The sequence below is a fragment of the Rhinolophus hipposideros genome, assembly GCF_964194185.1.
Source record: "Rhinolophus hipposideros genome assembly, chromosome: 14".
NCBI lineage: Eukaryota > Metazoa > Chordata > Mammalia > Chiroptera > Rhinolophidae > Rhinolophus > Rhinolophus hipposideros.
In genome coordinates, this window is record NC_138060.1 from 1,127,082 (window position 1) to 1,254,000 (window position 126,919).

Below are 126,919 nucleotides of genomic sequence, written 5' to 3' on the forward strand. Positions count from 1 at the left end.
GCTTCGGTAGGTTTTGGCCAGCACCGTACCCTGCTTACAAAACTGAGCTTTTATACGGGTAAACTACTCCAGTACCTTCCGGAGTGTCGGCGACACCACGTGCGCCGTTTGTCAAGTGGGGAGGCCTGCGAGGTCTCTGGTCCCACTCCCCACACAAGAACACATGATATGGTGAGGCCAAAAAGGAACACCCACGGAGCAATAGGTAGGGGAGTCATACCACTATAGTCTCACCGGAGGCTGGATTCACACGACGTGGGACCTGTTGTCCGCTTTTCTGCCAAGTGACTGACTCTCCTCAACTCGACTCCCCAGTGCAGCCGCGGCAGTTATATCAGTGGCCAATGGCTAACTGGATACAGCTGACGGCCAACTAGCCACAGCCAACGGCCATCTACTACTAGAGACAGCACTCCTCCACGTGAGGCGGAGGGCCTGGAAACTGCTCTCCGGGGCTGTCCCCACACCCCGCATGCCACCCGCATGACACTCCTATATGCTATTTTTGTTTTATGATGAAATCTATGATGTGTCAAATTCACTCTGAGATAGGTCCCCCCAAATAACTTATTCATGTTTTACCTGTTTTCTAGAGAAAGAGTGGGTGAATAATACTCCTGATATAAACCTTTCAAAAAATAACTTTCAGAATCCGTCAGAGACTTCATGTTATAATGTGGCATCCTGGCCTTTCTTCTCCAAAAGCAGATGAAAGTCAGCCACAATTTCAATCATAATTTGACAATCTAAATCTTAAATATTCTCTATATTCCTTATGTCTCCCCTCACCAAATGCTCCAACACGGGATCTCAGCTCCTACTTCAGGAAGGAGGGAAAGAAGGTAAGAAGGGGGAAAGGAGAGAGACAAGAGAGAGGGAAAAAGGAGAGGGAAGGGAGGACAGAGAGGGTAAGAGGAGTAGGAGAAGAAATAATTTAGATTATTCAAAAGCAAATAGCACACACTCTTCGAACGAGGATTCCTACTTTTAGGAATTTATCTTACAGATATACTTGTCCACTTGTGAAATGATACTTATACAAGATTATTAATTGAAGGATTCTTTGTAATAACGAAAAAAAAGCAAGCAAGAACCTAAAAATGCATTTTAATCAAAAGAAATTAATTAAATATATTATGAATTAAATGTATTTATTATGGGTTGAACCCATACAATACAATACTCTGAGGTTGTAAAAAGAATAAAGAAGCTCTTTACAAACTGTTGTGGAATAATCTTCAAAGTACACTATTAGGTATTAAACAGCAACAACAACTAAAAATCACAGCCCAGAACAATTCTATCAGATGCTGGATGCTTCCATTTTTATAAACAAGAAGGAAATAAAAAGATAGGAGATACATCGTCATGCAGGGTGTCATGCGTGGTCTCATCTCCCGCTCCCCACCTAAGAATGCAGGACATGGTGAGGCCAAAAAGGAACACCCACGGAGCCATAGATAGGGGAGTCATACCACTATATTCTTGTTTGCAGCTGGGTTGGAGACACAGGAAGTAGGAGCCACACTATCTGCAACCGGCTGTCCGCTTCTCTACCAACCATCCTCACTTGGTAACTTTAATCTGCCTCTCTGCAATTTACAATCCACACTCCGCCACTTGCTAGCTCAGCCACCATCTTCTTGCTAGCCCCCATTTGCTGCTAGTGTAGCCACAGCAGTTATATTAGTGGCCAATGGCTCACTGGTTACAGCTGACAGCCAACTAGCCACAGCTGATGGCCATCCAATCACAGTGGATGGGGCTGATGTAACTGCGGGGCTGCGTTGATTGGTTGCTTGGTTGGCAGGCAGAGAAGTGAATGGCGGACTGCGGATCCTGTGGCTACTACTGCGTGTGTCTCGCCTGGAAGCCAGAGAGACTAGTGGTGTGACTCCCCTGTCTGTGGCTCCGTGGGTGTTCCTTTTTGGCCTCACCATGTCCTGTGTGGCTAACCGGTTACAGCTGATGGCCAATCAATCACAGTCGATGGTCAATCACCACCCGATTCAGCACCTCCCCATGCTAGGCCGAGAGCCTGGAAACTGCTCTCTGGGACTCTGTCCCCACACCATGATTTCTGGGGCTTTCTCCATCTCTGTCGGTTTAAAATCCAGTCATTCGGATTGTTTCACTGGGGAGCCCTTCTTCCTCCTGGGGACTTACCAGCTATCCACCAGAATGCCTCTGTTCAGGGACCCTAACCCGGCTGGCACGCCCACTTCCTTTCAATCTCTTCTCTTGAAACTCTAACCTTGTCTTGTGCTCACAGCTTTAAAATTGTACTTTTTGTTCTTCCTCTTTACGACGGCCCCCAACGAGGGGTGCACACCTGTTGCTAGTCAATAGCTAAGCCAGAGGGGGGGGGGGAGTACCTCAATTAATCACTATCCTATTGCTGCTCAACATCTTACCTAGTTGTCCAGTGGGCACGACATACTTAACATCTTCAAGACCTAACTCCTAATCTCCTCATCTCAATATATGGCAATTGCTTGGGTCAAAAATCTTGGCATCACCTTGGTTCATTTTTCTCCAACAGTCTGTATCTAATTGGTCAAAGAATCTTGTCAGGTCCACGTTCAAAATATATACAGAATTTCACCACTTCTTTCATTAAGACCTTTTCTCACCCTCTCTCCCATTTCTTTTCGTTGCTCTCAGTTTCTATCTCCTCATTGTGCTGTTTTATTGTCTCCACAGTAGTTTTCACTGTCTGAAATGATCTTGGTTTCCTTGGTTGTTTGTTTTCTGTCTCTCCCTTCTAAATGTAAACTCCATGAAGACAGAGACAATCTTGTTCATGCCTGGATAGATGAATAAATGAAGGAGCCACAGCCTTATGTTCTTAAAAAATGGTGAGCAAAGTCAGCTTCCAGCACCAGAAAATTGAAAATTGAAGTTCTGATCTGCTTTTTCCTGAATGATATGCCTCTATTTCTCAGTTGGTTTTCTTGGGGCTCCTGTCCTAATGTTCATACACATACACCACTTTCCTTTCAGATCTTATTTTTTGTCCTTAAAAATATTTTTGGCACATTTTACTGCAAGACTCTATTGACAAGGCTCCAAAGGCGTCTACGTGTCTTCTGTTGTGTTTGCTTCGAAGTGTGTTGAATTATTTTGTTTTGACAGGACTGTCACATCTCAGAACTTGTTGCTGACTGAAACACATACAGGACTTATTTTTTCTTCTCTTCATTTTTATTTTTAAAGAAAACTCCACCACCATCTTGCAACTAACCACAAGATGGCACCATGAGCCTGTGCTTCTGCTCTGTGTAAAGTGGATGGGAAAACCTAGTGGAGGTGATGCAAAATGCTGGGACTCTTATTCTTAATCTCTTTCTTCATTCCAAGATCTGCCTCTCTTGGTGGTAAAACACCTTTTGGGAGCAGGCTTGAAACCTAAATACTGTACAATATTAGAAACACTAAGGAGTTGCAGAACTTCTCTCAGTTCATAGTAACTTAACAGAAGTATCATATTTACACAAATAAGCTTCTTTCTAAGTTCTTTTATCATGGTTTAGTGAAAGTACATATGAACAGCAGTAGCATAAATCAAAGAAATCTGAAACTTCTATAAATTACAGCCTTCAGGAAAATTTCCTCTTAGTAGAATTTCTAGACAAGTCTTGATAGAGTAATTAAATGGGGTGAAGAGGTTTTCACTACTCTTATCATAAAGCAGGCCATTCATATTCCATCAACATCTTGATGACAACCTCAACTGGAAATATGGGCGTTCAATAATACTATATAAATGGGATGGTTTGATGGATTTGGAAGAATCAGGGAGACAGGGAAATAGGAAAAGCTTTTAAACATGCAGTAGTCATAAGTTGCCCTTACATAGTGGTTGAGGCATAAAGAAAGACTGAGGCTTTGCTATCAGAGAACCTCTTTCAAGATTTAAACAGCTGTCTTTCATTAGAGATATGAATTTACTTCTTTAAGCCACCATTAAAAAAACAATCTCTGCAATAGAGATAATAACAATACCTACGTGTGAGGCTTAGGAAAAGTAAATCTAAATTACCTGATAAGTAGCAGATGCCAAAATTGCTCCCCTAATGATCATTTTTTTCACATGCCCAGACTTGACATGTGGTATGAATTGAGAAATGCCACTTCTGGGTGTCATTTTAAAAAGAAATATCACTATTGATTAATAATTGGGTCCTTTTTGAAATTCTTCAAGAAATGCCAGGAAATATTTCAATAGTTTTTAATTTAAATAAATTCATGATGATTATAACCCCTTGATAATTGCCATTTGCTTCAGACATTCCTACCACAGTGGATCAAGGTGTATTTAAGGACCTACTTTTGGATTTTGTTAACATAAACATCAAGTCAATGGCTGAAATAAAAGCATCTTCAAAATACTTTTGAAAGCATTTGAATGACACAAATTTCACATAACATACACAGCTTGCTTAGTGCAACGTGTGGGATCAGTATAGGGTAGAAGGATGAGAGGACTCAAAAAGCCCACCCTCTGCTTCAGAGTAGTCTCTCTCCATAAAAGCAGACAGGAGTTTAAACAACAATGACATAAACAGATACCTCAAGAATTCACTGGAAGATCACATTACCAAAGTTAATTTCAGATTTCTAGCAGCCATAAGAGTTTGTGGCCAAGGCTTGTAAGATGTCACTGGGCAAATTCATCACTTGCTACACCAAAGTATGGTTCCCAAACTTTTGGATTTTTATAAACTAGCACATTTTTTATTTCTGCTTGGCCAAGCCCCGTGTGTTGGTTTTCACCGTCATGCTGGTCTCATCACATGAGGAAGGTGGCTATTTCTTTTAAGATTTAGTTCTAAGTTACCCAAGAAAAATAATGTAGGAAGAGAAGATCAGGGAAGGAAAGAACAAGGATTAAGAGCAAAATGTACAGAAGCAAATAACAGGGCACTTTTTTTCTAGGAAGGAAATGCTACCTGTGGACTTCTGCCTTATCTCATTGGCTAGAGCTGTATGACATGGCTGCTTCTAGAAGACTGGGAGGCAGTGGCCACATTTCCAGCCTTCAAAGTAAAAACAAGCAAGGGGAACATGAATGATAATGGCTCTGGGGTATTAATCAATAATCTGCCAAGGGGCCCAACCAGAGTTTTCATTGTTTTATTTAACAACTAGATGCAAAAATGCCACCAATTCTCACCTCCTATCTCCATCATTTCATAAAATGAAGGTGATCTTAACACTACAAAAATAGGTAAAACAATCTCAGAAAAATGATGTGTTCTATATATTGCATCTATTTAGTTATATGAAAAGTTCTCCAAATTGTCCTTAGTTTCAGCAATTCTTCAAAATTCAGTGAAAACCTCAGCATAGGTTAGCACCAGTCCTGGGACTGGTGTGAGAAATGGCTGCCCTAGACATACAAATCACTACACTATGGAGCCTATGGCTTTTGGAGATTCATTTTGGAAAACATTTTGGAGAATGTTTTTCAGATTTTTTTCATACACATGACCATGGAAAAAATTCTAGTGGGATTAAGTCTGTTACAAACTTTTACATATTGTCATAAATGAAGATGTACATTATTAAGCCAAATTAACACATCTATTTCTGTTCTAGATCATGATTAATATTCTTTTAATAGAAACCAGGTTGAGACCTGAGATTCCAACTCCTGCATAAAAAGTAGGATTTGATATGGGAGGAGGTGAATGTCTTCAGTAAGGACACTAGACTATCTTGCTGTCAGTTAAGTCCTTCACAAAGAGAAGAGCAGATTGGGTGAGATTTTCACAGAGAGCAAAGACACAGAGTCAATCCTCGCAGTACGTGAACCCCTGACTGGAAACATCAGGCTAATGCAAGGCTGGATTCATCCACCTCCACTGGACCAACAACTGACAATGGAAAATGTTGTGGATGGTAGCTCCAAAGGGATGTGTTGTCATTTCTCTTTTGTGAGGAGGTCATGGGCTAGGTAGTTTGAATTTTACCCTCCTTTCCCCAAAGAAGATTTTGTAACTGTCATAAGAAATAATCCCATTTAAAGGAAGACAGCAATTTAAATCTTTTGTCAATGGTATTATAGGTTATTTGTCGACTGGACAAATTCTAGGTGTCTGTTATTGGTAGCAGCCCTTCAAGGCTTCTTTTTCTGCTAATTTCCCCTCAACCTTGGTTAGGTTCTGAATTGTCAATGGTAGGACTAGGCTAGTCATGAGTGGTTACAAACTTATAGGATGTAAGTATGCATTAGAAATAAAACCACTTAGAACAGAGGTTGGCAGACTTTTTCTGTGAAGGGTCAAACAATAAAATAAATATTCTTGTCTTTGTGGACAATATCGTCTTTGTTAAAACTATTTAACTCTGTCCTGATATCAAGAAAGGAGCTATACATAGACACAGACAATACTTGAGTGGTTATCAGAAAGTAAAGGGGGAGGGGGTGGTAGATGAGGGTAAAGGGGATCAAATATATGGTGATGGAAGGAAAACTGACTCTGGGTGGTGAACACACAATGGGATTTATAGATGATGTAATACAGAATTGTACACCTGAAATCTATGTAACTTTACTAACAATTGTCAGTAAATAACTTTACTAACAATTGTCACCTCAATAAACTTTAATTAAAAAAAAAGAAAAAAGCTATAGACAATACATAAAGGAATAGGCAGGCTGTGTTCCAATAAAACTTTATTACAGACACTGAAGCTTGAATTTTAAATAATCTTGCATGTGTCACTAAATATTACTTCTCTTTTGATTTTCTTAACTATGAAAAATGTAAAAACTATGTTTACCTTGTAAGTCGTATAAAAACAGGCAGTGTACCTGTAGTTTGCCCAACTTTGACTTAGAAAAAAAAATTATATAATGCACTCAGGAGCAAACTTAACAATAAAAGCATGCAAAACTACATAAGGAAATTTAAAATTATCCTGAAGTCACAAAAGTAAATTAGAACAGAGAAATATGCCATGTTTTAGTTATAAAGTTTCAACATCATAAAGATGCCAATTCTTATATAGTTATTTAAAAATGTATTATGATCAAATTAAAGACTAACAAATCACTTTTTCTGGAGTCACACAAACTGATCCTAAAGTTCATATGATATGGCTAATCATACTATATTATATACTCGAAAGTTGCCAAGATACTAGATGTTTTCATCATAAAAAAGAAGTGGTAATTATGTGACTGGATAAATTGTTAGCTAATGCTATGGTGATAATCATTTTGCAATATATAAATTTATCAAATTAACACAATGTATACCTTAAATTAACACAATGTTATATCTCAATAAAGCTAAAAAAGTTAAGTTCATATGAAAAACAAACAAGCAAGATTAGTTCTGAATATCCAGAAGAAGAAGAGCAATAAGGAGGAACTAGCTGCTTTAGAAAGATTTTACTTTCTAAATTTCTAGTGTATTTTAACACTGCTAACATGGGCAAGGAAGCCAATGTGCTATCAGCCCATGTATGAACAGACAGAACAACAGAACAAAGTAGAAAGTCAATAAATACACCCAAATGCACCCAAGAATTTATTATGTGATAAAGGTAGCAAATCAGTGTAGTAAACATAAGCTTTTAAATAAATGATGTTTGGCACACTTAAAGACTCACTTAAATTCAAACCTCACACTACACCAACTGGGTAAACTCTGGGTGGAATGACTATTCCATGTAAGAAAGGAACTCATATAAGTTGACATGGGGAAAGACTTTCTAAAAATAATTTAAATCCATAACAATCGAAAGAAAAAATCTCATAAATTCCACTACATAAACATTACTTTTGCTTATGATTTTCTTTTTCATGCAATGACAAAAGGAAAAAAACTAACTGGAAAAACTTATTATAACTCATATCATAGAGTATAGGTTAAATTCCATAAAATGTAAAAGATTCCTGGAAATTCTAAGGAAAACAGACAAAGGACATGAATTGAGAGCTCACAGGAAAATACCAATGGCCCTTAATCACTGAGATGCCCACAACATTAGCATGAGAAACAGGCACCCACCTACACATCTGGTGGGAGGGCAAAACGTCATCAACCCCATGGAAGTGAATTTGCTGGAACTACCCAAATTACTGACACAGTGACAATCTGACTAAGCATTCTACTTTGGGGAATCCACACTACAGACCTGGCTGTGCATGAATCAGATGACATATTTACAAGGATAGTCACTGAAGCATTTAGTGTAGCAGCACAAGATTGAAAACAACTGTATATCACCCTCTGAGATACAATAAAGAAAGATGGATAATGTATATGTTGGGCATGGGGTGAACTCCAGGATCTATTAAGTGAAAAAAGCAAGGCACACAACAGTGTATTTAGTGTGTTACCTTTGGGTAGGATGGGAAGATAAGAATACATATATATAATGTATATTATATATATATATATTAATTTGCTTAATATATAATTAATATAAAATATATATTATATATGTTATATATAATAAATAATGAATATATATGTTAATTTGCTTGTATTTGCATAGGAAACACTGGAAGAAAAAGCAGAAACGAATAAAAATGGTTACCTATGGAGAATTGGGAAAATGGGGATGGGGACAAAGGTAGAAGTGAGAGTTTTATGACATCTTGACATTTTAACTATTCAAAAAAATAATTTAAAAAATGATTTCACAGAGTTTTGGTCAAGATGGCAGAGTGGGTAACAAGTGTGCCTGCCCCCTCCCAGGATCATATCAAAATTACAACTAAATTAAAGAACAATCAATCTAGAAAACCATCTGAAGACTAGTTGAACAAAAGTCCTATAACTAAGGATATAAAGAAGAGACTGGTAAAAGAGCAGACACATGAAATGGGCTGGTCCCACATCCATGTGTGGTGGTTGAAAAGGAGGGATACATCAGCTGCAGAGGTCTCCCCTGAGGATTGAGGGATCCCAGCCCCACACTGGAATACCTAGCCCAGAGTACCAGTGATGTAAAAGAGCCCCCACAATATCTGGCTGTGAAAATCAGTGGAGATGCAGTCTGTCTGGGTGAGAGAGAAGCCTGATGGAAATCTCGGTGTCCTCTTAAAGGTCCCATGCAAAGACTCTCTCACTCCCAGGCAGTCACCCTGGGTTTCAAGGGAGGGATGGCAAATCAGGAGGTGTCAGAGACATACAGGGAATGAATGTGACTTCAGAATGAGGGCTGTCTCCAGCTGCCATTGTCCCTGTATTGAGCCCTTTCTCCAAGCAGCCAGCAGGCAGATGCTAGCTTTCCTGTGTTGAGCCCTCCTTTCACACGGCCAAATCTGAATCTGCATTGGCCTGGTGAAATTTTCTTGCTCCACCCTGGTGATGCCCTGAGACCCTGTCCCACCCAATTTTCATACTGCTAGAAGCTAGTTTGGGGATGGGAGGGCAGACACCACACCCTTTCTTGGACAAGGGTTGACCCACACCACACCCTTTCTTAGACAACTCTCAGTGCTCTGCAGGCCCCAGTCTGGTGGTGGCTGGCCTCAGTGTTCTCTGTGCCTTTTGTAGAGTGGCCCCAGTTTCAACAATTTTGCCAAATCTGAATCTGCATTAACCTGGTGAAAACCACTTGCCCCACCTGGGTGACTATCTGAACACTACCTCTCCCATCTTGCGTACTTCCCAAGACTCTTTCATTAGCAGAGACTTATGGGCAGCCTGTAGGTGGCGGCAAACCAAGGGGTGCCCTGAACATTTGCTGAGCTTTCCCAGACCAAGTATTTGTGGCAGCAGGCCTCAGTTTGCAGCGTGGCCTCTCCCATGAGTCTCTTGGTCCAGTAGAGAAAACAATCAATGGAGATTTGCTTTGTAGCTCCTAATAGATAGCCCAGGCAGTGGCTAACTTTGACCAGCAGAGGAGCCCCTCAAAAGAGGCCCCAGAACCAACAGACCTGGTGACTGGCTTCAGATCACAACACAGCACCACCCAATTAGCCCCACAAGCAGCACACTGAAAGGGTGGTAGCGGCAGGCACCAGAGCCCACTGGGGTAAATGCTGCTTTGTGGGATGAGACCCTGCACAGCAGATTATACACTGTGGTCATGGCCAATACAAACAGCCAGTCAGCCTGAGAGACAATCCCACCCACTGACATGCCAACAGCAATCAAGGCCCAGGTAAAATGGGAGGGTACACACAGCCCACATAAAAGAACACACCTGGAACACTTGGCTCAGGTGACCAGAAGACTGTGCCACTGGGCCCCAAAGCACACCTACTATGTAAGTTCACTCTACTAAGAGTAGGAGACATACTAACATGACCTAATACATACACAAACACAAGGAGGCAGCCAAAATGAAGAGACAAAGAAACACAAATACACCTTTTTTAAAAAAAGAACAAAGTCCCAGAAAATGAACTAAACAAAGTAGAAACAAGTAATCTACCAGATGCAGAGTTCAAATCACTTGTTATAAGGATACTCAGTGATCTCAGGGAGAACTTCAACAAAGAGATAGAAAACATAAAAGTGGACATAGAAAATGTAAAAAAGAACTGGTCAGAAATTAAGAATATAATAACTGATATAAAGAATACATTAAAGGTGTTACAATTCCATTGACTCTATTCCCTGTGTTGTATTTCACATCCTGTGGTTATATATATATACATGTATTAGGTTATAGTTCACATTCAATATCATTCAGCTTCAGCTTCAGGTGTACACTGCAGTGGTCAGGCATCTACACCATCCATGAAGTGGTCTCCCTAATAAGACAAGTGCCCATCTGACACCCTACTCTTTATAACATTATTAATTATATTCCCCAAACTGTCTTTTATATCCCTGTGGCAATATTGTGGTTACCAATTTGTGCTTTCTAATCCCCACCTTCTCCCTCATCCCCACCCCCCTCCCATCTAGAAACCCTCAGTTTTTTCTCAATATCTCTGAGACTATTTCTGATTAGTTTTCTCATTTATTTTGTTCTTTAGGTTCCACATATAAGTGAGATCATGTGGTATGTGTCGTTCTCCATCTGACTTATTTCACTCAGCATAATATTCTCTAGGTCCATCCATATCATTGCAAATGGTAAGATTTCAATGAAATAAAACCCGTTTGAAAAAATAATGACTGAAAACTTCCCTAACCTTGCAAAGTAAATAGACATACAAGCTTAGGGAGTACAGAGAGTCCCAAATAAGATGAAACCAAAGAGGCCCACATCAAGACATATCATAATTAAAATGCAAAGGTTGAAGACAAAGAGAGACTCTTAAAAACAGCAAGAGAAAAGTAGCTAGTAAGAGCTCCCATAAGACTATCAGCTGATTTCTCAACAGAAAGTTTACAGGATAGAAGAGATTGGCATAAAATATTCAAAGCAATGAAAAGCAGGGACTTACAACCAAGATCACTCTACTCAGCAAAGCTATCATTTAGAATTGAAGGAGAGATAAAGAGCTTCCCAGGCAATAAATCTAAAAAACTTCATCACCAAACCAGTATTGCAAAACATGTTATAGGGACTTCTTTCAGAAGAAGATAGGGGAAAAATAAGAACATAATCATAATAAAATGGCAATAAGTACACACTTATAAATAATCATTTTAAATGTAAATGGATTAAAAGCTCCAATCAAAATACATAGGATAGGTCCAGCCCGGTGGCTCAGGCTGTTAGAGCTCCATGCTCGTAATTCAGAATGCTGCCGGTTTGATTCCCACATGGGCCAGTGGGCTCTCAACCACAAGGTTGCCAGTTCAATTCCTCAAGTCCTGCAAGGGATGGTGGATTCTGCCCCCTGCAACTAAGATTGAACACGGCACCTTGAGCTGAGCTGCCGCTGAGCTCCCGGATGGCTCAGTTGGTTGCAGCGCGTCCTCTCAACCACAAGGTTGCCCGTTCGATTCCTCAAGTCCCGCAAGGGATGGTGGGCTGCACCCCCTGCAACTAGCAATGGCAACTGGACCTGGAGCTGAGCTGTGCCCTCCACAACTAAGACTGAAAGGGCAACAACTTGAAGCTGAATGGCACCCTACATAACTAAGATTGAAAGGACAACAACTTGACTTGGAAAAAAGTCCTGGAAGTACACACTGTTCCCCAATAAAGTCCTGTTCCCCTTCCCCAATAAAATCTTTTTTTAAAAATGCATAGGGTAACTGAATGGGGGGAAAAAAAGACCCATACAAAAGTTGTTTACAAGAGACCCACTACAGATCAAAAGACACACACAGACTGAAAGTAAACGGTTGGGAAAGATATTTTATGTCCCGACCTGCGGGACACTACACGAGGGACCCGGAAGCACCTAGAAGGGAGGAAAATGGGAGACACAAAGACCGGAGACAAGACAGGAGTTCTGATCAAGTCTCTATTGCAGCTCAATCATGGGTTATATACATTTTTTTGCTGGGTGGAGGGGCATTAACGTAAGCAGGGTTGCCGCAGGCTAACGGTCTTAAGCCATCTGGACACACCTCACAGAATGTGGGTGTTATCTAAAGACCCAAGTAACTTCCTCTATCTCATGCTTCTCAGTCATGTGATGGTGCTTTACAGGCACCCGCCCTCTACAGGTCCCCCCTTTCTGTTTTATAAAAAGGAGCTCTGAGCCCCTAGGGAACTGTGCCTGTCTTAGGTTGGGACAGTCCTTCTCTGTGAAACCTGGTACAGCGACAGGTTTTTGATTTTTTATGTTACTTAGAGAGCTGTCCTCTTACCCGTCATTGGCTATCCAGTTCATCTCACAGGGGAGGAGTCCTGTTTTATGACTCCTGTCATTGGAGATAGGGATCTCCTCGCTCTTGCATCTCCAGTTGGATGTAATGGACCTGTATGGGCTTGGCCTGCAAGGCCTCTATTTGTTGTCTGAGAAAGCGCATGAGTTTATTGAGGAGGATGGGTCCCAGTGATAGTAGGATAAAGCACCCGAGTATGGGGCCAAGCAGGGGTAGTAAGTAGGGTAAAAGTCCATTGAATCCGGTCCACAGAGGGTTGGAAAGGAGGTCTCTTCTTCTTTTTTCAAGGTCTTCTTGTAAGTTTTTGACTGTGTCATGAACAATTCCAGATTTGTTAGCATAAAAACAACATTTTTCTCCGAGGGCCAGGCAGACGCCCCCTTTTTCTGCAGTAACTAAATCTAATTCCCTCCTGTTTTGGAGGACAACTTCTGCTAGGGAATCAACCTGATCTTGAAGATCTTGGATAGTTTCTGAGAGTACCTGGACATCTGATATGAGTTGCCCAGATAATTTATGGTATTGTACTAGGGAATGTCCTATCCCCGCGGACCCGGTGGCAAGCGTGGTGGTGATGCCTAGACCCGCTAATAAGGGAATAAAATGGACTGCACGTTTAGTGCGTCCTGCAATATGTTTGAAAGTCGGGATAGGGACTGGCTCATCTCCTGGAATGATGGATACATCTGGGAGGAGGGAGCCTAGGGTACAAACTCCTGTCCAGTTTTGTGGTAAATAGGTGTAGGCTTAATTATTTCCACAAATATATACCGATCCATTGGGTGCACACATAGGAGAGGATACATTAATGAAGGAGGAGAAATTTGTAAAGGAGAGGCTCCTAAAATAACCTCTGTAGTATCGTTTTGAGTGGGAGAGAGGATGCACGGGGTATTGTTAAAGCCAAGGGGTTGGACTAAAAAAGGGAGAGCTATGTTGCATGAATTATTGGTATTAGAGGTGACAAAGGGGTAGGGTATAGCTAATGGTAAAGTGGTGCCTTGTAGTAAACACAGCCAGCAGTCTGTGGCGTAGGATGAATTAACAGAAAGCAATAACTTGTGGGTAGAACTAAGAATGTCAAAAGTCTGAGGATCAATGTCCACGTGACCCGGTTTTTTAGGGTGGGCCAAAGGGTGATAGGTAAGTTTAGGGTTAAGGGTCTTTTGTATTTCAGCAAATTTTTTAATGCGTTTTTCATTGGATTGGAGATCGGCTGGACCTCCGCCATCAGAAACATATGGTATAGGGGATTCGATCTGCCAGCAAATATTTTTTCCTAACATTTTAGATGCCACGCAGGGTGCGGGTTTATGGGAGCCAATGCCAACCACAGCAGGGGTGTTAGACCAGTCAGAATGAGGGACAGCGGGAGCGGTGCTTGTCATGACAGCCGTATAGTAAGAGGAGTTATTTTTTGTACATGTTTTATAGGTATTGTAACAAGAACTATGGATAATAGGGCAGATAGTAGAGCATTCAGTGGAACAAGGTTGAGGTTTTTCTTGTTTATATTGGGGAAAGGAAGTACAGACCCATTTGGTCGTGGATGCAGTCTCAGATGTGATGAGGTATGCTATTTTGTCTTGACAACTTATGGTTTTGAGGACCGAGGTAGATGGTGCCCCCCGAAGGTTACCTCCGTCGCAGTCACATGGGGGTCGTTGTCCCGTTAGCTGTCTGAGCTTGTTGATGTCAACTTTTCCAGGGTCAAGACCAGAACGGACGAGAGGCAAGACCAGTAGCAGGAGCCAGGGTGTAGCAGTCATTTTTGTGCCTGTCGTGAAAGATGGCTTCTCAGGGAGCAGGGCTGTCTCTGGAATGGGGGTTAACATCTATTTGCTTTATAAGTCTCATGGGAAGCCACCGGGCAGCTTGGGTTTTATTATTGAAAATGCAGACTGATCCTCGTCCCCAAATGAGGATGGGATCTGGGCCTGACCATCGATTTGTTATGGGGTCTCGCCACAAAACGGAGGCGAAATTATCAGCTGTGGTTGGATGCCAGAGGCGGTCAGTGGCAGTTTTTGAGTTTTGGTCGAGTTGCAGGAAGTTTAGAATAAAAAGCGCATGAGCAACAACATTTTTTGGGGAATTTTTTATAGTGTACAATTCTCCACTTTTTAACTTATTTATAGTGATTTTGAGTGTTTGGTGAGCGCGTTCAACAATGCCTTGGCCCTGAGGATTATAAGGGATGCCTGTAATGTGATGGATCTGTAAAGTGGAGCAAAAGGACTGGAAATATTTTCCTGTGTAGCCTGGCCCATTGTCTGTTTTGATAGTCTTAGGCTTGCCCATTACTGATAGGCAAGTGAAGACATGAGAAATAACATGTTTGTTGGCTTCACCTGTTTGTGTGGATGCAAAAATAAATCCGCTGAAGGTATCAACCGTAACATGAAGATATTTAAGTTTGCCAAGTTCAGGGACATGGGTAATGTCCATTTGCCAGATTTCATTGGGAACAAGGCCTCTAGGGTTTACTCCTAAGTGAGGGGTAGGTAGATGTGTGACACAAGCAGGGCATTGTTTTACTATTTGTCGGGCTTGTTCACGTGTGATCTTAAACATTAATCGTAATGTCTGAGCGTTGAGGTGGTGTATAGAGTGAGCTTGTTGAGCCTGATCAACAGTGGAGACGAAGGAAACAGTTGTTTTGTGGGTGGCTATATCTGATAATAGATTTCCTGTAGAAAGGGCGCCTGGAAGCCCGGTGTGGGCTCTAAGGTGACCTACAAAAAATGGATAAGATCGGGCATGGAGGGCCTTTTGAACCCGTAAGAAAAGGTGTATGGCGGTGGAGGTGGGTTTAATGAATGCAGTAGTTTCTAGTAAAGGAAGTGACTGTGCAATATAAGCGCTGTCTGTGTAAATATTAATTGGATCGTTAGAGAATTTTTGCATAACTGAGAGGACAGTGAAAAGCTCCACAATCTGGGCTGATTTATAAGGGGTTTGAATGGCCTGAGTTTGATTGTTAACAGTGAAGGCAGCTATGCCTATAGAAGATCCATCAGTAAAAACTGTAAGAGCATTTGGTAATGGTTTTTGAGAAGTATTTTTTGGAAATATAAAGGGATGAAGCCTAAGAAAATGTAAGAGCTTATTAGAGGGATAATGGTTGTCAATGTGCCCTAAGAAGGAGGCTCAGGCTAATAACCACTGGTCTGTTGTTTGTAAGAGCCAATTAATTTCTGTTTTTGTATAAGGTTGAATGATTATGTCGGGCTCCTTACCGAAGTATCGGCGTCCGTTTTCTCTGCCAATTGTGGTAAGTTTTGCAACTAACAAATAATATGGTATTATAGTTTTTTCGGGGGAGGCAGGGAAATACGACCACATCAAAGGTGCTGTTTGCCAAAAGACACCGGTGGGTGTGTATGGCGTGGCACAGATGATAAACCTAAGGGGCTGAGTGTAGTCGATAAAGGTGATAAATTGTTGACTGATGGCCTCTTCTACTCTTTTTATCGCAAGCAGACCTTCCTTAGTTAGCTTGCGTGGGGAGGTTGGGTTTGAGTCTCCTTGTAATATATCAAAGAGAGGTTTTAGTTCTGTAGTAAGTTTTAAGTATGGACGGATCCAATTTATATCACCTAATAATTTTTGGAAATCGTTTAAAGAGTTTAAATGGGTGGTTTTGAGTTGAATTTTTTGAGTTTTAATATATTTACCCTGGAGTTCAAAACCAAGATAGGTGTAGGGATCTTTTAACTGAATTTTATTGGGAGCTATTTGTAAGCCTTTGTTTTGTAGGCTATTGACAAGAGCGTCACAGCATAAAAGGAGGTCAGACCCATTCTTGCCAGCTATTAAGATATCATCCATATAATGAATAATATAAAGAGAGGGCCACTGAGTTCGAATGGGATCGGTGGCCAGAGCAACAAATTTTTGACAGAGTGTCGGGCTGTTGGCCATGCCCTGAGGTAAGACCTTCCACTGAAATCTCTGCATGGGCCCTTGGAAATTAGTTACAGGTATGCTGAAAGCAAAACGTTGTCGATCTTGAGGGTGTAGAGGGATAGTGAAGAAGCAGTCTTTGAGGTCAATAACGATTTTTAAGGATCCCGAGGGAATAGCTACAGGGGTAGGTAGGCCTGGTTGAAGGGCGCCCATAATTATCATCGTTTTATTGACTTCCCTAAGGTCTTGGAGAAGTCTCCAATTTCCAGATTTCTTTTTTATGACAAAGATAGGTGTGTTCCAGGGGGAGTTACTGGGCTCTAGATGCCCTGCCGCCAATTGTTCCTGCACTAACTGATTGGCAGCATTTAGTTTTTCTGAATTTAGTGGCCACTGATCCACCCATATGGGCGAGTTGTCTTTCCAGGATACAGGGTCAGCATGGGGTGCAGGTTGGTCAGAGGCCACTAGTGAAAATGTCCTAAGCCTAATCAAGGTGGGCGCTGGGCAGTAGACAGGGGTTTTTTAATTCCCTGTCCTTGTTTTCCTAATCCCTGACCTGGGAGAAACCCTTGTTTTAACATCTGGGTGGTTATCTTGGAATTGGGGCTGAACATGATTACTCCCATTTGGGATAATTTGTCACTGGGAGGTTGGGTACAACGTAAGGTTGTACTGTGCCAAAGTTATTTTCTTTATCTAGCCATGTTAGGAACTTGGCACTTTGTTTGGGGTTAGTTGTTTGTCCTATGCCTTGTAGGTGAATAAGTGTGTCAGAAAGGGGCCAAGAAAGCGGCCAGTCTTCTTGTCTAATAATGGTTGCATCAGCACCAGTGTCAATAAGGCCTTTAAAGGTTTTTCCATCAAGTTTTAAATCTATCATGGGCTTATTGGGGGAGAGATTTTGAATCCAATAAGCATCTGAGGATCCAAAATTTTTGTTGTTTCTAGGCTCATTGTTGGCAGATTTATGGGTGGTCTGGAGTGGGAGAAGGAGTAGTTGAGCTATTCTCTGTCCCGGTTGTATAGAAATGAGAGGAAGTGGAGGAGGCTACAATCTGTATTTCTCCCGTAAAATCATTATCTATAACACCAGGGTAAATATATAGGCCTTGTAGGCTCGAACTACGTCTTCCGATTATTAGACCAAAAGTGTTAGGTGGTAGGGATCCGGTGACACCCGTAGGTAGTATCTGAGGTCCCATGTCAGGAGTTAATATTGATTTGGAGGCGGGACTGAGGTCCAGTCCTGCACTGCCGGGGGTTGCTCGGAGGAGACTTGAGACGGGACAAAGTTTTGTTGTGGATGAACAAACCGAGTCGCCCCAAGGTTTGGATTCTCTGTAGGGGCCTGGGGCTGGCCCCTCAGGAAGTTTCCCTGCTGGGGCAGGAGAGGATTGCCGTGGGCATCTATTTTTGATCTACATTGATTGGCCCAATGTTTGCCTCTCTTGCATCTGGGACATACTCGTGGGGGCAATATGGGTATGGGAGTGGGTTGGCTTAATGGTGTCTGGCGAGGGGTTGGGCATTGATTGGCGAAATGTCCAGGCTGGCCACATGAAAAACAATTGTTTTTGTCTTTAGACGGATTAAATAATGAATCTTTTAAAGCTGCCCCGATAGCGAGGCCCATTTGGTGACCAGGACCAATATCAGTGCATAGGCGAATGTAATCAGAGAGTGAACCCTTTTTTCTAGGGCGGATGGCTGCCTGACAGGCAGAATTGGCATTTTCAAAAGCTAATTGTTTGAAAAAATCACTATCAGTTTCTGTGCTACCAAGGAGTCTTTCAGTGGCGTTGGTTAGGTGACTGATGAAGTCAGCATAAGGTTCATCTGGCCTCTGGCTAATACTAGTGAGTTGAGTTGTGGTCGGCCCCTTAGGGAGAAGTTTTTTCCATGCCTTAGTAGTGGCAAGGTGAATTTGAGAAAAAAGGCCAGATGGATATTGTAGTTGAGCTTCATTTGTATCGTAGGGCTTAAAGCCCCTGAGCTTATCATAGGTCCAATCAGTGCACTCGCCTCCCGCTTCTGCGTTGTGGCGTGCAGTTTCTTTACAGGCTTCAGAAAACTCAGATTTCCAGAGAACATAATCGCCCCCCGATAGGGTGGCATGGGCCAAATAGTGCCAATTGTGGGTGGTTAACCAGAGCTCATCTAGGGATTGTAAAATTGAGAGTGTAAAGGGGGCCGTGGGGCCATATTCGTCCACCGCTTTTTTGAGTTCTTTTGTGGTTTTTAAGTCAAGGCGTTTATAGTGTCTGGCGGGTTCTTTATTGTCTCTGTTGGGGTCTTCATCACTATCTGCACTGCCTCCTTCAGTTTTTATTGGGGGGAATTCAATAACAGGGAAAAGATTAAGAGGGGGTTTTTTATTTGAGATGGGAAATTTTTTTGTAGGATTTATGGAAAGGGGGGGGATTTTTTGAGTAGCAGCAGAGGAGAGTTGTAAATCTAACTGTTGAAGTTGTTTAAGGAGAGTTAGATGTTGTTTTTTGAGTTGAACGGTTCTTTGTAATTGTTGGACTTGGTGGGAGAGGAGAGTTTGATCAGGATCGTGGATAGGAGCTAAAGGCATTTGGGGATTATAGGGAGGGGGCAATTGATTAGATGCCAGAAACTGCCAGTCAGGATTATGATATTTAGCGGCAGCTTCCTCTAAATCAGCCTCGTCCTCAGGGCTTAACTGATCGTCCTCAGGTGGGCTAGAATTTACATTAAGATCCGGACAATTAGGTGGTAGGGGAGGATATAAGGGCTTACTAGGATCTTTTTTGGTGGTCTCAGGATCTTCAGGAGGCATTGAAATAGAAATAGAATCTGAATCGTGGGGGGATTTAGAAGAGGGGTCCTGTAAGGAGGAGGAGGGGCGGGAAGCGTTTTGTAAAAATATGTTTCCTTCTTGTAACACTCGGTCGATGTCAGGGGTGTAGCAATCTACCATAAGTAGCTCATTAATGCAATTCCAATAAGTGAAAGCAGTGATGGGGATTTTTTCAGGGCCAAAAGTTTTATAAAAGTCATTAAGGGCATCTCCAACCCTTTTCCATCTTTTGTGGTCTATGGTTCCTTTCTGAGGGAGCCAAGGGCAAACATCTTTTAAGAAATTAAAAAAGATAACTAAATCTTTTTTCTTGACTTTAACTCTCCTTATTTGTCAGGACTCTTTTAGTCCTGAGATAAACTTGTCATGAACACTAACCTCTTGTCCCATTACGATAAGGAATAAAGACTCTCCTCATGTAGGCAGTCGGTTGGTACAATCTGCCAACACGGACCCAAACGAGACGGCACGGATGGTAACGACCCGCACACGAATGTCTTTTGGGACTCACCCGGCCTGAGCGACGGGGGTGTTGGGGTGAGAGGAGAAAAAGCCCTTACGTGAGCAATCGGTTGGTATAATCTGCCAACACGGATCCCAAGAGGCGACGCGGCTGGTAACGACCCTCAGGCGAAAGCCAGTCGGGACTCAACCGGTCGGGAAATCCTCTGGATGGACGATTGGAGCTCAAAGTAAGCAGGCAAAATCTCGCTCAAACGGTCCCAAACACCTAGAAAACTGTCTCTTTGGTGAACGACTAAAACCCAAAGTGAGCTGAGAGCAGATAAAAAGGGAGACTGGGACAACAGGTTAGGGGAACCCTAGTCAAAGTGTCTGAGGGGAAGCCTGTAGACTATACATAAGTCTAGAACACAAAAGTATGTCCCATTTTTTGAAGGAGTTGTCCGCTTACCTGTACAGATCTCCCACAAGTTGGGTAGTCTTATGGTGATCAAAGAAGAAATATGCTGCAGCTCCTTAGACCGGACGAACTCAGGCGTCTCATCTTCCAGGAGACTTCAGGCCCCATATTGGGTGCCAATTGTCCCGACCCGTGGGACACTACATGAGGGACCCCGAAGCACCTAGAAGGGAGGAAAATGGGAGACACAAAGACCGGAGACAAGACAGGAGTTCTGATCAAGTCTCTATTGCAGCTCAATCATGGGTTATAACATTTTTTTTGCTGGGTTGAGGGGCATTAACGTAAGCAGGGTTGCCGCAGGCTAACGGTCTTAAGCCATCTGGACATACCCTACAGAATGTGGGTGTTATCTAAAGACCCAAGTGACTTCCTCTATCTCATGCTTCTCAGTCATGTGATGGTGCTTTACAGGCACCCGCCCTCTACAATTTTATGCAAATAAAAATGAACAAAAGCTGGGGTAGTGATAATTAGATCAGATAAAATAGATTTTAAAACAAAGTCTATAATAAGAGATGAAAGACATTTCATAGTGATAAAGGGATCAATCCAACAAGAGGATGTAACCCTTGTAAATCTTTATGCACTCAATAAGAGAGCACCTAAATATATAAAACAAACATAAACTGGCATAAAGGGAGAGATCAACAGTAATAAAGTCAAAGTGGGTGACTTTAAAACCCCACTGACATCAATGGATAAATCTTCCAAAGAGAAAAATCAACAAGGAAACTTCAGCATTAAATGACACATTAGACCAGATAGATTTAATTGATATTTTAGAGAATTTCAGCCCAAAGGAATAGAATGTACATTCTTTTCAAGTGCACACAGAATATTTTTTGGTGTAGACTTCATGTAAAGTCACAAAACAAGTCTCAATAAGTTTAAGAAGTTTAGGGGGAAAAAATGGCGGCGTGAGGTGAGCCTCTGTATCGCTCCCCTGGAATTTACAACGAATCAGACAACAATAACTCCACAAAGGACTCCCTGCACAGCAGACAGGCAAGACGAAGAGGCCCACTACTGAATTCACCTCCAGGTGGGTGAATCGAGCGAGCGGGAGAGGAGGAGAGGAGAAGTGCTGAGACGGAGCCGCGCGGGCACAGGACACAGACCTAGCTCAGTGCTCGGAGCCCGCTGCGCCCGGATCTTCCGCAGCTGCGGGAGAGGGAAGGACTCGGACTGCTAGGGCTCCGCTTACGGCCCACAGGGCTGAGGGGGCAGCATACAAAACCGCTGAACCCAACGCTCGCTCACGGCAGACCTCGGAGCAAAGACTGAGGGAAGAGGGCTGAAATCGGTGGTTTAAGCCCTCACTGCCGAGCGGAGAACGGAAGCCCTAGGCACGAAGACTAGCCGCCCCCTCCCTACCCTCCCAGAGCTCGCCCCGCCCCCACCTGCCCGGTGCTAGGAGCGATAAAGTAGCAGTGTCAGATCAAAGGACAGAATATTTGCTGCTCTGAGAACTGTGGACCGCAGACACAGATTCGCAGCTCAACTAGTTCCGGCAAAGGGGAGGGAGCTGTGGAAGCAGGACTGGCTGTGGTGGTGGTCGCCGCCATTGCTCTGGGCCACCTCTCACAACTCACCCCGCCCCTGGCCCCACCTATCTGGGCGGATCCCTGCAGGAGTAAACAGAACTGCTGAAACAAACCGGCTCTGAATCTGGTGCAGAAAGAGCTTTGGAACTCCGAAAGCTCACCGCATACCTATCAACCTGTTGCAGAAGCCACTCCTGTAGATGTCTAGGAAGAGAAATAGTAAATCAGTGATTGCCATGAATAACCAAGGCAACAAGATAGCTCAGAAAGAAAGTGAAAAGTCTCCAGAAAAGGAACTTAGAGATATGGACCTTTGTGATTTAAATGACAGAGAATTCAAGATTGTAATTCTGAAAAAACTGAACGAGATGCAAGAAAACACAGAAAGGCAGTTTAATGAACTCAGAAACACAATGAAAGAACACCATGAGCATTTTACAAAAGAGATTGAAATTTTGAAAAAGAACCAAATAGAATTTCTGGAGATTAAGAAATCAATAGAAGAAATTAACAATAAAATATCCAGCTTAGGTAGTAGAGTTGACCAGATGGATGAAAGAATCAGTGATATCGAAGATAGGAACCTGGAATTTACACAGAGGGAAGAAGAAAGAGACTTGAGACTTAAAAGAAATGAAAGAACTCTACAAGAACTTTCTGACTCCATCAGAAAGAGCAATATAAGAATAATGGGCATACCAGAAGGAGAAGAAAGAGGGAAGGGAACAGAGAATATATTCAAACAAATCGTCGATGAGAACTTCCCAAACTTGTGGAAAGAACTGGATCCTCGAATCCAAGAAGCAAATAGAACACCTAATTACCTCAATCCCAACAGGCCTTCTTCACCAAGGCACATTGTATTGAAGCTGTCTAAAATCAATGACAAAGAAAGAATCCTCAAGGCAGCCAGGGAAAAGAAGACGGTAACCTACAAAGGAAAGCCCATTAGATTATCATCAGATTTTTCAGCAGAAACTCTACAAGCTAGGAGGGAATGGAACCAAATATTCAAACTATTGAAAGAGAGAAATTATGAGCCAAGAATAATATATCCAGCAAAGATCTCTTTTAGATATGAAGGAGGAATAAAGACCTTTCCAGACATACAGAAGCTGAGGGAATTTTCTTCCAATTTTAGTATATGTGCTGCCAAAGCGAGCACTGAGGGAATTTTCTAATACACGACCTGCACTACAAGAAATACTAAAGGAGGCTATTAGACCACCATTAACAGGGACAACTTGTGGCAACCGAAACATAAAAAGGGGGAGCGTAAAGGCCTGAACTGGAATACGGGAATAGAGAAAGTAAGCGTACTGAGAAACTAGAATACTCTAAATATCAAACTTTCTTTTACATAAACTCAAGGGTAACCACTCAAAAAACATCCAAATCTGAAATATATACTGTAATAAAAGAAGAAACAGAGGGAAACATCATAGAATACCACCACACAGAAATAACAGACAACAACAAAAAGGCAAAGAACCAATGGAGACACAGCCTTACCAGAAAACTAAAGACAGAATGACAGGAAATCCTCACATATCAATAATCACCCTAAATGTAAATGGACTGAACTCACCAATAAAGAGACACAGAGTAGCAGATCGGATCAAAAAACTAAACCCAACCATATGCTGTCTACAAGAGACACATCTCAGCTACAAGGACAAGCATAGACTCAAAGTGAAAAGATGGAAATTGACACTCCAAGCAAATGGTATCCAGAGAAAATCAGGTGTAGCCATAATGATATCAGATGAAACAGACTTCAGGGTGAAAAAGATAACAAGAGACAAAGATGGACATTTCATAATGTAAAGGGGACTATACAACAAGAAGACATAACAGTCATCAATATTTATGCCCCCAATCAGGGAGCACCGAAATATACCAAGCAACTACTAACAGAACTAAAGGGAGAAATTGACCAAAACACAATTATACTAGGGGACTTAAATACATCATTGACAGCTATGGATAGATCATCCAAACAGAAGATAAATAACGAAATTGCAGCCCTAAATGACACATTAGATGAAATGGACATAATTGACATACATAGAGCACTTCATCCTAAAACATCAGACTATACATTCTTTTCTAGTGTACATGGAACATTCCCAAGGATAGACCATATATTGGGACACAAAATCAGCCTCAGCAAATTTAAGAAGATTGAAATCTTACCAAGCATATTCTCTGATCACAAAGCTTTGAAATTGGATATCAACTGCAAAAAGAAAGCAGGAAAAAACACAAATACATGGAGATTAAACAACATACTTTTAAAGAACGACTGGGTCAAAGAAGAAATTAGAGGAGAGCTCAAAAGATACATAGAAACAAATGACAATGAAAATACATCCTACCAAAATTTTTGGGATGCCACGAAAGCGGTTTTAAGAGGGAAATTTATATCATTACAGGCCTATCTCAAGAAACAACAAAAATCCCAAATAAATAACCTCATGTTACACCTTAAAAAACTAGAAGAAGAACAAGCGAAACCTAAGTCAGCAGAAGAAAGGAAATAACAAAAATCAGAGCAGAACTAAATGAAATAGAGAACAAAAAGACAATAGAAAAAATTAATGTGACAAAAAGCTGGTTCTTTGAAAAGATTAACAAAATCCACAAAGCCTTGGCTAGACTCACTAAGATAAAAAGAGAGAAGACACTAATTAACAAAATCAGAAATGAAAAAGGGGAAGTTATCACGGACACCACAGAAATACAAAGGATTATCCAAGAATACTATGAAGGACTATATGCCACCACATTTAATAACTTAGAAGAAATGGACAAGTTCTTAGAAACATATAGCCTTCCAAGGCTGAATCATGAAGAACTGGAAAATCTTAACAGGCCGATCACCAGTAACGAAATTGAATCAGTCATCAAAAACCTTCCCAAAATCAAAAGTCCTGGACCAGATGGCTTCACCAGTGAATTCTACCAAACCTTCAAAGTGGATCTAATACCAATCCTGCTCAAACTCTTCCAAAAAATTGAAGAAGAGTCAGTACTCCCTAACTCATTTTATGAGGCCAACATTACCCTGATACCAAAACCTGGTAAGGACAACACAAAAAAAGTAAACTACAGACCAATATCTCTGATGAATACAGATGCAAAAATCCTAAACAAAATTCTAGCAAATCGAATACAACAATGCATTAAAAAGATTATTCATCACGACCAAGTGGGGTTCATCCCCGGGGCACAAGGATGGTTCAACATTCGCAAATCCATCAATGTGATACATCACATAAACAAAATAGAGGACAAAAATCATATGATTCTATCAATTGATGCAGAAAAAGCATTTGATAAGATACAACATCCATTTATGATTAAAACACTTACTAAAATTGGTATAGAAGGAAAATACCTCAACATAATAAAGGCCATACACGACAAGCCCTCAGCTAATCTCATAATTAATGGTGAAAAGCTGAAGCCCTTTGCTCTACGTTCAGGAACATGACAAGGTTGTCCCCTATCACCTCTGCTTTTCAACATAGTGTTGGAAGTCCTCGCCAGAGCTATCAGGCAAGAGAAAGAAACAAAAGGCATCCAAATCGGGAATGAAGAAGTTAAATTGTCACTTTTTGCAGATGACATGATGCTGTATATAGAAAACCCTAAAGACTCTACCAAAAAGCTATTAGAAACAATCAATGAATACAGTAAAGTTGCTGGCTAAAAAATCAACGTACAAAAGTCCATTGCTTTCCTATATACCAACAATGAAATCTCAAAAAAAGAGATAGAAAAAACAATTCCTTTTGCAATTGCAGCAAAAAGAATAAAATACCTAGGAATAAACTTAACCAAGGATGTGAAGAATTTATATGCTGAAAACTATAAGACATTTTTGAAAGAAATTGAAGAAGACACAAAGAAATGGAAAGACATTCCGTGCTCATGGATTGGAAGAATCAACGTAGTTAAAATGGCCATATTACCCAAAGCCATATACAGATTTAATGCAATCCCCATTAAAATCCCAATGGCATTTTTTAAAGAAATAGAACAAAAAATCATCAGATTTGTTTGGAACCACAAAAGACCCCGAATAGCCAAAGCAATATTTAAAAAAAAGAACAATACTGGAGGTATCACACTCCTTGATTTTTGCTTGTACTACAGGGCTACAATAATCAAAACAGCTTGGTATTGGCGGAAAAACAGACACATAGACCAATAGAATAGAATTGAGAACCCAGAAATAAAACCACATAAATATGGACAGATAATTTTTGACAAAGAAGCTAAAAACATACAATGGAGGAAAGACAGCCTCTTCAATAAATGGTGCTGGCAGAATTGGATAGCTACGTGCAAAAGAATGAAACTGGACCGCTATCTGTCACCATGTACCAAAATTAATTCAAAATGGATCAAAGACTTAAGCATAAGACCTGACACAATAAACTGCATTGAAGAAAACATAGGTACTAAACTTATGGACCTTGGGTTCAAAGAGCATTTTATGAATTTGACTCCAAAGGCAATGGAAGTAAAAACTAAAATAAACGAATGGGATTATATGAAACTGAAAAGCTTCTGCACAGCAGAAGAAACTATTGACAAAATAATGAGGCAACCAACTGAATGGGAGAAGATTTTCGCAAACAGTTCCTCTGATAAGGGGCTAATATCCAAAATATACAAGGAACTCATGAAACTCAACAACAAAAAAACAAACAACCCAATTGAAAAATGGACAGAAGACCTGAAGAGACATTTCTCCAAAGAGGATATACAAATGGCAAATAGACATATGAAAAAATGCTCAACATCACTAATCATCAGAGAAATGCAAATGAAAACCACAATGAGATATCACCTCACCCCAGTCAGAATGGCTTTCAACAACAAGACAAATAGTAACAAGTGTTGGAGAGGCCGTGGAGAAAAAGGAACTCTCATACACTGTTGGTGGGAATGCAGACAGGTGCAGCCGCTATGGAAGGCAGTGTGGAGGTTCCTCAAGAAATTACGGATAGAATTACCATATGACCCAGCAATCGCTCTCCTGGGTATCTACCCCAAAAATATAAAAGCATTTCTCTATAGAGACACGTGTACGCCAATGTTCATTGCAGCTTTGTTTACGGTGGCCAAGACATGGAAACAACCAAAATGTCCTTCGATAGATGAATGGATAAAGAAGTTGTGGTACATATACACAATGGAATACTATTCGGCGTTAAGGAAAGATGATATAGGAGCATTTGTGAAAACATGGATGGATCTTGAGAGTATAATGCTAAGTGAAATAAGTCAGACAGAAAAAGCAGAGAACCCTATGATTTCACTGATATGTGGTATATAAACCAAAAAGAACAAGACAAACAAATGAGAAACAAAAACTCATAGACACAGACAATAATTTAGTGGTTACCAGAGGGTAAGGGGGTGGGGGGTGGGTGATGAGGGTAAAGGGGATCAAATATATGGTGATGGAAGGAGAACTGACTCTGGGTGGTGAACACACAATGGGATTTATAGACGATGTAATACAGAATTGTACACCTGAAATCTATGTAAATTTACTAACAATTGTCACCCCAATAAATTTAATTAAAAAAAAAAAGAAGTTTAAAACCATACCAAGTGCCTTCTCTCAACACGGTGGTATGAAAAACGAAATCAATTACAAGAAGAAAAACTGAAAAACACACAAACACATGGAGGCTAAATAACATGCTACCAACAATAAATGGACTAACAATGAAGTCAAGGAAGAATACAAATGATACCTTGAGACAAGTAAAATAAAAACACAATGATCCAAAAGCTATCGGAAACAGTGAAATCAGTCCTAAGAAAGAAATTCATAGCCATAAAAGCCTACCTGAAAAAAAAAAATCTCAAATAAAGTATATAATATTACTCCTAAAGGTACTGGAAAAACAAACACAGCAAACAAAGCCCTAAGTGAGTAGAAGGAAGGAAATAATAAAGATAAGAGTGGAATTTTTAAAAAGAATAGATTCTAAAAAAACAAAAACAAATGATCAAAACCAAGAACTAGTTCTTTGAAAAGTTAAGCAAATTGAGAAACCTTTAACCAGACTCATCGAGAAGAAAAGAAAGGAGACCCTAACAAATACACCAATTTCTCCTTCTAATTGTTTGTTATTGGTGTATACAAATGCAACTGATTTCTGAATATTAATTTTGTATCCTGCTACTTTACTAAATTCATTTATGAGTTTTAATAATTTTTGGTAGAGTTTTTGGGATTTTCTATATATAGTATCACATCATCTGCATATAATGACTATTTTACTTCCTCCTTTCCAATTTGGATGTCTTTTATTTTTCTTGTCTGATTGCTGTGGCTAGAACTTCCAGCACTATGTTGAATAGAAGTGGAGATAGTGGGCAACCTTGTCTTGTTCCTGATCTTTTTTAAAGGGAATGGCTTTTAGCTTTTCCCCATTGAGTATGATGTTAGCTGTGGGTTTATCATGTACGGCCTTTATTATGTTGAGATATGATCCCTCTATACCCACTTTACACAGAGTTTTTATAATAAATGGATGCTGGATTTAGTTAAATGCTTTTTCTGCATCTATTGATATGACCGTATGATTTTTATTTTTCATTGGGTTAATGTGGTGTATCATGTTCATTGATTTGCGGATATTGAATCAACGTTTCATACCAGGAATGAATTCTACTTGGTCGTGGTGTATGATCTTTTTAACGTATTGCTGAATTTGGTTTGCTAAAATTTTGTTGAGGATTTTTGTGTCTGTGTTCATTAGGGATATTGGCCTAAAATGAAAGAGAAGACGTGACAACTGACATAAAAAATATTAGCAAACCAAATTCAGCAATACATTAAAAAGATCATACATCATGATCAAGTGCGATTTATTCCTAGGATGCAAGGTTTGTTCAATACCCACAAATCAATTAACATGATACACACATAAGCAAAATGAAGGATAAATATAATATGATCATATTTATAGATGCAGAAAAATCATTTGACAAAGTTAGCATCCATTTATGATAAAAACTCTTAGCAAAGTGGGAATGGAGGGAACATACCTCAAAATAAAAAAATGCCTTACATGAAAAACCCATGGCTAATATCATACTCATAAGTAAAAAGTGAAAAACGTTTTCCTTAAGGTCAAGAAGACAAGGTTGTCAATTTTCACTATTTTTATTCAATATAGTATTGGAAGTCTAACCACAGCAATCAGACAGAAAAATTAAAGGCATAAAAATTGGAAAGAAAGATGTAAAATTGTCATAATTTGCACATGACATGATACCATATAGAGAACCCTAAAGAATACATAAGAAAACTATTAGAACTGATAAATGAATTTAGTGAAGTAGCACAATGAAAAATCAATATTCAGAAATAGGTTGGATTTTTATATACCAATAAAAAAACTATCAGAATGAGAAATTAGGAAAACAATCTTATTTATAATTGCATCAAAAAATAATAATAAAATACCTAGGAATAAATTTAACCAAGGAGGTAAAAGACATGTACTCAGAAAATTATGACATTAAAAAGAGAAATTGAATAAGACACAAATAAAAGGAAGCATATACCATGTTCATGGATAGGAAGACTTAACACCATTAAAATGGCCATACTACCCCAAACAATCTGTAAATTACTGCAGTCTTTATCAAAATACCAGTGGCGTTTTTCAAAGAATGAGAACACATAATCCTAAAATTTATTTGGACCCCAAAAATACTCAGAATAGGCAAAGTAATCTTGAGAAAGAAGAACAAAATTGGAGATATCACGCTCCCTAAAATCAAACTGTACTATGATTCTATAGTAATCAAAACGACATGTAACTGACATAAAATCAATGGAAAAGTGACATTGATTATGACATATGACAATGTCATAGATCAATGGAACAATGGACATATGAACAATGGACATAGATCAATGGAACAGAACAGAGAGTCCAGTAACAAGCCCACACCTATATTCAATTAATCTATGACAAAGGAGGCAAGAATATGCAGCTGGGTAAAGAAAGATAGGTTATTCAGTAAATGCTGTTGGGAAAACTGAACAGATCCATGAAAAAAAAAAAGAAAGAAAAGAAAAGAAACTAGAATACCTTCCTACACCACAAAACGAATAAACTCAAAATGGATTAAAGACTTAAATGTAATACCCCAAACTATGTAATTCCTAGAAGAAAACATAGGCAGTAAACTCTCTGACATAAGTTTTAGTAATATTCTTTTTCTAATATATCTCTTTGGGCAAAAGAAATAAAAGAAAAAAATGGGACTACATAACACTGAAAAGTTATGCACAGCAAAGGAAACCATCAGTAAAACAAATAAAAACCTACAGAATGGGAGAAGATATTTGCCAATTATACATTCGATATTTGCCAATAATATATCCAAAATTTATAAAGAACTCATACAGCTCAACACAAGAAAACCCCAAACAATCCAATTAACAAATGGGCAGTGGACTTGAATAGACATTTCTCCAGAGGACATACATACAAACAGCCAATAGACATATGAAATGATGCTCAGTGCCACAAATCATCAGAGAAATGCAAATTATAACCAAAATGAGATAGCGCCTCACACCTCATCAATAAATCAACAAACAAGTGTTGGAGAAGATGTGGAAAAAAGGTAACTCTCCTGCACTGTTGGGGGCATTGTGAATTCGTGTAGCCATTATGGAAAACAGTATGGAGGTTCCTCAAAAAATTAAAAATAGAAAAAACTATGACCCAGCAATTCAACTTCTGGGTATTTATCCAAAGATATCCAAAACATTAATTCGAAAGGATATATGCACCCCTATGTTCATTGCAGTGTTATTTAAAATAGCCAGATATAGAAGCAACCTACATGCCCAACAATAGACAATTGGATAAAGAAGAGGTGATGCTAAAAAAAAAAAAAAAAGAAAGAAAAAGAAGAGGTGATGCATATACACAATGCAATATTACATTAATCGATAAGTCTGGGACGTTGCTCAATAAAAATCTTTTTTTAAATGACCAAATGAAATCATTTTTCTTGCATGCAATATTACTTTATATTAGTTTCAGGTGTACAGCATAAGGGTTATACATTTATATAATTTATGCATTGATCCATTCAGTTAGTCTAGTACACACCTGACACTATAAATGTTGCTACAATATTTTTCACTATATTCTCTATGCTGTACTTTACATGACTATTTTGTAACTACTAATTTGTATTTCTAAATCCCTTCACCTTTTTCACCCAGTTCCCCAAACCTCCTCACCTCTGGCAACCATCAGTTGTTCTTCTTATCTACAAGTCTGTTTCTGTTTTGTTTGTTCGTTTATTCTGTTCTTTACATTCTACGTAAATGTACATTCTACGTATAAGTGAGATCATATCGTATTTGTCTTTCTCAGTCTGACTTATTTCACTTAGCATAATATACTCTAGGTTCACACATGTTGTTGCAAATCATCATTCTTTTTAATGGCCGATTAATATTCCGTTATATATGTACCACTATTTCTTTATTCAATCATCTATTGATGGGCACTTGAGTTCTTGTGTTGTTTCTATATATTGGCCATTATACAAAATGAGCTGCAGTGAACATAGGGGTACATATATCTTCTCAAATTAGTGTTTTGAATTTCTTTGGATAAATACCCAAGAGTGGAATTCCTGGATCGCAAGGTAGTGCTACTTTTAATTTTGGAGGGACCACAAAACCATATTCTATGGTGACTGCATCAGTTTGCAATCCCACCAACAGTGCATGAGGGTTCCCTTTTCTCCACATCCTCATCAGCACATGTTGGTTGATTTATTGATAAGAGTCATTCTGACAGAAGTGAGATAGTACATCATTGTGGTTTTTATTTGCATTTCTGATGATTAGTAATGTTGAGTATGTTTTCATATGTCTGTTAGCCATCTGTATGTACTCTTTGAAGAAATGTCTATTCATGTTCTCTGCCTATTTTATAACTAGATTGTTTGTTTTTCGGTGTTCAGTTGTATGAATTTTTAAACAAATTTTGGATATTAACTCCTTAGCAAATATTTCTCCCATTCAGTAGGATGTCGTTTTGTATTGTTGATTTTTTTTTTTGCTGTGAAAAAAAACTTTTTAGCTTGATGTAGTCCAATTTGTTTATGTTTTCTTTTGTTTCTCTTGTTCAAAGAGATATATCAGTAAAAATACTACTTCCTATATTTTCTTTAAGGAGTTTAATGGTTTCTGGTTTTACACTTGTCTTTAATCTATTTTGAGTTTATTCTTGTGTGTGGCATAAGAAGGTGTTCAAGTTTCATTTTTTTTTTGCATGTATCTGTCCAGTTTTCCCATCACAATTTATAAAATTTACCCCAGTGTAAATTCTTGCTTCCTTTCTCATAGATTAAATGACCATATAGGCATGGATTTATTTCTGTGATGTCTATTTGGTTCTATTGATCTATGTTTCTGTTTTTATGTCAATACTATGCTGTTTTGATTACTATAGCCTTGTGATATAATTTGATATCAAGTAGCTTGACACCTCCAGCGTTGTTCTTACTTCAAAGCATTGCTGTGGCTATTCGGAGTTTTTTATGATTCCATATAAAATTTAGGATTATTTGTTCTGGTTCTGTGAAAACTGACATTCATATTTTCATAGAGATTGCATTGAACGTATAGATTGATTTGGTAGTATGGACATTTAAAGTATATTAATTCTTTATACCCATGTGCATGGTATATGTTTCCATTTATTTTTTTTAAAATTTTTCTCTTAAATGTCTTATGCTGTTCTGAAACAGGTGTTTTACTTCCTTGGTTAAATTTATTCCAGATTATGTCATAGAAATGGCGGTGTGAGGTGAGCCTCTTGAAAGCTCCTCTGGAATTTACAACAAATTGAACAACTGTAATTCCACAAAGGACTCCTTGAGCAGCAGATAGGCAAGGATAAGAGACATGCTATTGAAATCATCTAAAGGTGGACAAATTGGGCAAGAGAGGGAGGAGGGAATGGAGAAGTGTGGAAATGGCATTTTTAAAGAAATAGAATTTTAAAATAACCAGATTTGTATGGAACCACAAAAGACCCCGAATAGCAAAAGCAATCCTAAGAAAAAAGAACAATGCTGGAAATATCACCCTCCCTGAGTTCAGCTTGTAGTATAGAGCAACAATAATCAAAACAGGATGGTATTGGCCCACAGACCAATGGAATAGATTTGAAAACCCAGAAATAAACCCACATGAATATGGACAGATAATTTTTGGAGAAAGGAGCCAACAACATAAAATGTAGAAAAGACAGCCTCTTCAATAAATGGTGCTGGGAGAACTGGAAAGCCACATGCAAAAGAATGAAACTGGGCTGCTATCTGCCACCATGTACCAAAATTAACTCAAAATGGATCAAAGTCCTAAACATAAGACCAGAAACAATAAACTGCATAGAAGAAAACATAGGTACTAAACTTATAGATCTTGGGTTCAAAGAGGATTTCATAAATTTGACTTCAAAATCAGAGGAAAGGGACTATATCAAACTAAAAATCTTCTTCACAGCAAAAGAAATCATCAACAAAATAAAGAAGCAACCAACAAAATGGGAGAAGACTTTTGCAAACAATGCATAAGGGGCTAATATTCAAAATATATAAGGAACTCATACAACTCAACAACAAAAAACAAATAATCCAATTAAAAATGGTCAGAGGACCTGAATAGACATTTCTCCAAATAAGCCATACAAAAGGCCAATAGACATATGAAAAAATACTCATCACTAATCATCAGAGAAATGCAAATAAAACCCACAATGAGATATCACCTCACACCAGTAGGAATAGCTATTATCAACAAGACAAATAACAAATGTTGGAGAGGCTGTGGAGAAAAAGGAACACTTATATACTGTTGATGGAAATGCAGACTGGTGCAGCCGTTATGTAAGGCCATTCTTCAGAAAATTACGCATAGACCATATGCGCACCATATGACCCAGCAATCCCTCTCCTGGGTATCTACCCAAAAAATCTGAAAACATTTATCCGTAAAGATATATGTGCTCCAATGTTCACTGCAGCTTTATTTATGGTGGTCAAGACATGGAAACAACCAAAGTGTCCTTCTGCAGATGAATGGATAAAGAAGATGTGTTAATGGAATACTATTACACCATAAGAAAAGATGAAATAGTACCATTTGCGACAACATGGACGGATCTTGACATTATTATGCTAAGCGAAATAAGTCAGACAGAAAAAGTAGAGAACCATATGATTTCACTGATATGTCGTATAAAACTGAAAACAACAAAAGAACAAGACAAACAAATGAAGAAAGAAAATTTCATAGACGCAGACAATAGTTTAATGTTTACCAAAGGGTAAGGGGGAAGGGGGTTATAGATGAGGGTAAAGAGAATCAAATATGTAGTGATGGAAAGAGAACTGACTCTAGGTGGTGAAAACACAGTGTGATATCTAGATGATGTATTACAGAATTGTACACCTGATATCTATGCAACTTTACGAACAATTGTCACCCCAATAAAGTTTAATTTTAAAAATTATTCATAAGTATTTTACTTTGTTGATGCAACTGTAAATGGGATTGTTTTCTTTTTTGGGGGGGGGATTGTTTTCTTAATTTGTTATTCTGATTTTTTGTTACTGGTTTATAAAAATACAACCAATCTCTGTATCCTGCTACTTTACTAAATTCATTTATCAGTTCTAAAAGTTTTGGGGTGGAATCTTTGAGGTCCTCTATATACACTATCATGTTATCTGCAAATAATGACAATTTTACTTCTTCCTTTTCCTTTTGGATAACTTTTATTTCTTTTCTTGTCTGATTTCTGGTGCTAGAACTTTCAGTACTATGTTGAATAAAAGTGTTGCAAGTAGGCATGCTTGTTTTGTTCCTGATCTTCAGGAAAACACTTTTTGCTTTTTTCTGTTGAGTATGATGTTAGGTGTGGTTTTGTCATATACGTCCTTTATTATGTTGAGATATGTTCCCTCTATTCCCATGTTGCTGAAGTTTTTATCATAAAACAGTGCTGGATTTTGTCAAATGCTTTTTCTACATCCATTGATATGACCACATAATTTTTATTTTTATTTTTTTATGTGGTGTACCATATTATTGATTTGCAGATATTGACTTGTATACCAGGAATGATTCCCCCTTGATTGTGGTGTATGATATTCTTAATGTATTGTTGAGTTCAGTTTGCTAATTTTTTGTTGAGTATTTTTGCATCTACGTTCATTAAGGATATCAGCCTATAGTTTTCTTTTCTTCTTTTTCTTTTTTTGTAATGTGTCTTTCAGGTTTTGGAATTCAGGTGATGGTGGCCTTGCAAAATGAGCTTGTGAACCTTTCCTTCTCTTGGATTTTTTGGAATAGCTTGAGGAAAATGGGTGTGAAATTTTTTGAATGTTTGGTCAAATTCACTTGGTCCAGGACTTTCGTTTGTTGAGAGTTTGTTGATTACTGATTCGATTTTATTGGTAATAATTCGTTGTTCAGATTTTCTGTTTCTTCTTGATTTAGCCTTCAGATTGTATGCTTCTAGGAATTTATACATTTCTTCCATATTTTCCAATTTGTTCATGTATAGTGTTCGTTTAAGTATTTTCTTAAAATTTTTTTTTGGTAGTTTTGTGGTGTCAGTTTTCACTTCTCCTCTTTCATTTCTGATTTTATTTATTTGGGTCCCCTCTCTTTTTTTCATAATGAGCTTGATTACAGGTTTGTCAATTTTGTTTCTCTTTTCAAAGAACCAGCTTTTGGTTTCATTGATCTTTTGTAATTTTTTTTCTCTTCATTTATTTCTGCTCTGATCTTTATTATTTTCTTCCTTGTACTCACTTTGGGCTTTATTTCTAGTTCCATTAAGTGTAAAGACAGACTGTTGATTTGAGATTGTTCTTGTTTCTTGAGGTTGGTCTCCATTGCTATAAATTTCCCTCTTAGGATGGCATTTGCTGTGTCCAATAGATTTATTTTACATACTCATGACTATTTTGTAACTACCAACTTGTACTCTTAATCCCTTCCCCCTTTTCAGCTCCCCATCCCCCTTGTATCTGGCAATCATAAAAATGTTTTGTTGTGTTTATGAGTATGTTTCTGTTTTGTGTATTTCTTTATCTTGTTCTTTAGATTCCACATATAAGCAAAATCACATTGCATCTGTCTTTCTCTGTCTGACATACTCCACTCAGCAGAATACTCCCCAGGTCCATCCATGCCACCACATATGGCAAGAACCCATTCCCTTCCGTGGTCAAGTTATCTTTCATTGTATATATGTACCACTTACTGTAGTCACACAAGAGCCTAGCCAACTGTCCCTCCATGTCTTTCCTTAAGGAAAGAAGAGTTTGTGAGATTGTGCCTTTCTGGGACTCTGTTCCATCCTTGTGTTTACACCTTATGTCTCTCTGTCTGGTCCCCAAAAGATGGTTTGCAGCCAAAGACGGGTAAGATATCTCACGGGAGATACAACCTAAGCCAGGCGGAACCGAGTGGGGACACCCAATGAGCTGCCTTAGACAAATATGGGAAAGGGCCTTGCCTCCCCTTGCCCCTGCCTGGGAAAGTCTGTTGCCGGCTCTGGCTTTTCCCTTGCACCTGTTTGTGAGACTTGTCATGAAAACAACAAAGATCACTTCTCTCCACTTATCTCAACGGAGTTGTTACAATGTGAGAGACTTGACCCTGAAAAGGTACATACTTTAAGTAAAAACATCCTGGGACCTTGTGCTTCCGCTGTTTAAAGACAAAGGGTGATCGGAATAAACATTTTCTGTTATGAGGTCTGAGCCTCACAGACCGTGTAAGAAACAATGTTGCTTTCTTGTAGTTGTAGACCTATCAATAAAAGCCTCCAGCCAGCTTTATTCTGGGCTCCAGTCCTCTGAGACTGAGAGACCCCTGGTCTTCTGAGACATTTAACTGCATTAAGTCTGTTTGTTTCTTTCTTAAAAACTTAACCCAAACTGCCCCTTCTTGCATCCTCACTGCCCTTGTTGCGCAAGACGCAACAACCTACTCTCTATCCATTCACACATAGAAGGACACCCAGGCTGCCTCCATATCTTGACCATTGTAAACAATGCTGCATGAATATATGGATGCACACAGCCCCTCAAGGTAGCATTTTGGGCATATTTGGACCCAGAAGTGGGTCCTTCTTTGTTTCCTGTTATAGCCATTGTTTTAAAGTTCATTTTTTTCTGGTGTAAGTATTGTGACTGCAGCACTTTTGTTTGTTTTTATAAACTATCTTTTTCCCATCCTTTTATGTTCAGTCTGTCAGTGTTTGATCTGTCTCTTGTACACAGCATTTATAAGGGTCTTGTTGTCTTTCTTTTTTATTTTTTAATTAAAATTTATTGGGGGGACAATGGTTAGTAAAATTACACAAGTTTCAAGTGTACAGTTCTGTATGACATCATCTACATAGCACATGGTGTGCTCACCACCAGAGTCAGTTCTCCTTCCATCACCATATTTTTGATCCCATGGACCCTTATCAACCATCTGCTTCCTCTTTACCCTCTAATAACCACTAAACTGTTGTCTGTGTCTACGAGATTTTGTTTCTTTATTTGTTTGTCTTGTTTCTTTGTTGCTTTCAGTTTTATATCTCACATATCAGTGAAATCATATGGTTCTTGACTTTTTATGTATGACTTATTTGTTTAGTATAATAATCCCACGATCCATCCATGTTGTTATAAATGGCACTTTTCCATCTTTTCTCATGGCACAGTAGTATTCCATTGTGTATATATACCACAACTTCTTTATCCATTCATCTATCGAAGGACATTCTGGTTGTTTCCATGTCTTGGCCACCGTAAACAAAGCTGCAATGAACATTGGAGCACACGTGTCTTTATGTATAAATGTTTTCAGATAATTTGGGTAGATACCTAGGAGAGGGATTGCTGGGTCATATGGTAATTCTATTCGTAATTTTTTGAGGAACCTCCACACTGCCTTCCATAATGGCTGCACCAGTCTGCATTCCCACCAACAGTGGATGAGGGTTCCTTTTTCTCCACAGCCTCTCCAACACTTGTTACTACTTGTCTTGTTGATGAAAGCCATTCTGACTGGGGTGAGGTGATATCTCATTGTGGTTTTTATTTGCATTTCTCTGATGATTAGTGATGTTAAGCATTTTTTCAGATATCTATTTGCCATTTGTCTGTCCTCTTTGGCGAAATGTCTCTTCAGGTCCTCTGCCCATTTTTCAATTGGGTTATTTGTTTTTTTGTTCTTTACTTGTATAAACTCCTTACATATTTTGGATAGTAGCCCCTTATCAAAGGTGTTGTTTACAAATATCTTCTCCATTCTGTATGTGGCCTCTTTATTTTGTCAATGGTTTCTTCTGCTGGACAGGAGCTTTTAAATTTGATATAGTCCCATTCATTTATTTTAGCTTTTCCTTCCCTTGACTTTGAGATCAAATAACATGGAGTCAGAAAGTTCTCAAAAAGTTCTTTCATTTCTTTTAACTCTCAAGTCCCTCACTTCTTCCATTTGTGTCATTTCCAGATTTTTATCTTCATCTGGCCAGCTCTATTACTTAAGCTGGCTATTTCATTCTTCATTTCTTTTATTGAGTTCTTAATCTGCAGAAATTGTATTTGGTTCATTCTTAAAATTTTGATCTGGCCAGCTCTATTACTTAAGCTGGCTATTTCATTCTTCATTTCTTTTATTGAGTTCTTAATCTGCAGAAATTGTATTTGGTTCATTCTTAAAATTTTGATCTTTTTTGGTAAAATGTTCATTTTGTTCTTTGATTGTGTTTCTGAGTTCATTGAACTTCCTCTCTGTGTTTTCTTGTGTCTCATTGAATTGTTTAAGAATTGCAATCTTGAATTCTCTGTCATTTAAGTCACATATTTCCATGTCTTTAAGTTCATTTTCTGGAGACTTTCATTTTCTTTCTGAGCTGTCTTGTTACGTTGGTTATTCATGGCAATTAATGAATTATTATTTCCTTCCTAGGCATCTACTGGAGTGGGTTCTGCAACAAGTGGATAGAAACACATCTTTCTTTTGACTTCCAGTAGTTTTTCGTGGAATGTTTTATTTTCCCTCCTGCTGCAGCTTTTTATTCTCTCTCACATTGTAGCATTTTATTTTTTCTTGCACTGTTCCAGCTTCTCACTTGATGCAGGGTTTCCCTGGAAGGTGGGATTCTCCTCTGTGAGCAGTTGTCTTGCTCTCAGTTGTCTTGCTCTCAGTTGTCTTGCTCTCAGTTGTCTTGCTCCTACACTTCCTTCCCTGTTGCTGGAATTAGTTGCACTGTGAGTGTGTCGCTGTGGGGTTGCAGTTCTCAGAGTTGTAAATATTCTGTTCTTTTGATCTGACACTGCTACCATTTCTTCTGGAGTCCACCTCTAGCACTGGGAGGGTGGGTGTGGGACAAGCTTGGAAGAGTAGGGAGAGGTTGGCCAGGTTCCAGGTCTATGTCTATGTCTATGTCATAGACTATGTCTATGTCTATGTCTGCTTTGCAGGGAGGGCTTAAACTACCATTCTCAACCTTCTACCCCTCAGTCTTTACTCTGAGGTCTCTGCTGTGACCGTTTGTTTCAGCCGTGTTATATCCTCAGGCAGGACTGTGGACCACAGGGGTGCACTTTCTTTTTCCATGACTGTGGTGGCTGCAGACTACAGGGCGCTCAAAGCTCCAGTTTGCCTCCTGTGGCCCACGGCCTGCATCTCTGCATTTCCTACATCCTCCTTCCCCACTCGCCCAATTTGCCCATCTTTAGATGATTCCAATTGCGGGTCTCTCAGGCATGCTTGTGTGTTGTACAGAGAGTCCTTTGTTGAATTATAGCTGTTCAATTTGGTGTTCAATTCCAGGGGAGATTTCAAGAAGCAGTCCTCACACTGTCATTTCTGTGACATAATCCTTAGGAGTCTTGTTTTCTTATCCATTCAACCACCATATCTTTTGATTAGAACATTTAATCCATTTACATTTAAAGTAAATGTTGATAGATACTATGTAGTTATTGCCATGTTGTAATTCATATTGGTGTTTGTGTGTGTGTGCATGTGTGTGTCTTAAAGAAGTCCCTCTATGATTCCCTGTAATTCTGGTTTGGTGTGGATGAACTCCTTTAGCTTTCTCTTGTCTGGGAATCTCTTTGTCTATGATTTTAAATGATAGCTTTGCTGGGTAGAGTAGTCTTGGTCATATTTCCTTGCTTTACATTACTTTGAATATTTCCTGCCCTCTGGCTTGTAAATTTTCTGTTGAGAAATCAGCTGACAGTATTATGGTAGTTGCCTTTTAGATAACTAAGCACTTTCTCTTCTGCTTTTATAATCCTTTCTTTGTTTTTAACCTTTAGCAGTTTAATTATAATGTATCTTGGTGTGAGCAACTTTGCTTTTCTTTTGTTTAGGGCTCTGTGCTTTCTTTTCTTTTATTTTCTTTGCCAGGTTAGGGAAATTTTCAGTCATTATCTCTTCAAATAGGTTTTCAATAACTTTCTCCCTCTCTTCTCCTTCTGTTACCCCTGTGAAGCGAGTGTTGGTATGCTTGATGTTGTCCCCCCTTAAACTATCTTAATGTTTTTGAATTCTTTTTTCTTTTTTGCTGTTCCATTTGGGTATTTTCTTCTACCTAATCTTCTTAATCACTTATTTGATCATCTGCTTCATCTAATTGACTGATTCTTTATATTTGACTTGTTCTTTTTTATGTTTTCTATCTTCATTTTTATGTTTCCTCTCTCTTTGTTGAAGTTCTCCATGAGATCACTGAGCTTCCTTATAGCCCTTGAACTCTGCATCTAATAGATTTTTTTTGTCTCCTTTCTTTGTTAGGCTTTTTTTTTTTTTAATTTATTGGGGTGACAATTGTTAATGAAATTTGATAATTTCAGGTGTACAATTCTGTATTACATCATCTATAAATCCCATTGTGTGTTCACTACCCAGAGTCAGTTCTCCTTCCATCACCATATATTTCATCCCCCTTACCCTCATCTCCCTCCCCCTACCCCCTTTACCCTCTGGTAACCACTAAACTATTGTCTGTGTCTATAAGTTCTTGTTTCTCCTTTGTTTGCCTTTTGTTCTTTTCTAGTTTTTGGTTTATATACCACATATCAATGAAATAATAGGGTTCTCTGCTTTTTCTGTCTGACTAATTTTGCTTAGCATTATACTCTCAAGATCCATCCATGTTGTCACAAATGTTCCTATAGCATCTTTCCTTAACGCCGAATAGTATTCCATTGTGTATAGATACCACAACTTCTTTATCCATTCATCTATTGAAGGACATTTTGGTTGTTTCCATGTCTTGGCCACCATAAAAAAAGCTGCAATGAACATTGGAACACACGTGTCTTTATGTATAAATGATTTCAAATTCTTTGGGTAGATATACAGGAGAGCGATTGCTGGGTCATATGGTAATTCTATTTGTAATTTTTGAGGAACCTCCACACTGCCTTCCATAGCGGCTGCACCAGTCTGCATTCCCACCAACAGTGGATGAGGGTTCCTTTTTCTCCACAGCCTCTCCAACACTTGTTACTATTTGTCTTGTTGATGAAAGCCATTCTGACTGGGGTGAGGTGATATCTCATTGTGGTTTTTATTTGCATTTCTCTGATGATTAGTAATGTTGAGCATTTTTTTCATATGTCTATTTGCCATTTGTCTGTCCTCTTTGGAGAAATGTCTCTTCAGGTCCTCTGCCCATCTTTCAATAGGGTTGTTTGTTTTTTTGTTGTTGAGTTTCATGAGTTCTTGTATATTTTGAATGTTAGACCCATATCGGAGGAACTGTTTGCAAAAATCTTTTCCCATTCAGTCGGTTGCCTCTTTATTTTGTTGATGGTTTCTTTTGCTGTGCAGAAGCTTTTAAGTTTCATATAGTCCCACTTGTTTATTTTAGCTTTTACTTCCATTGCCTTTGGAGTCAAATCCATAAAATGCTCTTTGAACCCAAGGTCCATAAGTTTAGTACCTATGTTTTCTTCTATGCAGTTTATTGTGTCAGGTCTTATGCTTAAGTCTTTGATCTATTTTGAATTAATTTTGGTACATGGTGACAGATAACAGTCCAGTTTCATTCTTTTGCACGTGGCTATCCAATTCGCCCAGCAAAATTTATTGAACAGGCTGTCTTCCTCCATTGTATGTTTTTAGCTTCTTTGTCAAAATGATCTGTCCATATTTATGTGGTTTTATTTCTGGGTTTTCAATTCTATTCCATTGGTCTATGTGTCTGTTTTTCTGCCAATACCATGCTGTTTTGATTAAGGTAGCCCTGTAGTACAAGCTAAAGTCAGGCAGTGTGATACCTCCAGCATTGTTCTTTTTTCTTAAGATTGCTTTGGCTATTCAGGATCTTTTGTGGTTCCAAACAAATCTGATGATTTTTTGTTCTATTTGTTTAAAAATTGCCTTTGGGATTTTGATGGGAATTGCATTAAATCTGTATATTGCTTTAGGTAATATGGCCATTTTAACTATGTTGATTCTTCCAATCCATGAGCATGGAATGTCTTTCCATTTCTTTGTGTCTTCTTCAATTTCTTTCAAAAATGTCTTATAGTTTTCAGCATATAAATCCTTCACATCCTTGGTTAAGTTTATTCCTAGGTATTTTATTCTTTTTGCTGCAATTGCAAAGGGAATTGTTTTTTGTATTTCTTTTTCTGGGATTTCATTGTTAGTATATAGGAATGCAATGGAATTTTGTATGTTGATTTTGTAGCCAGAAACTCTACTGTATTCGTTGATTGTTTCTAACAGCTTTCGGTGGAGTCTTTTGGGTTTTCTAGATATATAGCATCATGTCATCTGCAAAGAGTGATATTTTAACTTCTTCATTCCCAATTTGGATGCCTTTTATTTCTTTCCCTTGCCTGATGGCTCTGGCAAGGACTTCCAACACTATGTTGAAAAGCAGAGGTGATAGGGGACAGCCCTGTCGTGTTCCTGAACGTAGAGCAAAGGGCTTCAGCTTTTCACCATTAATTATGAGATCAGCTGAGGGCTTATCATAGATGGCCTTTATTATGTTAAGGTATTTTCCTTCTATACCTATTTTATTAAGTGTTTTAATCATAAATGGATGTTGTATCTTGTCAAATGCTTTTTCTGCATCAATTGATATAATCATATGATTTTTGTCCTTTATTTTGTTTATGTGATGTGATCACATTGTGATCACATTGATGGATTTGCATATGTTGAACCATCCTTGTGCCCCTGAGATGAACCCCACTTGGAAGTGATGAATAATCTTTTTAATGCATTGTTATATTCGATTTGCTAGAATTTTGTTTAGGATTTTTGCATCTGTATTCATCAGAGATATTGGTCTGTAGTTTACTTTTTTTGTGTTGTCCTTACCAGGTTTTGGTATCAGGGTAATGTTGGCCTCATAAAATGAGTTAGGGAGTACTGACTCTTCAATTTTTTGGAAGAGTTTGAGCAGGATTGCTATTAGATCCTGTTTGAAGGTTTGGTAGAATTCACTGGTGAAGCCATCTGGTCCCGGACTTTTGCTTTTGGGAAGGTTTTGGATGACTGATTCAATTTCTTTACTGGTGATAGGTCGGTTTAGATTTTCCAGTTCTTCATGGTTCAGCCTTGGAAGACTATTTGTTTCTAAGAACTTGTCCATTTCTTCTAGGTTATTGAATTTGGTGGCATATAGTCCTTCATAGTATTCTTGCATGATCCTTTGTATTTCTGTGGTGTCAGTGATAACTTCCCCTTTTTCATTTCTGATTTTGTAAATTAGTGTTTTCCCTGTTTGTAGCTTAGTGATTCAAGGGTTTGTCGATTGTATTAATTTTTTCAAAGAACCAGGTCTTTGTCACATTAATTTTTTCTATTGTCTTTTTGGACTCTATTTCATTGAGCTCTGCTCTGATTTTTGTTATTTCCTTTCTTCTGCTGACATTGGGTTTCACTTGTTCTTCTTTTTCTAGTTCTTTAAGGTGTGACATGAGGTTGTTTATTTGGGATTTTTGTTGTTTCTTGAGATAGTCCTGTAATGATATAAATTTCCCTCTTAAAACTGCTTTCGCTGCATCCCAAAAATTTTGGTAGGATGTATTTTCATTGTCACTTGTTTCTATGTATCTTTTGATCTCTCCTCTAATTTCTTCTTTGGCCCAGTCATTCTTTAAAAGTATGTTGTTTAATCTCCATGTATTTGTGTTTTTTTTCTGCTTTCTTTTTGCAGTTGATATCCAATTTGAAAGATTTGTGATCAGAGAATATGCTTGGTATGATTTCAATGTTCTTAAGTTTGCTGAGGCTGCTTTTATGTCCCAATATATGGTCTATCCTTGAGAATGTTCCATGTACACTCGAAAAGAATGTATAGTCTGATGTTTTAGGATGAAGTGCTCTATACACGTCAATGATGTCCATTTCATCTAATGAGTCATTTAGGGCTGCTATTTCGTTATTTGTTTTCTGTTTGAATGATCTATCCATAGCTGTCAATGAGGTATTTAAGTCCCCTAGTATAATTGTGCTTTGGTCAATTTCTCCCTTTAGTTCTGTTAGTAGTTGCTTGGTATATTTTGGTGCTCCCTGATTGGGGCATAAATATTGATGACTGTTATGTCTTCTTGTTGTATAGTCCCCTTTACATTATGAAATGTCTATCTTTGTCTCTTTTTATCTTTTTCACCCTGAAGTCTGTTTCATCTGATGTCATTATGGCTACACCTGATTTTCTCTGGGTACCATTTGCTTGGAGTGCCAATTTCCACCCTTTCACTTTGAGTCTATGCTTGTCCTTGTAGCTGAGATGTGTCTCTTGGAGACAGCATATGGTTGGGTTTAGTTTTTTGATCCAATCTGCTACTCTTTGCCTTTTTATTGGTGAGTTCAGTCTATTTACATTTAGTGTGATTATTGATACGTGAAGATTTCCTGTCATTCTATCTTTAGTTTTCTGGTAAGGCTGTGTCTCCATTGTTTCTTTGCTTTTTTGTTGTTGTCTATTATTTCTATGTGGTGGTATTCTATGATGTTTCCCTCTGTTTCTTCTTTTATTACAGTATGTATTTCAGATTTGGATGTTTTTTGAGTGGTTACCCTTAAGTTTATGTAAAAGAAAGTTTGATATTTAGAGTATTTCAGTTTCTTCAGCACGCTTACTTTCTCCATTCCCATATTCCAGTTCAGGCCTTTACTCTACCTGTTTTTATGTTTTGGTTGCCACAAATTGTCCCTGTTGATGGTGGTCGAATAGCCTCCTTTAGTATTTCTTGTAGTACAGGTCGTGTATTAGAAAATTCCCTCAGCTTCTGGATGTCTGGAAAGGTCTTTATTCCTCCTTCATATCTAAAGGGTGTCTTTGCTGGATATATTATTCTTGGCTCATGATTTCTCTCTTTCAATAGTTTGAATATTTGGTTCCATTCCCTCCTGGGTTGTAGAGTTTCTGCTGAAAAATATGATGATAATCTAATGGGCTTTCCTTTGTAGGTTACGTCTTCTTTTCTCTGGCTGCTCCAGGATTCTTTCTTTGGTGTTAATTTTAGGCAGCTTCAATACAATGTGCCTTGGAGAAGGCCTGTTGGGATTGAGGTAATTAGGTGTTCTATTTGCTTCTTGGATTCGAGGATCCAGTTCTGTCCACAAATTTGGGAAGTTCTCATTAACAATTTGTTTGAATATATCCTCTGCTCCCTTCTCTCTTTCTTCTCCATCTCGTATGCCCATTATTCTTATATTGTTCTTTCTGATAGAGTCAGAAAGTTCTTGTAGAGTTCTTTCATTTCTTTTAAGTCTCAAGTCTCTTTCTTCTTCCATCCGTGTAATTTCCAGGTTTCGATGTCATTGATTCTTTGCTCCATCTGGTCAACTCTACTACTGGTTATTTCATTCTTAATTTCTTCTAGTGAGTTCTTAATCTCCAGAAATTCCATTTGGTTCTTTTTTAAAATTTCAATCTCTTTCGTAAAATGCTCATGTTGTTCTTTGATTGCGTTTCTGAGTTCATTAAATTGCTTTTCTGTGTTTTCTTGCATCTCGTTGAGTTTTTTCAGAACTGCAATCTTGAATTCTCTAACATTTAAGTCACATATTTCCATATCTTTAAGTTCCTTTTCTGGAGACTTTTCACTTTCTTTCTGAGCAGTCTTGTTGCCTTGGTTATTGATGGCAATTACTGATTTATTATTTCTCTTCGTAGACATCTACAGGAGTGGCTTCTGCAACAGGTTGATAGGAAGTTGTCTTACTTTTGTTTTCCAATACTGTTGGTAGAATGTTTTATTTTCTCTCCGACTGCAGCCTTTTTATTTTCTCTCTGACACAGTAGTGCTATGTTTTCCCTGCACTATTCCAGCTTCTCACACAATGGAGTGATTCCCTGGGAGATGGGCCTCTCCTCTGTTAACAGTTCACTTGGGTCATAGGGCGCCACATCCCTGTGGAGGTGGGGAGAGCTTTTGAAGTTCCAAAGCTCTTTCTGCACCCGATTCAGAGCCCGTATGTTTCAGCAGTTCTATTTACTCCTGCAGGGATCCGCCCAGATAGGTGGGGCCAGGGGCAGGGTGAGTTGTGAGAGGTGGCCCAGAGCAATGGCGGCAACCACTACCACTGCTGGTCCTGCTTCCACAGCTCCTTCCCCTTTGCCAGAACTAGTTGGGCTGCGAATGTGTGTCTGCAGTGCACAGTTCTCAGAATAGCAAATATTCTGTTCTTTTGATCTGACACTGCTACTCTTCTGTTTCTAGCACTGGGCAGGTGGGGGCGGGGCGAGCTCTGGGAGGGTAGTCAGGGTGCGGCTAGTCTCAGTGCCTAAGGCTTCCGCTCTCTGCTCGGCAGTGAGGGCTTAAACCACCGTTTTCAGCCTTCTTCCCTCAGTCTTTGCTCCGAGGTCTCTGACGTGAGCATTGGGTTCAGCCATGTTATATGCTGCCCCCTCAGCCCTGTGGGCCGTAAGCGGAGCCTTAGCAGTTTAAGTTCTTCCCTCTGCCGCAGCTGCGGTAGTTCCGGGATGCAGCGAGCTCGGAGCACTGAGCTAGGTCTGCGTCCTGAGCCTGCCCGTCTCCGTCCCCACACTTCTCCCTTCCCTCCTCCCCCGCTCATGCGATTCACCCACCTGGAGGTGAATTCAGTAGTGGGCCTCTTCGTCTTGCCTGTCTGCTGTGCAGGGAGTCCTTTGTGGAATTATTGTTGTCCGATTAGTTGTAAATTCAAGGGGAGCTTTACAGAGGCTCACCTCACACCGCCATTTTGATATCTCTTCCTTGTATTTTTTTTTACTGGAGGTATGTTCTCTTTTTTTATTTGGGACATGTTTATTTGTTTCCCTATTTTGGCTGCCTCCCTGTGTTTGTTTCTATATATTAGGTAGGGTTGCTGTGTCTCCTGATCTTTGTAGAGTGGCCTTATGTAGTAGGTGTGCTGTGGGGCCCAGTGGTGCAGTCTTTCTGATCACTTGAGCCGGGTGCTCCAGGTGTGTCCCTTGTGTGGGTTGTGTGTGCCCTCCTGTCGTAGTTGAGCCTTGATTGCTGGTGTCACATCAACGGCAGGGTTTACCCTCAGGCTGTCTGGTTGTGAGAACTCGCTCTGACTACAGTTGAGAGGCTGTTGTGCAGGGGCTGACCCTACAAAGCATGATTTGCTTTAGCAGGGCTCTGGTGCCTACTCAGTGTGCCCTTTGGGTGTCATCACCAGATGTGGCTAAGTGAATGCTCCACTTGCATCTGAAGCTGGCCTTTAGGCATACCAGTCCTGGGGCATCCTGGAAGGGGTCCCACCACAGGCCAAGTTCAGCTGCAACTTGTGCCCTTTCCAGGGCCACTTATCACGAGCCACAAAGAAATCCATAGATGGCATTGCCCACATTGGGCTTGGAGGTGCCTTGAGCAGCCAAGGTATAAACCGAGGCTAGATCTCACTATTGGCAGTCTCAGGGATGCTCAGCAAGATGTACTGGACATACCAAAGCCAGATGCTCTTTGGTTTTGTGAATCTTCAAGAGATTTTAGGAAAGTTGACAGCATGAGCCAAGACAAATCATTTATACAGAAAAGCCACTGGAATTGGCTTGGTTGGCCCTGAGAGTTGGGTGGGGCAGAGTCTCAGGGAATCACCAGGACAATCAAATGGTGTTAGACAGGTTGATGGAGACACAGACATGGCTGCTGCCTGTGTGTGCTCACTGGGAAGGGGGAGGGCTCAACAAAGAAACAATGGCTTCTGCCAGCTCCTCTACCTGGGAGAAAGCTTCCCCTCTAGTCTTTGCTCTGAAGCCACACAACTCAGTTCCTCCCCATATGTCCGTCACGTTTTGAGCTGCTGCCCTAGAACTAGAGGTCAGAATGAGTGGGTCCATCAGCGAGTAACTCCGTGCACTGGCCCCTTAAGAAAAGCGCCTGAGACTCCAGCTGCCTTTGTTTCACCCGGCCACAATCTCAGCTGGTTCTCACAGCCAGAAGTTATCATGACTTCTCTTCTAGGCACTGGTACTCTGGGCTGGGGAGCCTTGTGTGGGGCTGGAAGCCCTTGCTCCTCTGGGGGTGAACCTCCACAGCTGAATTTTCCCTCCTGATTTTTAATGGTCACATGCAGGCTTGGGACCAGCCCCTTCTGCATCTCTGTTCCTCCTGCTAGTCTTGAGGTGGCTTCTTCTGCATGTCCTTAGTTGTAGGGCTTTGGTTCAGCTAGACTTTAGGTGATTATCAATGACAGTTGATCTGCAGTTTAGTTGTAATTCTGATGTGATCCTGAGAGGAGATCTTGACCTGACGTCCTCCAAAAACTTTTTAGCTTGATGTATTCCCATTTATTTATTTTTCTTTGTTTCCCTTACCTGAAGATATAGATCAGAAAAAAAAAATGTAACTAAGAGCATTGTCAGAAAGTTTACTGTGTATGTTTTCTTCTAGGAATTTTATGGTTTCAGGCTTTACATTTAAGGTTTTAGTCCATCAAGTTTATTCTTGTATATGGTTTACGAAGGTGATCCAGTTTCATTTTATTGCATGTGTCTCTCCAGTGTTTTCAACACCATTTATTGAATAGACTATCTTTACCCCAGTGTATATTCTCACCTCTTTTGTAATAAATTAAATGACCACATAGGTGTGGATTTATTTCTGTGCTGTCCATTCTGTTCCATTGACCTGTGTGTCTGTTTTTATGCCAGTACCATGCTGTTTTGATTACTATTGTCTTGTAGAATAGTTTGATATCAGGTAGCTTGATACCTCCAATTTTGTTCTTCTTTCTCAAGATTTCTGTGGCTACTTAGGGTGTTTTGTGATTCCATATGAATTTTAATATTATTTGTTCCAGTTCTATGAAGTATGCCACTGGTATTTTGATTGCGATTGCCTTGAATCCATTGATTGCTTTGGGTGGTATGGACATTTTAATGATGTTAATTCTTATCGATGAGCACAGTATATGCTTCCATTTATTTGTATCTTTTCCAGTCTCTTTCTTCAGTGTCTTATAGTTTTTTGAGTACATGTCTTTTACCTCCTTGGTTAAATTTATTCCTCATTATTTTAGTTATTTTTAGTTATTTAAATGGGGTTATTTTCTGAATTTCTCTTTCTGACAGTTCATAGAGGAATTGGTGTATAAAAATGCAAACAAATTCTGATAATTTCATTTTTATCCTGCTAGTTTACTGAATTCAATAATCAGTTTTAATAGTTTTTTTTTGGTGGAATATTTTGTTTTCTATATATAGTATCATGTCATCTGTGCATAATGACAGTTTTACATTTTACTTTCCAATTTGGATACATAAAAAAAAATTTTTTTTCTGATCTTTGTGGCTACGACTTCCAATACTATGTTGAATAAAAGTGAAAGTGGGTATCAAGTGAAAGTGGGCATCTTTGTCTTGTTCCTGATCTTAAGGAAAATGCTTTTTTCTTTTCCCCACTGAGTATAATGTTAGCTGTGAGTTTGTTGTATATGGTCTTTATTATGTTGAGGTATGTTTCCTCTATTCCCACTTTGCTTAGAGTTTCTGTCATAAATGGATGCTGGATTTTGTCAAACACTTTTTCTGCATGTATTGATGTGATCATATGATTTTTATCTTTCATTTTTTAATGCAGTGTAACACACTAATTGATTTGCACATAGTGAACCAAACTCTCATCTCAGGAATAAATCCCACATGATCATGGTGTATGATCTTTTTAATGTATTGTTGAATTAAGTTTGCTAATATTGTTTTTAAATGATTTTTGCATCTCTGTTCATCAGGGATATCAGCTTATAGTTGTTCTTTTGTAACAACTTTCGTATGAGGGTAATGCTGGGTTTGTAAAATGAGCTTCGGTGCCTCCCCTCCTGTTGAATTTTTTGAAATAGTTTGAGAGGGATATGTGTTAATTCTGCTTTGAAAGTTTGGTAAATTTAACCTGTGAAACCATCCGGTCCTGAACTTTTGTTTGTTGGGAGTTTTTTGATTACTGGTGGGATTTTATTCATAGTAATCCATCAGTTCAGATTTTGTTTCTTTTTGATTCAGTCTTGGAAGATTTTATACTTCTGTGAATTTATCCATTTCTTTCAGATAGTCCAATTCATTGGCATATAATTGTTCATAGTATTTTTTTTTAATAACCTTTTGTATTTCTGTGGTGTCAGCTGTAACTTCTCTTTCATTTCTGATTTATGTTCTCTCTTTTTTTCCCTTGAGTCTGGTTAAAAGTTTTCAAATTTTTTTTTTTTTTTTTTTAAGAAGCAGCTCTTGGTTTCATTGACCCTTTGTATTGTTTCTGTAGACTCTAGTTTATTTCTGCTCTGATCTTTTTTTTTTTTTGGCAGTTACATCTGATTTTCTTTCTCTCTTTCTTTCTTCTTCCATTTTTTAAAAAGTTTATTGGGGTGACAATTGTTAGTAAAGGTACATAAATTTCAGGTGTACAATTCTGTATTACATCATCTACAAATCACATTGTGTGTTCACCACCCAATGTCAGTTCTCCTTCCATCACAATATATTTGATCCCTTTTAGCTTCATCTATCACTCCCCGCCCCTTTACCCTCTGGCAACCACTAAACTATTGTCTGTGTCTCATTTGTTTGTCTTGTTCTTTTGTTGTTTTTGATTTATATACCACATGTCAGTAAAATCATATGGTTCTCTGCTTTTTTTGTCTGACTTATTTCACTTAGCATTATACTCTCAAGATCCATCCATGTTTTCACAAATGGTCTTATTTCATCTTTTCTTATCACCGAATAGTATTCCATTGTGTATATGTACCACAACTTCTTTATCCATTCATCTATTGAAGGAAATTTTGGTTGTTTCCATGTCTTGGCCACTGGAAATTAAGCTGCAATGAACATTGGAGCACACATGTATTTATGTATAAATGTTTTCATATTTTTTGGGTAGATACACAGGAGATGGTATCCAGGAGAGGAATTACTGGGTCATATGGTAATTCTATTTGTGATTTTTTGAGGAACCTCCACACTGCCTTCCATAATGGCTGCACCAGTCTGCATTCCCACCAACAGTGTATGAGGGTTCCTTTTTCTCCACAGCCTCTCCAACACTTGTTACTATTTGTCTTGTTGATGATAGCCATTCTGACTGGGGTGAGGTGATATCTCATTGTGGTTTTTATTTGCATTTCTCTGATGACTAGTGATGTTGAGCATTTTTTCATATGTCTATTTGTCATTTGTATATCCTCTTTGGAGAAATGTCTCTTCAGGTCCTCTGCCCATTTTTCAATTGGGTTGTTTGTTTTCTTTGTTATTGAGTTGCATGAGTTCCTTGTATATTTTGGATATTAGCCCCTTATCGGAGGTACTGTTTGCAAAAATCTTCTCCCATCCAGTTGGTTGCCTCTTTATTTTGTTGATGGTTTCTTTTGCTGTGCAGAAGCTTTTAAGTTTCATACAGTCCAACTTGTTTATTTTAGCTTTTACTTCTCTTGCTTTTGGAGTCAAATTCATAAAATGCTCTTTGAACACAAGCTCCATAAGTTCAGTACCTATGTTTTATTCTATGAAGTTTGCTGTTTCAGGTCTTATGCTTAAGTCTTTGATCCATTTTGAATTAATTTTGGTAGAGGGTGACAGATAGCAGTCCAGTTTCATTCTTTTGCACGTGGCTATCCAATTCTCCCAGCACCATTTATTGAAGAGGCTGTCTTTTCTCCATTGTATGTTTTTAGCTTCTTTGTCAAAAATTGTCTGTCCATATTTATATGGTTTCATTTCTGGGTTCTCAATTCTATTGCGTTGATCTATGTGTTTGTTTTTCTGCCAATACCATGCTATTTTGATTATTGTAGCCCTGTAGTACAAGCTAAAGTCAGGCAGTGTGATACCTTCAGCATTGTTCTTTTTTAAGATTGCTTTGGCTATTCGGGGTCTTTTGTGGTTCCAAACAAAACTGATGATTTTTTTGTTTTATTTCTTTAAAAAATGCGATTGGGATTTTGATGGGGATTGCATTAATCTGTATATTGCTTTGGGTAATACGGCCATTTTAACTATGCTGATTTTTCCAATGCATGAGCACAGAATGTCTTTCCATTTCTTTGTATCTTCTTCAATTTCTTTTAAAAATGTCTTATAGTTTTCAGCATATAGGCCTCTCACATCCTTGGTTAAGTTTATGCCTAGGTATTTTATTCTTTTTGCTGCAATTGCAAAAGGAATTGGATAATTTTTTAAATTTCTTTTTCTGAGATTTCATTGTTAGTATGTAGGAATGCAATGGACTTTTGTACAAGTTGTAGCCAGCAACTTTACTGTATTCATTGATTGTTTCTCATAGTTTTTTGGTGGAGTCTTTAGGGTTTTCTATATATATATATATAGCATCATGTCATCTGCAAAGAGTGACAATTTAACTTCATTCCCAATTTGGATGCCTTTTATTTCTTTCTCTTGCCTGACTGCTCTGGCGAGGACTTCCAACACTATGTTGAAAAGCAGAGGTGATAGGGGACAGCACTGTTGTGTTTCTGATCATAGAGCAAAGGCCTTCAGTTTGTCACCGTTAATTATGAGATTAGCTGAGGGTTTGTCATATATGGTCTTTATTATGTTAAGGTATTTTCCTTCTATACCTAGATAAGATTATTAAGTGTTTTAATCATAAATGGATGTTGTATCTTTTCAAATGCCTTTTCTGCATCAATTGATATAATCATATGATTTTTGTCCTTTATTTTGTTTATGTGATGTATCACATTGATGGATTTGCGGATGTTGAACCATCCTTGTGCCCCGGGGATGAACCCCACTTAGTTGTGATGAATAATCTTTTTAATGCATTGTTGCATTCGATCTGCTAGAATTTTGTTTATGATTTTTGCATCTGTATCCATCAGAGATATTGGCCTGTAGCTTTTTTGTGTGTGTTGTCCTTACCAGGTTTTGGTAACAGGGTAACGTTGACCTCATAAAATGAGTTAGGGAGTACTGACTCTTCTTCAATTTTTTTGGAAGAGATTGAGCAGGATTGGTATTAGATCCTCTTTGAAAGTTTGGTAGAATTCACTAGTGAAGCCATCTAACATTCTTTGTCTTTAACCTTTGGCATTTTAATTATGATGTGTCTTGATATGGGTCTCTTTGGGTTCATCTTTTTTGGTACTCTGTTCTTCCTGGACTTGTATGCCTATTTTCTCTGCCAGGTTAAGGAAGTTGTCAGTCATTATTTCTTTAAATATAGTCTCAATTTTTTTGCTTTCTCACTTCTATTTCTGTTACCCCTATGATGCAAAGATTGTTACACTTGATGTTGTCCCAGAGCCAGAGGATAGTCTTAAACTATCCTCATTTTTAAAATTCTTTTTTCCTTTGTTGTTTCCATAGGTGTTTTTTGCTACCTTCTCTTCCAAATTACTGATGTGATATCTGCTTCACATAGCCTGCTGTTGATTCCTTCTAGTGCATTCTTCATCTTAATTATTGTATTCATTTCTGAGTGGTTCTTTTTTATGTTTTCTATGTCCTTTTTAATGTTTTCTATCTCTTTGCTGAAGTTCTCACTGAGTTCATCTATTCTTCCCTTAACTTCACTGAGCATTCTTATAACTACTGTTTCGAACTCTGCATCTGGTAGGTTGCTTGCCTCCACTTATTTTTTCCAGGGCTTTCTCCTGTTCTTTCATTGGGATGTATTTCCTTGTTTCCTCATTTTGGCTGCCTCTCTGTTGTTGTTTCTATGTATTAGGTAGAAATACATCTCCTAGTCATGGCTGGGTGGACTTATCTAGTAGGGGCCCTCTGGGGCCCAGTGGCACAACCTCCCTGGTCACCTTCAATGGGTGCTCCAGGATTGTCCCATATGTGGACTGTGTGTGCCTTCCTGTTATAGTTGAGCCTTGATTGCTATTGGTATGTGAGGATTTACCCTCACATGCAGGATTTACCTGCAATGTGAGGATTTACCCTCACATTGACTGGCTGTGGGGTTTGGCCACATCCACAGTTGAAGGGCTTTTGTGTGGGGGGCTTACCCTCAGAGCAGAATTTGCCCTGACAGACTCTGATGCCTGTTGAGATTGCTCTTTAGGTGTGCCTCTAAAGGGGCTAATTGGGTGGTGCTCTGCTGTGGTTTGAGGCTGATTTCCAAGTATTTTGGTTTGGGGCCTCTTGGGAGGGACTCTGGTGCAGGCCCAGTTCACATCCGCCTGTAACTAGGTGGGGACTATCTGATAAGAGCTGCAAAGTGATACGCAGCTGGTCAGGGTCTGTGCTAATCCAGGTGTGTGGAAGAGGCCATGCTGTGAACCAAGAATGACTACCACCAGTACCAGGCCTGAAATAGCTCCACAAATTGCTCTGCACACCTGAAGGTTGCTGCTGCACGCTGGATCCCTTTCAGCTCAGCCACTGAAAAAGCCGTGTGCTTATGTTTATGTGAGTTGGTGACGTGGGGGTCTCAGGGAGTCACCAGGGTGGGACAAGTGGTTTCACCAGGTTAGATTCTGGTTTGGTGCCAATCCTGAGCCTGAAGCTACTTATCAAAAGTCTTAGATCACACCAAGGCCAGCCACCAGCTGCCTGGAGCCATCAGACCCTGGATAGCTGTCCCATAAAAAGTGCTATGTGAGTGGGACTGTCTGCTCACTGAGAAATTGCCTCTAGCATTGTGCAAGTTGGGTGAGGCGGGGTCACTGAGAGTCACCGCGGTGGAGCCAGCGGAGCTCACTAGGCCAATTCAGATTCTGATTTGGCCATGTGGGGTAGGGTTCAACACAGAAATGATGGCGCCTGCCTCCTGGCTGCATGGGAGGATACACAGGAAAAATGGTGACTATCTCTCCAGTTCTTGCCCTGCAGCCACAAAATTCTCCCCCCATATGTCTCTTACGCTTCCTGAATCACTATTTCTCTGTTGTAGTCCAGGCTGAGTGCCTGCGAACAAAACGAGTCTGTTTGCAGGTCCATTAAGAGGGCATCAGTGTTTCTTGCAGCCTTCTATCCCACCCAAACTGTTGGAATCCCCCGTTTTTCACAGCCAGCTGTTGTGGGAGCTCCTCTCCCCAGCACCAGTACTCCAGGCTGGGGACCCTCTTTCTCTGGGGGTGGTACCTCCACGGCAAAGATAATCCTCCCGATTCTCAAACACCACATGGATGTGTGGGGCCAGCCTATTCCTCATTTCCACCCCTCCCATCAGTCTTGACGTGGCCTCCTCTTTATATTCCGTTTTAAAACTTCTGTTCAGCTCGACCTCAGATGGTTCTCCAGATTGTTCTATAATTTGGTTGTAATTTTAATGTGGTCACTGGAGGAGGCAAGCACAGCATTTACTCCTCCATCTTGGATCTTCCTGTTAACTTTTGTTTTTTTTAAGAATATTTTCAACCCAAGGTTGGTTGAATCCATGGATGCGGACCTGCAGATACCCATCAAGAGGTGGAGCTGTGTTTTATTAGGTTGGTGCAAAAGTAATTGTGGTTTAAAAGGTTAAAAATTGCAAAAACTGCAATTACTTTTGCACCAACATAATTGCAGACTCACAAGCCAAAGAAGTACAGACAGTGGAGAATTTTCAAAATTAGAAGAGATTAGAAATGTGAAGCCAGATTTTTGTGACTGGCCCTGTCACAGGAATGTAACTAAGCTTGTGTCATATTTCAATAGGTCACTTATTTTCTTACTTTGAATACAATAATGGTGTATCTTACAATTTTAGATGGCTTGAAATACAGTATGGGGTTTGCCTGGCAGATAATTCCACATCCTCCCCTGGGGAAAGGGTGTGTATTTCATGCATTATTTAACTCTGTAAGGAATTAAATTCAATGGCTTCTTTAGTTTTTCCCCCAGTGGGGAGGCTCATTTCAAATGTCAGTGTCAAACTGCTGGAATTAAGCAAACAATAGCCACAAGTCAAAGTATCACCAGTCTACTTAAAGTGAGCTGGTTAAATTATGGTTCACCTGTACACTGAAATACTATGCAGCTGTTAAAATGACTAGGGCAGCTTTCTAGGTACTGATGCAGAAATACCACAAACATATAATAGTGAAGGATAAAGAGGCAAGGTAGATTTCAACGTGTGTAATATGGTTTCACCATCGAAACGGAAGTCAAAGGACAGGGAGTGACGTGAAGAATACTTTGTGCTTGCAACAGAATAAAGCTATCTGGAGGGATACAATCAATTTTTTAAAAATGCTAATTTTTAACTCATATGCATGTAGTGCTTGCTATATGCCAGACCCTTTTCTAATGGTTAATTCTACTAACAGCCCTATGAAGTAAATACCTTATCTTAAAGACATAGAGATTATACAGCCAACAAATGGCAAAGCTGGGATTTAAACTCAAAAGTCTGGCCTCAGAATCCTTGCTCTCAAACACTATGCCCCGCTGGTAAGAGTACTTGCCTGGTGGTTGAGGGAAAAGATGTTAACTGAAGGATCTGAAAGCAAGGGTACTAGGACAGAAACAATCTGTATATAATATTTTGCTCTATTCGATTTTTGGTCGTGTAGATTATCTACTTTTTAAAATAAATTTTAAAAGTAGGTAATGTACACAAATGTTTAGCTGGAAAAACATGGTTGATACAAAAAATAAGGTGTAGCTAGATGGTGAAGTACATGGAGAATGAAACTGAGAGCTTGGGTTTCTGATTGATGAAGTTTTCTGATGTACCTGAATGTGTGCAAGTCTAAATGCTTGGAGAACGTTCAGATACCTGGAATAGCTTCCTTTCTGCTGCCCTCGCCCTAATTCTACGTCTTCCAAGACTAGACAGTACCTAAGCATAATGGATAAAAACCACTGGGCTTTTGATTCTCATTCTGAACTTCCACTTTCAGAGTGCTAAGGAGAGTTGTTTTTCTTCACCTCAAATATCTATAATCACATATTATAGATATTAATCACAAAAGGTTGATGGGAAGATTAAATGAGGTAATGAATGACAAGTGCTAAGAAAAATGTGGAGCATAAAGTAGGTACTCAATTAGTGCTTGCTATCACTATGCTGGTAATTGAGTAGGATTGAAACAACTTTCAACTTTGACTCCAGTGAAACTATTGCCTTCCCCAGGAACAATACACATTTTTCCCCTCTGTGTTTTGTTAAAAGAAATGTCAGGTCCTGGACTAGACCTAGCTTTGTACCCATAATTATTTTGAATGCTCCCAACAATCCTACCAGGTAGATACTATTATTTTCTCCACTTATAAATGAGGAAAACAAAGCTGAACTACTGTAACTTACCCAAGGTGTGTCAGCTGAGGATAGTGAAGCTATGACTCAACCCCTATTATTGCAACTCCCATGTCTCTCTGCCCATTAAATCATGCTACCTCCGTCAATGCTCACCTCTCAAGACCAAGCAGAATCCCACATCTGAGAAGCCTTTCCAGGCTGTCAGAAGTGCACTAATGTCAGAAGTTTCTCTTGTGCATCTCTTCAAGTCACAGGCCACCATTAAAAACCTGCATTGCATATTGTTCCCTAAGAGTGACTGAATTCTTCAAAGGTCGTAAATCTACTCTTTTAGTACCCCCAATACATAGCTACTCAATACAAGTTATCACCTAATAACAAATTTTTTTTCATCTGTATGTTATGAGTACCTCTCCCTCCTCCATTTGTTGCAATAAGTGAAATTTGATAACCATAAATGCATTACATAGAATCCAAACTGAATACTCAAACATCTGGAATTCTTTCTGTGCTCTATTATTTTTTAGAGGGAACTACAGAATATATTGGAAACTTATCTCCACCTCCTAAATACACTTCTAATATTCAATACAAAAACATCATAATGACAAGGCACTGCAAATTCTACTGCATCCTGTATCACCAAATATTAAGATATATTTAGCAGTTTGTGCTACATCAATAACCTGACTTTGAAATAACTGACATATTTGGCAAGCTACTAAATCCTTCCTGACACACCTCAGTCTATGGAGTTCTCACTTGCATGACCACACTGTGGGAGAGGCATTCTGACAAACCCACATTAGGAACTGCTCCACATTTTCCAATAGAAACATTATAAATGCTTAACTACTAAATCACTCATTAGAACAAAGTAGGTTCGTGTATAATGGCCTGAAAATTAGATGCATTTCTAATAATTTATACAAGGAACTGTATACTGAATCCCAACCAACAAACCCTGTCAGGATGAAAGTGGGAGATTGCATGCATTTCTAAATGCACATAGGAATTGTTAGTCACCACCATCATTCTGTAACATTACAAGCAACGAAAACAATCACCTGATAATGAAGACAGCCTAATGCCACATATCCTTCAAATTCTCAGCAACTATAAACTGCATTAAAAGACTTGGAGGCCTATTCAACCACAAAGATTTCTTGATGCAAACATTATTGACCAAATATCAAGTAAGCAGGACTTGGCAACTTTCAAGACACAACTTCCCACCTATAGAAACATCTGTTCCCCATTAGGTGAGGGGGTGTTGTCCCTTTCTATAGGTCAGGGGTAACTGGTCTTATAGTCAGTTTTATTATTGGGAGGCACATTTTCTGGTGATTCTGCCTAACTGCACATGGGATTCCTGTCAAGGACATCCAATAGGGTGTGTACGGCTCCCAACTCCATAAACCTAGCAAAAAGAAAGGCTTCAGGGATGAACTCAGCACCCTTGAAGTGGCCAGAAAGTAGCTGCATGATTGGTAAAACTTAGGAATCCAAAGTGGACTGTATGGACAGTATCCACAAAGACCACTTGATTTCGACTGTTAACACTTGCCAAGCACAGGACTACTTGCGAAGCTATAAAAATGAATAAACCAGTGGTTTGCAGACTAGGACACCAGGATTTGCTGAAATGTGCGTTTGTCTTTATTTTTAAGAAATTCCCTTTGGGAAGAAAAACCTTGAAAGTTTACAAATAAATCCAAAGACCAGAAACTCTAATGCTTAATTTTAAACTAGAAAGTCTGTTTTAAAACTGTCAGAACATAATGAAGAGTATACTCTTCATTCTACACAGGCAAGTAGCCAGACTGCACACCTCACGCCTAGTCTGTGAAAGAATCAATCTTCCTATCATTAACCCAAACCTCTGTACTAGCTATACTATTTAGTAAACTGGGGTTAAGTTAGAAATTAAATATGATAAATTGAAATTCAAAAATATTTTAATTCAGAAACATGATTAGTACTATCTTCTGATTTCAGAGCCAAAGACCTTACACTATCTACTATCACCCACTCTCCAATTATGGATAAAGAAACAAGAATCCAGAATTGAAAACAGAATCCATCCTGTCAACTTTGGGCAATTCTACACTTCATAGCATGCAGTTGTCTGTAGATCTGTGCAAACAGACTAGTGCCAAATTACGCCAAGAGACATTTTCACATGGTGTACATTTTGTCAGATATTAGGTCTGAGTTGCACAGCAAAGAACAATCATCCATTCAACTCAAATGCACCCTCTCTGCAAAAATACTGTTATCACTTAAGAAACAGAGCTGTAATAAAATAATGCATTGACCTTTCCTCCCTATAGATCAGAAAATGCTTGCAGATTCTGAACTACCTGAGTGAGGGGAGGTGGGTGAAGTGGTGTGTGCGAACTATTATAGAAAATAAAATAATTCCACACATAAAGATATTCTTCTAATTTATATTTTATTGCATTATGAAAATAATACATTTATTTGGCAAAGTAATCTAGGCTCCAAGTTGAAATAAAATAATATTCTGAAAGAAGTATTCTGAAGTATACTGATTTTTTAATGTGAAATAGTAGATGTATTCTAACCAATACATCCTAGTATTCTTATTAGGCTAATAATCCAGTAGCCCTAATTATAATAATTGCAAAAGAAATTACAAAGTGTTTTTTTGCATTCATTCATTTTATGATTAGCACAAATCTCAAGAGAACTGGGCTTCATTTAATCAAAACCAATGCATTTAAGAAACTCCTGTTCAGAAGACAATTTGAAACACTCCTCCAATTTTTTTCCTCTGGTTCTCCAAGTTGCATTTTCATCCTCACCACAAGTTACATTTCTCATAATCAAACACTAAAGCAGCTTTAGATTCTGCTCAAGTATCTTTATAAGTAAACTAGTATGTTACTTTTACATTACTTGAAAAATTCCTGATTTTACAATTTTTACAATTTTACAATTGTAAAAATGCATCAATACATGCCTATCTACACTGGCAAAACAAAATACTTGAACCGCCATGTTTTAACAAGTCACACCATCTGGCCCACGATTTCAGGAATGCCTTTCCAAGCCAAAGAGTTAATAGCACTGACAGGAAATTCCATTGCTCTGTCCATATTTTTGACAGGTGTAGTTAGAATAAACCCTGACCGGTTTAAATTTATCTAACAGCCAACATTTACGACATGACATTTTCCACTAATTTCTGTTCTGTTACATTTTCAGAACTGAAAACACACAATGTGATATATAGGTGATTACAGAACTGTACACCTGAAACCTATGTAACTTTACTAACAACTGTCACCCAAAAAACTTCAATTAAAAAAAAATTAAAAAACGTTATAGGATAATGGTTTTACTTTTTAAAAGGGAAAGTGCTAAAAAATGTATTATATATATATTGTCACCTTCCTGACCAGCATTTCAAACTCTTTTTGTGTGTTGGGTTCAGAGTCTACAGTCAATCTGCTCAAGGCCAAAAAAGAAAATATTTTTAATCATTGGGATCTTGATCTTTAGATCTTTCAATATGACTTTGCTGATGTGTGTTTAGAAACTGTGCCTAAAATTAGCCTTTTAAAAATTCAAATCTGAATCAATTATTATTAGAACTGACATTTTCATGAAGCAAAGTTGGTGTAAGTTCACCTATGCATACTTGCGGAAATTTACTTCTAAATGGGCAACAGTATCTTAAACCAGCTGAACAAGGTTCCCCAGTTTTACAGAAATATTCCACCTATCCTAAGATATTCCCACGAGCCTTCTACAATTATGTGTATAAAGAGCAACAAGCTTGATCTATGATCAACATACGAATATCTAATAAATGTTAAAACTATTAAACTATAGATTAAAATGCAGATCTCTCATAGAGTTAAGTGATAGCATTTTGGTACATTCACCATTATTGTACTTTATTTAATAAAGATATACATTTGCCCTTGCAAAAGTAACAATTGCAAGTTTACAAATAAAACCACAGACCTCAAAGTCATGATGCTTTAAAACTTCAACTTATGAGCAACAAAAGTAAATCTACTTCTTTACAAATGGTCCATGGCACAATTAAAATAAAACTATCAAAAGGTCAGAGGATCTTAAAAGAACAGGTTTATTGACAATAAATTCATAAATATTCTAAAGAAAATTTCAAGATTTCTTAACTTAAAATGTTTACAATCTGTTCTCACTGGCAAAATATCCCTCAACAAAATAAAGTAACAGGCCACTAAAAATGAATGTCACATTTAAAATTTGCTTCATTTTAACAATTTTGCAAAAATGTTAAAAAATTTTACATCATGTGATTTTTCTCTCCTCTTGGGTAGAGTAAATCAATTTTTTTTATTTCAACTAGTAGACATATTCATAAATATATCATCTAGCTGCTGTGAACCTGATGGTCAAGTCAGTCAGTAGTATATTACCCTGCAAACAAACAGAGCCAAATCATTTTGGTATTTTTAGCCATAGCAATTTAAGTAGTCAAAATGCAAAACTTGTGGTTGCCACCCAAATCACCCAAAAGCATATGATACAGTGTCAGAAACTGTTTGCATCAGTTTTATAAGTTCATCTGTGTACTTCAGGTATCTGAAACTAAAAAAGGGATTCTTTAATATTTTGATAAAAATGTACTCAAATACTTCATAACATTAGTATTTATTGCTTTATATGAATACTGTATTGAAAGCCCAAGCATTCAGTTTACACACAGAAATTACAGTTATATATCGCGTCACAAAGGCAGTGAACACATTACATTCTACAAAATCTACTTTACAGAAATTTAAAAATTCTAAATATCAAAAGGTACAGCTGAAGAAACAGGTATAAATTTGGCAGCCAGTAATTATGATAGGGAAGTTGCAGCTTGCATGACTGTATATATGTGAATTTGAAAATATTGAATTTAGAGTAATCATTGTGCTTTGTGTTGATCTGAAAAATATAACACTGGCTGTCGAAGAAGCATGTTCAAAAATATTTAATTCACTTCAAAATGTCATACAAATTATGGTGGTTTCTATGCACCCCTAAAGTTTCAGTTATTTAGCTCCAGTACATTACTAAAGTAATATATTAATTCTTCCAGTACAGTGGTGTTTCATATCATTGACATTTGCATACTCTAGAATAATTTAGAAAGAAATGTGTAATATTCACAATGTTCAGAAAAGCAAGCAAAAGGTTAAGGAATCTACCGGGTTCTTCTGAGATCTCATGTCAGCTTTATAAGCATTCATTCTACAAAACAGTAAGCTAATGTTTGAACACAATTTCCAAGAAAAAGCACATCTGCTCATAAATAATGAAGTCTTTTTCTCAGGGACCTCAGAAGTATACAAAAGAATTTTAGTTTAAACAGATCTCTCGGAATGTATTCAACCTGGTATTTTAACAGACAAGATTTTCAGGGTTTCACGAGGGCCAGATTTTATTTGAATTACTCAAAAGAGAAAGAAACTGTTTGCTGAAAGAGGTGAACTTAATGAGGTGAACTTAATCATTACCAATAGAAAAAGTATCCACTGTATTCATCTCTTACAGAAACAGAAAAATATAACATTTCCCCTTTTAGAATAATATGTGTGTGTGTGTATGACTTAAAGTTCCATTGTACATAGTCAAATAATAAAATCTGGAAATCAGCATGAAACCCTAAAATGCACGTTCAAGTGTTGAAACTATGACCAAAATGTGAAAACTGCTAGAGTTGTCAGAAAGAGACAAGACAAAATGCTTTCTTGCATATATATAAACTAAATAATCTCCAAAAGGTTTTCAAAATTATAATTATTATTTTCCAGTTTAAAAACTTTAATTCTAAATTAAAAAAAAAAGAAAATCTATACACAAACCACTGATTTGACCAAACCAAAAAAAGTCAGCGGTAAGCAGGACCCAGAGGAGCTGATACTCGCAGTTCTTACATGTATAACTCTTTCAGGATTTATCCCACTAAGTACTTTATTTTACAACCTGCTTCTCTTGTAAAACTAAAGGTCCACTTTATTACATAAAAGTTTTATACAGTGTAAAACCAGAACTGTATGTAAAATACCCATCTAAATGTTTCTAAATAGTTAGTCTTGTTCCATTGGTTCATCTGTGACTTCTGGGGCTTTGTGGTCATTTTCCATGGGGGATTCTGAGAGAATCTCTCCAGTTTTACTGGAATTTGATCCTACTATTATTTCTTCTGTCTCACAGCAATCAGAACCACTACTTACAGGGCCTAGATTTTCACTATCTTCAGAATGTAAATCTTTTTCTGCTTGAGTCAGATCAGATCCCTCCATTTGACTATTTTCCTCAGAAGTCTCTTCATTCACAGTCAAGGCATCATTAGATTCTTTTTCTTGATTTTTTCTTTCTGGGATAATTTCTCTTGATGTCACAAAAGACTCTAAAAATAAGAAATGTTGTTGTAGTTAAATTTTATTTTCAAAATACCTTCACAGTTAAAGTTTCATGAATTGTGATATTCTACAGTTCAAATTATCTCCCCTGAAACTCAGCAGCAATTACATAAATGTGGGAGAAAAGCCCAACATCAATATTATAAGGAGCTCCATTACGTTAAATTCTTTCACGCAAAAATGAAAGAAAATTTGAGCATCTCCTCACTCCACCCTGTTAGATGGTCTCTAAATACCTTCTTCCTCCTCTTCCTCCTCTTCTTCCTCCTCTTCTGAACAGTGCTGCCTGGTACAACTACTTTCTTTGTCTTTATCCCGAGATGAAGATGATGCTTCTGTTTCTTCTATCATAACTGAAGAAATTTCACTGGAAGATGTCTGACTGGCTGTCTCCCTGACTTCACTTTCTTTGTCAAACCGAAGTCTTTTTACCTCACGCCCTTCAGTTTCCACAGCATCTTCACCTGGATGTTTATTTTTTATAGGGCTCACTGAGGAACCTTCCGATTCAGGTGTCGGGGAGTCACTGTAAATGTTTTTGTAAAGTGTCATTAATAAGATTGTTTTCTTCATCTTCTACATTCTCATTTTTAAGGTCTAATAATTTTTTAACTGTATTTCAGTGTCAAAGTAAAATTATAACATTTGGGCAAAGAAAACACAACTGAAAAATTTCAAAGGAACCTAAACTGTTTAATGTCTATTTCCCACTAAGAACTAGTCAACGAGTTATATGACCTTTGTTTTCAATTATCCAGTAAGTTAAATGTCCTCCTGGAATAAAACTACCAGTCTACCTTACACATGGACATAACTTTAAATCCTTTCACTCATTTGATCTTCTTTCCCTTAATGTGATGCAGAACATTTAAGATGGGATATAAATTTTTTTTTATGATCTACAGTAAGAAATTATTCACAAAATTTCAACTCATTTACAAATATCTTTTCTAGTAACTCTGAGAAATGAAATAAAATGCATCATGACCATTTTGGTTTCTTACGACTCTTATTTTAAAGACGACCTCCCAAAATTAGCAGTTTTAAGCCTTTTCTATAACCATATTCAGCATGTGCTAATGCTGGAAACAGAAGCATAACCACATTAAACCTGTTCTATCCCTCAAAATAATAGTAAATTGTAAATAGTAAACGCTGAGTGCTGAAAACCATCAATGAATATTAATGTTTCATAAATTTTTCTCTTTTAAATATAAATCACATACAAACCTGTGATTTTTGTCCTCACTTTGCTGTGAGTTTGACTCTTTGCCATCTGTATTCTCAGGCAAGCCATTTGTTGTCATGGGGACTGACAAAGAAACCTTTGGTCGATTAAGTGGCCTAGGTGTTCCGGGCCCATTTATATTAGACCTATGGTAAGATACATGAGCATCATTTTCCCATTTTAAAAAAAATCATCCCTCCCAAGGTTTGTGTAAAGGAACACATCACAGAAAAATCTGCTGTAATTTTGACTTTCAGATCCATAGGTTACCAAATTAACTAATTCTGTTTAGTATATCCTTTTAGCCTCCATAAATAAAATGTCCAATTTTTAAAAAACTATATCGAACCTGCTACCTAAATTAGTAAAATGTACTCTTTGAATATTAAAAAGTCAAGAATCTTACCTCTCGGTATAATTTGGTGAACTTCCAGGAAACATAACACCATTCATTCGATTTAAACTATTAGAATTGTTTTTTCTATGAGAAAAGAAAACACAAAACAGGGAGGGCTCAGTTCTTTAATTTTGACAAGAATCGTAGGTCTATAAGATCTTTTATAAGATCTTACTGTCAAATGAAAAGACTTATGTGAGAAATAATAATTATGGGATAATCTTACTGTCTTAATTAATATAGGTATATTCCTGAAAAAATTCTTTTAAAATATTCAGTTTTTGTCTCTGAAATCCGAAATATTTTAACCTTAAACCAATGTTTCTCTAATGGGGGCAACATCCTCCTTACAACCCCCCACCCTACCCCCACAACCCTGTATCCCAGGACACACCTGGCAATATCTAAAGATATTTTTTGGGGAAAGGGGGACACCATGGCAGCTAGTGGGTAGAGGCCATGGTGCCAAGGACTGTGCCCTTAACTGACATCTTAATTTGCTATATAAATCTTGACAACTGGAGATAGTTTTCCATCATGAAGAGGAATGTCATCAAGTAGCTATTCCAAACCTAGGAGTTATGCCCTAGAGATGCCCTGGAAAGATATCTAGGATGGCATCTCAGAACCCTGAATGCCATGACAGTACATTAACACAACGTTAAAATGACAGTAAATCACGAATCCCTTTAATCCAAAACCCCTTTACTGGAAAAACATACAAGTAGTATTACTGGTAATGTTCCATTTTGGAAACTGGGTAGTAGATTCCCAAGTATTTATAAATGTTATCATGCATAATTACATATAAAATAAATGCAACCTATTTTAAGACTAATATATTAGAAATATAATTAGAATATACTAGAAACAGAAAAATATCTATACTCACTCTGAAGAAGGATAAACACAGCTAACAACCATCACATTCTGCAATAACAAAAATTGGTATTTAATATGAGAAAAGAACTACAATGTAAAATTTAATGTTTTTAATTTCTCAAATTCCTCCTGATAGGTTAAATTTCCATTTATTCTGATTTTACTAATCAAAGAAATGTTTAAAAATACTTATGATCAAACAACAAAAATTAAAAGAGTAACAGAAGACAAAAATCTAGTATCCTAATACATTTATTTTTTTGCCAGTCTTATTTTTTTTTTCACTCTATTTTAATTAATTTGGGGCCCTAACATTATGTATTGTATGTAATAGAACAGAACCGTGCTCTCCTTATTTTAGATAGAATCACCCTAAGATTTTAGACAGAATCACTCCAAGGTATGTAGATATTGAAGCATTCAGGCTAAGTATAAGGAATTTCCTTATAAAGCAATGCCAATCCAAAGGTTGATGTGCAGTATCATATACCCTAAAGAAAGAAACTTGAATTTTTATCTAAATCTTCTTGGTAATAACTTTATTAATATTAATAGTCAATATTCATTGAAAATTTACTATGTACCAGAGTAAATATTTTACATTTAATCCTTCTCACTGCCCTAATATTATACACATTTTATAGACGAGGAAACTGAGACTTACGTTAAGTAACCAGTCCAGGGTTAACAAAACTTACTGTAAGCCATGATTTAAAGGCAGGGCAACCCCTGGTATGACTACTATAACGTTGTCTCTTTCTCCAAAGGTTGCCAAGATGTAATTATTAAAAGTCCCTGAGCTGAAAAGTAATATTGCTGAACCATCTCAATTTCCTCCCCTTCAGGAATTTTATTAAACTGAGGGCATGCAAACTCAACACAACATATTAATTCAGTAAGGACCTATGATCTATTGTAAGTCACAAAGTAGTAATTTTGGATTGCTGCTCCAAGGGCAAAATAAATTGAATTATAACCTTAAAATAAACACTGGACTATGTTTTAGCATAAATCACCAAGTGAGGAAATCAGCATCTCACTGGTCCAATCCTGGTTCCCACAGGGCTCCTTCATTCGTTCTTCACAGTAGACATGCCAATTTCTTTTACTTTCCCTTCCCTCAAACACCTCGATGTCTTTGTTCATCACACTGTTTCCTTTGTCCAAAATGCCCTTCTTATTACTAAAAGCCCCTCACTCACAGAAACCAAATTTCATTCTTAAATCTGTCCTTTATCAGTATTTAATTTAAATGCTTTGTATCAGTGTTTTCCCAAAGTTGTGTACCTCAGAATTCCAGAACTGAAATAAATGAATTCCATGGGTTAACAAGTTTGCAAAACACTCTATTAAAGTTAAAATATCAATTATAGAACTTCACAGAACATTTAATATGTTGGTGTATATACTATGAATATCCAACAGATAATAGTAAGCTGCTTTCCCCAAACTTAGTCAATCACAAGCCCTTCCCCTGCCCCCTCTATTAAATCTCTCCCTGAAACTTTGACCAGAATTCAGAAAACAATTTGGGAAAAACTTCAGATAGGCTGAGAAACTTATTTCAAGAAAAGTTGCCGAAAACAGATCTTACTCAGTATCTTCTCTGAAATCTACAATGCTAATTAATATTAAGTCCAATAATAAAATAAATACCTTTTCTACTCCTCTAAGAAATTTGTCTGTTCCTGTATAGTTTCTCCTTGGATCTGTTAGCAATTCACATAGTCGCTGAATAGTAAAAGGGATACTGCAAAAGAATGTAATTTCATAGTTTGAAGTCATTAATTATCAAGAGAATTAAGATAATTAGAACATCATTACTCTAAATATGTAGAAGATTTACCTAGTCACCCACATGTTAAGCTACAAAAGAAAATGCTGCAATAGGGGAATGAATGGATGAGTCTCTTAAAAACAGGCAAGACAAGACACACCTGTCTTTTTATTTAACAAGAAAACAATTTTCCCTTTCTTGCAGTAAGAAAGAACATCCAAAATTAACAGAAAGCTTCAAAACTGACTGGGAAAAATTTTAACATTATGAATTCTGATAATTCAATGTAAGTTTACAAGAGAAGTGACACAAATAATAATCAAGTTAGTTTATTTTAATACAGAAACTTTTCCTCAAGCATTCTTTTGCACAAAAATTTCTTTGAAGTGTTCAAATAAAACTACAAATGTTATCAGATAGAATAAGACAAATGATTCCAATGAAAAACTACTATAGATATGGTTCTGCTCCATAATTACAATTTCACATACAATGTACATGTTTCATCAAATTTAAAGGAGATACAAACATACTCAATATTTTGGTAAATGCCGTATTGTTAACTTCACCAAACACCTCAACCATAAATAAATTTTTACTTGATCAAAACAAATTACAAAACTGACATAAGTTGAAACTATAATCATTTGATAAATATAAAGTTTTGACCTGACGTACTATTAACATTCCTCAGAATTACAATCTGAACAGCTAATATGAGCATTAGATATGACAAATGCAGCTAAGAAATACAAAAAAAAATGACTTCAGTATTTGCCATACAAATCTAATTATTCTTCTTATAAAGAAAATTACAAAGCCTCAAATTAAGTTAACATTCCAAGAGTTCTTTATTGTTTATAAGCAGTTTGACACAATACTCTCTCCCCACTGCCCCAAGGTAAAGCAGTTAGTGAGTAATAGTGCCAGGATTCAGACCCAGTTTCTATAACTTTAAATCCCATGCCCTACTTCCCACTGTATCACACATACATACTTAAAATTGTAAGTTTATTTTCTGATTAGACAAACTACATTTAGTTCTCAGATTGTTAGCATCAGTATTATTATTCTTACATTCTTGTAGTCAGTATAAGATTTACAACAAATTTCGTAAATGTATGTTATTCATATGAAAAGAAACATTTTAGCTATTTGAGGGGGCAAGAATCAATCTTTTCTCAAGTAGCATCAACCTAAAGTCAGAAAACTACCATTCTGCCAAAAAACTGGGCACTAATTAACTAAAAAATGAAATGTTCCAGGTATAACAAATATTCAGAAGCAGCCAGAAATACAAACCTTTGGTATTCATCACAACTGCTATAGGCAATTTCTTAGGGTTCCTGAAAAAGAAGACTCTTTTCCTTGCTTTTGAAACTCTATTCAGCATGAAATACATTGTCAAAACTAAGACTTTTTAAAATGGAAAAAAAGCACAAAGCATACCAACATTACGATTAATCAAACAATAAGCTTATACATCTGTTCTGTTCATTCTTATAAAGACAACACAATCGAAAACCTCTAGTTAATACACAAAAGTGTAACTCCATTAAAAAATTTTTAAGCATTTCCCGAAGCTACATATATAACAAACAGTACCAGTTTCCAAAATGTCTTTTCTCATAATCGAAAGCTTCTAAAGGGCAAGATTTCTTCACGTTATGCTCAATACATAATTTATTCATATACATATGTATCTTAAATGCATGACTTCAGAATGGTATACCTGAACTAAAAGGTAGACCCTCTTTTAGTTCACTATTCTCCAAACCTTAAACACACACACACACACACACACACACACACACACACAGTTATTTCCTCATTAATTATCTCAGTGATACTGTCACTAAGTTTATATATTCAAAACAAAATAGCACTCAGTTTTAAGAAGATTCAAAAAGTACTTAACTGACAAATACTTAAACAGATGTCCAGTTGTATCTTTTCCTCCAACTAAATTTCTTTCACACACCAAAAGCCAGTATTTTCTTTTAAATTAAAATAAGCTTTAAAATATCAGTATCTTTAAGCTTCCTGTTTAACAATGTTTACATTAATACTTGGCTAATTTTCTTTAGGAAGGTAAGAAAAACTGTAGTCAAATATTAACAATTTATGTTTTGGTGAATATCAATACTGCTTTTAGAGGGAAAATGCATGTTTGCATAGCAATGTTAGCAATAATAGTTCTATGATAAAATGAGTTTACGTTCTAAGACACTTTAAGAAGCTTTAGAAGTCATTTTACCAAGTGTCCAATAGATAGCATTTAAATGTCCTAACACTTCCCTTCCTCACTTGAACAGGCTAAACTATTTACTTGTAAATAACAGTAGGCACTGGAAATTTCAATGTTATCATTTTGAAAATTGCACTGAAAGGTCTCTTTACATACAGTTAATACTTTCAAATATATATGAAGGCTTACTGTAGACTAGAAAAACCCAATAGTCAAGTAGATAAACATGTAAATAATCACAATAAATGGTACTAAAATTATGTACACAGTGTAATGAGGATAGAATAAAATGTATGCTAGGGAAACAAGCATGAACCTGGGAACACTTAATTTGAGGTAGGTCTTTAAAAGGAGGTATAAGAATCAACTAGATAAATCCAAAATCCTTGTGACGCAACTATATGAAAAGTTTGCTTTGTGTTACTCTTCCATTAGACATAATGCACAGTTTATTCTATCTCCTGAAAATATTAAGGCTCTTCCCAATAAAAATCACTAGTTAAACTAAGACACATTTAATTTAAGAAAAAAAAAGTGCTAAGAAGAAAAGAGTAAAAAAGGACATTACTCAATGAAAAATACAAACCAGAATCCCTAAATTTTGGGTAATGGGGGAAGGACGTTCATCAGCAAAGGTATACTGTAAAATAAATAACTCAGTAGAAAAATATTTTGGGTTACATAAAATGCATTCAGTTTGATCTACATACAGTATGTAACTTTTTCTTGCCCATATTGTAAGATAAAAAACTAAAGAGTATTTAAGGAACAGAAAAAAATATTTTTAAAAGGACACTAACTTTTTAAATTAAAAAAATATATACCTATAAAATCCAATGAAACTTATTCCCCCACCCCCACACAGTCAACGATCCAAAAGTAACAGGTCCTTTCCACAGGTATTACACAGGAAACTGTTGAGCAGTCCTCTTTTAATGTACAAATTGTAAGGTAGTGTGGGTCTAAGAAAAACATACTGACTGGCTAGTCCACTGAAAGAGCTTGAATTCACCGGTCTTAAATCTTCATGTCCTTATTGTCTGGAAAACAGATTCTGAAAATACACTTCTTACATGATTATCGTGAGGACAAAACATGACATAGTATACATAAATCACTTAACAGTTCCTGAAGTATTTTTATTAATTAGTCAATAAGTCTTAGTTCCTATCATCATCCTGATCCCATCTACCATTTAATGCAGCTTGTAAGAAGGCACAAATGTTCCAAAAACCAACTCAGAGGAATAAAATCAAAACTTTGTTTTTTAAAAATATCCTTTTAATTCCAAGGAAAGCAATTAATTCTGATTAAATAGGATCACACATTTTGTATTAGTTACAACATATCTTAATTTGACTGTAATCGTTCCTGTGTACTAGCTAAAAAAAGAAAAGAAAAGAAAAAGATCAAGTCTTGTATACCTAAAAGCTATGGGAATTCAAATAATAAGAAAAGCTACTCAACATCGGAGGAAGACATCTGAGCATAAATTAGCAATTCAATGCTATTTTTTAAAAGATAAAAATTGTAAACGATAAGGCCAAGCTCTAAAGAAATAATTTCCAATCTTATATTTAAACCTGAGATTACAGTTTGATTAAAATTTTTCTTAATCTGTTTAAATGCTTGACCATTAACATGTATAAATACTCTGAATATATCCAATGTAGATGGAAAGAAAATATTCAAGGGAAAAAAATGCATACTTCCTTCAGATCTAAGATAAAAAAATCAGATAATTGACTGCCTTCCCTTTATATTATATAAACAACTTGAAATTATATAAACAACATGAAAAAGATAAAAAATATAACATAGAGGCTATTAGAGTAAAAAGCTAGAGAGATAATCATAAAATCAGACATCCTAAGAAAAACGCTAAAATAGCCAATTAACTTTTGTGCTATGCATGAAGGTGTAGTTTTTACTATGTCTTTATTTTCTGACTATTAATGGCCACATTTATACAGTGGCTTAGTTAACAGAATTACGAGTATGCCAGACCTATTTAGGTGAGTATGTCAGACCTATTTAGGTAGAAACTAACTCGTAAATACCTCTCAGCTATCAAAGGCTGAACGAATGGGTTCATTTTTGTTTACTCAAGTCCTACAAAAGTCAGAAATACCCCTAGAATACTCTGAAATTACCTTTAAGTAAAACAATAGGCTCTTTCTATATTCAGGCTTTAACATGTGGGTAAATATACACATACATAAATATTCACATGCATGTATTTTATACCTCATTTCAAATACCAGAAATTCTGAGATGTACTGAAAATGTCATCGTGAAATGACAAATATTAAAAAATTAAGAAAATGAAGAATACGCCTTTTCAATAATGGTTAAGTAACCCTAAACTAATATCTGCACCATTCCCTATTGAAAATAAATCTATAGCAACTGTCAATAATTTTAATCAAGTTAATCATCTTTTATAGAGCCTACAGTAGTCTGAATTATTTTACTTGCATCAAATAAAAATGTGAAGAAAAAATTCATTAGATTTTTGCTAGCTCCTAGCTTTCAATTCAAAATATATTCCTATGCTCAACAATGACACAAATAATTAATAAAAACTCTATTTTTCCCAACCAACCTAGGAGCAGAAAATCGAGCAAGCACTATATAGGGCAAGGAAGAGAACAAAATAACAAAAAAGCTTAGAATCCATTCTTTCATTCCTGAACAATCTTGAACTAAAGCAAACCACACAAAACCAAAAAAGGAGTATGTGTTTTATGTCTACCATCCAGATTTAAAAGTATAAAAATCTCATATATGACCTTTAAGAGAAGTAGGAAAAGGCACACTTGAAGGTGCAGAAACTCTACAGAAATGTCTGTGTTTGTGCACACACACAAATCAAACAATCATGTGAAAGTTTTCAGGACTAGGCAAAATCTGGTTAATCACGTGTTACTGAAAGAACTTTAGAGAAGAAATTCAACAGTCAGAAAGACTATCATGCCAAAAAATGATAAGCACTCCTCAGTTGTGACTATTACTGCCTTAGAAATGATATAACAACGGTTTTTAAGGTATCACGTGCTTGTACACTTTTTCCAGAGCCCTCATAAATACAGAGCCACGCTATTTTAGTCAACTACCCAAAAGAAGTAAAACTTCCTGCTTATTTCAGAGAGGTTTCAGGTCTATCACCATTGTCAAAGGGGGAGACAAGACTTAAGTAATTAACTTATTTGTATATTCATTGATTCTTTTATTCTCAATAATTTAGAGAACATAAAATACTCTTTTTAAAACTTCTAGGAATGTTAAGTGACATTTTCATTACTTTTCAAAATCCCTTTTTGTGTACCACTATAAGAATGTACTACTAGCTACTAGCATTTTCTAAATTTTATTCATGGTGTCTATGACAGGCCGAGGATTTTAAAAAATGGCCCTGGTTTGAGTAAGCCCATGTGCCCTTGTTCATTATAATCCCAAACAGAGGACATAAAATAGCAATAAATATGTTTTAATTTAATTCCATACAAGTTTCTTAAATTTTTAAATTTTAATTTGTGGTATTTCCTCACCAAAGAAAATGTAACTTCAGTTCTGGAGAGTAGCTATAATCTATCTTCTCTTAGAAAAATTTTAAAGTTCAAAAGTAACCTTAAAAGGACAAGAAAATATGGTAAAATAAAAAAAAAAAAAAAGGACTTGAGCTCATCAATGTAATTCTATGTACTATGTATGGCACATTAAACCAAATATAGATACAGAATTGTTCACTTATTCAATACTTGTCTGAGTACCTACTGTGTTTCCCCGAAAATAAGACCTAACCTGAAAATAAGCCCTAGCATGATTTTTCAGGATGACACCCTCTGAACATATAAACCTTAATGCGTTTTTTGGAGCAAAAAATTAATATAAGATCCTGTCTTATTTTCGGGGAAACACGGTACTGTGTTTAGGCATTCACTGTTCCAGGTCTTTACAAAAGACATTAACCCTTCTCTCCAGAATCTTAACAGTTCAGGAAATCAAGCAAACAAGTGAACTGACAATTTCCACTTCAAAGAGGGAAAATTTATATGACAGTATACTAAAATAATTTTTAGAAAACAGATTTTTCATGTCAAAATACTATATAGTATTTAATATAGTTTTTACTAATTAAAAACAAAAGCAAAACTTAACCAAAACGAAGTTACCAATTAGAAAATCACCAAAAGAAAAAAAAAAGGATATGAAACTATAATTTATAAAAGAATTGCTAAGGACATAAAATGTTGTTCAATTTCACCTGCAATCAGAGAAACAAATCCATGAACATACATACAAAACTTTTAATGAAGAATTAATTACACTATCTGTACTTATACACACACAAGAAAACACAAATGAACACATGTTCTGAGGTCAATTTGGCAGTATCAATAAAAATGTTAAGTATGTGTGTATACTCTGACCGAGTAATTCCAATTCAACAAATTAAAAGGAAAGCAAAGGGAATGTGACATATAACAAAAGGTTAACTGAACTGCACTCTTGGAAATGCCATGTGATTAAATACCTGAAGAAAAGAATGAGACTATTTATGATACTTAAAAATACTCACAAGTGAAATCCCTTCAAATAAAGTCTGTTCCTAAATATGAATACATGGTTAACATATCCATAATTCATTAAGTTTGGTATTGTCGTCCCATACTCCAAATTGTCAATGCCGAACTGTATATAGAACAATTCAACTTTACAAACACTACTCTCCTTCAATAAAGGAAACCCTAAAATACAAAGTCCTAAAAAAAAAAAAGGTATTTAAATGACACAGACTATGAGACACAGAAGCATTTTTTAAAAGATCAGTTTATTATGGTGCAAAATATCTTTTCAAGTGCAATATTTTACAAAGGGCTAAAAATGGGTACTTGAGGGGAAGAGGAGAAATACAAAAAAAAATTTAAACTAAAAAGTAGAATACTTACATAAATTGTTATAGTTAATTTTCATTTTAAATGAAATGTGACTTTTCTAATACAGGTTCTATACAAAATATAAAGATTTATAACGCCAAATACAAAATGGAAAGAAAAAAACATTAAAATATTTCCTGATAAATGAATGTTTCCAATGTCATACCCATTTAACGTGCGAATGCCACTGAAACCCGTAAAAACAATTCAAGTCTTCTTAAAAGAAGTTGTGGGACCATTTGAGGTCTTGCTCCTCGGCATATGTTGTCAATTTGGCTCAAATACACTCTTATAAAAATTCTCTACATGTTTTGACATTTCTTATGTCGATATTTACTTGGCATAGTATGGCAGGATTCCAAAGAAGCCCACCCAGGACCACCCTGCAGACCTGGACCCAGTGCTAGGTACCAGCAGAGGCCCACTGTGCCCCACTGGCTCCCTGTTTCGCAGGGAGGGTTATCTCAGCCCTTATCCACCATAAGGATTTTCTAAGAACAGCTCAAATAAAGTCAAATAAAGACGGACCTCAAAGATAAACTTAATCCCTCCCCCACAACAAAACATTTAAGTAACAGACCTGCAATCAAAGCATAAGGATTTGATATTTTAAGCAAAACTCCTAAACTTAAAAATGGGTTGCTGCTTTTAATCTTGCATTTTAACTGAATTGCTTACTGAGAGTCTGAAAAAAAATCTTTGCTGAACTCTCTTAGCTCTGAAAGAGAAAGGACACTTGCTCCATCAACTTGAATAGACAATGGAGTAACAATAGTACAGATCCCCAAAACAAGAGTGGCAGAGATGGGCACCAGGAGACATCCAGTGTGGTAGTGCAGCTGTTTTCACAGAAGATGTGGAGACAACCGTAGGGAGAAGGGCAGGAAGCCCTGGAATGGGTTCACCATGAGAGAGGGGCCTATGCCTTGGAAAGTAATGCGATTCTGGCGGCATCCAGTAAACTCTTTGCTAGCTAGCCCTTGCTGGGATATTCCTAGGTGACAAAGAATCTTTGTGGCACTGTCTGAGGAAAACTCTTTTCTAGGGTATAAAGCGGTCCTATAGGGATATCCACCACATCTGGTTCATGGAGACACGTGTAAGGGCTGGTTTGCCCTAGAAGTTTGTTCAGACTCTACAGATCTCAAAATTAACACAGAAATCATGCCTTCAAGGCCACCAAGGACCAGGACAGTCAGCCCCCATCAATACTACGATGGCCAGATGAGGATACTTTGATACTTCTAAAATAATTTTTGTGAGCACAATTAGAAAAAGCCAGCTACAAAATTAGGCAGAAGAAATGGAAAGCATATTTAACTGGTCTCTAGAAGCTTCAAAAGAGGATTTAGATAAATAGATCAACCTATGATGTCGTTTAGGTGTCAACTCAATTCTCAGAGGTATTAAAAATGGCTGTCCTTATTATAAAGGTGGAAGGTCATTTGGAACGTGACTTGTCAAGGACAGATATAAACTGTAAATTCCTCCAAAACAAAATTTGGATCCAACTGTTTTCTGTTTGTGACTGTGTATGTCTACGTAGGTATGTTGTAAATGTGAGACAATATTCTACATCCATATGGTATTATTAAAATTAATTTAAAGGCAAGCACTTGTAAGGATTGAGTATTCTAAAATTCTAGAAATATAGAAACTCCAATGCTTTTCAAGTTCACATGATCTGAAATTAATCCTTAGTAAATAGTAAATAAAAGCTACCCTAAATTTGTTGGTTTAAGTAAAACAGACAGGTCTTTATTTTACCTGGGTTTTTACAAAAAGTCCATGCCAATAATTGACTTTGATGTCTATGAAATGTTTCTAGAGATTATAAATTATATTCATAAATCTGCCAAGCTAAAGAATGTTAATTGCTTACATCTTAATTTTCATTAGAAATTGAGATATTAAGGGTCAAATCTCAATATATGCATGAATAACTTTGTGGTGTTCCAGAAGGGCTCCAGGAATACCTCAAAGAATTTGTCATTTATTTTAGATTACACGGAAAATAAGTGATAAAAGAACCAAACATCTGGGGCTATGGGAAACCCAAGACGGCTACTTGGCTCCTCCCTGGCTCCCCGTTTTTCAGTTTTTCATTCCTTTATGCAACACAGTGCATTTAAGCTGGACCTACATGAAGGAGCTCATGACTTCACATTACTGAAAGGAGACATCTTACACTATTGCCAACGTTTGTTAGAGTCACTTCAGGAAAACGTGAAGTTGGTAACCACTTCCTTTCACAGTGAGTTCCCAGAAGACAGACTTTAGATGTTTTTTTGGAAAGGACATCAAATAAAAGGTACTCTCCAACCTCAATGGAAGGGAACCTTATCAGGCGCCTAACCCTGAATAAACATTTACCTGTCAATGAAACTTGCCTCTACCTACAATAGACATTAAAGACTCCTTGAGGACGAGAAGCTGCCGACACCAGTGGTAGACAGCTATTCCAAGGCCTGTATAACTACGGATTGATACTGAACCCAGAATCTATTCTGTCTGATTGTGTTTACTGATACCAGTCATAACAGTTGTATACTTGTTCTTTGAGTTTTTTTGTATAGTCCAACTATTTGTAATTACTAAACATGTGTGACTGTTAATATTCGTTTCATGGCTTACATAAATGTTATACTAGATGCCAGATAAAGAAAAAAGAGACTGGAAAAACTCAGATCATGACAGTCAGAGAAATGATCCAGAGTGTTTTGTTTTGTTTTGTTTCTCTTTTCACAATGAAGACCATAAGACCTGACTGCCTTCCATCTATTTACTTGCCCTTTCCTTTTGGGGAAAATTCGGCCTCAACTCAGATCCCAGGGTTACGGTGTTGCCCCATCCCCCATAGTCAACAAGACAACGTCAATACTGAGACTTCCCAGGAACGAGCCTTCCTAGTGCTATGAAACTACACCCTCCAACCAAAAGGTTGGTCATCAATGCCTCCTTCAGATTAATGTATGAAGAAAGGAGTTCTAAGGAAAGTAAACTTCCAGGGTGATCTGATCATAAATTCTTAACTGTCCAGGTCATGGTAAGTAGCCACACTCCAGGCTTACAACTTCTTTACTTTGCCTTAAGCAAGCCCTGTCCAGTTTCTTTGCATGTAGGTCAAGACACCTTTGAAATGCCTCTTTTCAGATCCCTCCTACTAAACGATAACCACTGTCAAGAGAGTAAATAATCTTAGCTATCCTGTAATTCAATCTCCATTTGGCTTTCTCCCTCCCACCTTCATGTAATTTTCCTCGCCCCCCCCCCCTTAATTTCAAAGGCGTGAAAGAAACTACAAAACTGTTATTCTGCGGAGCATTTGAGATCTTGCTCCCAGGCATATGTCGTCATCAGTTAGGCTCAAATAAATTGTTATAAAAATTAAAAGGGAAAAAAGCTGTAAATATTTTAAATACTTTTAAGCTGAAAATCAGTAACTCCTATATACAGAGGGTGACAAAAAATGTATAAACATTTTAAGAAAGGAAAAAACTATTAAAATTGTAATACTCAATATATACTGGTAACAAAAAGATGGATACCAGTCATGTGCATATATTTTTTGGCACCCTTGATATGTCACTAGAAACACAGAACTTATTCTAATCGATAACCAGTTATCAAACAACCAGACACATCAAAACTTCAAGAAAAATCTATACTTCTGATAAAAAGAAAATCTTTAAAATAGTATTAAGTGCATACCCATTAAATCCAGTGACAATTTTCAGTATTCTTTCCTTCATTTCATCAAAGGGAATATATTCGACATTAGGGTTGGGTGGACCTCTTGGTTCAGGAGCTGACGTTCTGAAATCATCCATCACTTTCTCCAGTTTGAAAATAAAATAGCCTTTAAATTGGGACCACTGAATCCTATAAGCAAAAAATTTAAAAAATATATAATACCATGTAGCTTTACAATTCTTGAACACAAAGCACAAATACAGAATTTACCATCAGTGATGCTAACAAAATTAAGATCTGAGTAAGCAGTAGAAAGAATGTCTTTGTTCAGTAGAATGCGTGATGCCTGATCAATCTGACAGGATTCATCCAACCTGATTTCATCTGTTTCTTCCAACTCCTTCCTGACCCAAACAAAATCCAAATCTCTGATAAAAACCTAAAAATGAACTACCTCTGGCTGAAAGTCTATTATATGCTAGCTAAGTCCTAGCCTTAGCATTTTTAAAGCTAAAACATTTTGTTTTGATTCTATGCCCCATAACAAAACTAACCAGGAAAGTGTTACGTCCCTTTTTTAAATAGGCTTTTGGAAATTGGCCCAAGTTCACGTTTATAGTTTTAAGTGTACAAGTCAGAATGACATCATACTCTAAGTTTTTAACATCCAAGCTATAAGGCTTACATAGACTAGTAAAGTCTTATATTTGTTAAATAGCAAAATAAACTTCAATTTCTTCTTTTTCTTTTGCTTTCACCAATTATCGTCACTATCTTTTGTCAACAGAAAGGTATACCATAGGTTCTATATAACATGTATTTGCAAATAAAAATACATAATTTCCTTATATACTTCTCACATCTACTCATTTATGAAATTAATATAAACATCTTTTCATTTTACCACTAACATAAGGAAATTTTATGTTACCTGTCTAAAGAGCCTAAATCGAGGGGACGCAAGAGTTGTGAATGCCAACCATTTCCCCACACACAGTACAACCATTAGTGGCAGCAGACAGACTTCTTACACAGGTGACTAGTTAAACAAAATAAGCAGAGTGCTAATCTGCAATCACTCTTCCATCCCACCCAGCAACCCTATAAACTATAAGCTAGGGCAGCAGTTCTCTCAATGTGGTCCAAGAAGTCAAAGCTGTTTTCATAAGAATTGACTTTTTCTCTGTGTTGACATTTGCACTGTTGGTGCAAAAGCAGCAGTAGGTAAAACTGATGACACTAGCACAAATCAAGGCAGCAGTACCAAACTGTACTAGCAGTAGTCATTACTTTCTTGACCATCACAAATTCGCAGTAAAAACAAAAAGAAAACTGTTTCACTTAAAGTTAATAAAACAAGTTACTAACTTTATTAACTTTCAACTTTTGAATCAATATCTTTCTAATACTCTGTGTAACAAAATGAGAAGTATACATAAATGACTTCTGGTATGTATTAAAATACCAGGGACATCTCAAGGAAAAACAGTTGAATACTGTTGCCAGCTGAACCAACTGTTTTTCACAGAAAGCCATTTTTACTTGACAGGACTATCAAACAAATAATGCTTATTCAGATCAGGAGACGTTTGGTAGACAGTTTCTCAAAAATGAATGAAGTAAGTCTATCACTTCAAGATAAACGAAATATTTGTGGCCAATGATAAAACTGAAGCAAAGGTCTCGAAAATGTTTATTCATCACTGTGAGCTTGGAAGATTCCCGATACATTCCCAAGATATTTCAAAAATCAATCAGTGTTGATATAGAAGATATCGTGTGACATGAAAAAAGGAAAAAAAGAAAAAGAAAAGCACATGCCACAAAAGAAATAAATTGAACCTACATCAAAATAAAAACCTTTTGTATATCAAAGGACACTATCAACAAGAGTGAAAATGCAACCCACAGAATCGGGAGAAAATACTTGCAAATCATGTATTTGATAAGGTGTTAATATACAGGATATATAAACAACTACTATTCAACAACAAGAAAAACAAACAACCAGATTAAAAAATGATCAAAATATCTGAATAAACATTTCTCTAAGATATACTAATAGCCAATAATCACATGGAAAGATGCTCAACATCACTGACCATTAGAGAAATATATCAAAACCACAACTAGATAGAACTCACATCCACTAGGTTGGCTGTTACCCAAAAACAGAAAGTAAGTATTGGCTGGCAAGGATGTCAAGAAATTGGAATCCTTGTGCATTGCTGGTGGGAATGTAAAATGGTATGGCCTCAGGGCTGGCCCGGTGGCTCAGGCGGTTGGAGCTCCATGCTCCTAACTCCGAAGGCTGCCAGTTCGATTCCCACATGGTCCAGTGGGCTCTCAACCACAAGGTTGCCAGTTCAACAACTTGAGTCCCTTAAGGGATGGTGGGCAGTGCCCCCTGCAACTAAGATTGAACAAGGCACCTTGAGCTGAGCTGCCGCTGAGCTCCCGGATGGGTCAGTTGGTTGGAGCGCGTCCTCTGAACCACAGGTTGCCCGCTCGATTTCTCAAGTCCCGCAAGGGATGGTGGGCTGTGCCCCCTGCAACTAGCCATGGCAACTGGACCTGGAGCTGAGATGCACCCTCCACAACTAAGACTGAAAGGACAACAACTTGAAGCTGAACGGCACCCTCCACAACTGCGATTGAGGGGACAACTTGGAAAAAAGTCCTGGAAGTACACGCTGTTCCCCAATAAAGTCCTGTTCCCCCTCCCCAATTAAAAAAAAAAGTAAGACAACCTGAACTTTAAAAAAAAAAAAACAAAAAATGGTATGGCCTCTGCGGAAAGAAAACAGTATAGTGGTTCCTCAAAAAAAAAAAAAAAAAAAAAAAGAAAGAAAGAAATCAAATAAAGTATTACCATATGATCTAGTGATCTAGCAATTCGGTCACATACATGTATGCCAATGTACACAGCACTATGATTCACAACAGCCAAAAGGTGGAAACTACCCAAATGTCCATCAAAAGATACATGGATAAACCAAATGTGGTATATACACATACAATGGGATAGTATTCATCCTTACAAAGGAAGGACATTCTGACACGTGATGCAATATGGATTTATCTTGAACACATATGCTAAGTGAAATAGCCAGACACAAAAGAACAATTATTTCATGATTCCACTTATATGAAGTAGCAAGAATAGTCAAATTCAAAGAGACAGAGAGCAGAACGGTGTTTGCCAGGGGCTGGGAGAAGAGAAGGGCGAAGCATCACTATTTAATTTAATTGGTACAGAGTTTCAGTTTGGGAAGATGCAAAAGGTCTGGAGGTGGATGGCAGTGGTGGCTGCGGCACAGGACTGCGAGGACTGTGAATGTACTTAATGCCACTGAATCGCACATTTAAAATGGTAAAGTTTATGTTATATATATTTTACCCCAATGAAAAGTTTTGAAAAATGAGCAAAACATTTAAATAGGCATTTCTCTAAAGACAGAGAAAAGGCTGACAAGCACATGAAAAGATGCTTAACATTATTATCCACTGAGGGAACACAAATCAAAACCACAGTGAGATACCATTTCATACCCACTAGCATGGCTATAACCAAAAAGATGGACAGTAACAAGTGTTGAGGAGGATGTAGGGAAATTGGAAAGCTGGGGGAATGTAAAATGGTGTGGCCATTTTGGGAAATAGTTTGGCAGTTCCTCAACAAGTGAAGCACAAAGTTGACATATGACCTGACAATTCCATTCTCTTAAATTAGTAAATTTTATTACTATTATAAAAAGATTTGGTGAGAATAGCTATTAAAAGCTATTTGCATGATTACTTTTCCCCTCTTTTCCTCATCTATTTTGGGAGGGGAAATTTGAAGTTTAATGAGCAGAGACAGCACATTATAATTTTTGACATGCCTAACATTAATTTCTGATTAATACAAAACTGGCAGGGGTTACTAAAACTTATGTTTAAATTTCACTCGACTCCCCACAGGCATTTCACTAATACTTAAACACACCAGGGAAAGTTATTTAAACAGGAGTCATGTGTTTTCATTTCTTAAGAATTCTTCATGCAGTTTTAATAATCACCCACTAAATTATAATCTGTTTTATGAATTAGGATTTCCATACACATAGGGTTTTTCAATCTCCCCATCTTTCCATTAACCACTTGCCAACCCACCTGTGACGTCTTCTCCCAATAAAGACACACACCCCTACTTCCCCCCTTCTTGTATTTCTTTTAATACAAGAAAGCATAACACAGGACAGTCCTACCACCTCCAAGGAATAGCAAATACTGCACAATTGTAAACATCAAAGGGAAAATGGGAAGAATAAAAACAAAAATAAATTTAATGGGGCTGCTCATTCATGCAAACCTTTAAAAGGCAGCTATGTGAATCAAGATACTTAAAGTGTCACAGAATTCAGTCTTATGTGATAGGAATAAACAAAAACAAGTAAATTTAATATAAATATTGAATTAAGTGAGTGAAAGACTGGTAAAAATAGGAATACATTGTGAACTGCTTACACAAAATCATGACGTTAAGAACTAATTTTAAAATACAAATTCCTAGCCTAGAAAACATCTCTAAGTGGGGTCCAAACAAGAGAACATTCATTATACCATATCACGTTATATTTTATCAATTAAGCAAATATTAAAATATATCAGTGGAACAGAGGGCCCAGAAACAAACCCATATATAAATGGAAACTTGTATATGGGAAAGCACAGGCCTATTCAGTAGGAATACCACAAAATTATATTAGTTTGAAAATAAGAGGTGCCTGTTTTTCCTTTTTTGATATATCACCAATAGTCATTATAAAAATTAGAAAATACAGATAGAAACAATATTGTTCATAATCTGCCCAGTGATCATCACTAATGTACATTTAGTGTATTTTTCACTAATTTTTATTCTTATTCTTTTTAGCTATTTAAATTTGGTTTCCTGGTTTAATATCTTTGTTTCTTCACCTTATACATGGGACAAATCATCTTTGAAAGAATTTTTAATTTGCATCATATGCAGCCACCATTAAAAAAATTTACGTTTACTTCCAGCTCATTACAATAAAAAATATTCAGTGGTTAATATCCTAATAAATTTTGTAGGTATTTTCTATGACCTTAGGATAGATTCCTTTAAGTGGAATTATTGAGTAACAAGTTTGAAGTATAAATATCAAAACTTTTGATGCATACTTTCAAAAGCCCCTTAGAAATGCTGTACCACTTTTATAGAAATATGTATTTCATTCGAGTATCATAGTCTTTCAAAATTCCTGTCAATTTGATAGTAGAAAAACCCTGCATTTCATTCACTGCTAGTGAAAACTGGAATTTTTAACCTGTTTATTGTCCGCAAGACATATCTTCTATGTGTGAATAGATCTTTTGCAATCCCTCATCTGAGGTTCCTCAACTTTGACACTAATGACATTGGGAGCTGAATAATTCTTTGTCAAAGGGGGATGGACCTGTGTATTGTAGGATACTAAGCAGCATCCTGGCCTCTACTCAGCAGAAGTAACACACCCAACCCCCAACTCCCCTCCTCAAAATTGTGACACCATAAATAAATGTCTCCAATAACTGCCAACGTTCCCTGGGAGACAAAAATTGTCCCCAGTTAGGATTACTGTCCCACTCCCATCCATTTAAAATTGTCTTTCTTACTCTTATGGTAGTATGGAAAAAATAAATTATCACGTGACACAAGTATGAACATAACTTCTGAATTCTCATTTTGTACTGACTGCTTCAAAAATAATAAAAGTTTTTATGTAACTGTTGAAATGATGCTAAAATAGTTGTCTAATTTTTCCTATTATGAAATTACTTTTGAAATGTTACATATCTTCCTGCTCAGAAGCTCCTATCTGAAGATGGCATGGTACCTACTCCAAAGGAATCAACTTCTGACACAAATTATGAAAAGAACGTATTTGCCATTTAAAGTGAAGTTTTGAAATTAGAGTGCTAAACATTTAATGATGGTTGTACATAAAAGATCAGGTAAGATGGAAAAGGAAGCCTCAACAGGTAAAACAAACGTTCAGGTAATACCTCAGTGTCAACTTGGGTTTCTTTTTTGGCAACCTGAATATTCATGATAAGGATTCTTCTCAATCTAAGGATTCAAATTACTTTCCTCTACTCATCCACATCTCCCTTCCAATTAAAACGAGAAGTTCTGCAAATGATGTGTTCTGGTTGATTTATGCTTAACTACTGACTAACCTTTGACCCCTTACTGAAAAATTTTCTAAAATTTATTATTCACTGGTGCTTAGTTTATCCCAAAGTTACATGCTACTTTAAAATTGCTAATTAAGTAAAAACATAATTATTTCAAAAGCATTTTTCTATAGCTACATACTCTTGAGAGGAAGAAAAAATAGTCATTAAAAAGCACAGCATCTACTGAAATAATCATTTATTTGTAGTCTGGTCCAAGAACTGTCTGAACAAGTGGAAAATGAACACATCAATACTGCAATGGGTAACCCTTCCTGGGAATCTCCATCTACATATAAAACTAAGAAAATACACTGAAAAATAACTGGAAACGTTTTTAGAACAACGAAACTGACAAGCTCACAGTTAACATCATACTCAGTGAAAGGCTAAAAGGCTTTTCTCTAAAAATCAAGAACAAGACAAGAATGCCCGCTTTCGCCACTTTTATTCAACATACATAGTACTGGTAGTCCTAGCCAGAGTTAGGCAAGAAAAAGAAACAACCAAGAGGCAACCAAGTCAGAAAGGAAGAGTAAAACTATCTCTATTTATAGATAACATGTTACATATAGGAAACCCGAGAATCCACCAAAAAAATTTTAGAATATATGAATTAAGTTGCAAGATACAAAATCAAGGTACAAAACTCAGTTGTGTTTTTATACACTAATTACAAACTATCAGAATGAGAAATTAATAAAACACCTTATTTACAAAAGCATCAACAAGAATAATATACTTAAGAATAAATTTAACCAAGGAGGTGAAAGATTTAGGTACACTAAAAACTGTAAGACACTGATGAAAAAAGTTGGAGATACAAACAAATGTACAGACATTCATGCTCATGGACTGGGAGAATAAATATTTTCAAAATGGCCGTACTACCCAAAGAAAAAGATTCAAAGCAATCCCTATCAAAATTCCAATGGCGTTTTCCACAAAATAGAAGAAACAATCCTAAATTTGTATAGAACCACAAAAGATGCCGAATAGCCAAAGCAATTGTGAGAAAGAAGAACAAAGCTGGAGGCATCATGCTCCTGGATTTCAAAGTATCTAACAAGGCTATAATAATCAAAACAGCATGGCACTGACATAAAAACAGATACGTAGATCCATGGAACAGAACAGAACATCCGAAAATAAACCCATGCATAAACGGTTGATTAACTTTTGACAAAAGAGCCCACATTATACAAAGGAGAAAAAGACCGTCGGTTCAATAAATTGTGCTGGGAAAACTGGACAGCTACATGCTAAATAATGAAATGACCACTACCTTACACCATATACAAAATCAACTTAAAATGAATTAAACATTTGAACGTAAGACCTAAAACTAAAACTTCTAGAAGAAAACATAGGAAGCTCCTACGTCTTGGCAGTGAATTTTTGGATTTGACACCAAAAGCAAAAGTAAACAAGTGGAACCACAAAAAACTAAAAAGCTTCTGTTCATCAAAAGAAACCATCAACAAAATGAAAAGGCAGCCTACAGAGTGGGAGAAAATATTTGCAAACTACATATATTGACACTATTTTCAAATCGGGAGAACTCACAAGGGTTATTCAAAGTGGCCACATCAGAGTAAAACTGTATAATTCTGGAATCAAGGAGAATATCGTACAAAATTCCAGAGATATAAAAACACGTCATATACAAAGAGGGCTTCAGATTTATCAACAGTAACACTGTAGTAAGAACAAATGGAAAAATACCTTCAAAATTCAAAGAGACTATTCTTTCAAGCTAGAATTTTGTAAACTATCCGTTTAAACGAGAATAAACACATTACGGATGCTCAAAGTACCAAAAAAAATAACCACACCAGTATTTGCTACCATGTTTCCCTGAAAATAAAACCGGGTCTTATATTAAGGTTTGCTCCAAAATATGCATTATTAGGGCTTATGTTCAGGGGATGTCCTCCTGAAAAAATCGTGCTAGGGCTTATTTTCCGGTTAGGGCTTATTTTCGGGGAAACACGGTATTATGCTTTCTCTCATTCCATCAAAACAATGAAGTAAACCAATAAAAAGCATGACATGGTATCTAGGAAACTGAAGACCCAAGACAAGAAAGCGAATTTCAGGCAGATCCCAAGAAGGTAGGATGATTAAGGCACGTCTAAAGAGCAACCAGTCCAGAATGGAGCAGTTAAGAAGGTTCCATAAGAGTGTTTTTAAAACATGAAATTGGTAGACGACCTAATATAGCTAAATATATTGTAATGAGATATAAACAACTAACGCTTGGGGCTGCATTAGGCGTGTAAGTACGTAAAAAATTTAAAAAATAGCACTCACAGAGACAATGTATATAATGAATGTTGAACTTACCAAAATATCAATATAATTATAATGAAGAAATTGGGCAATGGAAGTGGGAGTAAGGAGGAGAAGGTAAAAGAAACTAAGTCTTCACTGTCATTAGTAAGAAATCAATAAATTATAAAATTTTAAAGAAAAAGGTAACATTACAAGACTAACAGATATAGGTAATAATTATTTTAAAGTGGTTGTCTCTGGGGAGTAGGAAATAGAGGAAACCACACAGAACACTTTTTTGTTACCTGTATTGTATTACTACACTCACTAAATCGTGTGGATGTAAAACTTTGATGAAAGTAAAAACAAAAAGGTAAAAAAAAAACAACCCATTTTAAAAGTATTGGGTGGTGCCAAAGTGTGGAAGCCTGGTTGAGTTCAAATTTCAGATTAAGTCGCTTTTTCATTTGTATGACCCAGAACAGGTAACTCTAGCCTCCCTTTTTTTCCGCACCTGTAAAATGTGGATAACAGTATCTACTTCACAGAACTAACGTGAGGATTAACATTAGTGTAAACAGAGTGCTTTAGCAAAATGGCTGACACCTAATAAGCACTCAGTGATTGTTTTTCCTCAAGAAAAGTCAGGGTGAGGAGAAACACTTGAGTAATATAGTAGTTACGCACAGAACTTTCCAAATGAGAGCACCTCGAGATGGCATTAGTAAACAAGAATTAAAACAGTGAGAAAGACCTGTTAGACCATAATAAGATGGTTGGGCTTATCTACTGTCACTCAAAGGACATATAACAACTTGACATATAACATATAACAATCTCTCTGGACTAAGAAGAATACTTGTAGAGACTCTACTCCCTTCTATTACAGAGAAAATTCTTTACCCAATATTCCTTCTCTACCCATGCCCAAAACTATTACATTTTTAAAAAATGAACTATTTCAGCTACCAGACAAGAGCAGAGAATGGGAGGGGAGCTGTACATCATTTAGCTTGTCAAAGCTTACCTAGTTATATTTTTTTATGGTTCTTGACAAGCTGGAATACATTTACATATACTGCAGTTACTTCAAATATTCTTTGATTCTACCAGGATTTTCAGTCCATTGATCCTATCACCTTTTTACTGTCTCTCACCTCCTTTCACATCCTCTCCCTTCAGTATCCAGCTTAAATTATAATTAATAATTATAGTCACACCTTGCATACAACTGATTCTCTAGTCCTTCTCTGGCTTCACAGTACTCAAAAAAAAAAAAATCAAATTCACTGGTTAAATGTAATCTCCACCAATCTGCCTACACAGCAGTGCACGTGCAGACAAATGCAAGGTTGCGGACTATGCAAGTGGTCTCAAGTACACTATTAATGCTGTCAGATAATATTGGATTTCCCTAGTTTACTCACTCACATATACTTCTAGATAACTATTTCCTATCTCCTCAAACGCTCAATGAATTCTTCCTCACTCAATGATCTTGCTTCCTGTTTCACTTATAAAACAAGCAAGAGGGAATTTCCAGTCTCCCACTTCCCCCTCTACTAGCATGCTCATGCACACATTCTGAAGCCCCACCTATTACCAAAGATGAACTATCTATGCTTTAATTTACAAACCCAATTCTCCATTTGTGTACCTACTCAAGAGCATAACATCACTTGTGTAATTCTTCCCTTTCTATCAACTACATCTGTAGCAACCTTTTTTTTAAATTTCTAATGGATCATTTTCACAGCAATACACATAAGCTGATTATTGCTCCCTGTCAAAAATGTTTTTCTTTCTTCCACTTACCCTCCCAGCTCCCACATCATTTATTTGCGCTCCTTTGCAAAAAAATTCCTTGAAAGAGTTGTCTTCTTTCCATTCTCTCTCAAACTTACTCCAATCAAGCTTTCAGCCCCATCACTAAAACTAATCTACTCTTCTCAAGGTCACCAATGACCTCCGTATTGCTAAATCCAACGGTTAATTCTCATATCTCATTTCAATTGGTTTATAAAGAGCATTTCACACAACTGATCATTCTTCATTAATTATTTTCTTGGGTTTTATTTTACCTCACTGGTTTTTCCTGATCATTTTCCTTTTCTTGTTTTCCAAAAAGCTTCAAGTCAGAGCTATCCGAGGCTCACCCTCTTTTCTCTTACTTGGTGATCTTATCCAGTCTGGAGATTTTAAATACAATCTATATGCCAATTATAGCTCTTAATCCCCACATTCATTCATCCAAACCACCTGCTCCACATCAATATAACATTTAGCATGTCCATAACTGAACTCTTGATCTTTCCCACAAATTGCTCCTCCAACAGCTTTTCCCATTTTAGGTGTAATAAAAATCCCACAGGGTTTGCTTAGGCAAACCCGAGTCAATTCTTGCCACTGGTATTTTAATAGGGATTGTAACGAATCTGTATACTGCTTTAGATAGTAAGGACGTTTTAATAACATTAATTCTTCCAACCCACAAACAAGATACACTCGCCCATTTATTTGTGTCTTCAATTTCTTTCTTCAATTTCAATGTCTTATAGTTTTCAGAATATAGGTCTCTCACCAATTTGGTTAAATTAATTCCTAGTTATTTTATACTTTTTGATGCGCTTGCAAGTAAGATTGTTTTCTTACTTTCTCCATCTGATCTTTTGCAATTGGTGTACAGAAATGCAACAGATTTCTGTATATTCATTTTGTATCCTGAAACCTGACTGATTTATTAGTTCTAACAGATTTCAGTGGAGTATATTTAGGGTTTTTTTCTATATATAGAGTCATGTCATCTGCAAATACTGACAGTTTGACTTCCTCCTTAGCAATTGGGAGGTCTGCTACTCCTTTCTCACCTGAGATTGCTGTGGCTGGGACTCCAATGCTCTGTTGAACAGAAGTGATAGTACTGGGCATCCTTGTCTTGTTCCTGATCTTAGAGAAAAAGCTTTCAGTTTTCACCACCAAGTACATTAGCTGTGGGTTTAAACCCGAGTCATTCTGGACTCCATTCTTTCTCACATACCACACCCTGTCAGGAAATTCTGTCAGACATGCATTCAAAATACATATATAAAGAATGTGCCTTATTCTTACCACCTCCTGCTAACACTAATACGAGCCACCACCATCTCTTTAATAACCTCTGCTTCTAGCTTACTTTATCTAAAGATATTTTCAGCACAGCCATTCATGGAACAATCCTCCTTTAAGTCTGATGTCACTTCTCTGCTCAGAACTCTACAATGGCTCCCAATTTCACTTAAAAGTGAAGGCTAAAGTCCTTACAATAGTTCACATTGCCTTGCATGATCTGACCCCAATTCCTTTTATATCTCTGACCTTGTCAACCTGTCAGTCTACTCCACCCCTTGCAGTCTGTGACCTCCTTATTAGCCTGTGAAAAAGTGGGCCACACTCCTACTTAAGAGCCTTTGCAGTGGAAGATCCGTCTGCCTGGAATACTCTTCTATACATTGCATAGCTATTTCCTGTCTTGCTGAAATGCCTCCTTCTAAAAGAGGCTTACTGTGACCACCTTATTTAAAATTACAACTACCTCTACCCTTAACTCTCATTTTCTTTACCCTTTTTATTATTTTTCCATTGCCCTCAAGATCTAGTAACACAATATGTAACATATTATCTCTTTGCCCACATATTTATTCACCAATATATCACAAGTACCAAGAATATGTATAGCAAATAATAAGTGCTCAATAATTATTTGGGAATAATATTCACAACCTACCTACTATGGAAAAAAGAAATCAGGAAGAAAAACGTCACATTCCAAGCAGATTTGGGAAGTATTATATGTGCAACTGTTTTAGCAATAGGGGTATAAATGCAAACAGCAATGTGTAATAATAATAGCAACAAAAGCTTTGAACATATTAACACAATCCTCACAACATACCTACGAGTTAGGTAGTACTATTTCACCCACCTTATTATCAATAAGGCAAGTAAGAAACAAACAGGTTAAATAACCTGCCCACAATTACATAGCTAGTACATGGCAAAGCCAGGATTTCAATCCAAGCGTTTTAGCTTCAGAATCCATACTTTCAGTAAGTCATAACATCTAGTTCTAGGAAAAAGCATATGCAAAGAAAAAAAAAAGTCAATGCAAATATGTATCTCTAAGTTAATCTGTAGTAGAAAAAGATACTGAAAAAAAAAATGCCTAGTTGCCTTCAGGGAATTCACAATCTAAACACAAAACAACAGCACAGCAAAATATACATATGATAATGGAAGTAATCATAAAGTCCTATAAGTAAGCTAAGATACACCTAACCCAGGGTCAAGGAAAATTTTCCAGATCCTTAGTATATGTCTTAAAAAATAAGCACAACGGAAAAAAAAGGTCTATTCCCAGAGACAGGGAACAATATGTGAAAAGGCACTGGGATGAGGAAGCGTGATCTACTAGACAGCTGAATAGTTTAGGAGAGCAGAAAAACAAAGGCAGCAAACTGGGGGATAGCTAGGTAGAGATTCAATCATATACATTTTCAAATGTCATGATAAGTACCTTAAATTTTAACTTGAGCAAGGAGGAGGGTGCTTAAGATTTTAATCATGGAAATAACATGGTATTTAACACTGTTGCACAGCCACGACTATGATCCTAGATTAGAGACTGGAAAGGGCAAGCAAAACTGCAATTAGGAAACCATTTAGAAAGCCTGTACAGAACCTCGGGCAAGACGAGAATGCTGGACAGGTAAGTGTCTACAGAACCAGAACCTGATGTCTGTGAGTCTTCATGCACACCCCAGTAACACTGCTATACTTCAAATCACCCTTTCCTCTAGCTTAAGCTCCCGCAACAGCCTCCTGAACGATTTCTCTGCCTTGCCTGTATTAGACACAAGTTCCCCCGGGGCAAAGCTCTAATTATCTCTCTCCTGCTCTTTCTTCAAAACTTGTATGGTCTTTCTAAATTCAAAATTGTATGTATTAACCAAAAACTCTCTGATCTACCCCAACTCTACCTTCATAACCCTTCACTTTTTCCTGACTATTCTTTGCCCACTATTCCCTTTTCCTAGACTGAGTAACAATGCTTCTTGTGCCATGAATCTTTCCCTAACTCTCCTTGCCAGAAATAATGTTACTCTACTGCTCCCAATGTACTCTGAACTCCCTTAAAGCAACTATTACAATCTGCCCCCACTGTTCCACTGCCCACCCCATCAGCTCCCATACAAAAAGTGGATTAATCCTCAAGTAGTCCATTTGGATTTTTCTCCCCAGAAATGTGAAATGTGGAGAGACCAGAGACTGGAAGTCGCTGGAGCTAAATCACCCATTAGCAGCAACCAAAAGAAAAAGTCTAGCAACTTCTGCTGAGGTACCTGAGGTGCCCCATCCTCAGTAACTTGGCTTGGTGGTGGTATACCTCAGCCTTTGATTCTGAGTGCTACCTCAATATATTTCCAATAAGTTTTTCATTCCCGTCTTTTCTTGTTTTCTTTTGGGCTTAAGTGAACCAAAATCAGTTTGTGCTGCTTGCAAGCAAAAAAGTTTTAAATTAATTTGCTGCTTTCAAAAAGCCAAATATTCTTTTGAGATTAAATCTCTAATGCTCCAGCTTTAAGCAGAAATCTGAGCTGTGAAAAAACCTCTTCTGAATTTTCAAATTAGAATTTCAAGCTTATGTTTTATATTTTAATACTGAAAATTCTGTGACACTAGTAAATTAACATCAAGTCTGAGTAGACATTCCCCAAAATGAGCCATTTGAACATTCAGTCTAGCAGACTAACCACAGTATTCAGAGAATTTGGGTTTTAGTTTAGTTCTTTGCATGTAGCTCTCCAGAATGTTATACACACTGACAATCTCTTTATGACACATCACTGCCAATAAAGCAACTTTACTGCTATTTTCTTATTAGAACTTTATCCCTTGATTATAGTTTGGTGAATTTTATATTTTTCCAATATAAACATCCTTGGTCTTCAAAATATATGAATCATCCTGCATCAAACCTAAAGTCTGATTTTCCGTCATTAGAAATTAGATCTGAATTTATAAATGTAGTCATTTATGAATTCAAAAGTCTGGAGCAGGTTGTAGTTCAGCCAATCATATCTATAGTTTTTAACGAAAGCTTGTTACCTTTGAAAAGGATAAAAAGGTAACCACTTCAAGTCATTATAGAGAAAAATTAAACAATGGTAAAATTTTGTAATTAAAAAATAAAAACATTCAAACTGAATACTAAAAAGCGAAGTTCATTGAAATATATCTTTAAAGGGCTACTGGCATTTCTTTTTCAAGTATATCTGAAAAATCTGAATGTAAGTCCTTAGAACACAAAGGTTTGCCCAAAGACACTTTAGTTTTCCCAGGTGATTTTATTCCCTAAAGCTACTAATTAAATTCTCATTTCCATTTGTATTTTACTGAGTACATCTAAATATTAAGTATATTCTGGGGCACAGAAATGGAGGGACTGTTATTTCTTCCTTTATGAAATACTGAATATTCAAACTGTTTTTAATAAGGTATCCTTTTATAATAAATTTTAAATGCCCCTTATTAATACCAAATTCACTGATTAAAAGAAATAGCACATTTAGAAAACATCATTCTGTTAACGTAATTCTATAAAGATTTTGTACTGTTCAAGTATCTATTCTTAAAAAACGAACCATTCAGTCACAAATAAGGATACAATTTTATCCACAAATCCTCATACCAACCTGAACTTTTGAAGACTATCGACTAAATATAAAGACAATGTACTAAAAAAAATTTTTTTTAAACCTATCCTTACTTGAAACTTAAATCAACCTACTCATACTGAATACTCAGAAGCCTTTCTTAAAAGAGTGTAAGTCTTCCAAACTACCATGTTTCCCTGAAAGTAAGACCTAGCCGGACTTTTACTGTAAGACCGGGTCTTATGTAATATAATATAAGACCGGGTCTTATATTAATGTTTGCTCCAAAAGAGGCATTAGAGCTGATTGTCCAGCTAGGTCTTACTTTCGGGGAAACGTGGTATCAGTGCTAGCTACTCAATACATTTAAATACGTGTTTTTCCTAAACCTTCACAGAGCTAATCATATTGTACTAATCAAATCTAAGTCAGGATCACCTGTAACACTCCACAGTAAGAATTCCAGGACACTATGATGCTTCAAAAACATTTAATTTCAGATATTAAAATGTGGACAAAACAGAGGAGGAATATTTACTGACCTTTTAATTTTAAATCTTTTTCAGGTAGCAAAGAGATTCTAATGTTAAACCTTTAATAAAATTTCTAATTCTATAAAAATTTTCAGGAATACTAGAATTTATATGTATGTATAGCAGAACAAATTCAAAAGGCAAAAATTTAAAGCAATTTAATTGTATTCCCATCTTAAGTTCTCTTTATTGGCCTCATATATTATGAGGCTAGTATCACTTGACACTAAAGCTTTTATCTCCCCAAAGTTTTAAAATAAAAATGTATAACAAATACAATTATTAGTATTGGTTGACCCCTTTCTATACCTGATTATTCTTATGCTCATAGCATATAAAATTTGACAATTAAGTTCGAGAATTTGCCCCCGTGCACTTCCGTTGGCAGCACTGTACAAACAGCTCAGTAAGGTTCCATAACCTTGGTGTTATCAGTGTCTCACAGCTGTGTTTGTGTCGACGTGTGGCGGTGTTGCTGAGTGGCGTTCAGTACTGTTGTTGCGTGTTTTTGTGTGCTGTCACGAGAATGTCTGAGCTTGAATTAGAGAAATGAACAAACATTTAATTTTCCTGTTAAACTTGGCAAGAGTGGAAGTGAAATCAGGGACTTGTTAGCCCAAGTTTATGGGGATAATGCCATGAAGAAAACAGCAGCGTACAAGTGGATTAACCATTTTTCTGAGGGGAGAGACCGCATCACTGATGAAGAGAGGTCAGGGCAGCCAGTAAGGAGCAGAACTGATGAAAACATTGCAAAAATTAGGCGAACTGTGCATCAAAATCGTCGGCAAGAAGTAAACTAAGTAAACATCGATAGAGAAACAATTAAGAAAATCTTAACTGAAAACTTTGGCATGAGAAAGGTGTGTACACAAATGGTCCCGAAGGAGCTCACCGATGAACAAAACCAAAGGTGAGTCAAAGTTTGCCAAGACCTTTTGGAGAGGCAAGACGATGTTTTGGGCCGTGTTATCACTGGTCATGAAACACAGGTGTACCAACAGAACCCTGAAACAAATTATCAAAGTGCCCATTGGAAGTCAGCCAATTCTCCATGACCAAAAAATTCTGTCAGTCCAAATCAAGTGTCAAAACGATGTTGCTAACCTTTTTTGATATCAGAGGGATTATTCATTATGAATTTGTACCAACTGGGCAAACAGTTAACCAACTTTACTATTTGGAAATGCTGGAAAGGCCGCATAAAAAAGTTAGACAAAAACGACCTAAACTTTTCACCAATTCATGGCTCTTGGACCAGCTTACACGGCACTGTCTGTGAGGGAGTTATTAGTTAGTAAACAGATAACTGTATCGGAACACCCTCCTACTCACCTGATCTGGCCCCCAGCGACTTCTTTCTTCACCCGAAGATTAAGGAAATACTAAAGGAAGACATTTTGATGACATTCAGGACATCAAGGGTAAATATGACGATAGCTCTGATAGCCATTCCAGAAGGAATTTCAAAATTGCTTTGAAGGGTGGACTAGGTGCTGGCGTCGGTGCATAGCTTCCCAAGGGGAGTACTTAGAAGGTGACTATAGTGATATGCAGCAAAGAGGTATTTAGCACTTTTTCTAGGATGAGTTTGCGAACTTAATTGTCAGATCTCATATGCTTATTTAAAAGTCAACTGAAAAAAATCATTCTCTTAAGGAACTACATTTACAAAAGTTTCTCCCAGTTTTAATTTTTAAAATGAAGCAAATATATGTGTTACAGACGAATGCTGATAAAACCAGTGAGGAAAATATTAAATGAAATAAAATACTGTTAATACTATAAGGGACTGGGGGTTATTTGCTCACCACTGCATCCCCTGCACCCAACACAATACTAAATGAAATAAAATATTTTATTGGCAAAATAATAAGTACTGTAACAGACTGGTTTGTTTGCTCACCACTGCATCCCTAGCTCCTAGTGAGGCCCGGGCACAGAACATACGCTTAATAAGTAAATATTTGTTGGCTTAATTAGCATCTCAATAATGGTTTGAAGGAACTTTAGGAAACAATGCACAATCAGAAATTACACAAAAACTAAGTGGTGAATAGTATTAACAAAAGGCATTCCTATATTCAGAAAACCTCATACCAGCATTTTGTGTGTACACATGCACCTGCGTGTACACACACACATATACATACATATTCACCATCATATCATATACCGTTCAATAAATCCCAGCCCCTTCTCCTTCCTACTTTCTTTAAACGGGAAAATAAAATTTACAGTAAAATACTCAAAACATGGAGTAGAACAAGGTAAAATGAAAAATTTGAAAAGGTCATTACTATCTTGTTTGAAAATCTGGGAAAGCTTAGGCACAAGCAATGCTGACGAAGGATAAATAGTATCTGGATATAGAGAAACTGTAAGGGAAGAGAGAAAGCAAGTTTATTTCAGAATATTGACACACACACACACACACACAGCTCAAGATCCATATCAACAATGTTTTCTATTATTTTCTAAAGACAGAACTAATTTCTTTAACAGATAAAGTCAAGACTTTAGTTTTTCTTCCATTTATATATTTAACTCAGCTCCTATTTTGTGACATGTTTTGAGCAAGGCAACTTCAGCCCCCTCAAAGCTTCCAGAACCACAAGTAGAAATAGACTAATAAGCAAACAACTACAACAGAAAATGTGTTCAATGCAGGTTAGAAATACAGCAGTTTCTATTGAGAAAACAGGATCCAAGAAAGCTTTTCAGTAGAGACAAGATTAAGATATCTCATGAGCACAATGAGATATCACCTCACCCCAGTCAGAATGGCTTTCATCAACAAAACAAATAGTAACAAGTGTTGGAGAGGCTGTGGAGAAAAAGGAACTCTCATACACTGTTGGTGGGAATGCAGACTGGTGCAGCTGCTATGGAAGGCAGTGTGGAGGTTCCTCAAGAAATTACGAATAGAATTACCATATGACCCAGCAATCGCTCTCCTGGGTATCTACCCAAAGAATTTGAAATCATTTATACATAAAGACACGTGTGCTCCAATGTTCATTGCAGCTTTGTTTACGGTGGCCAAGACATGGAAACAACCAAAATGTCCTTCGATAGATGAATGGATAAAGAAGTTGTGGTACATATACACAATGGAATACTATTCGGCGTTAAGGAAAGATGATATAGGAGCATTTGTGACAACATGGATGGATCTCGAGAGAAGAATGCTAAGTGAAATAAGTCAGACAGAAAAAGCAGAGAACCCTATGATTTCACTGATATGTGGTATATAAACCAAAAAGAAGAAGACAAACAAATGAGAAAGAAAAACTCATAGACACAGACAATAATTTAGTGGTTACCAGAGGGTAAGGGGGTGGGGGGTGGGTGATGAGGGTAAAGGGGATCAAATATATGGTGATGGAAGGAGAACTGACTCTGGGTGGTGAAGACACAATGGGATTTATAGACGATGTAATACAGAATTGTACACCTGAAATCTATGTAAATTTACTAACAATTGTCACCCCAATAAAATTAATTTAAAAAAAAAGAGATCTCATGAGGAACAACATCAGAAGAAATGGACAGAAAGATGTTATTAGAATTTAACACTAGCAAAATAAAGCACTGCATACCTAGCAAACTGCAAGTAATTTCGGAAAGGTATAAATGGTGGCAAGAGATAAAATTGGAAAGGTAAAAACAACTGAGATCAAAAAAGAACTTTAGAAGAGTAAGACAGGAGATCGAAAATGGCAGAGGTCTAAAATGGCAGGACACAGGAGGTCACTGAACTCTCCTCCTCTCATGAGCACACTGAAATATTCACCTATACGTACAGGAATTTCTCTTGAGAAACAACTGAGGGTTGACTGAACAGCTTCTGCACAACAAACAAGAAAGAGAGTGCATAGAGGAGGTGGTGGGGGAATCGTGGAAGCTCTCTGGGATCTAGACAATACTCCATAATTGGAGATGTCTGTCAGCGTCCCCCTCACCTAAGAGAGCTGGCAGAAGCTCTACCCAGGTGCTCTGGCCTACCTGCAAGGTCACTGCAGAGCATGCCTGGCCGTACCATCTGGAGCCCATTTTGGCTCCAGCTCCAAATAAAGGTAGCAAGTGGAATCAACAAGGCGTAACCACAAGTGCCTGGCCTCCCTGCCTAGAGTCACTGTAGCTCAGCAAGTCAGAGCCTCCAGGCATGACGAAGGCCCACTAGGCTCCAACCTGCCTATCAAATCCACCCAGCACACAGAGGTCACTTCTATACAAGGCCACTTTTTCAAAGTTGGCAAAGAGAGAGCTATTTTGTCTAAGTCATATAAATACACATAGAAAGTCAAAGAAAATGAGGACACATAGGACTATGTTTCATATGAAGCAAGAAAAATTTCCAGAAAAAAAAAACCTGTAATAAAATAGAAGTAAATAATTTACTTTATAAAATTCCAAGAAACAGTCACACGGATCCTCACCAAACTTGACAGCAGAATAGAGGAACTCAGGGAGAACTTCAACACCGAGTTAGAAAGTATAATAACCAGAGCTGCAATTCACAATTGAAATGAAAAAAATATAGAAGTAATAAACGACGAATTAGCTAACACAGAAGAATGGATCAGCGACCCAAAGTCAGATTAGTGGAAATCAACCAATCAGAACAACAAAGAAAAAATAATTTAAAAAAATGAAGATAGCTTAAGGAACCTCTGGGACAACATCAAGCGCACATTCACATTCATTGGGATCCCAGGAGGAGGACAAAGAGAGAAAGGAACAGAAACTTTATTTGGAGAAATAATGCCTGAAAACTTTCCAAACCTGGGAAATGAAAAACAGAGGTCCAGAAAACACAGAGGTCTAAACAAGATGAATCTAAAGAGACACACTCCATGACATACTGTAATTGAAATGGCAAAAGTTAAAAAGAGAATCTTGAAGAAGAGAGAGGAAAACAACTAGTCACATATAAGGGCAACTCCACAAGGCTATCAGCTGATTTTTGAGCAGTAACTTTGCAGGCCAGAGGGAGTGGAAGGACATAAAGTGCTGAAAGGAACCTACAACCTAGAATACTCTACCTGACAAGGTTGTTCAGAATTGAAAGACATAAAACGTTTCCCAAACAAGCAAACACTAAAGGAGTTCATCACCACTAAACAAGTTCATAAGAAATGTTAAAATATCTTATTTAAGTAGTAAAGGCCATAACCACCAATAATAAAATATGTGAAAGGAAAAAATACCACAGGTAAAAGCAAATGTTTAATAAACACAGAAAATCACACATTTAAGACAGAAGTTGCAAACTAAACTATAACCACAATAAGTAAAGAGCTACACGAAACAAAAAAAAATCTTAAATATGAAGTCAAAAACATAAAGCACGAAGAGGGGAATAAAAATGTAGTCCTTTTAGAATACGTTCAGACTTAAATACCTATCAGCTTAAAATGGACCGTTCTAGCTATGGAATGATATACACAAATCTCATAGTAACCACAAACCAAAAACCTGCAAAAGATACACTACATACACACACACACACAAACACACAACAAAAAACTAGCAAACCACAGCAAAGAGATCAAAAGAAAGGAACAGATAAGAACTACAAAAATAACTAAAATACAATTAACAAAATGGAAATAAGTACATAATTATTAATGATTACTTTAAATGTAAACAGACTAAATGCTACAGTTAGGAGATACACAATGACTGAATGGATTAGAAAACATCTATATGCTGCATACAAAAAACTCTCTTCATATCAAGACATATACAGACTGCAAGTGAAGGGATGGAAAAAGATATTCCATACAAACAAATGAATAGAAAGCTGGATAGCAACACTCATATCAGACACAACAGACTTTAAAACCAAGAATGTAAAACATGATAAACACATTACAAAATGATAAAGGGATCAATCTAAAAAGAGGATATAACAATAGTAAATATCTATGCACCAAAATATGTAAAGCAAATACTAGCAGACATAAAGCAAGAAATTGACAGTAATAGCAGGGGAAGTTAATAGCCTACTTTTATCAATGGACAGATCATCCAGACAGAAAATCAATAAGAAAATAATGGCCTTAAATTAGAGCATTTCAATTTAATAGACATTTATAGAACATTTCATCCTCAAACTGCAAAATACACACTTTTTTCAAAGTGCATATGGAACAGTCTCCACAAGAGACCACATATTAAGGTACAAAACAAGTCTCAATAAATTCAAGAAGGCTGAAATCATATAGAGCATTTTTTTCCAATAACAACAGTGTGAAACCAGAAATTGACTATAGGGAGAAAATTGGAAAAAACAAACACGTGGAGACTAAGCAACATGCCATTAAACAACTAATGGATCGAAGAAATCCAACAGCAAATCAAAATCTTCCTTGAGATAAATGAAAACACAACTTTCCAAAGTTTATGGGATGCAGCAAAAGCAGTTCTAAAAGGGAAGTTTACAGCAATGTTGTCTTACATCAAGAATCAAGAAAATTTCCAAACAATCTAACTTTACACCTGGAGGAATTAGAAAGAGAACAAAACTCAAAATAAACAGAAGGAAGGAAATAATAAAGAACAGAAATAAGCAAAACAGAGACTATAAAAAATAGAAAAGATTAGTGAAACTAAGCTGGTTCTTTGAAAAGATAAAACTGACAAACCTTTAGCCAAACTCACAGAAAAACAAAAAAGCCCCAATAAAAGTTTAAATGAAAGAGAAATTACAACCTATACCACAGAAATACTACAAAAATTATATGCTAACGAATTGGACAACCTAGAAAAAATAAACTTCTAGAAACATACAACCTTCCAAGACTAAGCCAGGAAGGAATAGAAAATCTAAACAGATCGATCACTAACACTGAAATAGAAGCAGTAATTAAACTGCCAAGAAACAAAACTCCAGAAACAGATGGCTTCACAGGTGAGAAAAAGATTAGTTATTTACACCATCTTGCATATTTAACAGCATGCTGAAGTGAGGACTCTGGACCCTGTTCATTACATCATCGCACAATCTGAAAAGATCATAGCAGAAGTTGGAAGTAAAAAGTGGAGAGATCTACGAAACCAGCACATTTTAAAGCACTTATTAATAACACTTCATTAAATATGGAAATGGGAAACTGGGTAAAACACCAGGTGTATAGATGTAGGTCTCTTCAGGACCTCACCCTATGTATCTCTTCATTTGGCTGTTGATTGGTATCTTTAATATTCTGTTTGACAAACTGGTAATCTAGCAAGTAAACTCTTTTCCTGAGTTCTGAGCCACTCTAGCAAATTAAAGGAACCCAAAAAAGGGGTCACAGGAACCTCCCATTTTCAGTGTGCTGTCAGAAGCACAGGTAACAACTTGGACTTGTGACTGGAGGCTGAGTGGGGGAGGGGGTGTCCTGTGGGACTAAGCCCTTAACTCTGAGATCTGATGCTAACTCCAGGTACATAGTATCAGAATTGAAATGAATTGTAGGACTCTCAGCTGGAGTCACAGAATTGCTTGGTATGGGGGAAAAAACCCACCTCTAGTGTCAGAGTACTGTGTATGAGTAAGTAAAGAAGAAACAGTTTCCTAGATGACATTTGATTAGATGAAGGGCAAAACATCTGGCACTTTCATCGTTCCTGAAAATCAGTAAAGAGAACACTTACAATTAAACAATGAATCTTTGACAAGCAGTATTTATTTCTCAAAAATGACTTTTCTAAAGAAAGTTTTTCACAGAGTTCTGAGAGGTGAAAATCAAAGCCATGGTTAAAGACCTTTATGGTCTTATCCTACCCATCATTGTTCTTATTTCACAGGTCACAGAACAGAACTGTAAGACTTTTTAAAGTTGAATGTGTGCTTTCCCATATGGAGCAGATCTTTCAACCTCTGCACTATTGACATTCTGAGCCTGATAATCCTTCACTGTTGGGGGTTGTCCTGTGTTACCTATGGAGGATATTTAGCAGCATCCCCAACCACTACCCTTAGATGCCACTTGTAACAACCAAAAATGTCTTCAAACATTGTCACCCCTGATTGAGAACCACTGCTATGAAATATGGAAAAAGAAAGTGAACACAACTATTGCAAAAAAATTATAAAAATGCAAACTTGAAGAAAAACCTTAATCTCAAAAATCTCACACATCTCCAAATATTTTTAATTCCACTTTATTGCCAAGTCTTATTAGCTTAAGTAGACACCATCGGTCAAATTAAATATTTTACTTACATTTAAGTAAAAGTATGTGTTTATTCAAAACTAATTTTAAGATAGAAGAGCATAATCTTAAAATAATGTTCGTTTTCATGGCTATTTTCATTCCTGCTGCTTGAGTAGTACTTTATCACATTTGAGGATTCAGAGTGCTCTCAGTAACCTAAGAACAGTTAACCTAAGAACAGAGTGTTTTTTGTTCTGTTTCGTTTTGGCCTATTTACAAATAAATATTTATTTTATTTTTATTTATTATTTTATTCATTATTTATTATTTTTATTTTATTACTTTATCATTTTATTATTGTATTTATTTACTTGTTTTATTTATTATTTATTACTTTATTTTATATTTTATTTATTTAAATTTTATTTTTATTTATTTTTATTTATTATTTTAAATAAATATAATTTATTTATTTACAAATAAATAGGCCAAAACCACATTGCAGGGAGTGGATTACAAGGACAAATTTTCAAATAAAAATTAAAGGCACTGCTCATACTTTGTACTTCAAGTCATTTTTAATGATAAATACAACTGCTTGTCTTTGAAATGTGATTAACGAGACATGCCAGAAAAACAGCTCAATCCACCAAGCATTACAAAAACTATCCTTTGCTACAGTTGACCTTTTTAAACAACATGCTGCTTGAGACTGTTTTAAACACAAATTGTTCCTAATACAATAAAAGTATAATTTATTTAGAACTCGATCAGGCTACTTTGTTTTATCAATAAAAATATAGCAAAAAACTGAAAAAAGAACAAATTACAGTTTAATAAATGAGGAAGACAGAAAATTACAAATAGCAATAAACTCATGGAAAGATGCTGGCACAAAATAAAAGTAAAGCAAATTAAAATGAGATACCATCTATCAGATTTTCATATTTAAAAGCCTAGAATGCTCGGTGCTGACATCAGGACAGAGATAACTTTCATACACTGCTGGTATAAGCATAAGCTAAAAAAAAATTTTTGAAAGGTCAATGGCAGTTATCTGTCAAGATAATAGTATACATAAACTTCAACCCATAAACCCCATTCCTGAATTTGTGTCAATGTAAATATGCTCCCTTAAACGTTGCTTGAATTGCAACGTACATAATCTGAAGGACCCCACAGAGGACAGATTCAGTAAATCAGGGTATACCCAAAACAAAGGAATACCATGCAACCCATAAAAACAACGATGTAAGCTTTTGTGTTTTGATCAAGATACCCAAATACAGCAAGTTAACAAAAGGCAAACTGCAGAAGACTGATACTATGTGTATTTTTCAAAAAGTATTAACATACATACTTATATATGCACAGAAAAAATCTGTTACGAATATACAATAGTTTAACAGTATAGTTTGATTTTTCTTTTTCCTTATGAGCTTTATAATAAAAACTGTTTTAAATGAGACAGGCTCATCTATAGTAGTACTAATTCCATAATTTTTGTACATTGAGTCTTTTCACATTATGTACACAGCAATATTTATTTAATTCATGTGATCCATTAAACTCAAAATGCAAAGAATGGGAAAAGGGGGTATTGAAGAAAGGCAGTCAAAAGGTATAAACTTGCAATTGTTAAGATAAAGGTACTAAGGACGTAATGTACGTGATGATAGTTAGCAGTGCTGCTGTACGATATGTAGGAAAATTAAGAGAGTGGATCCCAAGAGTTCTCATCACAAGAAATTTCTTTTTTTATTGTATGAGATATAAGATGTTAACTAAACCTGCTGTGGCTATCATGTCACAATATATGTAAATCAAACCGCCATGCTGTATACATCAATAATTGAGGTACATCAATTATTTCTGGATAAAACTGGGAAAAAATACTTTTAAGAGACAAGGAACCAAAAAAACTCAAAGTTTTCTCACCAAACTTCTTAACCAAAACTGAATGTAAATAGAAAAGGCATGTATGTGATATTCTCCATATTTAAGATACTTAAAACTATAAAGACCGAAAGTTTTAAAACAAATTTTTAAAATTTACCATTTGTCCACCCACTCACCTAACATTTTATCATATATATTTTTTAAAGTGGCCATACCGTGGCTGTAGCATTGATTTCTGTCATACCCTAGAACAACTAAGATAGCAAAATCAAATGCCAAGGACAATATTTACAAGAAAACTGGATGACAAGGTGACAAGTTATCAGCCTCACAAACTCTAATATGAACAGTTAGGACAAGTATAGATGGGTATCAATATCTACACAGGAGGAAAAGGAAGACAACTTATCTCACAACAGCTTATAAACATGAAAACCCTGAATTCACCAAGAATACTCATTGGGAGAAAAAAAAAAGTAGGTCACTTTCTACCCACATTTAAGGTTACTCCTTGCAGAAATACTCTAGTGTGCAAAGGCCCCAGAAAAGGTAGACCAGTCTCAAGTTACCCCAAAAACATCATGGGCAATATCCCTAAAATAAGACCTGATTAAAACAATCTCCAAAAATACCAAATTTACTTTAGAACATACAATTTGAATACAAATATTTTGTTAACAAAAAAACTACCTCAACCTCCCTCCCAGAGATACACACTACTAGTGCAAAAATTACAAATGCCATTTGTAAGACCTCTCAACACTCAAATTTCAAATCTTTTTATAGCATATATTTTCTCCAGTTTCATCACCTATAAATGGGAATATTACCACCCACCTCTCAATATTGTGAGGATTAAGATTTTTGGTTGACTGAGAACAAATCCAAAATGCACACATTAAAGAGAAAGCTAGGTTCACATACTTCCAGCTAAAATACATACGTCAGTTTCATACCGTATGCTTCAAATTTATGCCTCTGCAAAATTTCAATTACTAAAAGTTTTCAGCCTTTGAGGTCACTGGAAAATAAGAGAAAATTATAAACGTTAAAGGTACACCAAATCACCTACCTATTGACTCTTTCAGTAAATACCCCCTAACATAGTCTTTCTTAAATCACAAACCACCACACCCGATTTACTTATACTTGCCCCTTCCCCCAGGAAACTATGGTGTCAGTGCTCAGAAGATCACGTGATGATGTCCCACAACGGAGGGCTGAACAGGTACATGAGGTAGGTCTTCGGTAAGCAGCATGAAAGTCTCAGAAATTACACAAAAAACGGTGATAATAGATTCCTACCAAACGCACGACTTCAAATTCTAATAGTTTTGAAAGGATTTTTGGCTGCTACAATAAAGAGGAAAGATGTGACAAGACAACAAAACAAGGCACAAGTAGTATAATGTACAGATTATGAGGATCTGAAATCACAATACCTGAGTTTAAATCCCAATTTTGTCACTAGCTGCACAATCTTGAGCAAATTACAAGTTCTGTAAGCCTCAGTAGCCTGATTTTTAAAAATAAGAGATACCTACTTCAGAGAGTAGTTGTTAACAAAAAAACTACCTCAACCTCCCTCCCAGAGATACACTACTAGTGCAAAAATTACAAATGCCATTTGTAAGACCTAATTAGGATAGGCATAGGAATAGAGTCTAGCACGAAGAAAAAGGTCATTAAGTGTCCGCCTTTTAGGAAAAAAAGGAATGTTTTAATCCCAAACAGAAATGCCTATGTGAAAAGAAAACACTAGTCCCTTAAAGATCAGTCACAATTCAGTCACAGGCTCATCATTTTAAAACTAACCAAAGATTCTAGCTAGATTCTAGCTACTACATACAAGAAATAACGTTAGAAGAAAATTTCAGAAGGGTCAAAAATACTCAAGAGGTCCAAGCCCCTGTAGGGAGGGAGCCTAGACAAATTGTAAGGAGATGGAAGAGAAAACACAATCTAGTGCACGTCTGAGAGAGTCTGAGTCAGATCTGGTTACAGGAAAAGAAAAAAAATAAGATGAAGCAAGTTTTGGCAAGCAAAATGAATTGCTAGCTCAGTCTTAAGTATTATAAGGCTTGATGAGACTTAGGGAAGTACTGGGCCTAGACAGAGATCACTGAGAGATCACTGTAACTACGCAATGTTTTCATTCTTGGAATTTCATTTCGGTAAGTTATAAAACTTTTAAGTATCAAAATTAGCATTAAATGTGATTTTTACTACTACTTCTTATTTTTCGTATCCCAGTATATAAACAAAACAAAGAATCTAAAATTTGTTGAATGCCTGCTGTTTCACAAAAACTCTGAGAAATAAATGTTGTTATTCACGCTTTCAGCCAAGGAACTAAAGAAAAGAGGGCTTAGGTAGCTAATCTGTTCCACCATAGTCATTCAAATAGGTTATAATAAAACTAAAATTTTTAACCAGGGCTGTCTTCTAAGCTAAGGTCAAGAAGATTATGAGAAGCAAGAGATTCACTGACACACATAGCTCCAAATGTGTCTTCACTCTACCACAGATAGTTTCCCCCCACCCCACAAAGTCAAACTTATAAATGATAAACAGCCCTACTTTGCACTACCACATATGTGGCACACTGGGGGCCCTATTACTATCATTTTTTATTATTATAAATCAGAAACTTAAATTAGCTATTGTTTACATATTAATTTCTCAATAATATCCAATATATTTAGATATAAATGGAGTTTGGAGAATGATTACAGAAGTGTTTATTATACAAGGTAAATTCCATACAAGTGGTGCCAAACCCAGGCAGAATGCTGTGGGTGAAACCAGAGCAAGCACAGAATAAGCAACTGAACACATCTGAGGGCCTACCAAAATGAAGATCTAAAATACATTTGTCGGACTCATTAGGTATTTTTAAAGTACAAAGCTTTCACAAGCCAATGTATTAAAGAACAGCCAACATTCTCCTCTTCAACTGTCTACACTGTTTTAGTCGTTGATTAAAGCTTTTTTGCTATCGATACTGAAACTTGATTTAGGTAGACAGACAGACACACACTCACTCATCCCAGTAATAAACTCCCATATCAGAAAGGAAAAAGACCTACAGTCCACAAAACAAAGAGAAACCATAGTAAATTCCGGACCATGAATTCCTTATCTTCTTACTACTGACATGTTTTGAAGCAACATGAAGTTTTTGACAGGGTTTCAACAATAGTCCATAAGGATTATAAACTCATACATTCACTGGCAAACACAAGGAGGATCTCTGGATGTAGATGAAAACCACACCTGTGTGTGCATATAGAGGTAATAATACCTCTATATTACCTCTATGTTCCCATAAGCATTCTGGGAACCTCTTGTGACTATAATAGTTAAGTGGTAACAATGACTGGTCTTTCTCATCCAAGTACATAAGACTGATTATTTCTTTACTGTCTTCAAACTATTCATGGATGCAATACATCCCCAACAGTTAACACCTTTCATTTTAATTAACATCAACCATTATCACCAAGTCCCATTATCCACCCTTAATCATTATTGCTGCAAATTCCACCCCCAGATTAACTATGGCTGCAACACAGAGACTCCTAGAAGCTTTCAAACTAAAAGGAACGTTGGAGAACATCTATTACAAGCCCCTCATTTAGTATTTGAGGAAACTGTGGCCCACAGTAACTTAAGTGACTTAAACAATGGAGACAAAAATAATTAGATATACACAGTAGCTTCCATGGGGAGAGGGTTGGGAGTGCACTCGCATGTGCCAGTCACTGTGTTAAGCACTTAGGAAGTATAAACTCATCAAATCCCCACAACATCCCTTGAAATATTCTTTATTTCCTGTATTTTCACAGATGAGGAAAATTAAAGCACAGAAAAGTCAACCACAGTCACATGGTAACAGAATAGTACAGCTGGGAATTCAAACCCAGGTCTGCCTTATGCTCTCCTGACTCTCAACTCAAAGCTCTTTCCATAAGATTAAATGCCTCAGACTTGTTTCTTGAGCCAAATTCATTCTATTTATGCCCAATTCTAATTTTTACTCCCTCCCAAATTTTACTATCTATAGCTATATACTTTCATTTATTAAAGTCCTCACAATAGCTGAGGCACCTATATGGTATAAACCCCATTTTTCAAGTGAGGGAACAAACACAAATAATTTGGCCAAATTCACACATAGAAGTTGTGATGCTAAATTCAGAACTCAAGCCAAGGTCCTTCCAAGAATGACATTACCACATGCTAACTCCATGAAATTAGGGGACTACTCAACTACTAATACTGAACATGGAAAAATGTAAGCTCACTCGGGCACCAACTAGTTTCCAGTGCATCATTCAATAGATTCTGTGCAGTGTACATAACACGTCAGGTTTACAGCATGATGTGATGTAAAGAATGAAAATAACTATAGTTTTCTTCAGGTTCATATCTTAATCAGTACAATTACTAGAATATTTAGACCCCAAAGGACATCCATTTTATTCATATTTACTGACAGTCTGTGCTTTCTCTGTGTACCATTTTGATGATGGTACAAGAGAGGACTTTAGGTGGCCCATGGGTAATTTATATTAATTACATATTTTAGTATTTATAGATCTTAAAGTTTCTTAGGAAGATATAACTAATAGAACAAACTAAGACCTATTTTCAGGTCTTATTTCTCAGAAGAGTAAGGGGAAATACTTAAAAGTGATTATACCTCTGTGGAAGAGTAAAATTAAGGCTTGACCTCTATTTGTAATATTTTCCCATTTTAAATAATTTGAAGGAAAAAGGCCAACGTAAAGGATATTAAATAATTATACAATTATACAGATGTTACAAGGATATGTCAAAAATCATGAATATACGAGACTAACATTTTAAAAACAATGTTCAATAAATACTATGTTAGACAAAATTCCCTTCCTTACGAAACCCATACAAAAAGAATCTCATAACCTTATGGGCTTAAGAAGATTTTATTTATAATAATGTAGATGTCAGCTGTTGATTACTTTTAAGTAAGCTAACTTTTACTTTCTTATGAATGTGTCAAAATTGGTGAACATGAAGAACTTTAAACTGCGAGGAGAAAAAAAAGGAGACCCAATATAATCATTACCAACACAGTAACAACTACTATTTACTAAGCATTTACTCTGCTTAGCAAGCATTTGCTAAGTTTTCCATAAGGTACTTTTTGTAGATGAGGAAACTAACAACAGAGACTGACTTAAGTTTTCCTAAAAAGCGTAATTCTTAAAAGATGGCAGTGGTGCTATACTTTTCCATCTCTCCAAAACCCCATATGTCAGAGATAACTAGACAGCAAAGCCAAAAACCGATGAAGAAAAAAATTTACAACAAAACTAGCTGATAAGATGGTCTCACAAACCCCAAAAAATAAATGGGTAGGAAAAACTGATAGACACTTTACAACAACGAGAACTCTATGAATTTAGAAAAGATTCTCTGAACCACGCCACGCGTCTTCCTCAAAGTTCAGGAAAACTAATTTTATGTAAAAAACACAAAACCAAAAAAAAATACCAAGGTCAAATCCAATATGAAATCATAAGAAAAAAAGAGAATAAGGGGCAGAATAAATATCCCTACAAATGGAAGCTAGAAAGACTTGTTCAAAATCAGATCACAACTATATACTATTTCAAAATGAGCTAGACACCAAGAAAAAAGATAGAAGTCAGAATTAGAGAAACTCAGAAAATGAAGCAATAATATTCAGCAAGGAATTAGAAATAAAAAAAATTAGGAAATAAAAACTAAACTAGAAACACAACAGATAATGCAGTAAGATTCCTTCAAAGAAGAAATTTTAAAAAATCAAAATGAAAATTAAAATTTTCACTTTGAAAGACAGTGTTGAGAATGAAAAGGCAAGCCACGCAGTGGCATCATGTATTTGCAAACCACATGTAAGATAAACGACTGGTATCTGTAACATAAAGAACTCTAAAACCCATTAAGAAAACAACCCAGTTTTAAAATGCGCAAAGGCTTGAACAATTTACCAACGAAGATATACAAATAGCAAATAAAGCACAGGAAAAGATGCGTAGCATCATTAGTCAACAGGGAAATACAAAATAAAATCACTATGCGATATGCCCCTATTTGAACGGCAAAAGTGAAAACAACCATACTAAGTGTTGGAAAGAATGTGGAGAAACTGAGAAACTGAACAACTCCCATAATGCTGGTGGGAGTACAAACTGGTACAATCACTCTGGAAGAGTTTGGCAGTTTAACAAAACATACGAGGTCAGACAATTAAGTTCACAAACTCATCCTACAAAACATAACAGGAGGATGAGCTTGTGAACAAAACGCTACAGGAGGCGGAAGGATGGCTCAGTTGGTTAGAGCACAAGCTCTGAACAGCAGGGTTGCCGGTTTGATTCCCACATGGGCCAGTGAGCCGCGCCCTTCACAACTAGACTGACGGACAATGACTTGGAGCCGTTGGGCCCTGAAGAAACACACTGTTCCTCAATAGTTCCCAATAAAAAAGAAAAAAGAAAAAAAGGAAAGTCAGAGAACCAGGTTAAATGTTTTTTTAAAAAAAGAATTTATGAAAAAAAAAGTGCTACAGACCTCACTGCTGAATATCACTACTGTCACCTTCAAAGTCCTCCCCTTGGGAAGCTATGTACTGATGCCAGTGCCTAGTCCACCCTTCAAAGCAAGTCTGGAACATTTTTTGGAATGGCCATCACAGCTACAGGCCTATTACTCATGATATCCTGTATGTCATCAAAATGTCCTTTCAATATTCCCTTTATCTTTGGGTAAAGAAAGACATCATTGGGGATCAGATCAAGTGAGTAGGGAGGATGTTCCAATACAGATATTTGTTTACTGGCTAAAAACTCCCTCACAGACAGTGCCGTGTGAGCTGGTGCATTGTCGTGATACAAGAGCCATGAATTGTTGGCAGAAAGTTCAGGTCATTTTCATCTAACTTTTTCACTCAGCCTTTTCAGCACTTCCAAATAGTAAACAAGGTTAACTGTTTGTCCAGTTGGTACAAATTCATAATGAATAAACCCTCTGATATCAAAAAAGGTTAGCAACATCGTTGCAACAAGTTTCCGAACTTAATTGTCAGACCTCAACTTAATTGTCAGACCTCCTACACCTAACACATAATCCAACCATTCTACTCCTAGACTTTTTATTACAAAAGAATGCATATGTGTTTATACAAAGATTTGCACACAAATGTTCATGGCAGTTTTTTTATAATATAAAAAACTGGAAATAACCCATTTGTCCATCAACAGGTGAATATATTTAAAAAAACAAACTAGGATTTTCACATAACATATACAGAAATAGGAATGAACTGTTGACATCTGCAACACAGGTCAATCTCAAAATGATTATGTTGAGTAAAAGAAGCTAAAGCACACGTATGATTTCATTTATATAAAATTCTAGATGATGTAATCTACAGTGATAAAAAGCAAATCATCAGTTGCTTCCGGAGGGGAGTACACAAGGGAGGGAGGATTGCAAAGGGGCCATGAGGAAACTTTTGAGAGTAATGGATACGTTCACAATCTTGAGTGTGGTGACAATTCTGTGAATGCAGATAGATATTAAAACTTAACAAATTATACATATTCAATAAATGAAGTTTACTGTATTGTATTTAACTCATACTTCAATAAAACTGTGTTTTTAAAAATAGGAAGGAAGAGGGCCAGCCCAGTGGCTCAGGCGGTTAGAGCTCCATGCTGCTAACTCCGAAGGCTGCCGGTTTGATTCCCACATGGGCCAGTGGGCTCTCAACCACAAGGTTGCCGGTTCAACTCCTCGAGTCCCGCAAGAGATGTTGGGCTCTGCCCCCTGCAACTAAGATTGAACACGGCACCTTGAGCTGAGCTTCCTCCCAGATGGTTCAGTTGGTTGGAGCGTGGGCTCTCAACCACAAGGTTGCCAGTTAGATTCCTCGAGTCCTGCAAGGGATGGTGGGCAGCGCCCCCTCCAACTAAAGATTGAACACAGCACCTTGAGCTGAGTTGCCACTGAGCTCCCAGATGGCTCAGTTGGTTGGAGCGCATCCTATCAACCACAAGGTTGCCAGTTCGACTCCCACAAGGAATGGTGGGCTGCGCCCCCTGCAACTAGAAACGGCAAATGGACCTGGAGCTAAGCTGCGCCCTTCACAACTAAGACTGAAAGGACAACAACCTGACTTGGGGAAAAAAAAGGTCTTAGAAGTACACACTGTTTCCCCAATAAAAGTCCTGTTTCCCTTCCCCCCACCAAAAAATTAATTATAAAGAAAATGATTTAAAACAAAAAAATGACATGAATTCCTTTATTTAAAAGAATTCAGGACAAATTACAAATACTGAAGATATGCAAAGATGATTCAACATAGGAAAACAAGAGTCCCTCGAAAGGAAAAACCAAAGGAAATAATTAAAGAATCACTTTCCTGAAATTAAAAACATCTGAAAAACTTGAAAATACATATTGAAAGAGCTCGTCACATACATCAATATACTAACCCAAAATCCCAAACACTAAGACCTGGTTTACAAAAGTTACTATACTTTAAAGAAAAAGAAAAAAATCCTTTGGGAATCCAGGTAAAAAGAGTAGATGATTTAGAAAATAAAGAAAATCAGACGATCATCAGATTTTTAAGTAACTCTTTAAGTTGGGGGAAACAATGGAACTAACATAAGCTACTCAAGGACGAAAAATGTGAAACAAAGATTTTATTTTCAGACGAACTGACCTTCAAGAATACAGGACACAATATGTTAACAACATACAAGAACTCAGGAAATATTGTTCCCATTACCCCTGCCTAAAGACATGAGCTTCACACAACCAAATTGACTAGAGACATTGACATAAGGATCAGTGGTGAACATTTGATATACTCATATAGCTACTGTAAAATTAACAGTGAATGATAGTTAAAAGGGAGAGCTATGTAACAGCTACATGCTCAGATAAAAACATACAACTATGTTTTTAAAAATGGAGACTAGAAATTGAGCGAGTACATGCAAAAAAAAATATTTAACATCCTAACTCATTATGGGATATCCTAACTCTTCTATGCCCTTAAAAACCAGGATTTTTGGTGTGGAAGAAGTAGAAAACCCTGTAGTCCTGATTTTGAATTGGAAGTATCAGTATGAATCAAGAAGTATTTTATTTAGTTCTGTTCACTGAAGAGGCTAAAAACACGACCAACTCAGTAACAATCATCTCTAGTACCCAGATTGTAGTCTTTAAGCTCCACTTCCCACCAAAATATTGAAAAATAGCGGATTCCAGGTCTGGGCAGGAAATCAACTTAGAATATATTCTCATACCACAGGGTAAGGATACTATCAAAGACTCTTCTTAGGGTCAAGTCAAAAGGACTCTGGAATCAACAGGAAGAGGTTCCCACTGGCCAAAGACAACACAATTTGACCATCAAAAAGAATAATTGCAACTAAAAACCATCAAATTATTTAAATCCATGACTGAAACCTACCACGTTTGTTTATTCAGCACATAATATATGCTTGGCATTAAATTAGAAAACTGTTACCTTTGGAAAAGCGCTCTCAAGAAATGTCCCATTTTCAGGAAAAAGCAACCTTTTCAACATAATTTTTTGAAGTGGCCAAAAACAATTAATTTGGGGGTTGTTATATCGTGTTTCTCTGAAAATAAGACCGAGTCTTATATTAAGGTTTGCTTCAAAAGATGCATTAGGGCATGCTCAGGGGATGTCACCCTGAAAAATCATGCTAGGGCTTATTTTCCGGTGAGGTCTTATTTTCGGGGAAACATGGTAGATACAGACAAGATAGATTGATAAAAAGGTATGTCCCTCTTCGTAACAGTTCAGTACCCCACATCTTCCCCAACTCCCTACAATAGATGTTTACAGGTAGTTTTTTAATAGACTAGGATGAAAAATGTTCCAATGCTCTTCAATTTTCCTACAACCTCCTCCTCAGTAAGAATCCATGCCTATGGTTCTGAAACCTCTCTAAAGCTAAAACTCAAGTGTCAAATCAATTGTTTTTAAATGCAGAATAACCAAGGCTTGTCACTGATTTTCATCCATAAACAAAGTTTCATACATTTCTTTTGTTGGTGATTTCTTGCTATAACGTACCTATGAAAATAAAAACAGAACTATGGACTTCTTAAACTCATGCATCCTAAAACAGAGATCTGACTTGCTGTTCTTCAGATTTTCATTCTCGTTATAATCTTAAATAAAGTTGTTAGCTATAAAGTTAAATAAAGTTCAGTTAGTTATAAAGTTAAATAAAGTTCAGTTTAGCCATAAATGGATGACAGAAACTGCAAATTTCAGTATCAAAAGTTAAGGCCTGCATATGTTAATTAAAAAACGACAACAAAGGCTAAATAAAGCTAAAAGTAGAAACATCAGCTGCTTGAATAAATTTAAAAATATTTTCCAAACTCAACAGACAATCTAATACTACCAATTATTTTAATACAAAATTCTCTTAGTGAAAGTACAAACACCTGATGGGGGTGACGAAGACACCTTGTTGAAGTCCTCTATAAGCACAAAATAATTGCCCAGAAACATCAGGTTAAATTTCCCCAACCACTCAGTGATCCACTCAGACAGGATATTAAAAAGCTTTCTTTTAGAACCAACCTTCAACTATTTATGCATTTACAGTCAATGTAGTTTATCAAAAAGGAAAGAAAATTTGCACAGATCTGGTAAGCTGAATAAGAGGTTTTAAGTATTTATTTCCAAATAGCTCGATATAATCCTGTGTATCAAAACTCTGAAAGTAAAATGCTTTTCCTCCCGATGATGTAGAGAGTGACAAGTTTGGACCAACCAGCAATTTGTAAGAAACAGTGGCAATCTAATTTAGGGATTAATTTACTTTTGAAAATTGACGTCTAGTCATTCTTAAGCTTATCTATATAAATACAAGTTAGTTATTATGCATCAATTTTTTGAAATCAAGTGTTCTAAGAGACAAAAAATGACTTTTCCCCCCAAAGGGTTCCATTTTTTAAATGCAATAAATAGAAATAAGACTGAATACAGTCATATTCCTAAGTTGACTGGTAATTTTAATAAAGGACTAAGGAAATTCAGTTTGTCTACATGACCATTAAAGCAAAGAGGGTTTTTTTCTTTTTAAAATTAGGCTTACATTCTTACATTAGGCCTCAAAAAGAAATTTTAAAATACGCAACAAGTAGGGGAGCCCAGAGAAAGCCTACTTATTAACACTGCACCCAAAGAAACCTTTCCTGTTCCTATTCCCCCCACTCCCTACCCAAAGACAAGAAAGTCACCAAATCTGCATTGTTCTCTACAAATTAACTTAGCCAGAGTGTGCAAACAACTCCTGCTACTCAAACTAACCACAAAACAATGCAATGAAATGTTTCTCTGAAACAGTCCTAACTTTATAATTTAAGTTTCAAATTCATGACATTTGGAAATAAACCTAATAAAATGCTGAGCATATGTAACGAGTTAGCTATCCTAGAAAGTGTACAGGATAGTCAAAACTATAGCAACCTGGAATTTGTCACATAATCTCTGAGTTCTCAAGAGAATAAATAGAAGTGATACCTACATACATACATCTGACAACAAAAGGTTGTCATAGGACAATATGAGAAAATATCACCATCAAAAGAATCTGAAACGGAATCAAAGACACAAATCCCTGGGAATAAGCCTGTTATGGCCAAAAAGGGGTCGTAATGGAATAGTCATTCCTCCTTTTTTTGGCTCTTTCAGAGGAGTAAATTCTAAACGTACCCAAGCATAGATACAAAAAAAGTTAAATTTTTTTTTTAATTCATCAGAGTATGCATATAGAGGGTGTCAAAAACAATGTATACACATTTTAAGAAAGGAAAAAACTGTGTATTTGTAAATACTCAATATGTACCAACAACAAAAGATGAATACAAGTCACATGTAACTTCAGCAATTATAAGAGGTGGTCGAAGTGGTTACCATCAGCATCCAGACACTTCTGATTACAGCAAACTACTACTTGAGGAAAGTTGACCAAAGTGTCCACTCGTATACATGTTTTTGGCACCCGGGGTACACGCACTTAATAAGTGCTTTAAATGCCTGGCACTTCACTTGCTTGTATGTTTTACACAGATGAATTATTCAAATCTTCTGAAATACACTTTTTTCCCTTTTTCAAGCAATTATGAATGATACATAGGTCTACAACAACAAATATATGTTTTCAACTCACATTGTTTCTCCAGTCTTGGCTACATGACAAAGAAACTGATCGAGGATCGGACAAACTTCCTTTTTCCCCCTCTTTTCAAAATCTGGATACGGGAAGAAAAAAAGTTATCAATATCACTCATAAGTCCATCAACTATTTCCAGTCTTCTCTAAAAGGCAAACTTTCCTCCCAGTCCTTTCTCATATGAGAATAAGAAAAAAAGAAAAACAAATTGGCCTCCCAACCAATTATCTACCTCAGTTCGCCTAGATCTCCTTTCACATGTCACCTCCCTAAAGAGGGCACTCAGCTCACCAACCATCCGAACGCAGTACAGAAAGTGCGGCCCCATCTGAAAATCCAGTGAAAATTAAAACCTCAGGCCTCATTCCCCACCAACTGTTGAACTATGTGAAGTTCACAAATCTGTTTTAAGGAACACTAGTCATCTCTTGTACCCATGTCCAGGCTCCTGCATTTCCAAGCACCATCATCAAAAGGCTAAATAAATCACGCCATTCTGAGTTTGAAAACCACTGCTCTCAAGCCTGTCGCTTGGAAGGCGAGCGGTAAGCACGGTGAACTCGGCCTCCTGGGCACAGGGCGCGTGGACCGGTGACTCCAGAGGCCCGGAGACGCAGACTGGACGTGGCCTCGCCACCCTTTCGCCACCCCAACCTCCCTCCCAGTTCCCTCCGGCCGGCGCCAGCCAGCCTGCCGCGGAGAGCGCCGCGGGCCCGCGCAGCCCCGGAGGGTGTGTCGCGCCGGGCGGGGAGGCCGCCCCGCTCCCCTCCCCCAGCCAGACGCCGGCGGCGGACACAAAGCCCGAGCGCGCGGGAGGGAGCTGCCCACAGGGCTCCCGCCCCGGGGGAGGCGGGGGGACGGGAACCGGCCAGCGCCCCTCCCACCCACGCCCGGCCGCGACCCTCGGAGCCACCCGACCTGAAGGGAGAGGAGAGGCGGGAAGGGTGAGGAGCAAGGGAGCGGGTGCAGCTACCCCCACCTTTCAGCGCCTCCTGCAGCCTCTCGATGTCCATGGCTTCCCGGCGTCCCTCGCAGCCTCCGCCTCCCTCCGCGGGTCTCTGGAGACCGGAACGCCTCCCCCCACCCCCCGACGCCCACCCCCTCCCTCGCACACACTCCCGCACGCAGGCGACGGGAGGGGGGCACCGAAGGGAGCCGGGGGAAGCGAGCGAGAGAGCGAGACCGAGAGAATGAACGCCTCCCCGAGCCGCTACCACCAGCCCTCCAACATGGCGCCCGGCACGTCACCGCGCGCACGCTGCCCGCCGGCGTCCTCGTGCCCGCCGCGCGCTCCGAGCCCGAGCCCGAGCACGCGTGCGCGACGGAAGCGTGCAGCCTGGGCGGGCGCGAGCCGGGGCGGGCACGAGCCGGGGCGGGCGGCAGCCGCCGGCCGCTGGGTCTCTGCGGTGGTGGCCCCGGCGCGCCTGCGCCGTTCTGAAGGAGGAACGGTCAAAGCAGGGCTTGAAGACGTACCCCTGCGCTTTCAGCCCCTGCCTCTTGCTAGACGTTTGACTTCCATTAGTTTACTGAACCTCACTTTCCCTTCTGTGTAATGAGGGCACTAGTGTCGACTCCTCTATACGAATACTTGGAGAATTCAGCAAGAGTGTGTCAGAGTAGGCAGTAAACTAGCACGCAGAATTACTAATAATTGCAACAAGAATCCCCCCCGGCCTGAACCCAACACTGACCCACCCGTGAAGAGAAGCAATGCATACAGCAAAGTGATTAATTAAAAGCTTAGGGGTTGGAACCAGCTGGTTTCAAAGCCCAACTAAACTCTTTATTTCTGGGTGACCTCGGACTAGTTAGGTAAACTCACAGGGCGGACCCGCAGTTTCCTCATCTGAAAATGGTGATTTGTAAAACAGCCATGAGGCTGTATCAAATGGTGAATGTGAAGCGTTTAGCGCAGGGCCTGAGCTTGTAAGCTATCAGTTAACCCGGCTGCTGTTTTTATCATTGCGATTTTCATTATATAAATGCCCAGGAAGTTATGGAGGGACCTCAGAAGTTCAATCCAGCCCTGACATTTTACAAACAGGGTAACTGAGGCGTAGAGAGCTAGTGTGCCAAAACACCAAAACCCAGAACATCTTGCTCCCAGTATGTGGATATTTTTATGACACTGAATTATTACACCTTTTCACCTGTCAACTAACAACTATTGGCACCAATTCAATGAAGAAGGAAATTATTCAGTGCAAACAGCTCAATTGTAATACAGCAAGGCTGTGAGAAAAGCAGGGCTGCAAAGTGACCCTTGGGCAAGGCCCTTCCCAGGCTAGACAGCTCTGATTTGCTCTGGTCAGCTCTGCTGTGGTTCATGGAGTACTAAATCCTCACCCTTCAACGGAAAGAGAAAATGTGTTCCCTGAGAGGGGGTTGAGGGGGAGCTGGCTTATACAAAGAGAAGTCCCCACCCCTGGTCCCTGATAGGTCCATTCTTATGCAAATAAGGACTCCAAATTGTCAGGGTTTGATTGGCCCCAAAAGTACTGTCCTGATTGATCAGAATGGAGTTGCTCTGATTGGTCAGTGAAGATGCTAATGAGGATATAGCTGCACAGTTCCTATTGGACAGGGAAAGTCTTAGTCCCATTGGTTGAAATACAATTCCAAGACCTTTTTTTTTTATAAGGTTTGGCTCAGACAGCAGAAACTCAGTACAGGCAGGCAGTTCAGTGCAAGCTTCTCCCAAGCATGGTTTGCAGTGGTTTATATGAGAGGTCTCTGTTTAGAAATGGTTGCTAGACTCTGCTTTTAAATTTGAATCCAGTTTGCCACAGGAGCCTTTCTTGGTAGACATCTTAAGTCTCAGAATCAACACTTCTCAAAGCCTGGCACAAAGCAATGAAAGAAAAGAGGGGGTTGGGGAGGAGGGAGAAAAGGCTACTTCTTGACTGGTGTTAAAAGGTGCAAATTTGGAAACAGACATTACAACTGTTGACTCTCCTAAAAGATAGTGGTTCTGACCCTGACCCTATATGGCAGATGTGGCAAAAGCCACCCCCCTCCACTCAAAAAAAAAAAAAAAAATCTCTTAATATTGTCATCAGAGAACCAGTCACTGTGTCTGTAGACCCTTTCATTGTCCAGACATCTAGTTCAATTACAAATAACCTTGGGAAGGGGAGGAGGGCAGATTTTAATCGTACTTGAACAACACTTACCCTGCACTGGATTTAGTTTATCATGGTCCTTTTGGGTATGAAGGGGCCTACTCTCCATGTAGCAAAGCTTAGCCTCTATGTCTCTCCACTACCTTGTACTCTATTTGGGCAGGTCTCTTCCTATAAGATCTGTGTTGGACAAAAGCCACTACCAGGTTTCCCCAAAAATAAGACCTAGCCTGACAATCAGCTCTAATGTATCTTTTGGAGCAAAAATTAATATAAGACCCAGTATTATATTATATTATACTATATCATATTATACTATACCCGGTGTTATAGTAAAATAAGACAGGTCTTATATTAATTTTTGCTACAAAGGACGCATTAGAGCTGATTGTCTGGCTAGGTCTTAAATTCAGTCTGATGTAAGCTGACAGTGCACGGGGAGAAGAGGCAAGAAATGAGACTGTAGAATTATTTCCTTTGGTTAATTTCTTTCTTCTTCCTTGGAATTTTTCTCTAGCCAGTGTGAATCCTAGTGTTGGCAATTGCTAAAGCCTCCTACTGGCACTAATTTCCCTTGGAGGAAAAGAGAATACAAATATGACAGCCAGCCTCCAGGATTGCCCCCAATGATCTCCACCTCATTCAAGCACTAGTGTAGTCTCCTCTCACCCTCAGTCAGAGCTCATCTGTATGACTAGTAAGAGTACAGCAGAAGGGATGGTGTTTGACTTCTGAGGTAGGTCATAAAAGGCACTGTAACTTCTGTCTTAGGCTCTTGGATTACTCATGCTAGAGGAAGCCAGGCACCATGTCATGAGAACATTAGAGCAGCCCTCTGGAAAGTCCCAAATGGAGAAGGACCGAGGCCTTTGATGTAGGTCTTTCAGCCCCAGGAAGTCCTTCAGATGACTGCAGCTGGCATCTGGACCACAATCTTACGAGGAATCCCAAACCAGAACCACCCATGTAAGCCTCCCTCAGTTTTTGATCCACAGGAACTATGAAAGATGACAAATGTTTGTAACTGTTCTAAGCTTCTAAATTCTAAGATAATTACACAGCAATGGGTAACTAAATTCTAAATTCTAAGATAGTTACATAGCAATGGGTAACTAATGCAACAAATGAGAAAATAGTAATAGCTAACATTTATTAAGTATTTTCTATATGTCTAGTGTTCTTCTAAGCAGTTTACAAAAATATATTTAATCCTTGCAAAAAGTCTATGAGAGAGGTGATATTATTATCTTTACTTAACAGAAAAGAAAACTGAGGTTTAAATAGGTGAGCTAACTTACCCAAGGTCACACACAACTACACAGGCAAGTGACTGACCCATGATTCAAACCGAGACTGACTTCAAAGCTCCCAAACAGTTTCTTGTCTTCAAGAAGGTTGCAAACTATCAGAAAAGATAAGATGTGAACATAGACTCCAATGTAAAGTAGAAGGCAAGTACCTGAATCCCGTGGTCAGAGGCCTGTGATCTCTTCCAGGCAGGGATGACAGTTGCTCTTCAGAAGGGCCTCACTTAATGACTGGGAAAGATTTGCACCTATAGAGAAGAGTCCTCCAGGCAGAGGGAATGGTATTAACCAGGCAAACAATCCATGAGGACCTCCTACCATGTTTCCCCCAAAATAAGACCTAACCGGACAGTCAGCTCTAATGCATCTTTTGGAGCAAAAATTAATATAAGACCCGGTCTTATTTTACTATAATATAAGACCGGGTATAATGTAATGTAATGTAATGTAATGTAATGTAATGTAATGTAATGTAATATAATATAATATAATATAATATAATATAATGTAATACTGGGTCTTATTTCACTATAAGACCGGGTGTAATATCATATCATATATCATATTGTATCATATCATATCATACTGGGTCTTATTTTAAGTTTTGCTCCAAAAGATGCATTAGAGATGATTGTCTAGCTAGGTCTTATTTTTGGGAAAACATGGTGGGTACTGGTGTGCATTTAATCTCTTCTCCACTATGGAACTCATGGTCTAATGGGAAAGATGAACCTTAAACAAACATGAACATGCAGGAAGAGTAGCCCACTGCTCGGGGTGTATGCAGAAAAAGCCTGTACTTGAGAAAACTTGGAGTAGGAGGTGGAAGACAGAAACAGAAAGAGAAGTGGGAGAAGGAAAACAGCTGGACTATGTCACAGAGAATGTGCAAGAATCTATTCATAATTCCAGGGAGAATTACTGGAGTTTGGCCGTCCTTCTGACATATAGAAAGGGATAAAAAGAGGGAATTGAGGGAAAGTCTAGAAAAACCCACACAGTAGTGGGGGTCTGGAGGACAGGGAATAGGCAGGTTAAAATACCACTACAGAGAGCCTTGGAGGCCCTTCAATTTTCATGGCCTTATTTTCATGACCTTTTAGTCCTTATTTGTATATCTTAATAGGCACCAGGATGAAACCAAGGTGGGAAGATGGCAAATTAAGATGAATACAATTTTCTGCACAAGTAAGAGGGTAGCTTCACATATCATCACGGTTAACTGTTTTTCCAGAGACTTTTGAAACTAGTGATTTTTTAAATTGAAAATTAGGGTAAGCAAGGGTCTGTGCCGTAAAACCCTGGGTTGTGGCACCACAATGGGCATGATTGCTGTGGGCAGCATTGTTGAATTGAAGAACAGTGATACGAGAGGAGGCTGGCAAAGTGTAGTTAAGTACTGCCTAGGTGAATGACTTAATTAAGTTAGACTCCAATAATGGGAGTTTGTTTCAAAATATGTGCAATAAAATAGGAATTTATTAGGAGAGTAGGATACCATGGGATGCAGTAGCCATTCTCTTCTTCAGTTGTTCATATTTCTCTTTCTCTGAATCAATGTTTACTGTTCACAAATCAATATCCTCATTTTCAGTGATTTGCTAAGACAACTGACTAGCATCTCTCAGACACAACCAAAGTGTCTAATCCAACTTGGGCCAAGTGTCCACTCAACTGAGGTGGGAAAACAAACAAATTAAATGAACACAATTTTCTAAATAATTAAGAGGGTAACTTAACATGTCACAGGGTCTTCACATAGCACAGGGTCTCCAAGTGTAAAACCTGGATGCTGTGGCCATGAATGTTGGGGCAGTAAGGCCAGACAATAGGGAGTTACCAGAGAAGTAGGGGTAATGGTGGCCAGAGACCCCCAAAGGTGACTACATCAAAGGGCCTGATTGACCCTAACCAAAGTAATACAAGAAGCAGGATGGTGCCGTGTGGAGCCCAAGTAAATGAGCAATCCGAAAGAAAGTTCATCCTGACTTTCAATGTCATTTACAACCACAATCCCATCTGCATGTGAGACTACCACCCCTCCAGTGTGTGCAAAAAATAACACTCTCTCCGGCTCTCAGGCCTGGGCTGAACAGATACTAATAAACTCTTGCTATCAAATGTCCACTTTTTAGCCTAGTCTCTCTCTCTCTTTCTCTCCCTCTCTCTCTTTCTGTCACTATATGCATGTGCACACACACACACACACACACACACACATAAATGCACAACTAATTTACTCTTGAACAACGCAGGAGTTAGGGATGCCACTCCCCTGAGCAGTTGAAAATTCACATATAACTTTGACTTTCCCAAATCTTAACTACTAATAGCCTACTGTTGACAGTAATCCTTACCCATAACATAAATAGTTGATTAATACATATTTTGTTTTATATGTAGGATATACCATATTCTTACAATAAAGCTAGAAGAAAGAAAATGTTATTAAGAAAATCATAAGGAAAACATATTTACAGTATTTATTTAAAAAATCCATGTATTAGTGAACCCACACAGTTCCAATCCCTGTTGTTCAATGGTCAACTATAACATATACTGTGATGGTTAATTTTATGTGTTTACTTGACGGGGCCACAAAATGCCCAAATAGTTAGTCAAATATTATTCTGGGTTTTTGTGTGAAAGTGTTTTTGGATGAGATTAGCAATTTAAATCAGTAGACTGAGTAAAGCAGATTGCCTTCCCTAACGTGGGTGGGCTTCATCCGGTCAGTTGAAAACCTGAATAGAACAAAAGGCCTACCACCACCATCTCTACCATCACCACCACCACCACCACCATTCAAGAGAAAATTCTCCCTGCATGATGGTTTTCAAACTGAGACATTGGCTTTTTTCTTACCTTTGGACTCAAACTAAAACATTGACTCTTCCTGGGTCTCAAATCTGCTGACCCTTGGACTAGAACAACACCATTCATTGGCTTTCTTGGGTCTTCAGACTCAGACTGGGTCTCCAGCTTGCAGACTGACCCTGTAGATCTTGGGGCTTGCCAGCCCCCATAATTACCAATTATTATGAACCAATTCCTTATAACATACACACACACACACACACACACACACACACACACACACACACACACACACACATTGGTCCTGTTTCTCTGGAGAACCTTGACTAATACCCATATAGACACATCCACATACACACAATACTCAATCATTGAATATAATAAAGTTGAATTACATACTGGTTAAGCGAAAAATGTTTAAAATCAGACAAATTTGGGTTTACTTCCTGGCTTATCACTTCCTATCTATGTGAACTCTGATAAACAATATCAAGATGCCTGTTTTCTCATCCACAAATTGGAGTCAATAGTGGTACCTCATTCACAGGTTTGCTGTGAGAATTAAGCCTGTGATCTGACTCAATTAAATTTAGCTATTGTTATTTACTTAGATTAATAATTGCAAAAATAATCTTTGTGATGTTTTGCCTTTTTCTTTTGAAATAATTTCAAACTCACAAAAAAGGTTGGAAGTACAGTGGAAAGAACATTTTTTTTTCTAAACCATTTGAGAGTAGTTGCTAAAGAGATACCTTCTAGCTCCTGAAAACTTTAGTATGTAATTCCTACAAGGACATTCTACTACATAATCATACTACTATCAAGATCAAGAAATAGTATTGATATATTACCTCCTTCTGATACTCAGACCTTTTTTAAGTTACATCAATCGACATAGTAGTAATGTCCGTTATAGCAGAAGGACACAGTCCAAGATCAAATGTTGCATTCAGTTATTATCTCTCTTTTGTCTACTTCAGGCTGAGAGAGTTCCTCAGTCTACCCTTGACTTTCATTACCTTGATCCTGTTGAAGATTACAATAGTAGACTGTCCCTCATTTGGGGCTTGTGTAACATTTCTCCATGATAGATTCAGATGATGATGCATCGCTGGCAAGAATGTCATAGAAGAGGTGCTATGTTCTTCTCATTCCATCCTCGTGGGTGGCCTACAATTTCAGTTTGTCCCATGACTGATGATGTTTACTTTGATCACATGATTAAGGTAGCGCGTCCCAGATTCTTTTCTGTAGGATTGTTTTTCCCTCTTTGTAACTGTATTATTTTCCTGTGCCTGCTATGACAAGTTACTACAATTTGGGTGGCTTAAAATAACAGAAATGTATTCTTTCACAGTTCTGGAGGCCAAGAGTCTGAGACCAACTTGTCAGGAGGGCGGTACTCCCTCTAGAGCGGGGGCATCCAAACTGTGGCCCGCAATCCATTTTTTATTGGCCCGAAGCAAATTCCAAAAATATATTTAGTTTACTTAAATAAACCAGGTGAGGCAATACGTACTGCACCTCGAGTGAGTGGCCCGGCTGTGTGTGTATTTTACCGCATATGGCCCTTGGTGAAAACCGTTGAAAACAGTTTGGACGCCCTGCTCTAGAGGCTCTAGGGCAGACTCCATTCTTTGCCTTTCCCAGCTTCCACTGACTGTTGGCGTTCCTTGACTTATGGCTGCATCACTCCAATCTCTGTCTCTGTGCTCATGTTGCCTCTTCTAGCTGTCAAATCTCCCTTGACTTTATTCTTACAAATACACTAGTTTTTGGATTTAGGGTTCACCTAGATAATCCAGGATGATCTCCTCAGCTCAAGATTTTAAAATTTAAATCTCACCTAAAAAGATCCTTTTTCCCAATAAGGTAACAATCATAGGTTCCAGGGATTAGGACGTGGACATATCATTTTGGGGGATACCATTCAGCCCACTATTGTAATTAAAACTGTTTTGTGGGGAGGTGTTTTGAAACTATGTAAATATCCCATTTCTCATCAAACCTTTACTATAGACTTTTCTCCTCCATTGATGTTAATTGGCTGAACTAATTACTACTATAATGGTTGCCAAATTGTGGTTTTCTAATTCCATCATTCCTTTTACATGCGTTAGATGCCATGCTAACATTAGGAAAGCATCATCTTCTCTCATTTATTCATTTTCTTAAATGTGTATTAGTTTGAACTCATGGAGCCTTATTTTATTGTGTTATGATTCATTACTATCATTTATTCTGATACCTAAATTTTCCTAGACTTTCCCCATGGGAACTTCTTCAATGTGGCTTCTGTATCTTTTTTGATATGTTCCCATCATTGTTGGAACACTTTCTTTACTTTCTGGCACAAAAACCTATTCCAGGTTCATCTTGCATTTTCCCTGTCCCAAACCTGG

General features: G+C 37.4%; 1 protein-coding gene across 6 annotated transcripts; it reads right to left on the reverse strand.

The window, feature by feature from the left end:
- Window positions 1-60,093: 60,093 nt before the first annotated feature.
- Window positions 60,094-118,571, reverse strand: PPP4R2 (protein phosphatase 4 regulatory subunit 2). Of its 6 annotated transcripts, none has more exons than XM_081071672.1 (10): window positions 118,251-118,571; window positions 117,269-117,350; window positions 79,251-79,421; window positions 68,231-68,324; window positions 66,585-66,622; window positions 65,702-65,776; window positions 65,298-65,441; window positions 64,304-64,593; window positions 63,879-64,054; window positions 60,094-62,073 (listed from the first exon to the last, which is right to left on the reverse strand). In XM_081071672.1, exons 1-10 carry the CDS (start codon window positions 118,282-118,284, stop codon window positions 62,023-62,025), a joined length of 1,155 nt encoding a protein of 384 aa, XP_080927798.1. In that variant the 5' UTR covers window positions 118,285-118,571; the 3' UTR covers window positions 60,094-62,022. The 6 variants fall into 6 exon arrangements, with proteins under 6 accessions (XP_080927798.1, XP_080927799.1, XP_080927802.1 ...); XM_081071673.1 differs by having other exon boundaries at window positions 60,094-62,244; XM_081071676.1 differs by having other exon boundaries at window positions 118,190-118,520.
- Window positions 118,572-126,919: the final 8,348 nt, after the last annotated feature.

Coding starts and splice junctions, on each gene's coding strand:
- PPP4R2 (XM_081071671.1), bottom strand. CDS start 118,284: ATGGACATCGAGAGGCTGCAGGAGGCGCTGAAAG. Junction 65,777..66,584: donor TGTGTTTATCCTTCTTCAGA/GTGAGTATAGAT, acceptor CTTTTCTCATAG/AAAAAACAATTCTAATAGTT. Junction 64,594..65,297: donor AGTGAGGACAAAAATCACAG/GTTTGTATGTGA, acceptor AAACATTTACAG/TGACTCCCCGACACCTGAAT.